Source organism: Podarcis raffonei, chromosome 7 (genome assembly GCF_027172205.1).
Source record: "Podarcis raffonei isolate rPodRaf1 chromosome 7, rPodRaf1.pri, whole genome shotgun sequence".
Lineage (NCBI taxonomy): Eukaryota > Metazoa > Chordata > Lepidosauria > Squamata > Lacertidae > Podarcis > Podarcis raffonei.
The window spans coordinates 84,565,718-84,709,896 of record NC_070608.1 but is presented as its reverse complement, the minus strand read 5'-3'; the positions used below and the strand labels follow the sequence as shown (position 1 = coordinate 84,709,896).

Genomic DNA, 144,179 nt, shown 5'->3' with positions numbered 1-144,179 from the left:
CAATTTCATAAAAATCTGACGTTCGGATATTCATTCAAAATGGTGCCAAACGGTTGCAAATGCTCCCCTGAGAGGTTTGGCGATCGAAACAGAAGGCTTTTTATCACAGGACAAGAAATCAGCCCTCAACAACTCATCCGGCAGAATTTTTTTTTGAAAAAATCGCAAAGCCCCGAGGTCACAATTTCATAAAAAATCTGACTTTCGGCAATTCACTCAAAAACGGTGCCAAACTCATGCAAATGCTCACCTGAGAGGTTTTTCAGTCAAAACAGAAGGCTTTTTATCACAGGACAAGAAATCAGCCCTGAACAACATAACCGGCAGATAAAGTGTTTTTAAAAAACAAATCGCTAAGCCCCGGGGTCACAATTTCATCAAAAATCTGACTTTCGGCAATTCACTCAAAAATTGTGCCAAACAGTTGCAAATGCTCCCCTGAGAGGTTTGGCAGTCGAAACAGAAGGGTTTTTATCACAGGAGAAGAAATAAGCCCTCCACAACTTAACGGGCAGATAAAGTTTTTTTTGAAAAAATCGCTAAGCCTCGGTGTCACAATTTCAGCAAAAATCTGATGTTCTGCAATTCACTCATAAATGGTGCCAAACTCTTGCAAATGCTCGTCTGAGAGGTTTTTCAGTCAAAACAGAAGGCTTTTTATCACAGGACAAGAAATCAGCCCTCCACAACTTAACCGGGAGAATTTTTTTAAAAAAAAATATCGCTAAGCCCCGGGGTCACAATTTCATCAAAAATCTGACTTTCGGTAATTCACTCAAAACAAGTGCCAAACGGTTGCAAATGCCCACCTGAGAGGTTTGGCTTTCAAAACAGAAGGCTTTTTATCGCAGGAAAAGAAATCAGCCCTCGACAACTTCACCGGCAGAAGAAGATTTCATCAAAAATCTGACTTTCGGCAATTCACTCAAAAATGGTGCCAAACGGTTGCAAATGCTCCCCTGAGAGTTTTGGCAGTGGAAACAGAAGGGTTTTCATCATAGGACAAGGAATTAGACCTCGACAACTTAACTGGCAGAAAAAGATTTTTTTGAAAAAATCGCAAAGCCCCGGGGTCACAATTTCATAAAAAATCTGACTTTCGGAAATTCACTCAAAGATGGTGCCAAAGGGTTGCAAATGCTCCCCTGAAAGGTTTGGCGGTCGAAACAGAAGGCTTTTTATCAGAGCAAAAGAAATCAGCCCTCGACAACTTAACCGGCAGAAAAAGATGTTTTTGAAAAAATCGCTAAGCCCCGGGGTCACAATTTCATTAAAAATCTGACTTTCGGCAATTCACTCAAAAATGGTGCCAAACGGTTGCAAATGCTCCCCTGAGAGTTTTGGCAGTGGAAACAGAAGGGTTTTCATCAGAAGAAATCAGACCTCGACAACTTAACCGGCAGAAAAAGATTTTTTTGAAAAAATCGCAAAGCCCCGGGGTCACAATTTCATAAAAAATCTGACTTTCGGCAATTCACTCAAAAATGGTGCCAAACGGTTGCAAATGCTCCGCTGAAAGGTTTGGCGGTCGAAACAGAAGGCTTTTTATCACAGGAAAAGAAATCAGACCTCGACAACTTAACCGGCAGAAAAAGATTTTTTTGAAAAAATCGCAAAGCCCCGGGGTCACAATTTCATTAAAAATCTGACTTTCGGCAATTCACTCAAAAATGGTGCCAAACGGTTGCAAATGCTCCCCTGAGAGTTTTGGCAGTGGAAACAGAAGGGTTTTCATCAGAAGAAATCAGACGTCGACAACTTAACCGGCAGAAAAAGATTTTTTTGAAAAAATCGCAAAGCCCCGGGGTCACAATTTCATAAAAAATCTGACTTTCGGAAATTCACTCAAAAATGGTGCGAAACGGTTGCAAATGCTCCCCTGAAAGGTTTGGCGGTCAAAATAGAAGGCTTTTTATCACAGGACAAGAAATCAGCCCTCGACAACTTAACCAGCAGAAAAAGATTTTTTTGAAATATCGCAAAGCAACTAGGAGTAAACTAGGTGTAAACTAGGAGTAAACTAGGAGTAAACTAGGTGTAAACTAGGAGTAAACTAGGAGAAAACTAGGTGTAAACTAGGAGTAAACTAGGAGTAAACCAGGAGTAAACTAGGAGTAAACCAGGAGTAAACTAGGTGTAAACTAGGAGTAAACTAGGAGTAAACTAGGAGTAAACCAGGAGTAAACTAGCATTAAACTAGGAGTAAACCAGGAGTAAACTAGGTGTAAACTAGGAGTAAACTAGGAGTAAACCAGGAGTAAACTAGCATTAAACTAGGAGTAAACCAGGAGTAAACTAGGTGTAAACTAGGAGTAAAGTTGGTGTAAACTAGGTGTAAACTAGGTGTAAACTAGGAGTAAAGTTGGTGTAAACTAGCCAATCACATGCAGCCCATTGTGTAAATAATGTATATAAAGCAGATACTTTGAGGGAACATCCATTCCTCCTCAGCACTATGAGCTGAATAAAGAGCATGAAATCCACTCTCGACTCAGAGTATATTTCATTCTCAAACCCTCCAACACTTCTCTGATGAAAAAAGGGATATCCTATTCAATAATAAATAAATAAATAAATAATAGTTTTATTATTTATACCCCACCCATCTGACTGGGTCGTGCCAGCCACGCTCAGCAGCTTGCAGGATAAAATAATATACAATAAAACATGAAACTTTTTTTCACTATATGCCTACTATATGGAAGTTAACAACTGGACAACAGAAATGGATTGTACACACTCTAATGGTAGCTGAGAGGCTGATATTGATAAACTGAAAGAGCAAAGAGATGATCTCCTTTAATCGGTGGAGTGATAATATGGTAACACTTGCAACCTGTGAACGGACTGCTTACAGACATAGACTGCTTAGATAAATACGACAGTATTTCGAATGAATTTATACAAAATGTAGTTGACTAATTTATATTAGGGCGCGGTCACAATTTCAGCAAAAATCTGATGTTCTGCAATTCACTCACAAATGGTGCCAAACTCGTGCAAATGCTCGCCTGAGAGGTTTTTCAGTCAAAACAGAAGGCTTTTTATCACAGGAGAAGAAATCAGCCCTCCACAACTTAACCGGGAGAATTTTTTTTTGGAAAAAAAATCGCTAACCCCCGGGGTCACAATTTCATCAAAAATCTGACTTTCGGCAATTCACTCCAAAAAAGTGCCAAACGGTTGCAAATGCCCCCCTGAGAGGTTTGGCTGTCAAAACAGAAGGCTTTTTATCGCAGGAAAAGAAATCAGCTCTCGACAACTGCACCGGCAGAAGAAAATTTCATCAAAAATCTGACTTTCGGCAATTCACTCAAAAATGGTGCCAAACGGTTGCAAATGCTCCCCTGAGAGTTTTGGCAGTGGAAACAGAAGGGTTTTCATCATAGGACAAGAAATCAGACCCCGACAAGTTAACCGGCAGAAAAAGATTTTTTTGAAAAAATCGCAAAGCCCCGGGGTCACAATTTCATAAAAAATCTGACTGTTGGCAATTCACTCAAAAATGGTGCCAAAAGGTTGCAAATGCTCCCCTGAAAGGTTTGGCGGTCAAAACAGAAGGCTTTTTATCACAGGACAAGAAATCAGCCCTCGACAACTTAACCGGCAGAAAACGATTTTTTCCAAATATCGCAAAGCAACTAGGAGTTAACTAGGAGTAAACTAGGAGTAAACTAGGAGTAAACCAAGAGTAAACTAGGTGTAAACTAGGAGTAAACTAGGTGTAAACTAGGAGTAAACTAGGAGTAAACTAGGAGTAAAGGAGGAGTAAACCAGGAGTAAACAAGGAGTCAACCAGGAGTAAACTAGGAGTAAACTAGGAGTAAACCAGGAGTAAACTAGGAGTAAACCAGGAGTAAATTAGGTGTAAACTTGGAGTAAACTAGGAGAAAACTAGGAGTAAACTAGGAGTAAACAAGGAGTAAACTAGGAGTAAACCAGGAGAAAACTAGGAGTAAACTAGGTGTAAACTAGGAGTAAACTAGGTGTAAACTAGGAGTATACTAGGAGTAAACTAGGTGTAAACTAGGAGTAAAGGAGGAGTAAACCAGGAGTAAACTAGGTGTAAACTAGGAGTAAACCAGGAGTAAACTAGGAGTAAACTAGGAGTAAACCAGGAGTAAACTAGGTGTAAACTAGGAGTAAACCAGGAGTAAACTAGGTATAAACTAGGAGTAAAGTTGGTGTAAACTAGGTGTAAACTAGGTGTAAACTAGGAGTAAAGTTGGTGTAAACTAGCCAATCACATGCAGCCCATTGTGTAAATAATGTATATAAAGCAGATACTTTGAGGGAACATCCATTCCTCCTCAGCACTATGAGCTGAATAAAGAGCATGAAATCCACTCTCGACTCAGAGTATATTTCATTCTCAAACCCTCCAACACTTCTCTGATGAAAAAAGGGATGTCCTATTCAATAATAAATAAATAATAATAATAGTTTTATTATCTATACCCCACCCATCTGACTGGGTCGTGCCAGCCACGCTCAGCAGCTTGCAGGATAAAATAATATACAATAAAACATGAAACTTTTTTTAACTATATGCCTACTATATGGAAGTTAACAACTGGACAACAGAAATGGTTTGTACACACTCTAATGGTAGCTGAGAGGCTGATATTGATAAACTGGAAGAGCAAAGAGATGATCTCCTTTAATCGGTGGATTGATAATATGGTAACACTTGCAACCTGTGAACGGACTGCTTACAAACATAGACTGCTAGGATAAATACGACAGTATTTCGAATGAATTTATACAAAATGTAGTTGACTAATTTATATTAGGGCGCAGTCACAATTTCAGCAAAAATCTGATGTTCTGCAATTCACTCACAAATGGTGCCAAACTCTTGCAAATGCTCGCCTGAGAGGTTTTTCAGTCAAAACAGAAGGCTTTTTATCACAGGACAAGAAATCAGCCCTCCACAACTTAACCGGGAGAATTTTTTTTTGGAAAAAAAATCGCTAAGCCCCGGGGTCACAATTTCATCAAAAATCTGACTTTCGGCAATTCACTCCAAAAAAGTGCCAAACGGTTGCAAATGCCCCCCTGAGAGGTTTGGCTGTCAAAACAGAAGGCTTTTTACCGCAGGAAAAGAAATCAGCTCTCAACAACTGCACCGGCAGAAGAAAATTTCATCAAAAATCTGACTTTCGGCAATTCACTCAAAAATGGTGCCAAACGGTTGCAAATGCTCCCCTGAGAGTTTTGGCAGTGGAAACAGAAGGGTTTTCATCATAGGACAAGAAATCAGACCCCGACAAGTTAACCGGCAGAAAAAGATTTTTTTGAAAAAATCGCAAAGCAACTAGGAGTTAACTAGGAGTTAACTAGGAGTAAACTAGGAGTAAACTAGGAGTAAACCAAGAGTAAACTAGGAGTAAACTAGGTGTAAACTAGGAGTAAACTAGGTGTAAACTAGGAGTAAACTAGGAGTAAACTAGGAGTAAAGGAGGAGTAAACCAGGAGTAAACTAGGAGTAAACCAGGAGTAAACTAGGAGTAAACCAGGAGTAAACCAGGAGTAAACTAGGAGTAAACCAGGAGTAAACTAGGAGTAAACCAGGAGTAAACCAGGAGTAAACTAGGTGTAAACTTGGAGTAAACTAGGTGTAAACTAGGAGTAAACTAGGAGTAAACTAGCAGTAAACCAGGAGTAAACTAGGAGTAAACCAGGAGTAAACTAGGAGTAAACTAGGAGTAAACCAGGAGTAAACTAGGAGTAAACTAGGTGTAAACTAGGAGTAAACTAGGTGTAAACTAGGAGTAAACTAGGAGTAAACTAGGAGTAAACTAGGAGTAAAGGAGGAGTAAACCAGGAGTAAACTAGGTGTAAACTAGGAGTAAACCAGGAGTAAACTAGGAGTAAACTAGGAGTAAACCAGGGGTAAACTAGGTGTAAACTAGGAGTAAACCAGGAGTAAACTAGGTATAAACTAGGAGTAAAGTTGGTGTAAACTAGGAGTAAAGTTGGTGTAAACTAGCCAATCACATGCAGCCCATTGTGTAAATAATGTATATAAAGCAGATACTTTGAGGGAACATCCATTCCTCCTCAGCACTATGAGCTGAATAAAGAGCATGAAATCCACTCTCGACTCAGAGTATATTTCATTCTCAAACCCTCCAACAATACCCTGATGAAAAAAGGGATGTCCTATTCAATAATAAATAAATAATAATAATAGTTTTATTATTTATACCCCACCCGTCTGACTGGGTCGTGCCAGCCACGCTCAGCAGCTTGCAGGATAAAATAATATACAATAAAACATGAAACTTTTTTTAACTATATGCCTACTATATGGAAGTTAACAACTGGACAACGGAAATGGATTGTACACACTCTAATGGTAGCTGAGAGGCTGATATTGATAAACTGAAAGAGCAAAGAGATGATCTCCTTTAATCGGTGGAGGGATAATATGGTAACACTTGCAACCTGTGAACGGACTGCTTACAAACATAGACTGCTAGGATAAATATGACAGTATTTCGAATGAATTTATACAAAATGTAGTTGACTAATTTATATTAGGGCGCGGTCACAATTTCAGCAAAAATCTGATGTTCTGCAATTCACTCACAAATGGTGCCAAACTCTTGCAAATGCTCGCCTGAGAGGTTTTTCAGTCAAAACAGAAGGCTTTTTATCACAGGACAAGAAATCAGCCCTCCACAACTTAACCGGCAGAAGAAGATTTCATCAAAAATCTGACTTTCGGCAATTCACTCAAAAATGGTGCCAAACGGTTCCAAATGCTCCCCTGAGAGTTTTGGCTGTGGAAACAGAAGGGTTTTAATCATAGGACAAGAAATCAGACCCCGACAACTTAACCGGCAGAAAAAGATTTTTTTGAAAAAATCGCTAAGGCTCCCCTGAGAGCTTGTGCATCGCCTGTTCACCGTCCCTCAGACCATGTGGTGTAAGAAAAAAATGAACAAATTCCTATGCCCCACAAGTAACCCACAGATGCATTTTAAATAAACGTACACATAAAGTAGGAGTAAACTAGGTGGAAACTAGGTGGAAACTAGGAGTAAAGTAGGTGTAAAGTAGGAGTAAACTAGGTGTAAAGTAGGAGTAAACAAGGTGTAAAGTAGCTGTAAACCTCCCCTGAGAGGTTTGGCGTTCGAAACAGAGGCTTTTTATCACAGGAAAAGAAATCAACCCTCGACAAGTTAACCGGTAGAAATTTTTATTTTAAAAAAATCGCAAAGCCCCGGGGTCACAATTTCATAAAAAATCTGACTTCTGGCCATTCAATCAAAAATGGTGCCAAACGGTTCCAAATGATCCCCTGAAAGGTTTGGCGGTTGAAACAGAAGGCTTTTTATCACAGGAAAAGAAATCAGCCCTCAACAATTTAAACGGCAGAAAAAGATTTTTTTGAAAAAATCCTAAGCCCCGGGGTCACAAATTCATAAAAAATCTGACTTTCGGCAATTCACTCAAAAATGGTGCCAGACGGTTGCAAATGATCCTCTGAAAGGTTTGGGAATGGAAATAGAAGAAATCAGCCCTCGACAACTTAACCGGCAGTAAAAGATTTTTTTGAAAAAATCCTAAGCCCCGGGGTCACAATTTCATAAAAAATCTGACTTTCGGCAATTCCCTCAAAAATGGTGCCAAATGGTGCCAAATGCTCCCCTGAAAGGTTTGGTGGTTGAAACAGAAGGCTTTTTATCACAGGAAAAGAAATCAGCCCTCACCAACTTAACCGGCAGAAAAAGACTTTTTTGAAAAAATCCCTAAGCCCCGGAGTCACAATTTCATAAAAAATCTGACTTTCGGCAATTCACTCAAAAATGGTGCCAAACGGTTGGAAATGTGCCCCTGAAAGGTTTGGCGGTCGAAACAGATGGCTTTTAATCACAGGAAAAGAAATCAGCCCTCGACAACTTAACCGGCAGAAAAAGATTTTTTTGAAAAAATCCCTAAGCCCCGGAGTCACAATTTCATAAAAAATCTGACTTTCGGCAATTTACTCAAAAATGGTGCCAGACGGTTCCAAATGATCCCCTGAAAGGTTTGGCGGTTGAAACAGAGGGCTTTTTATCACAGGAGAAGAAATCAGCCCTCAACAACTTAACCAGCAGAAAAAGATTTTTTTGAAAAAATCCCTAAGCCCCGGAGTCACAATTTCATAAAAAATATGACTTTCGGCAATTCACTCAAAAATGGTGCCAGACAGTTGCAAATGATCCTCTGAAAGGTTTGGGAATGGAAATAGAAGAAATCAGCCCTCGACAACTTAACCGGCAGAAAAAGATTTTTTTGAAAAAATCCTAAACCCCGGTGTCACAATTTCATAAAAAATATGACTTTTGGCAATTCACTCAAAAATGGTGCCAAACTGTTGGAAATGTGCCACTGAAAGGTTTGGCGGTCGAAACAGAAGGCTTTTTATCACAGGAAAAGAAATCAGCCCTCAACAACTTAACCGGCAGAAAAAGATTTTTTTGAAAAAATCCTAAACCCCGGGGTCACAATTTCATAAAAAGTCTGACTTTCGGCAATTCACTCAAAAATGGTGCCAAACTGTTGGAAATGTGCCCCTGAAAGGTTTGGCGGTCGAAACAGAAGGCTTTTAATCACAGGAAAAGAAATCAGCCCTCAACAACTGAACCGGCAGAAAAAGATTTTTTTGAAAAAATCCTAAGCCCCGGGGTCACAATTTCATAAAAAATCTGACTTCTGGCAATTCACTCAAAAATGGTGCCAAACGGTCGCAAATGCTCCCCTGAGAGGTTTGGCGGTCGAAACAGAAGGCATTTAATCACAGGAAAAGAAATCAGCCCTCGACAACTTAACCAGCAGAAAAAGATTTTTTTGAAAAAATCCCTAAGCCCCGGGGTCAGAATATCATAAAAAATCTGACTTTCGGCAATTCACTCAAAAATGGTGCCAGACGGTTGCAAATGATCCTCTGAAAGGTTTCGGAATGGAAATAGAAAAAATCAGCCCTCAACAACTTAACCGGCAGAAAAAGATTTTTTGGAAAAAATCCTAAGCCCCGGGGTCACAATTTCATAAAAAATCTGACTTTCGGCAATTCACTCAAAAATGGTGCCAGACGGTTGCAAATGATCCCCTGAAAGGTTTGGCGGTTGAAACAGAGGGCTTTTTATCACAGGAAAAGAAATCAGCCCTCAACAACTTAACCAGCAGAAAAAGATTTTTTTGAAAAAATCCTAAGCCCCGGGGGTCACAATTTCATAAAAAATCTGACTTTCGGCAATTCACTCAAAAATGGTGCCAGATGGTTGCAAATGATCCTCTGAAAGGTTTGGGAATGGAAATAGAAGAAATCAGCCCTCGACAACTTAAACGGCAGAAAAAGATTTTTTTGAAAAAATCCTAAACCCCGGTGTCACAATTTCATAAAAAATATGACTTTTGGCAATTCACTCAAAAATGGTGCCAAACTGTTGGAAATGTGCCACTGAAAGGTTTGGCGGTCGAAACAGAAGGCTTTTTATCACAGGAAAAGAAATCAGCCCTCAACAACTTAACCGGCAGAAAAAGATTTTTTTGAAAAAATCCTAAACCCCGGGGTCACAATTTCATAAAAAGTCTGACTTTCGGCAATTCACTCAAAAATGGTGCCAAATGGTGCCAAATGCTCCCCTGAAAGGTTTGGCGGTTGAAACAGAAGGCTTTTTATCACAGGAAAAGAAATCAGCCCTCACCAACTTAACCGGCAGAAAAAGACTTTTTTGAAAAAATCCCTAAGCCCCGGAGTCACAATTTCATAAAAAATCTGACTTTCGGCAATTCACTCAAAAATGGTGCCAAACGGTTGGAAATGTGCCCCTGAAAGGTTTGGCGGTCGAAACAGATGGCTTTTAATCACAGGAAAAGAAATCAGCCCTCGACAACTTAACCGGCAGAAAAAGATTTTTTTGAAAAAATCCCTAAGCCCCGGAGTCACAATTTCATAAAAAATCTGACTTTCGGCAATTTACTCAAAAATGGTGCCAGACGGTTCCAAATGATCCCCTGAAAGGTTTGGCGGTTGAAACAGAGGGCTTTTTATCACAGGAAAAGAAATCAGCCCTCAACAACTTAACCAGCAGAAAAAGATTTTTTTGAAAAAATCCTAAGCCCCGGGGGTCACAATTTCATAAAAAATCTGACTTTCGGCAATTCACTCAAAAATGGTGCCAGATGGTTGCAAATGATCCTCTGAAAGGTTTGGGAATGGAAATAGAAGAAATCAGCCCTCGACAACTTAAACGGCAGAAAAAGATTTTTTTGAAAAAATCCTAAACCCCGGTGTCACAATTTCATAAAAAATATGACTTTTGGCAATTCACTCAAAAATGGTGCCAAACTGTTGGAAATGTGCCACTGAAAGGTTTGGCGGTCGAAACAGAAGGCTTTTTATCACAGGACAAGAAATCAGCCCTCAACAACTTAACCGGCAGAAAAAGATTTTTTTGAAAAAATCCTAAACCCCGGGGTCACAATTTCATAAAAAGTCTGACTTTCGGCAATTCACTCAAAAATGGTGCCAAATGGTGCCAAATGCTCCCCTGAAAGGTTTGGCGGTTGAAACAGAAGGCTTTTTATCACAGGAAAAGAAATCAGCCCTCACCAACTTAACCGGCAGAAAAAGACTTTTTTGAAAAAATCCCTAAGCCCCGGAGTCACAATTTCATAAAAAATCTGACTTTCGGCAATTCACTCAAAAATGGTGCCAAACGGTTGGAAATGTGCCCCTGAAAGGTTTGGCGGTCGAAACAGATGGCTTTTAATCACAGGAAAAGAAATCAGCCCTCGACAATTTAACCGGCAGAAAAAGATTTTTTTGAAAAAATCCCTAAGCCCCGGAGTCACAATTTCATAAAAAATCTGACTTTCGGCAATTTACTCAAAAATGGTGCCAGACGGTTCCAAATGATCCCCTGAAAGGTTTGGCGGTTGAAACAGAGGGCTTTTTATCACAGGAAAAGAAATCAGCCCTCAACAACTTAACCAGCAGAAAAAGATTTTTTTGAAAAAATCCTAAGCCCCGGGGGTCACAATTTCATAAAAAATCTGACTTTCGGCAATTCACTCAAAAATGGTGCCAGATGGTTGCAAATGATCCTCTGAAAGGTTTGGGAATGGAAATAGAAGAAATCAGCCCTCGACAACTTAAACGGCAGAAAAAGATTTTTTTGAAAAAATCCTAAACCCCGGTGTCACAATTTCATAAAAAATATGACTTTTGGCAATTCACTCAAAAATGGTGCCAAACTGTTGGAAATGTGCCACTGAAAGGTTTGGCGGTCGAAACAGAAGGCTTTTTATCACAGGAAAAGAAATCAGCCCTCAACAACTTAACCGGCAGAAAAAGATTTTTTTGAAAAAATCCTAAACCCCGGGGTCACAATTTCATAAAAAGTCTGACTTTCGGCAATTCACTCAAAAATGGTGCCAAACTGTTGGAAATGTGCCCCTGAAAGGTTTGGCGGTCGAAACAGAAGGCTTTTAATCACAGGAAAAGAAATCAGCCCTCAACAACTGAACCGGCAGAAAAAGATTTTTTTGAAAAAATCCTAAGCCCCGGGGTCAGAATATCATAAAAAATCTGACTTTCGGCAATTCACTCAAAAATGGTGCCAGACGGTTGCAAATGATCCTCTGAAAGGTTTCGGAATGGAAATAGAAAAAATCAGCCCTCAACAACTTAACCGGCAGAAAAAGATTTTTTGGAAAAAATCCTAAGCCCCGGGGTCACAATTTCATAAAAAATCTGACTTTCGGCAATTCACTCAAAAATGGTGCCAGACGGTTGCAAATGATCCTCTGAAAGGTTTGGAAATGGAAATAGAAGAAATCAGCCCTCGACAACTTAACCGGCAGAAAAAGATTTTTTTGAAAAAATCCCTAAGCCCCGGGGTCACAAATTCATAAAAAATCTGACTTCCGGCAATACACTCAAAAATGGTGACAAACGGTTGCAAATTCGCCCCTGAAAGGTTTGGCGGTTGAAACAGAAGGTTTTTTATCACAGGAAAAGAAATCAGCCCTCAACAACTTAACCGGCAGAAAAAGATTCTTTTGAAAAAAACCTAAGCCCCGGGGTCACAATTTCATAAAAAATCTGACTTTCGACAATGCACCCAAAAATGGTACCAAACGGTTGCAAATGATCCCCTGAAAGGTTTGGCGGTCGAAACAGATGGCTTTTTATCACAGGACACGAAATCAGCCCTCAACAACTTAACCGGCAGAAAAAGATTTTTTGGAAAAAATCCTAAGCCCCGGGGTCACAAATTCATAAAAAATCTGACTTTCGGCAATTCACTCAAAAATGGTGCCAGACGGTTGCAAATGATCCTCTGAAAGGTTTGGGAATGGAAATAGAAGAAATCAGCCCTCGACAACTTAACCGGCAGAAAAAGATTTTTTTGAAAAAATCCTAAGCCCCGGGGTCACAATTTCATAAAAAATCTGACTTTCGGCAATTCACTCAAAAATGGTGGCAGACAGTTGCAAATGATCCTCTGAAAGGTTTCGGAATGGAAATAGAAGAAATCAGTCCTGGACAACTTAACTGGCAGAAAAAGATTTTTTTGAAAAAATCCTAAGCCCCGGGGTCACAATTTCATAAAAAATCTGACTTTTGGCAATTCACTCAAAAATTGTGCCAAAAGGTTCAAAATAATCCCCTTAAAGGTTTGGAGGTTGAAACAGAAGGCTTTTTATCACAGGAAAAGAAATAAGCCCTCAACAACTGAAACGGCAGAAAAAGATTTTTTGGAAAAAATCCTAAGCGCCGGGGTCACAAATTCATAAAAAATCTGACTTTCGGCAATTCACTCAAAAATGGTGCCAGACGGTTGCAAATGATCCTCTGAAAGGTTTCGGAATGGAAATAGAAGAAATCAGCCCTCAACAACTTAACCGGCAGAAAAAGATTTTTTGGAAAAAATCCTAAGCCCCGGGGTCACAATTTCATAAAAAATCTGACTTTCGGCAATTCACTCAAAAATGGTGCCAGACGGTTGCAAATGATCCTCTGAAAGGTTTGGGAATGGAAGTAGAAGAAATCAGCCCTCGACAACTTAACCGGCAGAAAAAGATTTTTTTGAAAAAATCCCTAAGCCCCGGGTCAGAATATCATAAAAAATCTGTCTTTCGGCAATTCACTCAAAAATGGTGCCAGACGGTTGCAAATGATCCTTTGAAAGGTTTGGCAATGGAAATAGAAGAAATCAGCCGCGACAACTTAACCGGCAGAAAAAGATTTTTTTTGAAAAAATCCTAAGCCCCGGGGTCACAATTTCATAAAAAATCTGACTTTCGGCAATTCACTCAAAAATGGTGCCAAACGGTTCCAAATGATCCCCGGAAAGGTTTGGCGGTTGAAACAGAAGGCTTTTTATCACAGGACAAGAAATCAGCCCTCAACAACTTAACCAGCAGAAAAAGATTTTTTTGAAAAAATCCTAAGCCCCGGGGTCACAATTTCATAAAAAATCTGACTTTCGGCAATTCACTCAAAAATGGTGCCAAACGGTTCCAAACTCTCCACTGAAAGGTTTGGCGGTTCAAACAGAAGCCTTTTTATCACAGGAAAATAATTCAGCCCTCAACAACTTAACCAGCAGAAAAAGATTTTTTTTGAAAAAAACCTAAGCCCTGGGGTCACAATTTCATAAAAAATCTGACTTTCGGCAATTCACTCAAAAATGGTGCCAGACGGTTGCAAATGATCCTCTGAAAGGTTTGGGAATGGAAATAGAAGAAATCAGCCCTCGACAACTTAACCGGCAGAAAAAGATTTTTTTGAAAAAATCCCTAAGCCCCGGGGTCACAAATTCATAAAAAATCTGACTTCCGGCAATTCACTCAAAAATGGTGACAAACGGTTGCAAATTCGCCCCTGAAAGTTTTGGCGGTTGAAACAGAAGGTTTTTTATCACAGGAAAAGAAATCAGCCCTCAACAACTTAACCGGCAGAAAAAGATTCTTTTGAAAAAAACCTAAGCCCCGGGGTCACAATTTCATAAAAAATCTGACTTTCGACAATGCACCCAAAAATGGTACCAAACGGTTGCAAATGATCCCCTGAAAGGTTTGGCGGTCGAAACAGATGGCTTTTTATCACAGGACACGAAATCAGCCCTCAACAACTTAACCGGCAGAAAAAGATTTTTTGGAAAAAATCCTAAGCCCCGGGGTCACAAATTCATAAAAAATCTGACTTTCGGCAATTCACTCAAAAATGGTGCCAGACGGTTGCAAATGATCCTCTGAAAGGTTTGGGAATGGAAATAGAAGAAATCAGCCCTCGACAACTTAACCGGCAGAAAAAGATTTTTTTGAAAAAATCCTAAGCCCCGGGGTCACAATTTCATAAAAAATCTGACTTTCGGCAATTCACTCAAAAATGGTGGCAGACAGTTGCAAATGATCCTCTGAAAGGTTTCGGAATGGAAATAGAAGAAATCAGTCCTGGACAACTTAACTGGCAGAAAAAGATTTTTTTGAAAAAATCCTAAGCCCCGGGGTCACAATTTCATAAAAAATCTGACTTTTGGCAATTCACTCAAAAATTGTGCCAAAAGGTTCAAAATAATCCCCTTAAAGGTTTGGAGGTTGAAACAGGAGGCTTTTTATCACAGGAAAAGAAATCAGCCCTCAACAACTTAACCGGCAGAAAAAGATTTTTTTGAAAAAATCCTAAGCCCCGGGGTCACAATTTCATAAAAAATCTGACTTTCGGCAATTCACTCAAAAATGGTGGCAGACAGTTGCAAATGATCCTCTGAAAGGTTTCGGAATGGAAATAGAAGAAATCAGCCCTCGACAACTTAACTGGCAGAAAAAGATTTTTTTGAAAAAATCCTAAGCCCCGGGGTCACAATTTCATAAAAAATCTGACTTTCGGCAATTCACTCAAAAATGGTGCCAGACGGTTGCAAATGATCCTCTGAAAGGTTTGGGAATGGAAGTAGAAGAAATCAGCCCTCGACAACTTAACCGGCAGAAAAAGATTTTTTTGAAAAAATCCCTAAGCCCCGGGTCAGAATATCATAAAAAATCTGTCTTTCGGCAATTCACTCAAAAATGGTGCCAGACGGTTGCAAATGATCCTTTGAAAGGTTTGGCAATGGAAATAGAAGAAATCAGCCGCGACAACTTAACCGGCAGAAAAAGATTTTTTTTGAAAAAATCCTAAGCCCCGGGGTCACAATTTCATAAAAAATCTGACTTTCGGCAATTCACTCAAAAATGGTGCCAAATGGTTGGAAATGTGCCCCTGAAAGGTTTGGCGGTCGAAACAAATGGCTTTTAATCACAGGAAAAGAAATCAGCCCTCGACAACTCAACCGGCAGAAAAAGATTTTTTTGAAAAAATCCCTAAGTCCCGGGGTCACAATTTCATAAAAAATCTGACTTTCGGCAATTCACTCAAAAATGGTGCCAGACGGTTCCAAATGATCCCCTGAAAGGTTTGGCGGTTGAAACAGAGGGCTTTTTATCAAAGGAAAAGAAATCAGCCCTCAACAACTTAACCAGCAGAAAAAGATTTTTTTGAAAAAATCCTAAGCCCTGGGGGTCACAATTTCATAAAAAATATGACTTTCGGCAATTCACTCAAAAATGGTGCCAGACGGTTGCAAATGATCCTCTGAAAGGTTTGGTAATGGAAATAGAAGAAATCAGCCCTCGACAACTTAACCGGCAGAAAAAGATTTTTTTGAAAAAATCCTAAACCCCGGTGTCACAATTTCATAAAAAATATGACTTTTGGCAATTCACTCAAAAATGGTGCCAAACTGTTGGAAATGTGTCACTGAAAGGTTTGACGGTCGAAACAGAAGGCTTTTAATCACAGGAAAAGAAATCAGCCCTCGACAACTGAACCGGCAGAAAATGTTTTTTTTGAAAAAATCCTAAGCTCCGGGGTCACAATTTCATAAAAAATCTGACTTTCGGCAATTCACTCAAAAATGGTGCCAGACGGTTGCAAATGATCCTCTGAAAGGTTTGGGAATGGAAATAGAAGAAATCAGCCCTCGACAACTTAACCGGCAGAAAAATATTTTTTTGAAAAAATCCTAAGCCTCGGGGTCACAATTTCATAAAAAATCTGACTTTCGGCAATTCACTCAAAAATGGTGCCAAATGGTGCCAAATGCTCCCCTGAAAGGTTTGGCGGTTGAAACAGAAGGCTTTTTATCACAGGAAAAGAAATCAGCCCTCACCAACTTAACCGGCAGAAAAAGACTTTTTTGAAAAAATCCCTAAGCCCCGGGGTCACAATTTCATAAAAAATCTGACTTTCGGCAATTCACTCAAAAATGGTGCCAAACGGTTGGAAATGTGCCCCTGAAAGGTTTGGCGGTCGAAACAAATGGCTTTTAATCACAGGAAAAGAAATCAGGCCTCGACAACTCAACCGGCAGAAAAAGATTTTTTTGAAAAAATCCCTAAGCCCCGGGGTCACAATTTCATAAAAAATCTGACTTTCGGCAATTCACTCAAAAATGGTGCCAGACGGTTCCAAATGCTCCCCTGAAAAGTTTGGTGGTCGAAACAGATGGCTTTTAATCACAGGAAAAGAAATCAGCCCTCGACAACTTAACCGGCAGAAAAAGATTTTTTTGAAAAAATCCTAAACCCCGGTGTCACAATTTCATAAAAAATATGACTTTTGGCAATTCACTCAAAAATGGTGCCAAACTGTTGGAAATGTGCCACTGAAACGTTTGGCGGTCGAAACAGAAGGCTTTTAATCACAGGAAAAGAAATCAGCCCTCGACAACTGAACCGGCAGAAAATGATTTTTTTGAAAAAATCCTAATCCCCGGGGTCACAATTTCATAAAAAATCTGACTTCTGGCAATTCACTCAAAAATGGTGCCAAATGGTCACAAATGCTCCTCTGAGAGGTTTGGCGGTCGAAACAGAAGGCATTTAATCACAGGAAAAGAAATCAGCCCTCGACAACTTAACCAGCAGAAAAAGATTTTTTTGAAAAAATCCCTAAGCCCCGGGGTCACAATTTCATAAAAAATCTGACTTTCGGCAATTCACTCAAAAATGGTGCCAGACGGTTGCAAATGATCCTCTGAAAGGTTTGGGAATGGAAATAGAAGAAATCAGCCCTCGACAACTTAACCGGCAGAAAAATATTTTTTTGAAAAAATCCTAAGCCTCGGGGTCACAATTTCATAAAAAATCTGACTTTCGGCAATTCCCTCAAAAATGGTGCCAAATGGTGCCAAATGCTCCCCTGAAAGGTTTGGCGGTTGAAACAGAAGGCTTTTTATCACAGGAAAAGAAATCAGCCCTCACCAACTTAACCGGCAGAAAAAGACTTTTTTGAAAAAATCCCTAAGCCCCGGAGTCACAATTTCATAAAAAATCTGACTTTCGGCAATTCACTCAAAAATGGTGCCAAACGGTTGGAAATGTGCCCCTGAAAGGTTTGGCGGTCGAAACAGATGGCTTTTAATCACAGGAAAAGAAATCAGCCCTCGACAACTTAACCGGCAGAAAAAGATTTTTTTGAAAACATCCCTAAGCCCCGGGGTCACAATTTCATAAAAAATCTGACTTTCGGCAATTCACTCAAAAATGGTGCCAGACGGTTCCAAATGCTCCCCTGAAAAGTTTGGTGGTAGAAACAGATGGCTTTTAATCACAGGAAAAGAAATCAGCCCTCGACAACTTAACTGGCAGAAAAAGATTTTTTTGAAAAAATCCCTAAGCCCCGGAGTCACAATTTCATAAAAAATCTGACTTTCGGCAATTCACTCAAAACTGGTGCCAGACGGTTCCAAATGATCCCCTGAAAGGTTTGGCGGTTGAAACAGAGGGCTTTTTATCACAGGAAAAGAAATCAGCCCTCAACAACTTAACCAGCAGGAAAAGATTTTTTTGAAAAAATCCTAAGCCCCGGGGGTCACAATTTCATAAAAAATATGACTTTCGGCAATTCACTCAAAAATGGTGCCAGACGGTTGCAAATGATCCTCTGAAAAGTTTGGGAATGGAAATAGAAGAAATCAGCCCTCGACAACTTAACCGGCAGAAAAAGATTTTTTTGAAAAAATCCTAAACCCCGGTGTCACAATTTCATAAAAAATATGACTTTTGGCAATTCACTCAAAAATGGTGCCAAACTGTTGGAAATGTGTCACTGAAAGGTTTGGCGGTCGAAACAGAAGGCTTTTAATCACAGGAAAAGAAATCAGCCCTCAACAACTTAACCGGCAGAAAAAGATTTTTTTGAAAAAATCCTAAACCCCGGGGTCACAATTTCATAAAAAGTCTGACTTTCGGCAATTCACTCAAAAATGGTGCCAAACTGTTGGAAATGTGCCCCTGAAAGGTTTGGCGGTCGAAACAGAAGGCTTTTAATCACAGGAAAAGAAATCAGCCCTCAACAACTGAACCGGCAGAAAAAGATTTTTTTGAAAAAATCCTAAGCCCCGGGGTCACAATTTCATAAAAAATCTGACTTCTGGCAATTCACTCAAAAATGGTGCCAAACGGTCGCAAATTATCCCCTGAGAGGTTTGGCGGTCGAAACAGAAGGCATTTAATCACAGCAAAAGAAATCAGCCCTCGACAACTTAACCAGCAGAAAAAGATTTTTTTGAAAAAATCCCTAAGCCCCGGGGTCAGAATATCATAAAAAATCTGTCTTTCGGCAATTCACTCAAAAATGGTGCCAAATTGTTGCAAATGATCCTCTGAAAGGTTTGGCAGTTGAAACAGAAGGCATTTTATCACAGGAAAAGAAATCAGCCCTCAACAATTTAACCGGCAGAAAAACATTTTTTTGAAAAAATCCTAAGCCCCGGGGTCACAATTTCATAAAAAATCTGACTTCTGGCAATTCACTCAAAAATGGTGCCAAACGGTCGCAAATGCTCCCCTGAGAGGTTTGGCGGTCAAAACAGAAGGGATTTACTCACAGGAAAAGAAATCAGCCCTCGACAACTTAACCAGCAGAAAAAGATTTTTTTGAAAAAATCCCTAAGCCCCGGGGTCAGAATATCATAAAAAAATTGTCTTTCGGCAATTCACTCAAAAATGGTGCCAAATGGTTGCAAATGATCCCCTGAAAGGTTTGGCGGTTGAAACAGAAGGCATTTTATCACAGGAAAAGAAATCAGCCCTCAACAACTGAACCGGCAGAAAAAGATTTTTTTGAAAAAATCCCTAAGCCACGAGGTCACAATTTCATAAAAAGTCTGACTTTCGGCAATTCACTCAAAAAGGGTGCCAAACGGTTCCAAATGATCCCCTGAAAGGTTTGGCGGTCGAAATAGATGGCTTTTTATCACAGGACACGAAATCAGCCCAAGACAACGTAACAGGCAGAATTTATTTTTTTTTTTTTTGAAAAAATCGCTAAGCCCCGGGGTCAGAATTTCATAAAAAATATGACTTTCGGCAATTCACTCAAAAATGGTGCCAAACGGTTGCAAATGATCCTCTGAAAGGTTTGGGAATGCAAATAGAAGAAATCAGCCCTCGACAACTTAACCGGCAGAAAAAGATTTTTTTGAAAAAATCCCTAAGCCCCGGGGTCACAATTTCATAAAAAATCTGACTTTCGGCAATTCACTCAAAAATGGTGCCAAACGGTTCCAAATGATCCCCGGAAAGGTTTGGCGGTTGAAACAGAAGGCTTTTTATCACAGGACAAGAAATCAGCCCTCAACAACTTAACCAGCAGAAAAAGATTTTTTTGAAAAAATCCTAAGCCCCGGGGTCACAATTTCATAAAAAATCTGACTTTCGGCAATTCAGTAAAAAATGGTGCCAAACGGTTCCAAACTCTCCACTGAAAGGTTTGGCGGTTCAAACAGAAGCCTTTTTATCACAGGAAAATAATTCAGCCCTCAACAACTTAACCGGCAGAAAAAGATTTTTTTTGAAAAAATCCTAAGCCCTGGGGTCACAATTTCATAAAAAACCTGACTTTCGGCAATTCACTCAAAAATGGTGCCAGACGGTTGCAAATGATCCTCTAAAAGGTTTGGGAATGGAAACAGAAGAAATCAGCCCTCGACAACTTAACCGGCAGAAAAAGATTTTTTTGTAAAAATCCTAAGCCCCGGGGTCACAATTTCATAAAAAATCTGAGTTTTCACAATTCACTCAAAAATTGTGCCAAAAGGTTCCAAATTCTCCCCTGAAAGGTTTGGCAGTCGAAACAGATGGTTTTTTATCACAGGACACGAAATCAGCCCTCGACAACTTAACCGGCAGGAAAAGATTTTTTTGAAAAAATCCTAAACCCCGGGGTCACAATTTCATAAAAAATCTGAATTTCGGCAATTCACTCAAAAATGGTACCAAACGGTTCCAAAATCTCCCCTGAAACGTTTGGCGGTCGAAACAGAAGGCTTTTTATCACAGGACAAGAAATCAGCCCTCAACAACTTAACCGGCAGAAAAAGATTTTTTGGAAAAAATCCTAAGCCCCGGGGTCACAAATTCATAAAAAATCTGACTTTCGGCAATTCACTCAAAAATGGTGCCAGACGGTTGCAAATGATCCTCTGAAAGGTTTGGGAATGGAAATAGAAGAAATCAGCCCTCGACAACTTAACCGGCAGAAAAAGATTTTTTTGAAAAAATCCTAAGCCCCGGGGTCACAATTTCATAAAAAATCTGACTTTTGGCAATTCACTCAAAAATTGTGCCAAAAGGTTCAAAATAATCCACTTAAAGGTTTGGAGGTTGAAACAGAAGGCTTTTTATCACAGGAAAAGAAATAAGCCCTCAACAACTGAAACGGCAGAAAAAGATTTTTTGGAAAAAAATCCTAAGCGCCGGGGTCACAAATTCATAAAAAATCTGACTTTCGGCAATTCACTCAAAAATGGTGCCAGACGGTTGCAAATGATCCTCTGAAAGGTTTCGGAATGGAAATACAAGAAATCAGCCCTCAACAACTTAACCGGCAGAAAAAGATTTTTTGGAAAAAATCCTAAGCCCCGGGGTCACAATTTCATAAAAAATCTGACTTTCGGCAATTCACTCAAAAATGGTGCCAGACGGTTGCAAATGATCCTCTGAAAGGTTTGGAAATGGAAATACAAGAAATCAGCCCTCAACAACTTAACCGGCAGAAAAAGATTTTTTTGAAAAAATCCCTAAGCCCCGGGGTCACAAATTCATAAAAAATCTGACTTCCGGCAATTCACTCAAAAATGGTGACAAACGGTTGCAAATTCGCCCCTGAAAGGTTTGGCGGTTGAAACAGAAGGTTTTTTATTACAGGAAAAGAAATCAGCCCTCAACAACTTAACCGGCAGAAAAAGATTCTTTTGAAAAAAACCTAAGCCCCGGGGTCACAATTTCATAAAAAATCTGACTTTCGACAATGCACCCAAAAATGGTACCAAACGGTTGCAAATGATCCCCTGAAAGGTTTGGCAGTCGAAACAGATGGCTTTTTATCACAGGACACGAAATCAGCCCTCGACAACTTAACCGGCAGAAAAAGATTTTTTTGAAAAAATCCTAAGCCCCGGGGTCACAATTTCATAAAAAATCTGACTTTCGGCAATTCACTCAAAAATGGTGGCAGACAGTTGCAAATGATCCTCTGAAAGGTTTCGGAATGGAAATAGAAGAAATCAGTCCTGGACAACTTAACTGGCAGAAAAAGATTTTTTTGAAAAAATCCTAAGCCCCGGGGTCACAATTTCATAAAAAATCTGTCTTTCGGCAATTCACTCAAAAATGGTGCCAGACGGTTGCAAATGATCCTTTGAAAGGTTTGGCAATGGAAATAGAAGAAATCAGCCGCGACAACTTAACCGGCAGAAAAAGATTTTTTTTGAAAAAATCCTAAGCCCCGGGGTCACAATTTCATAAAAAATCTGACTTTCGGCAATTCACTCAAAAATGGTACCAAATGGTGCCAAATGCTCCCCTGAAAGGTTTGGCGGTTGAAACAGAAGGCTTTTTATCACAGGAAAAGAAATCAGCCCTCACCAACTTAACCGGCAGAAAAAGACTTTTTTGAAAAAATCCCTAAGCCCCGGAGACACAATTTCATAAAAAATCTGACTTTCGGCAATTCACTCAAAAATGGTTCCAAACGGTTGGAAATGTGCCCCTGAAAGGTTTGGCGGTCGAAACAAATGGCTTTTAATCACAGGAAAAGAAATCAGCCCTCGACAACTCAACCGGCAGAAAAAGATTTTTTTGAAAAAATCCCTAAGTCCCGGGGTCACAATTTCATAAAAAATCTGACTTTCGGCAATTCACTCAAAAATGGTGCCAGACGGTTCCAAATGATCCCCTGAAAGGTTTGGCGGTTGAAACAGAGGGCTTTTTATCAAAGGAAAAGAAATCAGCCCTCAACAACTTAACCAGCAGAAAAAGATTTTTTTGAAAAAATCCTAAGCCCTGGGGGTCACAATTTCATAAAAAATATGACTTTCGGCAATTCACTCAAAAATGGTGCCAGACGGTTGCAAATGATCCTCTGAAAGGTTTGGGAATGGAAATAGAAGAAATCAGCCCTCGACAACTTAACCGGCAGAAAAAGATTTTTTTGAAAAAATCCTAAACCCCGGTGTCACAATTTCATAAAAAATATGACTTTTGGCAATTCACTCAAAAATGGTGCCAAACTGTTGGAAATGTGCCACTGAAAGGTTTGGCGGTCGAAACAGAAGGCTTTTAATCACAGGAAAAGAAATCAGCCCTCGACAACTGAACCGGCAGAAAATGTTTTTTTTTGAAAAAATCCTAAGCTCCGGGGTCACAATTTCATAAAAAATCTGACTTTCGGCAATTCACTCAAAAATGGTGCCAGACGGTTGCAAATGATCCTCTGAAAGGTTTGGGAATGGAAATAGAAGAAATCAGCCCTCGACAACTTAACCGGCAGAAAAATATTTTTTTGAAAAAATCCTAAGCCTCGGGGTCACAATTTCATAAAAAATCTGACTTTCGGCAATTCCCTCAAAAATGGTGCCATACGGTTCCAAATGATCCCCTGAAAGGTTTGGCGGTTGAAACAGAGGGCTTTTTATCAAAGGAAAAGAAATCAGCCCTCAACAACTTAACCAGCAGAAAAAGATTTTTTTGAAAAAATCCTAAGCCCTGGGGGTCACAATTTCATAAAAAATATGACTTTCGGCAATTCACTCAAAAATGGTGCCAGACGGTTGCAAATGATCCTCTGAAAGGTTTGGGAATGGAAATAGAAGAAATCAGCCCTCGACAACTTAACCGGCAGAAAAAGATTTTTTTGAAAAAATCCTAAACCCCGGTGTCACAATTTCATAAAAAATATGACTTTTGGCAATTCACTCAAAAATGGTGCCAAACTGTTGGAAATGTGCCACTGAAAGGTTTGGCGGTCGAAACAGAAGGCTTTTAATCACAGGAAAAGAAATCAGCCCTCGACAACTGAACCGGCAGAAAATGTTTTTTTTGAAAAAATCCTAAGCTCCGGGGTCACAATTTCATAAAAAATCTGACTTTCGGCAATTCACTCAAAAATGGTGCCAGACGGTTGCAAATGATCCTCTGAAAGGTTTGGGAATGGAAATAGAAGAAATCAGCCCTCGACAACTTAACCGGCAGAAAAATATTTTTTTGAAAAAATCCCTAAGCCCCGGGGTCACAATTTCATAAAAAATCTGACTTTCGGCAATTCACTCAAAAATGGTGCCAGACGGTTCCAAATGCTCCCCTGAAAAGTTTGGTGGTCGAAACAGATGGCTTTTAATCACAGGAAAAGAAATCAGCCCTCGACAACTTAACCGGCAGAAAAAGATTTTTTTGAAAAAATCCCTAAGCCCCGGGGTCACAATTTCATAAAAAATCTGACTTTCGGCAATTCACTCAAAAATGGTGCCAGACGGTTCCAAATGCTCCCCTGAAAAGTTTGGTGGTCGAAACAGATGGCTTTTAATCACAGGAAAAGAAATCAGCCCTCGACAACTTAACCGGCAGAAAAAGATTTTTTTGAAAAAATCCTAAACCCCGGTGTCACAATTTCATAAAAAATATGACTTTTGGCAATTCACTCAAAAATGGTGCCAAACTGTTGGAAATGCGCCACTGAAACGTTTGGCGGTCGAAACAGAAGGCTTTTAATCACAGGAAAAGAAATCAGCCCTCGACAACTGAACCGGCAGAAAATGATTTTTTTGAAAAAATCCTAAGCCCCGGGGTCACAATTTCATAAAAAATCTGACTTCTGGCAATTCACTCAAAAATGGTGCCAAATGGTCACAAATGCTCCTCTGAGAGGTTTGGCGGTCGAAACAGAAGGCATTTAATCACAGGAAAAGAAATCAGCCCTCGACAACTTAACCAGCAGAAAAAGATTTTTTTGAAAAAATCCCTAAGCCCCGGGGTCACAATTTCATAAAAAATCTGACTTTCGGCAATTCACTCAAAAATGGTGCCAGACGGTTGCAAATGATCCTCTGAAAGGTTTGGGAATGGAAATAGAAGAAATCAGCCCTCGACAACTTAACCGGCAGAAAAATATTTTTTTGAAAAAATCCTAAGCCTCGGGGTCACAATTTCATAAAAAATCTGACTTTCGGCAATTCCCTCAAAAATGGTGCCAAATGGTGCCAAATGCTCCCCTGAAAGGTTTGGCGGTTGAAACAGAAGGCTTTTTATCACAGGAAAAGAAATCAGCCCTCACCAACTTAACCGGCAGAAAAAGACTTTTTTGAAAAAATCCCTAAGCCCCGGAGTCACAATTTCATAAAAAATCTGACTTTCGGCAATTCACTCAAAAATGGTGCCAAACGGTTGGAAATGTGCCCCTGAAAGGTTTGGCGGTCGAAACAGATGGCTTTTAATCACAGGAAAAGAAATCAGCCCTCGACAACTTAACCGGCAGAAAAAGATTTTTTTGAAAACATCCCTAAGCCCCGGGGTCACAATTTCATAAAAAATCTGACTTTCGGCAATTCACTCAAAAATGGTGCCAGACGGTTCCAAATGCTCCCCTGAAAAGTTTGGTGGTAGAAACAGATGGCTTTTAATCACAGGAAAAGAAATCAGCCCTCGACAACTTAACTGGCAGAAAAAGATTTTTTTGAAAAAATCCCTAAGCCCCGGAGTCACAATTTCATAAAAAATCTGACTTTCGGCAATTCACTCAAAACTGGTGCCAGACGGTTCCAAATGATCCCCTGAAAGGTTTGGCGGTTGAAACAGAGGGCTTTTTATCACAGGAAAAGAAATCAGCCCTCAACAACTTAACCAGCAGAAAAAGATTTTTTTGAAAAAATCCTAAGCCCCGGGGGTCACAATTTCATAAAAAATATGACTTTCGGCAATTCACTCAAAAATGGTGCCAGACGGTTGCAAATGATCCTCTGAAAGGTTTGGGAATGGAAATAGAAGAAATCAGCCCTCGACAACTTAACCGGCAGAAAAAGATTTTTTTGAAAAAATCCTAAACCCCGGTGTCACAATTTCATAAAAAATATGACTTTTGGCAATTCACTCAAAAATGGTGCCAAACTGTTGGAAATGTGTCACTGAAAGGTTTGGCGGTCGAAACAGAAGGCTTTTAATCACAGGAAAAGAAATCAGCCCTCAACAACTTAACCGGCAGAAAAAGATTTTTTTGAAAAAATCCTAAACCCCGGGGTCACAATTTCATAAAAAGTCTGACTTTCGGCAATTCACTCAAAAATGGTGCCAAACTGTTGGAAATGTGCCCCTGAAAGGTTTGGCGGTCGAAACAGAAGGCTTTTAATCACAGGAAAAGAAATCAGCCCTCAACAACTGAACCGGCAGAAAAAGATTTTTTTGAAAAAATCCTAAGCCCCGGGGTCACAATTTCATAAAAAATCTGACTTCTGGCAATTCACTCAAAAATGGTGCCAAACGGTCGCAAATTATCCCCTGAGAGGTTTGGCGGTCGAAACAGAAGGCATTTAATCACAGCAAAAGAAATCAGCCCTCGACAACTTAACCAGCAGAAAAAGATTTTTTTGAAAAAATCCCTAAGCCCCGGGGTCAGAATATCATAAAAAATCTGTCTTTCGGCAATTCACTCAAAAATGGTGCCAAATTGTTGCAAATGATCCTCTGAAAGGTTTGGCGGTTGAAACAGAAGGCATTTTATCACAGGAAAAGAAATCAGCCCTCAACAATTTAACCAGCAGAAAAACATTTTTTTGAAAAAATCCTAAGCCCCGGGGTCACAATTTCATAAAAAATCTGACTTCTGGCAATTCACTCAAAAATGGTGCCAAACGGTCGCAAATTATCCCCTGAGAGGTTTGGCGGTCAAAACAGAAGGCACTTAATCACAGGAAAAGAAATCAGCCCTCGACAACTTAACCAGCAGAAAAAGATTTTTTTGAAAAAATCCCTAAGCCCCGGGGTCAGAATATCATAAAAAATTTGTCTTTCGGCAATTCACTCAAAAATGGTGCCAAATGGTTGCAAATGATCCCCTGAAAGGTTTGGCGGTTGAAACAGAAGGCATTTTATCACAGGAAAAGAAATCAGCCCTCGACAACTTAACCGGCCGAAAAAGATTTTTTTGAAAAAATCCCTAAGCCCCGGGGTCACAATTTCATAAAAAATCTGACTTTCGGCAATTCACTCAAAAATGGTGCCAGATGGTTGCAAATGATCCTTTGAAAGGTTTGGCAATGGAAATAGAAGAAATCAGCCGCGACAACTTAACCAGCAGAAAAATATTTTTTTGAAAAAATCCTAAGCCCCGGGGTCACCATTTCATAAAAAATCTGACTTTCGGCAATTCACTCAAAAATGGTGCCAAATGGTCGCAAATGATCCTCTGAAAGGTTTGGCGGTTGAAACAGAAGGCATTTTATCACAGGAAAAGAAATCAGCCCTCAAAACTTAACCGGCAGAAAAAGATTTTTTTGAAAAAATCCCTAAGCCCCGGGGTCAAAATATCATAAAAAATCTGACTTTCGGCAATTCACTCAAAAATGGTGCCAGACGGTTCCAAATGCTCCCCTGAAAAGTTTGGTGGTCGAAACAGATGGCTTTTAATCACAGGAAAAGAAATCAGCCCTCGACAACTTAACCGGCAGAAAAAGATTTTTTTGAAAAAATCCCTAAGCCCCGGGGTCACAAATTCATAAAAAATCTGACTTTCGGCAATTCACTCAAAAATGGTGCCAAACGGTTCCAAATGATCCCCTGAAAGTTTTGGCGGTTGAAACAGAGGGCTTTTTATCACAGGAAAAGAAATCAGCCCTCAACAACTTAACCAGCAGAAAAAGATTTTTTTGAAAAAATCCTAAGCCCCGGGGTCACAATTTCATAAAAAATCTGATTTTCGGCAATTCACTCAAAAATGGTGCCAGACGGTTGCAAATGATCCTCTGAAAGGTTTGGGAATGGAAATAGAAGAAATCAGCCCTCGACAACTTAACCGGCAGAAAAATATTTTTTTGAAAAAATCCCTAAGCCTCGGGGTCACAATTTCATAAAAAATTTGTCTTTCGGCAATTCACTCAAAAATGGTGCCAAATGGTTGCAAATGATCCCCTGAAAGGTTTGGCGGTTGAAACAGAAGGCATTTTATCACAGGAAAAGAAATCAGCCCTCAACAACTTAACCGGCAGAAAAAGATTTTTTTGAAAAAATCCTAAGCCACGAGGTCACAATTTCATAAAAAATCTGACTTTCGGCAATTCACTCAAAAATGGTGCCAGATGGTTGCAAATGATCCTTTGAAAGGTTTGGCAATGGAAATAGAAGAAATCAGCCGCGACAACTTAACCAGCAGAAAAATATTTTTTTGAAAAAATCCTAAGCCCCGGGGTCACCATTTCATAAAAAATCTGACTTTCGGCAATTCACTCAAAAATGGTGCCAAATGGTCGCAAATGATCCTCTGAAAGGTTTGGCGGTTGAAACAGAAGGAATTTTATCACAGGAAAAGAAATCAGCCCTCAAAACTTAACCGGCAGAAAAAGATTTTTTTGAAAAAATCCCTAAGCCCCGGGGTCAGAATATCATAAAAAATCTGTCTTTCGGCAATTCACTCAAAAATGGTGCCAAATTGTTGCAAATGATCCTCTGAAAGGTTTGGCGGTTGAAACAGAAGGCATTTTATCACAGGAAAAGAAATCAGCCCTCAACAATTTAACCGGCAGAAAAACATTTTTTTGAAAAAATCCTAAGCCCCGGGGTCACAATTTCATAAAAAATCTGACTTCTGGCAATTCACTCAAAAATGGTGCCAAACGGTCGCAAATGCTCCCCTGAGAGGTTTGGCGGTCAAAACAGAAGGCACTTAATCACAGGAAAAGAAATCAGCCCTCGACAACTTAACCAGCAGAAAAAGATTTTTTTGAAAAAATCCCTAAGCCCCGGGGTCAGAATATCATAAAAAATTTGTCTTTCGGCAATTCACTCAAAAATGGTGCCAAATGGTTGCAAATGATCCCCTGAAAGGTTTGGCGGTTGAAACAGAAGGCATTTTATCACAGGAAAAGAAATCAGCCCTCAACAACTTAACCGGCAGAAAAAGATTTTTTTGAAAAAATCCCTAAGCCACGAGGTCACAATTTCATAAAAAATCTGACTTTCGGCAATTCACTCAAAAATGGTGCCAGATGGTTGCAAATGATCCTTTGAAAGGTTTGGCAATGGAAATAGAAGAAATCAGCCGCGACAACTTAACCAGCAGAAAAATATTTTTTTGAAAAAATCCTAAGCCCCGGGGTCACCATTTCATAAAAAATCTGACTTTCGGCAATTCACTCAAAAATGGTGCCAAATGGTCGCAAATGATCCTCTGAAAGGTTTGGCGGTTGAAACAGAAGGCATTTTATCACAGGAAAAGAAATCAGCCCTCAAAACTTAACCGGCAGAAAAAGATTTTTTTGAAAAAATCCCTAAGCCCCGGGGTCAAAATATCATAAAAAATCTGACTTTCGGCAATTCACTCAAAAATGGTGCCAGACGGTTCCAAATGCTCCCCTGAAAAGTTTGGTGGTCGAAACAGATGGCTTTTAATCACAGGAAAAGAAATCAGCCCTCGACAACTTAACCGGCAGAAAAAGATTTTTTTGAAAAAATCCCTAAGCCCCAGGGTCACAAATTCATAAAAAATCTGACTTTCGGCAATTCACTCAAAAATGGTGCCAAACGGTTCCAAATGATCCCCTGAAAGTTTTGGCGGTTGAAACAGAGGGCTTTTTATCACAGGAAAAGAAATCAGCCCTCAACAACTTAACCAGCAGAAAAAGATTTTTTTGAAAAAATCCTAAGCCCCGGGGTCACAATTTCATAAAAAATCTGACTTTTGGCAATTCACTTAAAAATTGTGCCAAAAGGTTCCAAATTGCCCCCTGAAAGGTTTGGCGGTCGAAACATATGGCTTTTTATCACAGGACACGAAATCAGCCCAAGACAACGTAACAGGCAGAAATTTTTTTTTTTAAAAAAATCGCTAAGCCCCGGGGGTCACAATTTCATAAAAAATCTGATTTTCGGCAATTCACTCAAAAATGGTGCCAAACGGTTGCAAATGATCCTCTGAAAGGTTTGGGAATGGAAATAGAAGAAATCAGCCCTCGACAACTTAACCGGCAGAAAAAGATTTTTTTGAAAAAATCCTAAGCCCCGGGGTCACAATTTCATAAAAAATCTGACTTTCGGCAATTCACTCAAAAATGGTGCCAAAAGGTTCCAAATGCTCCCCTGAGAGGTTTGGCGGTCGAAACAGAAGGCTTTTAATCACAGGACAAGAAATCAGCCCTCAACAACTTAACCAGCAGAAAAAGGTTTTTTTAAAAAAAAATCCCTAAGCCCCGGGGTCAGAATATCATAAAAAATCTGACTTTCGGCAATTCACTCACAAATGGTGCCAAACGGTTCCAAATGCTCCCCCGAAAGGTTTGGCGGTTGAAACAGAAGGCTTTTTATCACAGGAAAAGAAATCAGCCCTCAACAACTTAACCGGCAGAAAAAGATTTTTTTGAAAAAATCCCTAAGCCCCGGGGTCACAAATTCATAAAAAATCTGACTTTCGGCAATTCACTCAAAAATGGTGCCAAACGGTTCCAAATGATCCCCTGAAAGTTTTGGCGGTTGAAACAGAGGGCTTTTTATCACAGGAAAAGAAATCAGCCCTCAACAACTTAACCAGCAGAAAAAGATTTTTTTGAAAAAATCCTAAGCCCCGGGGTCACAATTTCATAAAAAATCTGACTTTTGGCAATTCACTTAAAAATTGTGCCAAAAGGTTCCAAATTGCCCCCTGAAAGGTTTGGCGGTCGAAACATATGGCTTTTTATCACAGGACACGAAATCAGCCCAAGACAACGTAACAGGCAGAAATTTTTTTTTTTAAAAAAATCGCTAAGCCCCGGGGGTCACAATTTCATAAAAAATCTGATTTTCGGCAATTCACTCAAAAATGGTGCCAAACGGTTGCAAATGATCCTCTGAAAGGTTTGGGAATGGAAATAGAAGAAATCAGCCCTCGACAACTTAACCGGCAGAAAAAGATTTTTTTGAAAAAATCCTAAGCCCCGGGGTCACAATTTCATAAAAAATCTGACTTTCGGCAATTCACTCAAAAATGGTGCCAAAAGGTTCCAAATGCTCCCCTGAGAGGTTTGGCGGTCGAAACAGAAGGCTTTTAATCACAGGACAAGAAATCAGCCCTCAACAACTTAACCAGCAGAAAAAGGTTTTTTTAAAAAAAAATCCCTAAGCCCCGGGGTCAGAATATCATAAAAAATCTGACTTTCGGCAATTCACTCAAAAATGGTGCCAGACGGTTGCAAATGATCCTCTGAAAGGTTTCGGAATGGAAATAGAAAAAATCAGCCCTCAACAACTTAACCGGCAGAAAAAGATTTTTTTGAAAAAATCCTAAGCCCCGGGGTCACGATTTCATAAAAAATCTGACTTTCGGCAATTCACTCAAAAATGGTGCCAGACGGTTGCAAATGATCCTCTGAAAGGTTTCGGAATGGAAATAGAAGAAATCAGCCCTCGACAACTTAACCGGCAGAAAAATATTTTTTTGAAAAAATCCTAAGTCCCGGGGTCACAATTTCATAAAAAATCTGACTTTTGGCAATTCACTCAAAAATGGTGCCAAACGGTTCCAAATGATCCCCTGAAAGGTTTGGCGGTTGAAACAGAAGGCTTTTTATCACAGTGGTACTTCAGGTTACATATGCTTCAGGTTGCAGACTCCGCTAACCCAGAAATAGTATCTCGGATTAAGAACTTTGCTTCAGGATGAGAACAGAAATCGTGCTCTGGCGGCGCAGCGGCAGTGGGAGGCCCCATTAGCTAAAGTGATGCTTCAGGTTAAGAGCAGTTTCAGGTTAAGAATGGACCTCCGGAACAAATTAAGTACTTAACCTGAGGTACCACTGTATTAGTGTTATGTCCCAGACATGCTTGCTGTTGGGTTTAGTGCAAATCAGAAATTAAAGCAAAGGGCAGGAATGAGGAACTGCGATGCCTCTATCGTGCAGTGAGAACATATTCGAACCAGTATCTTCTCTCTTCTTCAGAAAGATAGTCAGAAGGCGACAAGCTGATTGAACGGTGTTGTTTTAAAAACAGGACAAATGGGGAAATTGTTTGGGTGAAATAGGCCCAGCTGCGATGATCATCAGCCCCCAATAAAGGTACCCTCAAATGAACAGCATGAGAAGCAGACCAGGTAACAACTACATGATGTTTGTGTGCTCACACAAGCACTGAAAACTTAAAATATAAGTTTAGGGAGATAACTGTGTAACGCCACCTAACAGAGTAAAGGTGTGTCCTGCAGCAAATTCAAGAGCAGCTGCTACCGCAAGTGCGTTCTTGGGTGATAAGAGGCAGCCTGGAGTCTCTGGAGTGGTTAGGATGGAAGAACTTGGATGTATTCACCACCACAAGATGGAGGGAGCATTTCATTTTAGAGAAATTGCCCACTGGAACTGCAAGTCACTGGGTGCTATGCATCTATGCATCTTTTTCTCTTATGAGGAACATCATGGGAGGGGTGTTTTCAGCTACCTGAACTACTCTACGTGGGGCTACCTTTGAAGGTGACCCGGAAACTACAACTAATCCAGAATGCGGCAGCTAGACTTGGTGACTGGGAGCGGCCGCTGAGACCACATAACACTGCTCTTGAAAGACCTACATTGGCTCCCAGTACGTTTCCGAGCAAAATTCAAAGTGTTGGTGCTGACCTTGAAAGCCCTAAACAGCCTTGGTCCAGTATATCTGAAGGAGCGTCTCCACCCCCATCGTTCTGCCCAGACACTGAGGTCCAGCGCCAAGGGCCTTCTGGCAGTTCCTTCACTGCGAGAAGTGAGGTTACAGGGAACCAGGCAGAGGGCCTTCTCGGTAGTGACGCCCACGCTGTGGAACGCCCTCCCATCAGATGTCAAAGATATAAACAACTACCTGACATTCAGAAGACATCTTAAGGCAGCCCTGTTCAGGGAAGTTTTTAATGTATGACATATTAGTGTATTTTTGGTCTTTGTGGAAGCCGCCCAGAGTGGCTGGGGAAACCCAGTCAGATGGGCGGGGTACAAATAATAAATTATTATTATTATTATTATTATTATTATTATTATTATTATTACCTCGCCCCCTGCACTTGGAAGCCTTCTATGAAGCTGCTGAAGGAAAGGAACTGTAAGCCACATCATGGGAGTGGTGTTTCTACGACCAAGAGGCAATGGTCAAGCTCCCTTGTTATTTTTGTTATTGCATACTGGGTGTTGTTTATATAATCTTGCTATATTTATAGTTCTGAAAGGGTTTTTTTGTATGTTGTTGTATTTGCTATTGTGTTGTTTTGCTATGTTATTAGGAAATTCTTTTTCACTGTTTGTTTTTGAAATGTTGTTGTTTTCTTTGTCGAAAGCCCCTTTGAGCATGTTTTGTGTGTGTGCGGAAAAGCGGCACACAAATAAAAGGATTGAGGACCCAGGCATCCATCCAATGTTCGGAGACAACCCCCCTCCATCTTTTGTTGTGCAATGGATAAAGGAGTCTTAGAGCAACAGACACAATATGCAGAGCGTTAGATGTTCTTGTCCAGGGCAATCCCAGTCTTGTCTATTCAGAAGTCAGTCTGCTCATTAAACCCATTTCTCACTAAAAAAAATTCAAATAAATTATTGAGATTGTATGTATTGGTTTATTTCAGAAGGAAGATCCATCGAGTGCCCTTTAAGGGAAGCATATCTCATAAATGTACAATAAAATCAACCATTGCTTCCAGCAGCATACAAAAATACACATCTCCATGACTTCCATACAATAATAAATAGGCAATCATGCACCCAATAATAAAAAGGCACAAAAAACTGGTCACTTAGAAGTCATAAAATTACTATTAACAGAACCACCCAAATATTCCGAATACAGAAATGTAACAATATATCCCAAAGGTGCAAAACACATAAAACATCTTTCAAATAGCATATGCAATAAATATCTCAACCGTTGTATATATTAAAAATAAACCTGTGTCATTGTAAACAGTATGTAAACAAACAAAAACTCACTGTTTCTTAAAAACAAATACAAGTAAATAAAGCCCAAACTTACAACATTCTCTGCTCAACAGATTTCATGGGCAAGTTTGCTGACACACTGAAAAATTGGAGTCTTTTTACAGCATACGAAGACGACAGCTAGGCTCACCTGCAGAGCATCTCAGTGCCCATGGCCTGGCCCAGGGCTCAGGGAATGGCTAAAATCTCAGTGGACAAGGCACACAACCCATGCACTAAGGTTGGCGCTCTCAATGGGAGGAGGCTATCTCTGCTGCAAGAAGGCTGCACCACCCCATAGGTAAAGATCTGAACTATGAAAGAGTCATCAATATCCATAACCCTCTAAGCAGAGGTTGGATGACCATCTGTCATGGGTGCTTTAGCTGAGATTCCTGCATTGCAGGGGGCTGGACTTGATGCTCGGGATCCCTTCCACCTCTACGAAAATAAAACTCGGATTTGTGGTAACTGCTGTTTAACATAAGAAAACCATGAATCACTTGCATAGCACTTGTCATTTAGATATCTTCAGACTATGTTTTGCAAATAAGCTGCTAGGCAGGATTCCCATTCTCCAAATGGGAAAACGTAGGCACAGAAAGGTTAAATTGTTCACAATTGTACACTAGGGGAATAAGCTGTCCCTTGAATGGATGCGGTGCCCAGGTTGTAGAATGGACTCCCCAAGAGAAAATGTCAGCGCTAGACCAGGGCTGGCTCCCCACATCATATGACAACTCCCATCATTCCAGACCACTGGCTAGGCTGAGGAGCAGATGAACGCTGGAGTCCATCCGCTGGAGATTAACTACCCCTGCGCTAGACAAAAACATTTTTCCCCCACCCAGGAATTAAAACATTTAAATTTGAGCAAATCTCAATCTGTTTCACTTCTCTCCTGTTGCTTTTACGATTGTTTTGTGTTTGTATTGATTTTATGTCATATGCCATTCTGATCTAACAAGAGGAAAGGCAGTATGCACAAGTTTTAATAAACGAAAATAAATGTTCTTCCAGTTCGACACGAGTTGGCTTCACATAACTACTTTCTGATCTCACATACGCTGGCATTTATAAAAGTAACAGAGTTATCAAACGCCTTGGACAAGAAACAGAATCCAGGCACCCTGAAAGATGAAAGGTAAGAAATATGCACCGGCTTCATAGTTCTTGTTAACTCAATATTCCTGGCTTAGCTATAATGCAGAGCAGCAAGAGGAATGAGGGAAATGCCACGCAAGACCCTGTACAGCTTCCTATTAAAGCCAGTGGGAATTTTCAGACAATTGTCAATACAAAAAATAGGTAAATTAGACACTTTGGCAATAGTGCTGCTATCTGATAATTATGGATAGCTTCATATGGTTTTGAAAAATTCAAAGATCTGGCTAACAAGCTGAAACTTTGGGTTTGTTTGTTTGTTTGTTTGTTTGTTTGTATAAAAGAAGTACATGTTGCTGAAGGAATTTTTTTCCGCATGCAATACTTTGCAAAATTGCCATTAACCAGCAGGACCGGCTCGTTAGTACTTTTCAACATTTGGTCCCATAAGGAATATATGCACATTTAACTGAGAACAAAGTCACCTTAGAGGCTCTAAATGTCTGACCTTGTCAGTAATTGGCACACCCTGAAATACACAGACATTGGCAGAAGCAACGTCATTTAAGATACAAAACCAGTGCTTTTTCGGGGGGGGGGGGAATGCAGGGGAGAACACAGCAAGAAATGGTTTGTTTTACTTGCAGGTACAGTCATACCTCGGGTTGCGAACGCTGCGGGTTGCGCATTTTCGGGTTGCGGACCGCGCCAAACCCGGAAGTACCAGAACGAGTTACTTCCGGGTTTCGGTACATGCGCAGAAGCACCAAATTGCATCACGCACATGCGCAGATGCAGGTTGCGAACATGCCTCCCGCAAGGATCACATTCGCAACCCAAGGTATGACTGTACTATACTTTCTTACTATTTCTTGGGTTTAAAATTCCTTGGGTTACATTGGACAAAACACTTGCGCTGTGAAGAACATATCCCCTAAAGAAGGCCTGGGAACCTCGTTTCATTCCAGGGTTGGATTAAAAGCGGCTAACCTACCGGTTGCAACCAAAACAAATAAAAAATAAGGTTGAGAAAGTGAGAAGCATGGAAGTATATTTTGAAGAAATGCAAAATTTGAAAACTGAACTCATAGAGGTAGCTCAGCTCTTCTAATTGTTTGGGTTTTAAACCACAGAATTGAAATAAGCTTCCAGAAGGTTAAGTGTAATGGTTTGCCTTATTTCTCCTCCTTACTCCTGCCTCCCCCACTGCCCCCCAAAAGTAGGCAGAGTATCTCCTCTTCTTCCTGCTGAGTCTTAGCCATGAAACACACACACTCAACCTTCTGCTGTAGAAATATCTCTGCTTTTGGTGGGAATCAGATTCCTTTGGGAGCGCCAAAATGAATGAGATCCCTGCGGAAAACAGCTTTCAAAACCTCAACAGCACACAATTCAAAGAGCAGAGAATTCAACTGGGTTCAAGCTGCAACTGCAAAGGAACAACTAAGAAGCCTTGGAGTTAATAATTATAACAACAATGATGGATAATAATAATAAGCAAGCTGCTGGCTGTTCTTTCACAGCCACAGCTTTAACTTCCCCAGCATCGCGTGAGGCCAGAGGCTCCCCACTATTTTATAGTGAAATGATAGTTGCACACTGGGAAAAGCCGAAGTCTTTTAAATAGAATCGAAGCCTGTAGGAATCCCTCATGGAAACAGTCAAACACATTCTCCCCTTGAGCTATGTAAAGTTATAAGTATTCAAAATATTAACAGCCTGATCCTATGCTGTGACCAGCTCCACTGAATATAAAGGGTTGAGGCTGCAATCCCATGCAGGATTCAGCACACCTAAGATTTTGTAAACCCAGTCCACCCATTTCCTACCATTTACCTTGACACAACAAGCAACTATGATAAAAGCTATCCATCTTGTACATTTATATCTCTGGAACTGGATTAATTTTTCCCACATATGTGGAATCACACACACAGGGACATATGGCTATGGTTACTTATTTACGTTTACTTATTTATGCACAGGAATGAGTAAAATTTTTCAGACTGGTTGAGGGTTGTGGCTGGGGTGGATGAATCCTTAGCCGGAATTAAGATTGCGGGAAGAAATATCAACAACCTCAGATATGCAGATGACACAACATTGATGGCAGAAAGTGAGGAGGAATTAAAGAACCTTTAAATGAGGGTGAAAGAGGAGAGGCAAAATATGGTTTGAAGCTCAACATCAAAAAAATGAAGATCATGGCCACTGGGCCCATCACCTCCTGGCAAATAGAATGGGAAGAAATGGAGGTAGTGAGAGATTTTACTTTCTTGGGCTCCATGATCACTGCAGATGGTGACAGCAGCCGTGAAATTAAAAGACGCCTGCTTCTTGGGAGAAAAGCAATGACAAACCTAGACAGCATCTTAAAAAGCAGAGACATCACATGCCAACAAAGGTCCGTATACTTAAAGCTATGGTTTTCCCAGTAGTGATGTATGGAAGTGAGAGCTAGACCATAAAGAAGGCTGATCGCCGAAGAATTGATGCTTTTGAATGATGGTGCTGGAGGAGACTCTTGAGAGTCCCATGGACTGCAAGAAAATCAAACCTATCCATTCTGAAGGAAATCAGCCCTGAGTGCTCACTGGAAGGGCAAGTCCTGAAGCTGAGGCTCCAATACTTTGGCCACCTCATGAGAAGAGAAGACTCCCTCTAAAAGACCCTGATGTTGGGAAAGATGGAGGGCACAAGGAGAAGGGGACGACAGAGGACGAGATGGTTGGACAGTGTTCTCGAAGCTACCAGCATGAGTTTGACCAAGCTGCGGGAGGCAGTGGAAAACAGGAGTGCCTGGCGTGCTCTGGTCCAGGGGGTCACGAAGAGTCGGACACGACTAAACGACTAAACAACAACAAAATCCCAGTGGGAAGCTGTGGGGGACCCAATCCGAGGTAGCAAGTGCCCCTCCCACCATTCTACAACCTTCACAGACATGCACAGAGAGCTATTTCACTTGGAAACAGAGGCATGTAGTTAATCCTTAGTAACGCCACTCAAGTTTCACCATTTTCTCCAAGGATGTTTTGTATCAAAATGGGTTAAAAAACAAAGCAAAACTGTCCAATACCCTTTTATCTCTCCCTGTGCTAAAAAGCAAAAAGACTTCCGACCCCAAATAATGTAGACCTGAAGGAGCGTCTCCACCCCCATTGCTCAGCCCAGACACTTCAAAAGGCAAGTGAATACTTGCCAAATGCAAAATTCATGCACACTGTTTGTGTATTTGTCAGGAACACAAATTCATCTACTCAGACATCTGAACTTCTTGTAGAGGAAGAAGGTGGCCAAGGTACATTTTGCACGCCATCAAAACCCTTTCCCCTTTCAGTTATTTTCTTATAAATAGCTTGTGGCTGGGAGGAGAGGGTAAAACCAGTGGGGTTCCTCACACCTATTTTAAAGTTGCAGCTTCCATTTTTTATCAGTACTATATCTGTCTTAAGGAGCAAATACTGTTTCCGTTTTTTAATAGACTAATTGATAAGACTCATGTTTAAAGCTAACCAGGTGCACAATGTCTTTGCAGGACTGGAGTAACGGCAAAGTGATACGTTTAACGTTGACAAAATTATAGTTTCATTTCAGCAGACTTTCAGAATATCGTTTCCGATAAGGAAACTGCTGTTACTGTCTTTTTACTCTTATAATGTTGTTGTTGTTGTTGTTGTTGTTGTTGTTGTTATTTTGTAGTAGTTGTTATGATTCTACTATTATAAACTAGGGTGATATTTAATGCAGAGTGGAGCTGCTGGAATTAATAGACCAAACTTAATCATGTTCATTCCTTTCATTGGATTTACTCTGTGTAAAACATAGTTGAGTACCCATCCAAATTATATAAGAAATCAGCATACTACATTGCACACATGCAACAAAAGCTTAAACTGCTACGGTCAAACCTCAGTTCCCGAATGCTTCCGTTATCGTACATTTCGGCTCCCGAACACTGAAAACCCGGAAGTAAGTGTTCCAGTTTTTGAACATTTTTCGGAAGCCAAACATTCGACGCGGCTTCCGCTTGAACGCAAGAAGTTCTTGCAGCCGATCGGATGCCGTGATTCGGTTGTGGAACGTTTCAGAAGCCGAACGGGCTTCTGGAATGGATTACATTCAACAACTGAGGTTTGACTGCTTTTCCCACCGCAAATATCTGTTCTAGGGGAAGAGAGTACAATTAATCTTCCATATAATTAATTTAAAGTTCAGAGGTAAAAAAATTATGTGAACAACAGTTGCTTCTCAACTGACAAATTAGTGCAGTTATTTGACCCTGACAACAGAGAGTGACTTGGGAATATTTGTCCTTATCTTAGACTCTCACTCAACTGGTTTTTACCTGCAAGAACCTCTCAAAAGGAAGGCCTGCGGGCATCACCTCAAGCAAAATGTCCCCTCAACCTGGACTGCTTTCCCTCACCACCACGAAACCGTGCATATCAGGTTCAACTATGTGGCCTTTGCAGCAGAAATTTACACTCCATTGTGCAAATTTTCATTTAAATAAATGTATGGTGATTTACTTAAACTGTTTGGAGGGTAGCTACCTAGAGAACCAAGATTTATTTACACCAGCCCCTTCCACATCATACGTAGCACAGACAGAAATTAATACATAATTATAAAGAACTCAAGCATTCACTTGTTTACCAGAGCCTACTTGTTTTCTTCAGAGCAAGTTGAAGAACTGGATATATGCAGATATATAAAGTTATCACCACAAATACATACATGCTGCAACCATCACAAAGCATAAGTAAACTACCACTCTGTCCTGAAACAACATTTCTTTTTCCTCTAAACTGCTACTTGACAACTAAGAACAACATCAATATAGCTGGTTGCTTTCTGTTTTACTTACAGGCTATGATTTTTAAGTTATTTTCCAACCACTGTGAAAATTCTGAACAAACCCTTTCACAATACTAACGACATTTTAAGACATAGCGTTAAAATCAGTGTTCTTCATTTCCCAATTTTATGGGAAAGTCCACTAGCTTTCCTATACGTAAAAGTCACATATCTGTCCTTTTAAGACACAGAACTATTTCTTTACTTAAAAAAGCAGAAAAAAATAAAATAAAATTCCAAATTACTGTATTTTTCCATGTATAAGACTATATTTCCCCCCAAATTTTTTAAGTTTAAAATTGGAGGTTGTCTTATACATGGGACATTGCAATTATATATTTCTTAATTTTGGGCTCAAAAAACAGGGGTCGTCTTATACATTGGGGGGGGGGGCGTCTTATACATGGAAAAATAAGGATATATTTCTTAGGGTTTCCATATTTCAAAAAGTAAAAATGTGACTATAATCTTTGAAGACCCTCTTTTAGCAAAACACCTGTCAATGTGATTGACAATTACATCTCGGTGAAAACAAAAGCATTGATTGTCAAGGGTATACACTGACCGCACAACAAAATTGTGGTGGTGGTTCCTTTTTCTCAAAAGAGAGAATAGCAGCCATGGACTTATCTGGGGAATATAAGGAATATAATCAGGAGCAAACGGCACTAGGCTAGCAAGAGAAACATATTGTCTGTCCCTGGAGATATCAGTGGATTGTCTCCAATGTTAATCCTACTCCAAGTGGACCCATTTAAATTAATGGCCACAACTAAAAGGTCCATTACAATGAGTCTACTCTGACTAGAACTTAGTTGGCTACAACCCAAACCCACAGTCTTCAAGGGAGGAGGCTGTGCCACTTTTAGTTTTGATGGTTGAAATCCATTTGCTTTGCGTGTGAAGACCCCCAAGACCTCCCAAAGAAAGACACAGTTGACACCAATATTAGTTTAAGGCAGGCATCCCCAAACTCCAGATGTTTTGGGACTACAACTCCCATCATCCCTAGCTAACAGGACCAGTGGTCAGGGGTGATGGGAATTGTAGTCCCCCAACATCTGGAGGGTTGAGTTTGGGGGTGCCTGGTTTAAGGTTATTGGCCTAATTTGGGCCACAACTTTATTGGTTACAGAATGTGAGTGGTTTGCTTAGGCATTGGTTCGACTTGCTCCAGCAGGGCAGCACTGACCACAGCAGAAGTCAGTAAGAGTAAACATACAGGGGGAGCATTGGTCCTACCACAGACGCAAACTCACCCCAAAATGCTCCCAGGTGCTCTGGCATGGCCCTAACCCCTGGAAGGGGATCGGACAAAAGCATGGCGAGCACCTAGATTCCTTTAACGGAATACCCTATCGCACATTGGCAGGGGCAGGTGTGACAACCGCCCCTCCACCACACCTTGAACCAATGCCTAACCACCAAACCTTACAAAGTTGTGACGATTTGCTACGCGGCAGGCGAAACCCAAGCGGCACCAGCCAATCAGCCAAATGGGAAAATCCTATTGGGCCCCTGCCCCAAAAGCAGACGACCCACAACGGCATAGCAAGGTCATGACAAGACCCTAAATAGAGGGAGGGTGGGCAGGTGATCCGATGAACAAGGCGCTAACAAGAAGCTCGACGCAACGTGCAGCAGTATAAATAGGTCCCCCAGCTGCAAATTCTCTCAACCCATTGGCCACAATTACCCCAGCAACTGAGGGACCCAATCAGGTTGTTGTGGCTATCCAATCACTCCACCCACACAAATAGTGAGGTTGGTCTTAGTGATCTCACCGCAACCTCTGTGAAGAGGACACGATTTCTCTCACATAATTTGAGGGGAGCCCTGAAAATGAAGCCCAAACCTTTCTGCATACATAGCCTAAGACTGGGTTCTATTTCTTAGTGATGCTATAATCCAGAAGCTGTTGGGTTTTTTTACTTACATGGTAATGCATTGTTTCCACATGTAATGGAACACCCACTAACTATTTATTAAGTTCTTAACATACTCAAAACGCAACCTAAGATAAAATGGGCTCTTTATCAAGGATACATGTCTGTAAAAAATACCATTCTTTTAGTATTTAAAAGTTCTGTAGTGGATTAAGAGCACGGATCTTTCTTGGTCTCAATGCCATAACAAATATCTGTAGTATCAAATCTCAGTATACAAAGTGCTTATTGTACAAGTGTTAATACACAATAGACTAGTGTTGATGCACTAAAAGGTACCCCTGACCGTTAGGTCCAGTTGCCGACGACTCTGGGGTTGCGGCACTCATCTCGCTCTATAGGCCGAGGGAGCCGGCGTTTGTCCGCAGACAGCTTCTGGGTCATGTGGCCAGCATGACTAAGCCGCTTCTGGCAAACCAGAGCAGCGCACTGAAACGCCATTTACCTTCCCGCCGGAGCGGTACCTATTGATCTACTTGCACTTTGACGTGCTTTTGAACTGCTAGGTTGGCAGGAGCTGGGACCGAGCAACGGGAGCTTACCCTGTCGCGGGGATTCGAACCGCCGACCTTCTGATCAGCAAGTACTAGGCTCAGTGATTTACACCACAGCGCCACCCGCATCCCTGCTGATGCACTACACTTATTTAATTTCAGCACATGAAATCAGTGGGATCTACAAGTGCCGCAATGGCTGGATTGCCAAACATCAACAGAACCCTCCAGCAGTGAGGTGGGGCCCTGGATCTGCCGTGCCAACACTGGCGCAAGTCCTGTTTGCCTAACTGGGCAACAGAAACATTGTGGCCTCATAGGTGCACCAGGAAAGCACCCACCTTGCCCCAACCTCACTGCTGCCCCACATCAATCCCGTCCAAGTAAGTAGCAGTATCAGGAGGGCAGCTCTGACCCACTGGACACACCATGACCAGACCCTGCTTGGCATTTCTGACAATTCATTGGTTGCAATTTTAATATATTGTTCTATCTTAGCCATTTGCCCCAACCATGTATTCCATAAAGTCTGAATGCACAGAAACACACACAAGCCTTTTGACGTAACTAGTTGACAGACCTGTCAACCATCTTTTGCCTATATAAAAATGATGCATATGCAGCTATAAAGAGTGATGGACCTTCACAGTGCAACTATAAATATTAACAACTGAAATCAATATTAATTCTAACTTTTTATCTCCTATGACATACAATATAAACTCTTGTTTTCAAGGTATAGTTTAAATGAAAGAATAATTCTGTATTTTATCCTTCACCAATACATTAAAGGGATATGTTAAATGTCAAACTGGGCACCTGCCTCTTCGACAAAATAGAAGGCAACAGCCATACCCGAACAAATTTTTATCCAGATATCTAAGAAGAGAGAATGTACATAGGGTGAGGATTTAGTGCAGCTTTCATGAAGCGGCTTGATATTTATTTCCAGTTGAAAAGCAAAAAGTATATAAAAGATTCAGCTATCTGCTGGCAACAGTGGAATGAATCCATGGAATGTGGGGAAACCATGCTTTGTGAGAATTTTAAAATAAAGTGTCAAACTGCAAACAATGGGGACATTCTATTTCAAATACTGTACTGAACATTCATTTTTATTTATTTATTTTTTAAATGCCTTTCTGTATTCAATGCCCATGCATTCTTTGCTTCCCTAAAATTGTATATTGATGTTCCATCCAGAAGGCATGGGGGTTATTATTACCAAATTGTCATGACCAGATGGATCATAACTAAACCTTTCCTTTCTATGTGGTGTTTCTATGTAACCCTTTCAGATACTGTTGAAAATTTGCGTTTCACTTTTGTTCAGAATCAAAAGAAGGCATTGTACATTTTAAAGGCAATAGATGCAACATTTTGAGCAAATAATGTTACAACTGATTAGTTCTAAATCAGAATGTCCTTATAGGCAGCAATACTATCTGACAATTGGTACAGATGTTGAGAAACAATGCACATTAGTTTCTGCTCCTTCGTAAAGCTTCATCAATACATCAATCATGTCACTTTGCAAACCATCTTTCCATAACTCTCTTTTACTATGCATGTGTCTACAATGTCCTCCTAACTCTACGTCCTTAAGGGAAACATTTAGTATTGGCGACAGTCATCCTGTTCCACAAGATTTCATCTTTGGTATGTGATGGTTAGCCAAGGTTTTATATAATTTTCATCTAGGCTTTACAGACTTCCTTCCTATTCAGGTGGTAATCGATTCACTTCATTAGCAAAGATTGCTCTCCCTCTGTATCGATCACATGACACTGACGCTACTTCCCAAAGTTAAAGTGAATAAAGAAAGCTTTTTATGTGTTAGTCTGTGTGGACACCCAAGTTCCCACAGAGATCTTTGGAGCAGAGCCAATATAAAAAGCCTAGAAAAATTTCCATGTTAGAAATCTACCATTGTAATTGTAATCACCTGCTGAAAATGCTGTCGTCTTTTAAGAGTCTAAAATAAAGAAATCAGTGAAACTATAAAAAGATGTAGTAATGTCAGAGTTGTGGATCTCTGCCAAATAGGCTGGCTCTCTTCAAGGGCATCTATGTTAAGAGTTCACATTTAATCCCTTACGTGCCTTTGTGGGCAGGTAAGACAAAGTTTGAGAGAACCAGTGCTATCATTGGAAAAGTAAACAAATTCCTGCTGTAAGTTATCGTAATTCAGTAAATAACATTAATGGTGAATCTTACGTTGACCACCATAAAACTAGAAAATTGTTAGTGTCTGTACTTTTGAGCTGTACGGTTTATTTAAAAAAATAGCTAAAATTTCACAACAATGAAGAAATAACAAGTTTCATCTTAATATAAAAGGATGCTTCAAGTACTTCTCCTTTTAAAAGTATACGCAACAAAGAATTTGTCCATACACTGTTAGCACAAAAGCACAACATCATTTTGAAAACTGGATGCTGAACGCTGTTTTTGTGGAGCTCCACCTAAGCTTGGTAGAAAGTCCAACTTATTTGGAGTGATAAAATGCTACCATAATTCTGATGAGCAATAGTTGCTATCTGAGCTGATCAAATTTCTTTCAGAAGCTATGATGGATCACATTCAATTGTAGCATCGCTCAGGATTCCCCATTGTTGCTCACTGCCACTTAAGCAGAAGGGGAAATCATGACATGTATCAGAATAGATATTTTGTCTTCTATTAGCTACTGTCTTTATGATCTTCATTGCTGGACAATCTTTAATTATATCAGACCAGTCAATTTAGGACCTAGTACTTGACACTGGTTATTTTTAACATGAAAAGCTTAAGCATTCACCTGAAAGAGCTCTGCCTCAGCTGAGAAACAATACATTTTATATTATTTTAATAAAGGGATTAGAATTTTTAAGACAGACAATTCTTAATCCATTTGACTAGTCCATTTTAACAAATACACCGATAAACAGGCTTCACGCATATCCCAGGAATTAAGTATTTCTAAAGAGGATAATTTCTGAACTAAAAGAAGTATTTGCTTAATATTTACAGGAAAGACATGCCTTGTGTTGGTAAACTGAATATTTGATATGCTCTGTAATTTTTACTGATTCCATTAAAAAATACATAATCAAGCCCTGATATTCAAATAATTGGTCCAAGTGTGCCTTCAATATGAAGTAATTTTAGTTCTGTGAACATAATCAGGTTGCTACCACTGAATTAGCAAACATCCACCTTGCTCTGAGTCACAATACTGCCATGCTTTGAAGTTTAAATACTCAAAGTAAGCTAGCAGTTGCCTTAAGAGAGGCTGTAAGAGATAAACATTGCATATTTTATAGCCGATAAGAAAATATTCAGATAATTCTGTTTCTTGGGAGTAAACTCATAATATTGTGAGGTACCAGCCTTTTAAAAATACTATTAAGTTATTTGCAGCCAGAGGACATAAACTCTCCATTATATTTAATATACATCCCATGCTGGAGAATAGCAGAGATGTTCACAGCACGTTTAGGGTACGAACGACGTCAGAAAAAGCCTTCGACCAACACAAGACACAGAATAGTAATAAATTAAACCTTATTCCAAACCGATATAAAAGTTGTTCAAGTCTGTAAAGTGTCAGGTGTGTCATGCAACAAAAAGGACAGTTCAGGCAGGCAAACCAAGCGTTACAGTTTGCACTCACGGTATACAGCATGATGGCTCCAGCCTGATTTCTTGGTCAGAGACAGAAGAGGAGGGAGGTTGCCGAGGTTATCAGCATTGCCTGAAAAACCCACCGGGAATCAGTCCCTCCAACACATTGGCAAGCGTTTCCAGGCCTCAGGAATTTTTCAAACCTAATGCTCTCCCTGCACTAAGTTATTTGTTGCAGTACTGAGAAATCCCATGTATGTAAGGAAAGCCATCCGATCTTGATTGCCCTTTGCTAGATAATGCATAAGATACCCAGCCCAGATTTCGGTCAAAAACTGACTTTTTAAGAGCTGCTCGTCGCAATGTACTTCACAGCAACGTTAGGCCCACAAAACCTTCCAAGGATTCCCCTTAAGCTCTTTTTTCAAGCAATGCCCCCAACACAATCCCTCGCACGCCACATACTGACACTCACACATCCGTGCAGAAACCTACAGAGAAGGCAATGCGCCTCCACGGCTTTGCATAAACAGCCTTTCTTCTTCAGAGGCCAGCAATAGAACTATACTTCAGTCAAAGGCAAGGTCCGGCCGAGTTCTTTAATTCCCTGAAGGATTCGCTTCATATGACCCACCTTCGTGATCCCCAGGTCCTACAAGACAAGGAGAAGGGAAAGGTCACAAGAGTTCGCTCACAGGCACCCAATGATCTTTTAACCTTTAACAATGAGGACCGCTTCAGATGGCCAGCAAAGGGGGCAGGTTTCCAGGAATGATCCTACCTCTAGTCAAAAGCACAGGGAGAGAGCAAGGAACCCATAATAAAAAAAATCCCCCCAACCATTGCTACTGTGCTAATCATGTAATAAGCACCAGTTCCCATGACTGATGACACATGACAGAGTTCTTAAAAACAATTACCGCAGCCATGCAAATAATAGTGATGATACTAGTAATATGAATACAGTGGTTTAAGAACAGCTTAGTTTATGAATAACTTGGATTAAGAACACTGCAAACCCAGAAGTAGGTGTTTTGGTTTGTGAACTTTGCCTTGGAAGCAGAACATGTTTCGCTTCCTGTTGAGTGTGTTCCATTTGTAAATCGAGTCCCCCGCTGCTATGGGAAAGCATGCCTTGGTTTAAGAACGCTTTGGTTTAAGAACGGACTTCCAGAACGGATTAAGTTTGTAAACCAAGGTACCACTGTACTACTACTACTACTACTAATGTAATTCCCTGAACAAGGTGTATTTCTAAATACAGTGGTACCTCAGGTTAAGTACTTAATTGGTTCCGGAGGTCCGTACTTAACCTGAAACTGTTCTTAACCGGAAGCACCACTTTAGCTAATGGGGCCTCCCACTGCTGCTGTGCCACCGGAGCACGATTTCTGTTCTTATCCTGAAGCAAAGTTCTTAACCTGAAGCACTATTTCTGGGTTAGCGGAGTCTGTAACCTGAAGCGTATGTAACCTGACGTACCACTGTATTAAGATGTAAAGACAATTTTTGTAATTTATTCCGAATAGATTTAGATAACGTTACTTACCTGCAACAATAATGCAAAAAAAATCTAATAAACTCATGGGACATTTAAACAGGAGGTTTCTCAATATATCCAGAAAATGTTAACCTCTGGGGGAAGAGCTGCATCTCAGCATTAGAAAGCATGCTTTGTACAGAGGCTCAGACCCCCCTCCCACCTCCAGGTGGGGCAGTCCATTTAGACAACAGTGAGCAAGATGGATGAATGGTCTGATAGTACAAGGCAAGATTCCTACGTTCTACCTCCACTGTATCCTAAATGTTATGACCCACAACAGATTTTTCTGCCCAAGACACCTCAGAATTGTCTTCTATTATGTGTATGTTCCCCCCCTCCCCCAAAAAGCCCAGTTTAGGTCCCTCTCTTTTAATATCTGGTGGAATGAATCTCTTGACTGGCAGAAATGACAAGGTCCCTTCAGAGAACAATAGGTTTCCCTCTATGTGGGTAAAGCACAGAGACTTTGATGTGTTTATTGCGTTGTGAACACCCAAGTTTGAAAGCCCACATTTCAGAATGATAAGTGTCACTTTGTCATTACACGGAGATCGTCACAAAGCTGCTGGGATTAAACGAGTATCCTAACAAGGGATACAGCTGGTGAGCAGAGGATATGGAGAAAAGCTTCCTTCTGAGAAGAAGTCCTTACAAAATGTCTACCCAAAATCTTGCCTGATTAACACAGAAGCTGCAATAAGATTACTCCAGAAATTAGTTCCTTCAACTCAACTTCCAAGGCCGATCTGTTTTTAAGGAAGTGCTCCGAATAAGCCCCCCAATCAAATATTTTGTAACGATCAGCAACAAAAAAATGAAATTTATACAGTATGCCCACCACTTGCATGCATTTAACCCGTCTGCATTCTGCTTTACACATCTTGCAATAAAATAAAATAAAATAACAGGGGTAGAAAGGGGGCAGGTGTCCAGGAAATTATTGTTGGCAATCCCTCCTAATTTCACCTAGTGTGTTTTGACCATACACAATTATGGCCTTTTCAGAAATTGCAGATGTGATCCTTTCCATAAAAATAGTGCAACAAATTGAACTAGGTTTGTGGGATGGAAAAAGGAAACAATCATATCTACAGTACTTGAATGCTTCTTCTCATTAACCTCCTACCCAACACAGGAAAAGCGAGTCTCTCACAGAGAAGCCTTGCACAAAAACTCTCCCTTGCAATTGAGGCTATTTCCCTTTACTGAATTATCCTTTATGTTCACCCTGACTTGAATGGCAGTGGGATACAGTTCAGGGGTGACTGTGCCATGCCATTTTCTTGAACGTGTATTTTGGAACAAACAGGACCTGTAACAGCCTGAAACATATGGTGTAGTGGTTAAGAGCGGTGGACTCGTAATCCGGTGAACCGGGTTCGCTTCCCCGCTCCTCCGCATGCAGCTGCTGGGTGACCTTGGGCCAGTCACACTTCTCTGAAGTCTCTCAACCCCACTCACCTCACAGAGTGTTTGTTGTGGGGGAGGAAGGGAAAGGAGAATGTTAGCCGCTTTGAAACTCCTTAGGGGAGTGATAAAGCGGGATATTAAATCCAAACTCTTCCTCTTCTTCTTCTTCTTCCAAGACTCAGTCCTAGTGACCCTGTTCTATGAGTCCCCTCCCCTTGGGGCCTGTTCTCAAGATTTCTTTGTCCTCCTGCGAACCCCGTCTCTGGGATCCCGCACAGACACATGGCTTACCATGTCATGCAAAGCAGTCCATTAACTTTAGAAGTACTGTAACCAAAATATGGACGCGGGTGGCGCTGTGGGTTAAACCACAGAGCCTAGGACTTGCCGATCAGAAGGTCGGCAGTTTGAATCCCCGTGATGGGTTGAGCTCCCATTCTTCGGTCCCAGCTCCTGCCAACCTAGCAGTTCGAAAGCACGTCAAAGTGCAAGCAGATAAATAGGTACCGCTCTGGCGGGAAGGTAAACGGCGTTTCCATGTGCTGCTCTGGTTCGCCAGAAGCGGCTTAGTCATGCTGGCCACATGACCCAGAAGCTGTACACCGGCTCCCTCGGCCAATAAAGCGAGATGAGCGCCGCAACCCCCAGAGTCGGTCACTTCTGGACTTTATGGTCAGGGGTCCCTTTAACTTTACCTTTAACCTAAATATAATGGGGGGGGGGAAATACTTTTCATAACTAGTTAAAAACTGGACAGCTTACTAACAGAGGGAAATGTCTCAGCTACTTTCTAATGTCAGGATTTATTATATAAAAATACACATGTAAACTACCTTTCTCGTACTTAACAAATGAGCATTAGTTTCTTAAGAGAAACTAGGCATTTCCACTAAAATAGTGAAGTTGGAAAATGACACGATAATCAGAAGTAATTCTAGATATGTTCATAATCAATAGGGAAGAAATATGATTAAATTAACCAATTATTAGTAGTATCAAGAGTTATGTCTTCTTCTCCATTTCTCCCAGGCCTCTGAGGTTTGGATGGCCTCCCCTAGGAATTGAGCCTTTAGGGTGCAAGCGCTTCTCTTTCCTGTGGAACTCCCTGCCTATAGAGGTTGAACAGGAACAGTCCCTGCCTCCTTTCTGATGTCTTCTGAAAATGGCACAGTTCAGGCAGGTCCTCACAATATGATTTTTCTTTAAAACAACCAGTATTTACTGACATTTTACTGATGCTTTTAATTATAGATTATAGATTTTATAGCTTTATAGATATTAATAGACTGGTTTTGTTGCATTTTATATGTTATAGGCTGCCTTGTCATATTATATATTTTCAAATATATAAGTTATAAATTTTCAAATAAGTCTGAATATTTCACTGCAAATTTCAACAGAGCCAATTCATACTACATTGTGATTCCCATGAATCACCTTCCTTGTTTGTAGAAATGTGTGTAAACTAAGGCATTGTGGGCTCATTGCAAACGTGCAAATTGCAGCTGCACAATTCTTCTGCAGAACCTGTTGCATTGAACGCTCAATCAATTAAGGCAATTGTCTATACCTTCGCTAAGACACTATTAATTTGAGAAAACGATACACCCCCATTCACCTTCTCCAGGAAAAAAAATGAATGAAAATTTAACACATGCAGATGCAAAATGCACAGAGGCACACTATAGGTATACCAGAGAAACACCTGGAACTAGGGATAACAGCTTCACTGATGCCCAGGAAACTGAGATGGTGCTACAGAAACCTGCTAAAGGCTAGAAAACTGCCAGAAAAGGAAGCCATCTGCGTCAGGACACAAGTTTCCATAATACAGTTCCTCAGACAGCTAGTGTTAGACATGCCAGACAGGATTGGAATCTAGAACTATGAACACAATTGAGTTAACTGATAATTGAAAACAGAAACTAAACATTATGCCTAAGACCATTTTCCTCCTGTTCAGGAGATGTCACGAATAAGCTGAATTATATCCAAGACAACTCCTGGCCTCTCTGTTCACTATTAAGATTTCTTTGTTGCCCCAAGCATCAGTGATGATAGCCTAAAATGAAAGACAGACGTAGAACAGGAGCGATGGTGGTGGAAGAGTGGAGAAAATCTCCTGGAAATGTACACACAGAAGTGGCTCGCAGGTGGGACACTGTTGAACAGAGGGAGGGACAGGGAGAAGGGGGAGGCGGGGTGGGGTGGGGTGGGGTGACAGAGGTGGTGCAAACACATCCGTGGAGCCAATCCAGCGCTCCAGGTGGTATGCTCCCCACAGCCTTGTCCGTCTCCCTTCCAGCAAACCACAGCAACCTACCGGCCAGGAGGCTCACACAGTGTTTTGACCTCACCTGTCGAGCTGCTTCTGCGGACAATTCTGTTTGGAGCAGAAAGAACTGTCTATCTTATCCACAATGCTGGTCTGACTAGCAGCAGGGACAGATACAAAATGCAGAACGCCTACTTAGAGGTTACCCCAGAATGCCTCAAACAGAAAGGGATTATGACCCAGAATGAGGGCTGGGTGTATTTTAAAATCTTGCATCGTGTGTATCTTGATAACGGCCAGTTGATGGATTACAAATTATCTCCAACATAAGCCCTTTTAATGTTAATGTAGTTATTTTCATATAAATCAATACAGCCAATACAATTTCTCAAAGCCCGGTTCCACCATTACTCTGTATAAATCATTAAAAGCAGCAAATTCCCAATATTCCTATTAATTAGAAGATGAAGGTCTGGCCTAACTGACAGCATGTTAGTTTGGGGTTGGTTGGTTTGTTGTTTTGCAAGTTTGCACACTAAAAGCCAAGCTACAAGCACGCAGCTGGAATAGGGACAGAGGAAAGTTTTTAATTAATTTCTATCAAAGAAAAATTATCATAAGCAGAAAAGTAGCACATAGAAAATACCTTCAGATCTCGCCTTTCCAGATGTAAAAGCTCAGAGCCTCGGATGTCATGGCTGATGAAGATTTCTTTGTACTCTCCCAAACTGAGCAGATCCAGCCAAGCAGCAACTTCATCTGTGCCCCATTTTTGAACTAACAAAGTTAAGAGCAAAACCCCCTTAATTTCTACATGCTCAACTCGCATCACAAGCAAAGGTTAGGCCACAGAGGGTGAAAAACAGACTAGAACACGGCAGTGATAGCAAAAGTCAAATATAGTCTTGAAAAAATTGGCAGCTTCGTTTTTTTCCATGCAGTTAAAGAAAACCTGTGAATGTATGTTAAATAAAAAAAAAAAGACAGGGCATTCTGCATTGCAGCCATGCTTTCAGCATCAGCATCAAAGCTACTAAGCTTCCTGAACACCAACTAATTAACTTGTAACCATATTAGAAGATGTACTACAAGGTCTGTGCATGTTTTGCTGCACAGAAATGATGATTTATTGGCTTCCATGTTAATAGGGAAAAATCAGTACTCATTAAAACATAAACAACTACAGCCCTTAATTCAGAAAATTATCTATTAGCCATATCAGGCAAAAGAGCACATTTAAAAGTTCTGTCAACACTGTTCTCCAAGGTTAGTTGCCCACATTAAACTGAGAAAGGAATTTAATAAAGAAGAATGAGTACATAAGCCATTGTTTCAATTTTCATGTGTTTTACGCAGTGCTATTTCGTTTCAGAAGCTGGATGTGACACACGATGCCTCTGAAGTGTAAGCAACAGCCAACCAATAATTTCAATGAAGCCTCTTACATTTATTAAGAATTCTGTGCTATTCTTCTTCTTCTTTTTTTAGCATTTTCAAAAATGTTCTCTGCTAAAGGACCCTAGTCTGAGATCTCTATAATCAATAGTGAAGTGGGTTCACTTTCTGTAGCAATGGGAGAAGGGGGTTGAAAAGTTTGTTTAAACTCAAAAAACACACTGGGCCAGGCTTCTGAGGCACACTGCTTTCTGGCATAAACTGAGCGCACCCCAGAAGACACCAAACACTTGCCTGCAACTGTACAGAACAGAGGAGGATCAGGACAAGAGGAGAAGGGATGCTTGCTGGCCATTGCTGAAATGAGGATGAATCCCAAGGATTTCCTGGGACACCGTTTGAAAACTAATACAGTCGTACCTTGGAAGTCGAAGGGAATCCATTTCGGAAGTCTGTTCGACTTCCAAAACATTAAAAACCAAAATGCGGCTTCTGATTGGCTGCAGGAAGCTCCTGCAACCAACCGAAAGCCGCGGAAGCTTTCGGGTTCCAAAAGAACGTTCACAAGCCGGAACAGCCACTTCCGGGTTTGCGGCATTCAGGAGCCAAAACGTCTGAGTTCCAGGGCGTTTGACCACCAAGGTATGGCTATATTAGATTTTAAGGGCTAGCTAATCCCAGGACAGTCAAACCAGTGAGAGATATTTCACATCTTCCAAAAACAGACCACAGGTCGTTTATCCAAGGACATGGGTCAAGGTTCCCTTCAGCTCAAAGCTGAATCAGATAGTAACGATTCATCATCTTAGCATGTAATGAAAGATTTGAACCACATCTCCCCCATAGACACATTATTATTACAGTATTATTATTTTTATAAAGCATACCAAGCTGAGGGCTAGTCTTTTGTCTCTGAACCTTTTCCTTTTTAAACTTTGGCACTATGCGGAATACTGTGCTTCTGTTGTTTCTTTTAGCATATTCCAAAGGAGGATCCTAAAAACAAAAGAGAGGGAAAAATAACGTTGAGAAACAAAACTTAAAAATTCGGGGAGGGGGGAGAGAGAATGCCAACTTCAAGGACAGAACTTGCATTAGAAAAATGAGAAGACAGAATATTTGTAGGTAGGAACATTCACTCTTTCTGGAAGGCACCTCAGACAGTAATTCTTCTTCAGTGACTTTTTTGGGTGGGGGTGTGTGTGTCAAATTGAAAAGGGGATGAAAGTCACAAGAACAGTCCAAAAAGCACAGCCCTTATTATAAATCAGCTTCATTTCTCCACCATTATGTCAGCACATAGCAGTTTTAATGTCCAGTACATGTTGTCTGTCTGGCCAAGAGAAAGGAAAAAATGCAGAAGATTCCCCTTCCTAACTTACCCCAATCCACCCCAAATGGAGCAGCTGAATTGGGCTTGAAAACATACTTAAGCTGAGATGGGGCAGGGGAGAGAGAGCTGGAAGAAGGAAAAATATTTTCAAGGGTTCCCATTTGTGGCTGCTTTATTGTAGGTGTAAGCAATAACATCATCATCAATCTTTATTACAGTCCAGAGACCCAACAAATCATTACAAAGCAATACACAATTCATACAGCCGACCTCCAGGTTAAACAAGCATTTGTTCAGAATATAGGGATCATTGGTTCTTGCAACCACCGATAAAAACTTTGCCACTGCTAATGTTCTAGCATTTGTCCGGTCTTCCAATAGGAACCTGACATAGTGAGCCACTGATTTTCCCCGGAAAGGTACCAGCAAGGGTAGTATCAGTTCAGGCCTGGCTTGCTCATATTTTGCACAATGCAACAAAATATGTTTTATGGAATCGATCTCTTGAGCACACGAGCGAAGTCTGTCCTGGTAGGGAACTCCTCTCAACTTGCCATCCAACACTGCAGAAGGAAAGACGTTTAGTCTGGCTTTGGTGAAAAGCCTTCGGTAGTTTGGTACTGTCAGGTTTTTAATGTAAGATGTTAACTTAAAGACATACCCATATTGTACTCCTACTGCGAGCGGACTACAGACTGCGTGTGATCGAGATCGCAAGTCACGGTGTGCATTATCCCATAATCTTTGCTTTAACATCTTTAGGGCGCCTTCATAACCCAGGTAATACAGTTAGGGGGGTGACAGACCAATAGAGGGGGCTTTTTTAGCTATGGTTTTCTGCCATTTGCTGACAAATTCCTCATTGGTCAGGTGTTGGTACAAACCCTTCCCAATAACAATAATGATTAAGATTTCATTATTTGTACCCCGCCCATCTGACTGGGTTTCCCCAGCCACTCTGGGCGGCTCCCAACAAAACATTTAAAACACAATAAAACCTCAAACATTAAAAGCATCCCCAAACAGGGCTGCCTTCAGATGTCTTCTAAAAGTTGTGTAGTTCTTTATCTCCTTGACATCTGATGGGAGGGCGTTCCACAGGGCAGGTGCCACTGCCAAGAAGGCCTTCTGCCTGGTTCCCTGTAACCTCACTTTTTGTCTTGAGGGAACCACCAGAAGACGTCTCAGTCGTCTGAGACGGGCAGATATTCTGGGCTGAGGCCATTTAGGGCTTTAAAGGTCAGCACCAACACTTTAATTGTGCTCAGAAATGCACTGGGAGCAAATGTAGATCCTTTACAGTGGTATATTTTCTGAGAATCCTCCGGAAAAATAATCTCTCAAAGTACCTGTTGATGGCATTTTACCATTGTACTGTTGAGAGTGTATTAACTTATGGTCTCTGTGTGTGGTTTGGGAGCTGCATGGTCAGGGAAAAAACAATGTTATCCAGGGTTGTAAAAACTGTGGAGAGAATAATTGGGTGCACTCTTCCCACCTTGGATCGAATCTATGCTTCCAGGTGCCATAAGAAATTTGCAGAGATAGTGCAGGATAGTGTGCACCCTGGAAATGATCTCTTTCAGCTTCTGCCTTCTGGAAGAAGGTACAGGGTTATAAAGACTAGGACTAGCCGCCTGAGAAACAGTTTCTATTCAAATGCGATTTTGGTTTTAAATGCAGTGTAAGGTAGACTCTATGGGAGTATATTGTATTTAATTATGGGGTACCAGAATTTTTAGGGGGCTAACCAGGCTGGGATAGCTGGGATAGCAGACTTGTTGGTTTCCGAATGCCTGATGTAGATTTTCAATTTCGTTGTTCTGTATGGGACAATGACAATAAAGATTATCGTATCGTACCTCTAGATACGCACACCTCTGGTTGCATATCTTTCAGGATGCGAACGCGGCAAACCAGGAAGTATTTTTCCAGGTTTCACCACGCGCACATGTGCAGAAGCACTCTACGCACCGCACGCATGCGCAGAAGTGGCACCTCCGGTTGCAAATTCCTCTGGATGCGGACAGAGTTCTGGAATGGATGCCATTCACAACCAGAGGTACCACTGTACTTGGCAAAAAAAAAAAAAAGCAATAGCAAAGATGGATATAATGCACAAAGGAGTTTTTGGATGCCAGCATGATTCAGTTTACTAATTTAATAAAAAGAATATTTAAAGAATATTTAGAAAACTATGGAATAAAGGGAAACATCTTGGCAGAATTAGACTGATCCCTGTATTGTATAAATGTAAGTTTGTAGGGAAGTAAAAAGAAATTATATAAGAAATATGTAACTGTGCGGTATAAAGTAATGGATAGACAAAGTTAAGTGAGATTAATTGGAAGTCAGTGTTAAATTTATTCTCTATAAGTTTTATAATTGTGTTCAATACCAGGAGTATACATGAAGATAATTATATTAATCTTCTTATATCTTATAGTGTGGTGGTTTGTTTGATTCTTCTGTTAATTGTTTGTTTGATTCTGTGTTTGTTTACTTGTATGTATGTCTGTTTTTCATAATTGTATTTATTTTAAATTAATAAAGATATATTTTTTAAAAAAAATATGAAATGAAATGAAAGCAGGCTTGCAAGTGTGAATTTCACCCACCTCATCGTCATTTAATTGTAGAACATACAAGAGCCAGGGAATCTCAGCCAGTTTCCTTAATTCACCCTCTAAATTGTGCACAGCTGTTGAGAGCAGTTCTTCATGAGGGGATTCTAACTGCTGCAGAAACAAATCACAAAATGTTACCCGGCCTGTGTCCTTTAAAGGTGAGCATCTAATTTCCCAACTTTTACAATTAAATAGACCACCATTTTTATTTTTTTAAATTGCAATTGGATGCCATTTTGAATAACATGGAGACTGCACCTTTCAAAATTGCACTGATTTTCCGTTTCTTATTATTCCCAACCAATGCTGGGCACATGTGCTGTAAACTACTGATTACATGTGTTGTCAGAAGCAACTGGAGCCACCACACAGATGAAGAAATGAGGCGCTAAGATAACACAAAAAAATATACTGAAGTTCTGCTCCAAAAGTGCCCAGTCTTCCAAGTTTGTTTATTTATTTATTACCGTATTTTTCACTCTGTAAGACGCACCAGACCACAAGACGCACCTAGTTTTTGGAGGAGGAAAACAAGAAAAAAAATATTCTGAATCTCAGAAGCCAGAACAGCAAGAGGGATCGCTGCGCAGTGAAAGCAGCAATCCCTCTTGCTGTTCTGGCTTCTGGGATAGCTGTGCAGCCTGCATTCGCTCCATAAGATACATACACGTTTCCCCTTACTTTTTAGGAGGGAAAAAATGAGTCTTATAGAGCAAAAAATACGGTATCTATTTATTTGAGCTATAAATACACTACTCAATCACAGGAATTTCTAAGCAATGTACATAAAACTTTCAAAAAGCATGCAATGGCTAAAATCAATTAGAATTAATCATACAAACAAAGAGGTTCCTTAAAATTCCTGCTAAAATTTGGAAAAGTCTCTGTCCAGTGCCTGAATTTGAACAGGAAGAAAAAGTTCACTTACCAAAGGAGCTCTTCCTACTAACAAGGATTTGGTTTCATCATGCAGAGCCTTCATGTTGACAGCGACTTCCAGGGCAGTGTTTCTGGTAAGGCTCTGTGGGAAGAAAACCAAGGAGCACATTTACTCGTAAACAGTTTATAATAGTTGAAAAATCAAATAAACGCAGCTGGCTTTTCCTTTCCAAATCTTAACAGGGTCCTGAACTCTTTTGACCACGTTTGTTGAAAGGCTGTGTTGAAATACAGTGGTACCTCGGGTTACGAACTTAATTCGTTCCAGAGATCTGTTCTTAACCAGAAACCGTTCTTAACCTGAGGTACCACTTTAGCTAATGGGGCCTCCCACTGCTGCCGCCACGCAATTTCTGTTCTCATCCTGAAGCCAAGTTCTTAACCCGAGGTACTATTTCTGGGTTAGCAGAGTCTGTAACCCAAAGTGTTTGTAACCCGAGGTGTTTGCAACCTGAGATGTTTGTAACCCGAGGTACCTCTATAATGTAAGAAGGTTGGCGGTTCGAATCCCCGCAACAGGGTGAGCTCCCATTGCTTGGTCCCTGCTCCTGCCAACCTAGCAGTTCAAAAGCACGTCAAAGTGCAAGTAGATAAATAGGTACCGCTCCGGCGGGAAGGTAAACGGTGTTTCCGTGAGCTGCTCTGGTTCGCCAGAAGCGGCTTAGTCCTGCTGGCCACATGACCTGGAAGCTGTCTGTGGACAAACACTGGCTTCCTCGGCCTATGGAGCGAGATGAGCGCGCAACCCCAGAGTCGTTCACGACTGGACCTAATGGTCAGGGGTACCTTTACCTTTTTAAATACTGTATTAAGGGTCAGGAAGGAAATCTCCTCCAGGACTGGGGAGGTTTATGCGGTGCCTGTTTTGGGATCACCTGCTGGCGTCATATTGCTCTGCAAGCGTCTTTGTTCTCTACTTGTGCCACTGAGAAAGAAAGATCACAGGGAACCTTTTCCCCCCCTTGTCAGCTGCCTGACACAGTCCTAAAGTCAACGGCCTCAGTAATCCGTTCTCAATACAGTGGTACCTCGGGTTAAGTACTTAATTCGTTCCTGCCCCCATTGCCATTTAGCATGTACATGAGATGGTCATGAGGAGATCTGGGACAAGTATGTTGAGGAAAGGGCAGTCTGCAGGTCCATTCTGCACCATGTTGTAACTGGGCCTTAGGGGTGATGACACCTAACTTTTGGAACTCCCTTTTGTGATGTATCAGACAAGTGCCATCTTGTTTTGAGGCAATTGCTGAAGACTTTCCCTCGCAAGCCTTCTAAGTGGAGCTGTTGCTATTGGATTTGAAATGGATTATATATATGTACACCTTGTTCTGTACGTAATCATTGTTTTAATTGTTTTTGTAATGGATGGTTTTTGTTTTAAAACTGTTTTTATATAGGGAAGTGTTTCATATATGTATTGACTGTGTTGTAAATTCAGTGGTACCTCGGGTTAAGTACTTAATTCGTTCCGGAGGTCCATTCTTAACCTGAAACTGTTCTTAAACTGAAGCCCCACTTTAGCTAATGGGGCCTCCCGCTGCCGCTGCGCTGCCAGAGCACAATTTCTGTTCTCATCCTGAAGCAAATTTCTTAACCCAAGGTACTATTTCTGGGTTAGCGGAGTCTGTAACCTGAAGCGTATGTAACCTGAAGCGTATGTAACCTGAGATACCACTGTACCCGAAAATGATACGTGACAGGATCATTCCTCCACAGCCGGAATTCTAATCAAACTTGAGGTGCAGCGTGCAAACAGGGAGTATTTAAAACATTATACATAACAAGGCTTCATTTCAGATTGATCAGCCATCATAAAGATGCATTGGGTTTAAAACAGGCATCCCCAACATGTGGCCCTCCAGATGTTTTGGCCTACAACTCCCATGATCCCTAGCTAACAGGACCAGTGGTCAGGAATGATGGGAATTGTAGTCCAAAAACATCTGGAGGGCCGGAGGTTGGGGGTGCCTGGTTTAAAACAATTCCCTGTGCTTTCCCCCCATTAAAAAAAGCCTGAATGGCTTGCAAGGATGCAGCCAACCATGTCCTCCCTTGACCATCGCCCCCTCGAGGCTTATTAAACCTTGCATGGGGAGGGAGGCAGGACCTGATATGTCTACAGTGTGATCAATACACATCAATCGGCAGGAGGGAATGGTCCAAGCTATCCTGAAAGAGGTGGTGATTCAATGATTCTGGAAAAAGCCTAAAGGAGGCCCACTAGTTCATGCCCAGTTGCAAACACCCCCATTTTGGAGAAAGGCTGTGCGAAATTTGCAGGTATTCTTGGATGAAACAGGCAACCTTCACCCATTCCAGTGGAGGCTCAGGGCTGCCTGTGGGACTGAGTCTTCCTTGGTCGCTCTGATGGCCGGCCTTTATTACAGAAGAATGGGGAAGTGTGATGCCATCCTTGCAAGAGAGGTTGAAAATAGGTTTCCCTCGGCTATGTCCGAAGCAAGTGGTTGGTCCTCTGTGTGGAGAAGACTGAGAAACACTCTTGGGTGTCAGAGAGAAGGGGGAACTGCTCAACCCCTACTTGGACCCTGTCTTCACCCAAAAGAAAAACAATGTCTAAACTGGTGATGACATAATAAGAGGTTGGGTGTCCATCTGTCATGGATGCTTTAACTGAGATTCCTGCATTGCAGGGGGAACTCTGCAATTCAATGACCTTGCTATTCTTACTTAATTTGTTGGTAGCTTTCAATACCGTCAACCATAGTATCCTCCTGAACAGACTCTGAGTGATGGGTATTGGGGACATGGTTTTAAATAATAATAATAATAATAATAATAATAATAATAATAATAATAATAATAATTTATTTGTACCCCACTCATCTGGCTGGGTAGGGACACGGGTGGCGCTGTGGGTAAAAGCCTCAGCGCCTAGGGCTTGCCGATCGAAAGGTCGGCGGTTCGAATCCCCGCGGTGGGGTGCGCTCCCGTTGCTTGGTCCCAGCGCCTGCCAACCTAGCAGTTCGAAAGCACCCCCAGGTGCAAGTAGATAAATAGGGACTGCTTACTGGCGGGAAGGTAAACGGCGTTTCCGTGTGCTGCGCTGGCCCGCCAGATGCAGCTTTGTCACGCTGGCCACGTGACCCGGAAGTGTCTCCGGACAGCGCTGGCCCCTGGCCTCTTAAGTGAGATGGGCGCACAACCCCAGAGTCTGTCAAGACTGGCCCGTACGGGCAGGGGTACCTTTACATCTGGCTGGGTTTCCCCAGCCACTCTGGGTGGCTTCCAACAAAGATTAAAAATACATTAAAACTTATTTTCTATCCTATCTCCAGGGTTAGTTTCAGAGAATAGCACTGGGTGGTGATTTCTCAGCTCCCTTGCAGTTGTGCTGTGGAATGCCACAGGGTCCCATCCTGCCCCCATTGCCATTTAGCATGTACATGAGATGGTCATGAGGAGATCTGGGACAAGTATGTTGAGGAAAGGGCAGTCTGCAGGTCCATTCTGCACCATGTTGTAACTTGGCCTTAGGGGTGATGACACCTAACTTTCGGAACTCCCTTTTGTGATGTATCAGACAAGTGCCATCTTGTTTTGAGGCAATTGCTGAAGACTTTCCCTCGCAAGCCTTCTAAGTGGAGCTGTTGCTATTGGATTTGAAATGGATTATATATATGTACACCTTGTTCTGTACGTAATCATTGTTTTAATTGTTTTTGTAATGGATGGTTTTTGTTTTAAAACTGTTTTTATATAGGGAAGTGTTTCATATATGTATTGACTGTGTTGTAAATTCAGTGGTACCTCGGGTTAAGTACTTAATTCGTTCCGGAGGTCCATTCTTAACCTGAAACTGTTCTTTACCTGAAGCACCACTTTAGCTAATGGGGCCTCCCGCTGCCGCTGCACCGCCAGAGCACAATTTCTGTTCTCATCCTGAAGCAAATTTCTTAACCCAAGGTACTATTTCTGGGTTAGCGGAGTCTGTAACATGAAGCGTATGTAACCTGAAGCGTATATAACCTGAGGTACCACTGTAACTTCAAAACACCTCATAGGAAGCAAACGACAAATGAAATAAATAACAAAATAATCATATTCAACTAGCACCATAGATTTCCTTTACCTCCGAAAAACTTGGACTGGCTTTGTTTAACGCATGAGAGCATGCATTTACTGCGTGAGCCAGTTCTTGTTCCAACAAGCTGTGTATCTTTGCAGCTTCACAGATTCTGCAACAAATGTTGTGGGTGGAAAAAGAGAAAGGAAATGAAATGAGAAGAGCATTCTCAGTCGATAAACAGCTGCCCAAACAGGAAGACAAGAGGTACAGGTCACTCGCAACCAGGGCAGAGGTTCCGTTCCAGGGAAGCCACATAGGCATAAAAACATGACAGAGGGACAAACTGGGTAAGCAAAATTTTCAGAATCAGTCCACTGACATGATATTTCAGCACAATATTTGGTCTAAGTTACGGCACATTAGATGCAATGACATTGTCAGACCTGGATCTTGTCAAATTTAAGGCCTCGTGAAGAAAGGAAGGCCAAGGTACCTGCTAATCAGTTCCTCTGCGGCCTGAGAAGACGACTGGATCTGCAAAGTCTCCTCTTCAGTGGCCAGTTCCACGGCCTGTGGAGGGTACAAAGGGGATCTCAGGATCGGTTTGCAGGAATCACACTTCTGTTTGTCTTCCCAGGATTTCAGCGTACTCTCAAAGGCCTGTTCAGAATCGAGGAAGTTGTTTGACATGAATACCAATACTTCCATGTAGGATCGTTAGACACAATAATTCATACCATACTTCACTATTAATTTTTACAATGAAAACTAATACCAAAAATAAGCTTAATATTTGTGGCTGCATTTGGGGGGTGGGAGCATACAATCCCTGGTGAAAAACCAAACACAAACACAAAATACTGGAGAGTGCTGCTGTATAGTAAAAACTGCACACGTGTGTGTGTGTGCGCGCACACACACACACACACACACACACACACACATACACACACATGTGAATGTACACGTGAGGCTGGCTGGATGTTTACCTTCTCCATTAAAAAGATTAAGTATTTGAAGCACATACTTACACTAACCTTATTGTTGCATGTTACTTATGTTTCTTAATGCACAGAAAAATCAAATTCCTCACAAAGGGATTTATACAGGAGACAGTAGGTGGTATTCAATGAGACCCCCGGGTATAGGGCAGTATATAAATTCAAATAATAATAATAATAATAATAATAATAATAATAATAGTCCTACTCAGCATAGTCCCATTGAAGGTAATAGACATGACTAACAGGTTTATTCCTTTCAGTGAGTCTACCCTAGGTGGGACTTGAAGGCAACCCATTATATATTAGACAAAATATCCTTTCTATCACTTACCCTGTCTCGGGTTAGCATCTGTGCTCTGTTTTTATGCACAATTTTAATAATTCCTGGAGGTTGGATCCATGCCTCTCCATCCACCTGCACAGGGACTCCTTCGTCTCCAAGTATGGTGATCTTTACCGACCGGCACTGGAAGAGAGTAAATGGATTTTAATGAAGGGTGATTTCATGAAAATGTCAACCTGCAGACTCCTTTCCCCCCCCCCCATTTTCATATACCGTAGAACTGCAGGAAATGTCATTGAAGGGAGGGGAGGGGAAACTGCTAAGGCGCATGCACCATCAGCGACCAGTGCTGGTCAGAGAATGCGCTGCCTGGACAGGGAATGCAGGTGTGAGGACACTACCAGCAGTGGAGATCAAACCATGTAAATAAACCATTTCTCATAAATACACCATAGTCTCCACTGTCCATAGCTGTCAACTTACAGATTTGAAAATAAGGGACCAGCAACCTCGAAAATAAGGGATCAGCAGCCAAAATAAGGGATCAACAATTACTTTGGTAAAATACATATTTTGTTGCGTGCAAATGGCTTTAGATACCTATTAGGTCCATAAATTACCATACAGCATATATTCAACATGAAAAAACAGCAACAATTTGTTGTTGACAAAGGACAGCTGGACATAGAAAGGGCCCCATTACCTTCAGTAGCTTATTTAAGGGACATCATCAATAAGGGACAGCAGCGGGACATGGTGCTGGGATAAGGGACTGTCCCGCCAAATAGGGGACGCTTGACAGCTATGCTACTGTTCCTCCTTCCAAGGACACCAAACCCTGGGTAAGCTCCTGGAACCCCCAGAATATCAAACCACTCAGAGATTGTTCATGTTGATTCCCAAAAAGAAGTGTGGTTATTAACAGCTGTGGCTGCTGTGCATCCAGGTACAACTCATGGGCAAAAACCTACTGCATTTTGGCATTTATGATGGTCAACATGCTTAAAATGAAAAGTCAACGCTTGATTTGTGTGCGCTTGAGCACGTTCGCGGCCTATGCTTCTTCTCTCCCGGTAAGACACACATACCTGGGCTATCCTGTGGTGCTGTAGCTTGATAACACGAGAAACAGCCATCTGCATGCTGCCAAATACTGCAACAACCTCCAAAATCTTATCATCAAATGATGGTGCCCCAAATATCTGGTGGACAGAAAGGAAACACAAGTCTGGGCTTAGAAGAAGAAGAAGAGTTTGTATTTGATATCCCGCCTTTCACTCCCTTTAAGGAGTCTCAAAGCGGCTAACATTCTCCTTTCCCTTCCTCCCCCACAACAAACACTCTGTGAGTTGAGTGGGGCTGAGAGACTTCAAAGAAGTTTGACTGGCCCAAGGTCACCCAGCAGCTGCATGTGGAGGAGCAGAGATGCAAACCCGGTTCACCAGATTACGAGTCCACCACTCTTAACCACTACACCACACTGGCTCTCTGTGATCTCTCTATGATTGATTATGTGGGGTGGGGCTTACCTGCCCCCCCTCCAAATGTTATTCAAGTTGGGGCCCCCGTCTGACGCTACACATTTTATTCAAGTCTGGACCAGCAATGCAAATTGAACAATCATGGGCGTTTCACCCATTAAGTCCCCAAGTCGACTGGGAGACATGCCAAGTCCAGCAGGCCCCTGCAGAGCCCCCCATGCCAGCTTCGAGGCCCAGGGCAAGCGTACCCGGCTTCCTTCTCTCCGAACGGGTCTGCTGCCTGTCATTCTGTCATCACGCTGGGGTTGATGAACTGCAGCGTGACGCAAGCCTTACTATTTTATGCATATATGAAGAAATAACAAATATGTAGGCATTTTAAGAGTTGTTGTTGTTTAGTTGTTTAGTCGTGTCCGACTCTTCGTGACCCCCTGGACCAGAGCACGCCAGGCACTCCTGTCTTCCACTGCCTCCCGCAGTTTGGTCAAACTCATGCTGGTAGCTTCGAGAACACTATCCAACCATCTCGTCCTCTGTCGTCCCCTTCTCCTTGTGCCCTCCATCTTTCCCAACATCAGGGTCTTTTCCAGGGAGTCTTCTCTTCTTGTGAGGTGCCCAAAGTATTGGAGTCTCAGCTTCAGGATCTGTCCTTCCAGTGAGCACTCAGGGCTGATTTCTTAAGAATGGATAGGTTTGATCTTTCTGCAGTCCATGGGACTCTCAAGAGTCTCCTCCAGCACCATAATTCAAAAGCATCAATTCTTTATGGTCTCCAGCTCTCACTTCCATACATCACTACTGGGAAAACCATAGCTTTAACTATACGGACCTTTGTCGGCAAGGTGATGTCTCTGCTTTTTAAGATGCTGTCTAGGTTTGTCATTGCTTGTCTGGAGATGTCAAACCTGAACATACTGTCAATAGAACCAGCAGAAATCCTGCTTCACAGGATATTGGCGGCAAAAACACTTTTAGAAATAACCCCCCTCGCCCTGCTTACATCATCCTCCTTGGTTCCGCCCCAGAAATTAGTCCCGCCAGCGTAGCTTGGGATATTCAAAACAGCTATGCCTTGAAGACTTGGGAGGGGGATGTATTGTCCATCACACTGCAATGCATAAAAACAACAACTGCATAAATGATCCCTGAAATAATTTGCTATATCCTTTAATCACATATTGGACCTAAAGGTCATTGAGTTTACGTAGCACAGATTTTCTATACCCATTAAACCGTTTAGTGTGGCAGCAGCTGTACATTGGAACTCCCTGCCTGGTGGAATTAAGCTGGCACCCTCCCTGTATTATTTTGGGTGCCTGGGTAGGCAAGGCTACCCATACACTTAGAAACCAGTAGGAGAACACTTCAGTCTCCCAGGACATTCTATACAAGATCTCAAAGTAGCTGTCTTATTACAAAAGAATTTCAGAAATAGACTGGAAAGAGAAGTTGCTGAATTGCAACTTATTACCAAACTTAAAAAGGACGCAGGTGGCGCTGTGGGTTAAACCACAGAGCCTAGGACTTGCCGATCAGAAGGTTGGCAATTTGAATCCCCGTGAAGGGGTGAGCTCCCGTTGTTCGGTCCCAGCTCCTGCTCACCTAGCAGTTCGAAAGCATGTCAAAGTGCAAGTAGATAAATAGGTACCGCTCCGGTGGGAAGGTAAACGGCATTTCCATGCGCGGCTCTGGTTCGCCAGAAGCGGCTTAGTCATGCTAGCCACATGACCCGGAAGCTGTACGCCGGCTCCCTCGGCCAATAAAGCGAGATGAGCACCGCAACCCCAGAGTCGGTCATGACTGGACCTAATGGTCAGGGGTCCCTTTACCTTTTTTACCAAACTTAAAACCATGGAGAGACCTGGTCTGAATAGAGACATTGGATTCTTGTCTCATTATACATGATAAAGCTATTTTTAGCCATCTCACCCCTTGCTTTTTCCTGTAAGAACAATTGCAGTTGTTAACAGTCATCAACAGGTTTACCATACCCATTAAGTCTATCACCCATTCCCACCACCCTTCTGAATAATATCCCTCCCCACCCTCTTACTATATATAAGGGTCTGGTGACTTCTGTTTCAGTGTATCTGAAGAAGTGTGCATGCACATGAAAGCTCATACCAATAACAAACTTAGTTGGTCTCTAAGGTGCTACTGGAAGGAATTTTTTAATTTTGTTTCAAACACTTAGAAACGCTGATGTGAATTTTAATCTGTTTTAGTATTTTAACTTCTTTATGTATTGTGAATTTTCCCTGAATTTACGATTTAATCTTTTTAAAAAATTGCTTTGAGTGCTTTTTTCACAATCAAGAGGTGTAATTTTCTTAATGAAATGGATAAATAAATAAAACAAGTAAGTATGAAGGGACTGGCCTGTTGGGATTGGGGAAGGGAAGAGAGCCTTCTGTTCCTGCAGCCTGACTCTGACAGGCATGCAGTTAGGAATATATAAATATTACCTCAAGCTGAACTTTTTGTTCTAAGTTCTTGTAGGTCCGTTGCAGTAATTCTTTAGTACCAAGTACACCATACCACATCATGTTCTTTGTCCTGCTTCTAAAAGGAAAAGGAAAAATGATCATGCCCAGGCATATAGTTCACACAATAACCACTGCTAAGATGCAGTTTTTTAAAAAAAATATTACATACATGTCTGCAGAAAATATTTCTATTTAAAATCTTGGTTCTGACTCAATTACCTGCATTTTTCAGGGTGTTCTTCTCGTTTATTATTAAATTCTAATGAAATCTTTGCATCTAATCCAATGCCAAAATAATTGTTCATGACGCACTTCTCTGAATATCCTTCCCTGTAGACAAATGTGCAACTGCATTATAACCTTATCATAGCGATGGTCGATTGCAACAACTGTATGTACAAGTATACAATGACACATTTATAGTTTTTCAACTGATTCTACACTAATTCCCCACATTTCTCTTTCTCTCTCTCTCTCTCTCTCTCTCTCTCTCTCTCTCTCACACACACACACACACACACACACACACACACACACCATGAGACAGCAACAGACTTGTGTGTTACATACCGTATTTTTCGCTCTATAAGACGCACTTTTTCCCTTCTAAAAAGTACGGGAAAATGTGTGTGCATCTTATGGAGCGAATGCAGGCTGCGCAGCTAAGCCAGAAGCCAGAACAGGGAGAGGGAGCACTGTGCAGTGCTCTGTCTCGCTGTTCTAGTTTCGGGGTTAGCAGCGCAAAGCCTCTTGTTAATCCTGTCTCCCCCCTTGCTCTTAAAACTGTTTTCGGAGGAAGGTGTGTGAAGGAGGAACAATGTAGCTGCAGCTGAAGTTCTAACTCAAGACCAAAACTCAAGTGATGTAGCACATCACTTATCAGGTCTTCCTAGGACAATGTGAAGAAGAAGAGTTTGGATTTGATATCCCGCTTTATCACTTCTCGAAGGAGTCTCAAAGCGGCTAACATTCTCCTTTCCCTTCCTCCCCCACAACAAACACTCTGTGAGGTAAGTGGGGCTGAGAGACTTCAGAGAAGTGTGACTAGCCCAAGGTCACCCAGCAGCTGCATGTGGAGGAGCGGAGACGCGGACCCGGTTCCCCAGATTACGAGTCCACCGCTCTTAACCAATACACCACACTGGATAGAACAGCTGACTACCTAATGACCTCATTTGGGAACTACAATTGTGTAGGTCTGCTGTTTTTATTTTTAATAAACAATTTTTCACTTAAGAGTTTTGGACTTTTGAATCCATTAAAACCACTCAAACTTTCCTTCGTTTGCGGCATAACTTTCTGGATATTAATTTGGTGTAGAGAGAGAAATAGGATTGCGTGGCGAGTTCCCGCCCCCCACCAGGATAAATAAGGACATGAGACACCATAATTTAAGGTTAATTGGGCGAATTAGGCCACAACTTTATTGAATTTCAGGAATGAGAGGCATTGGCTTAGGCATTGGTCCTAACGACTATCCGGCTCCAGCCCATTTGCTGGAGACACGGGGAAGGGTTAACCTTATATCGGGGGAGTCTCCTGCCAAGGCACGTCGACTAGGAGCTCCCCCGGGTCACCGCTCTGGGGCGTGCCTTTGGCCCTCACCTCCATAGGCTTCGGACAGGGCCACGCCCCCCGGAGTCCTTTAACGGACCACCCTTCGGTCGCTGGGGGGAGGTGATGGCGTTCCTCCCCCCCCCACATCCTCTTAACCCCTTCTTACCAATGCCTACCGCCAATGCCGAGAAGTTGTGACGAGTTGCTACGAGGTAGGCGAAAAACCAAAGGCCAGAAATCGCCAATTGGGAAAAAATTCCTACCATGCCCCTTGCGGCGACAGACCGAAGTCCATAGCAAAGTCAAAGACCTACCTAAGCCTAGTTAAAGGGAGGGAGGGTGGGAAAACGTGGGGGCGAGCCGGCGAAAAGAGGGTGAGCCCGCTCCGTGCCGGCCCTAAATAGGGCAGGCCATGCCCCCCCCAGCCAGCCAGCTGATTGGCTGGCTGGGGGGGGCAGACCCGACCAGGATTCCCCTGCTCTCGCGGGGGCTGCGACCAGCCCCCGCTCATGTGGGGTGGGCGTGAAGCCCGCAACCCCACCTCCTGGGCAGGCCGGAAGTGGCTTTGCCAAGTAAATGTGAAACAGAAAACTATAAGGATTAAGCAAAACATATTTTCCTTCTTACAGTGATTCTGGATCAGGATCAATAAACGGCGTAGCACCAAATGGATCAATGTTGGCTAGTAACATTTTGCTGATAATAGAACTCCCTGCAATAGAAGCCGCCAGACCTGCTCTTAGACCTGATGGGAAAACAGGAAAATCCATGTTATAATTAGCCAATACTGTAGTTTTATCTTAGCTATTAGAAATCATTTTGAGGGAGGACGAGAAGTGGGTAGCTAAAACATTACCCTGAAAAGCATTTCACTCATTCTAAAAGTGGAAATGTTTCATATGAGGTTGTTTTAGTTTTGAATGTTTTTCAGGGTGTTCATTTTTCTACGGGAAACATTGGAAATAAAAGGACCTGGGGAGAAATGGGATCTGTGGAAGATGGGCAGCAGCAAAACTATACCAGCCCCCGCTATTTTTCCATCCTCAACCTCTCTGGGCCATCATTTCAGAGTTTCCTTTCTGCAGGGGGTTGGACTAGATGACCCTTGGGTCCCTTCCAACTCTACAGTTCTTTGATTCTATTATTTTAAGACTCCAGGTGAACTCCATATCTCAAAGTCATAGCTTGAAGTCTCAGGCTTGAGCAATGTGTAAAGGTGAAGGGACCCCTGACCATTAGGCCCAGTTGTGACCGACTCTGGGTTGCGGCGCTCATCTCGCTTTATTGGCCGAGGGAGCTTCCGGGTCATGTGTCCAGCATGACTAAGCCACTTCTGGCGAACCAGAGCAACACATGGAAACACCGTTTACCTTCCCGCTGGAGCGGTACCTATTTATCTACTTGCACTTGACGGGCTTTCGAACTGCTAGATTGGCAGGAGCCAGGACCGAGCAACGGGAGCTCACCCCGTCGCGGGGATTAGAACCGCCAACCTTCTGATCGGCAAGTCCTAGGCTCTGTGGTTTAACCCACAGTGCCACCCGCGTCCCTGAGCAATGTGTAAGCTCTGTTAAAAATGGGAGAAAGATGTTAACAACCAAGCTTCTTTTGACAGGTCCTTAGAAAAACTACACTAGTATATTTTTGGAAACTCAAGGCAATGGACTAGAGAATTTTAAAATCCTTGTTACCTGGGCAAATTATCCTCGTATTCAGTACTGGAAGGTTTTCTTTGCTGGCTGTGCAGGTTGTTGCTGAAAAAGAACTTGCATGTGAAGGAATGCGACTTCTGCGTCCAACTGGAGATTTGGGGGCAGTTTTAACTATTCAGAGAGACAGAAATATATACATATCCCTAAGTAGAAATAAATCGAGTTTTTTACCTATAAAATGAATAAATAAGCCATACGTGTACGTTTTCTTTATTAGAAAAAGGCTCTGCCTGCGATTTAGTAGTTTGCTTGTTTATTGTGGAGCAGTCACGCTTGGTGATATATTTTTGCGTGCCTTTGCATTTGGCTTTTATATCACTGCCCTGTGTATTGTTTGTTGAGGTTTAAATAAATGGGCAGTGGGGGAAAGGCGGGAAGGAAAGCAAGGGGGTGAATAGCAATTGGTTTATCCCGCTGAAGGTTCCAGCTGATGAATGAGATGGAAAGAGCCTGAGCGAAGGACATCTTCTATACGAGGCCCTAGAGTCTTGGGGCTTCCATCAAGAATATTCATGCACATACTTGGGCTAAGATAAAAGAGGAGTGGGAACTCCACAGAGAAAGAACAAACAGAGCTTGGACTTAAGTATGGAAGTATGAACTTCTCTCCCTGCGTAAGCCTTACTGAAAAAGACTCATTGCAGACTTATTTAGAATCCTTAAGCCATTGCTACTTTTTTGGCTACTGACCTGGGTGCGCTTCAGATTCCTTTGTATCTTCTTCTTTGGATTCATCCAGTTCCTTACTATACTTCACCGACGACTGATTTATTTGCACTTCCGAATGGGCATTCTGCTCATCTACAACTACAAGACCAGGCAAGCACGTGTCCGTATTATTATTCAAATTTCTGAAATCTATCGTGTATCACTAAATAAGAGTTAAGTCTGCAAGTAAAAAATATAAAGGAAATGTACTGCTAGACTCCCAATAATATCTCCTGAATGTTAAGGTGGAATACACATTTGGTTTTTACTGGAAAATACTATGGGAAATTTGTGCATTCTTTTCATGTGCATTTACTATTACAGTCATACGTCGGGTTGAATGTGCTTCAGGTTGAGCGCGTTCTAGTTGCGCTCCGCAGCAACCTGGAAGTAATGGAGCACGTTACTTCCAGGTTTCACCTCTCGCGCATGCGCAGACGCTCAAAATGACGTGACACATATGCACGGAAGCGGCAAAACGCGACCCGCGCACATGCAGATGCGCCGCCACGTCTTACGTTGCGTTCAGGATGCGAACGGGGCTCCGGAATGGATTCCATTCGCATCCTGAGGTACCACTGTATTATTGTACTCCCTCTCAGTAAAAGAGAGATAAGCAAAGCACTATTAAATTTTCAGAAGGCATCTGCAATAGTTTCCTCTCAAAGTTTCTGCATCTGAACTGACACCACCCTCTCAAACACCTTTCCCAAAGAAGAGGCATTTGCGACTAAATAGTAGTTTGCCATGCAACTGAGACCTGAGTACTCCCTCCTCATTCTGTTTGATACTTTATTTGTGTTATAAGTGCAACAACAAAAAATCAAACATACAGTGGTACCTCAGGTTAAGTACTTAATTCGTTCCAGAGGTCCGTACTTAACCTGAAACTGTTCTTAACCTGAAGCACCACTTTAGCTAGTGGAGCCTCCTGCTGCTACCGCGCTGCCGGAGCACAATTTCTGTTCTTATCCTGAAGCAATGTTCTTAACCTGAAGCACTATTTCTGGGTTAGTGGAGTCTGTAACCTGAAGCGTATGTAACCTGAGGTACCACTGTACAAGTAGTTAGTGTTGTAGTAAGTGGGATTTTTTTTTTTAAGTGTCACAAGTTAAGTTAATAAGCAAGACTGTCTTCCAGAAGCACACCTTTTTCTGCTTGCTCAATAATTTGCCTCAGAGCCTTCTTCAGACTATTTGCTCTGAGCATGAGCTGTTCTCGGGGCTTGAAGATCTGGTGTGGGACAGATGTTCTGTTGCTCTCTGTCAGCGGCTCCTTGGCATCGGACAGAGACTCTTCGCTTGATGACTCTTCAGCCGCTTCCTCTGCAATGGGGGAAGTGCTTCGTGGCAACACAGGGACAGCCTGGGCTTCAGAGTGAAGGGCCTGAAGCAACAGGTTGAGCTTCTCATTCAGCTCTGAACACTAACAACGTCACAGACAAAGGGAAAGAAATACACACAAAAAAGAAATGCGCATTCATACGTAAGGCTAAATAAACACAAAGCAATTGTTTTGACAATAAAGTAGCCCACCAGCTCCCTGACGAATGTCAATGATTTTACTACGGTTTTCTCATTTTTAAAGCAATGTTTTTTGTTTTGTTTTGTTTTAATAATATTTTATTGGTTTTCCAAAAATAAGAAAACGACAACAATACAAAAACAAAACAAAACAAACTGACTTCCCTCTAATCCCTTCCCTGGTTCCATTATTTCTCAACATGCTGCATGTCCAATGTTAAATTTATAACATATTTAAACCACCTATTAGCCATTCATTGTAAAATCACAAGTAAACTTAAAACCCTGCTAATGTATTAACCTGTGTACATTGCTTCTGTATATATGCAATAAACACCTTCCACTATTCCTTAAATTCATTGCCATCTCTTCCTCTTAATTTTATCGTCAATTTTGCCATTTCAGCATAGTCCATTAGTCTAACTTGCCAATCTTCTTTGGATGGGACACCTCAAAGCAATGTTTTTTGGAAGCAACGTCATTGGCTTCTGCAGCATCACTGAGCGAACCACCGCCATTTTGAATTGGAGTGGTCCAGAAAGAGGGCTCTGACTCCAAGATGTTTCCTGACCAATGGTGAAGAATCAGAGCTTCTCAGAGGACACTGACCAGCCGTCAATGGTGGCTGCAGGAACCATTGCTGAAACCCTCCAGAAACCCAACTATCTAGAGTCGGGGTGTGTGTGAAAATACACTTATGCGGGAGCCACTCCTGAAACCATAGTCACCCAGTGTGGGTAGGACTGAGAAGTGTGCGTGCGTGCGTGTGGCACCCTGTATGTGTGGACACTGTTTATGCTGTGTGTGTGTTTCTGTGTGGGTCTGTGTGTGAGTACATCTGTTGTGGTATGAGTGCTGGCGTAAGGCCCTTGTAGAGCTGACCCAACGGTCAATGCATCCTTTAGGCTCGAAAAGTCATACCTCAGGTTGAATGTGCTTCAGGTTGAGCGTGTTTGGGTTGCGCTCCGCAGCAACCCGGAAGTAACAGAGCACGTTACTTACGGGTTTCACCGCTCACGCATGCACAGATACTCAAAATGACGTCACGCGCATGCGCAGAAGCGGCAAAACGCGACCCACGCACGAGCAGACACGCCGTCGCATCTTACATTCCATTCAGGATGTGAACACGCAGCATAAACAGTGTCTGCACATACAGGGTGCCACACGCATGCACACTTCCCAGTCCTATCCCCTGGTTTAAAGGAAGGTTCTCCTGTTACCAGAAGCGGGGCTTCTGTTAGGAGAGAAGCCTAGGTCTAGACTACACAGCCGTTTGGTCTTCAGGCTCCCCCAGCCAGCTGATTAACGCTTTCTGCTTTTCTGTCACTGCCCAAAGAGTAACCAAGTGTCCCCTTTGACGGCATGGCCTCCAGCTTGTCTTGCCCCATACAACTGGTCCCTCCATATTGGGACTTTGCTAAGGCATCCAAAAGGCTGCCTATTAGGAGCTTTGATATTTCCTGCTCTCTTTCCCTTCATAAATTTTCTGTCATGAAGAATATGGATCTCCAGTCATTGTTGTTGTTGTTGCATTCTAGGAGGCCAAAGGCAGGGCACAGACATAATAAACTGTACAACATCGGTATTCATTAAAGCTGTTTTAGAACTTGGGGTAAAAATGTTTACTCTGCCTACCGAATGAACTTCACAAGGAAACTTAGGAAAACCAAAAGTAAAACCAATTTAAAATACAATACAGATTTAACCAATTCTTGACTTCACTCAAGAGTTTACTAAAAAGTGTTTTACTAAAATCATTTTGAGAATTTATACAAAGAAGCAAAGCTTAACACTGGGAAATTTCTAACACGGATACATTTGAAGTGAGGGTTTTTTTTAAGGAAGGAAAGCTTAATTCTTACTTTAATGGCCATAGCATCAGCTTCTGTGTTCTCCATGGGTCTGTCACAGCTCTTTCCTATTTTAGCCACAAAGCCTTTTACAGTTTCACACAATATCCTTTTATGAAAGAGACAGAAACGCCAAGGCAAAGAGAAAGGGAAGTGGTGATGTTGGAATATCAATTCTGTTTGAGGCAGTAATATAGTTTCACTGTTCCCAATGAACATCCATTTAGAGCCTAACAGCCATGCATTTTCTATCACACAAGCAACGGCCCTGAGACTTCACAGCCCATGCGCATCTGGGTTCTTGGTCCCTTATCTTCTTGCCATATTTCTTGCGGCCGGACCCCTTGTGGTGGGGAGCCAGGGAGAGGAGTGAAGGGGTTCCTTTGTCTTCACAAGGACACTACACAAGAATGAGCAAAGGGAAGACTCCAGACACTGCCACCTTCTCAAATGCCCCTTCTCACTGCACAGTGGCAGCATGAGACTTAGGGGCAGGGTGTGTGTGTGTGTGGGTGTGTGTGGAAGAGAATAAAGAAAAGGTGAAACTCAAGATCAGTAGGTGATGCTGGAACCACAACTGTATACAACTGAAGCCTAAGGAATCCTCTTTGGGGCATAAAGGTAAAGGGACCCCTGACCATTAGGTCCAGTCGTGCCCGACTCTGGGGTTGCGGCGCTCATCTCGCTTTATTGGCCGAGGGAGCCGGCGTACAGCTTCCGGGTCATGTGGCCAGCATGCCTAAGCCACTTCTGGCAAACCAGAGCAGTGCACGGAAATGCCATTTAACTTCCCGCCGGAGTGGTACCTATTTATTTACTTGCACTTTGACATGCTTTCAAACTGCTAGGTTGGCAGGAGCAGGGACAGAGCAACGGGAGCTCACCCCGTCGCAGGGATTCGAACCACCGACCTTCTGATCGGCAAGTTCTAGGCTCTGTGGTTTAACCCACAGTTCTAATGAGCCTGACATTCTTTTGTCAGCTGAGGTTCATCACTGCTTGTTGTGAAGCATTGTTGTACAAGCACTCTGCCACAAGCAGAAATCACAATTCCACTTCCACCCTGAAGCGTTGCGGAGCCATAACTTTGCTCTCGCGCCTGCAGCATGTAACATCTGAATCAGGCAAGAATCCAAATTTGAGTGTGCAAGTAAACGTTCATGCTTGCATGCATGCATATTAAAAAAGATGCAACACAAAACTGCTCTACGCTATATTGTGATGTGCACGTGTTTTTTTTAACTTACTTGGCCGATGATATGACAACAGAGTGCTGATCAGAATCAAGGATCTTAGCCAGATGAGCAGCAACTGAATCTTCATACATAGACATCTAAAAATTAAGAAATAATTATTCATGTTCTACCTGTGATTGTGCTGAAGTAAAAAAACAAATCTCACACAGGAACATCCCTTTCTGCATCCACCAAAAATGCCTTCTATACAGTAATGCTAGATGTATCTGTGGTTATTGATTTTCTTAGCCTAAGAACGCTCTCAGTCTTAACTCCAACATAAAATGGTGAACTAGGAAAAATTATAATAGATCGGTTTAAAAAAATATGAAAGCCACAATCTAGTGAGGCATAGGCAGAGGAGGAATTCAATGTCACACCCTCTGATGATTCCGTCAGCACCAAGCGTTCCTGCCTATCTGATGAAGTTTCTACCATGCTGAGAAAAGCTAATCTCAATTTGAGGTATTAGCACTTATTATTTTAATACTGTTCTATTAATAGACAGAACAATGTAATAGATCAATTTTATGATTATATTATGATCACCTAAGACTATTCCATAGATTCATAGATGAAACCCCATAGAGCTATGTAAATAAAAAATGAAAGAGAGAGAGAGAGAGAGTGTGTGTTTAATTCCGAACACTTAATACCTGCCTATGTATGCATACATTGCAAACAATGTATGCAATTGTTTGTTTGTTTGTTTGTTTGTTTGAAATGATTTAATCAGTCAAACTACTGAGCAATTGAGGATTATGGGAGGTCTTCAGATTACAGTCCGATTCTAATACTTGGTTGTATTGTAGACTTTCTCAAAATGAACTGACAGAAACTTCAAATAAGCAGCCTTTGTTTTTGCAACAAATGGACCCTGGCCAACAAATTAAATGTAAGGCAAACCCACTCAGTCACCCAGACCAGCCATGCAATTGGACAGGCAAGGGCAATAGAGGGGAAAACATACAAGCATCGTGGCCAAAATGGAAGGAAAGCGAGGAGACGAGGGAGAAAGAAAGATGGAGCCACACTCACACTCAGACCTCGCTGGGGGCACGTGCTGGGCACAAACAAATCAAGCACCAGGAGTGGGGGGAAATAGAAGGTTAAATGTAGGTTTTTACACGGAAAAGAGAACTCAGCAAGGCAAACCTGGATGCCTGGGTTTTTCAAAGCAGTAAAGTGTCGGGCCAGCCGTTACAAATGGCGCTTATTTTAGCATAAAATAAAGACGCAGAGAGCTAGTATTTTTCCTTGGACTGAGGGGCAGCTCTTTCCACACATCTTCTCCTCTCCAGTCCGGTCACTTTATTACCCTTTGTTCTCTCCAGCCGCATGGCTGCTTGCCAGTGTCTCATGTTACCTCATCCGGCCAGGGCTTAAACCCACCCACACCATATAGGGTCATCACTGCCCAGAGGAAACACAACTCCATTTAAGGTCAATACAATCCCAATACATGGTAAGGCACAGACATGCTGGTCACTGGGTCAGCAAGACACCAGGTGGCACTACAAACCTTTGCCAGGGCTTTCTGGCTCCCACAGTAAAGCAATGAGCGCACGCAAGCCTCTTAAAGTTAAAAGGCATGCAAGGAACCACACACACACACCCCCGACTCCAAACCTCATGGCTCTTCTCTGTGATGACTCTCCTAGCTGATGACTCGCTGCGGGACGATGACGACTGAGGAGGAGGCGGAGCTGGAGCCGCAGCATTAAGCTGCTAAACACGCCCCCCGGAGACACCTGGTTGGCTGCCTCCGGTGGGCGTGGGCGCCAGCCAGGTGAGGAGGGGCGGGGGCTAAGGCCCCCGGCCAGGGGCAGAACTCGGGCTCCCGCCCACAACCACTCCCCTCTCTTCCAGGGAGGAGAGTCTTTTTGCAACAAATGGAAAGCCGGCATTGTATAGGTAGTGGTTAAACCAGGGGTGGCAAGGTTTACCTCACCTGGGCCGGTTCACTCCAGCGGAGATCCCTCCGTGGGGCAGATTACACGCGTGCACATGAGCACGCATGGCTGCGATTTCTGGCGTCTGTGCAGACACGATTTTTGACATCTGTGTCTGCACAGACGTGATTTCCGGCACTGCCGAAGTGAGTCCCTGCACCGCGCTGCACCAGTTTAGCGCAGTGCGCGGGGACTCGCCATGTTACACCAATGTAATTTTTAAACAAAACTCTATTGAAATAAGCTGCAACATACGAGCCTGATCTCAAGCTTCAGCTAAAATGTTTCTACCACCACCCTAGTTTTTTTATGCAGTCCTTTGCAGACTTATCTGAAATTAAGCCCTGGTGAACGCAGTGGGATTTTACCTCTGAGTAGACATGCCTAGGATTGATTTGTTAATTATATTTCATTTTCTCCAGCTCTACAATTTAATCACATCCCAAAACCTATATTCACCTGACATTCCTCAGACTCCTCTTCTGGCGTAACAGGAAGAATAGACTGCTTTGATGGCAGTTTCAATTCGTAAGACATTATGCTCCACCTGAAAAAAAGTGCCAGGTGATCAAACGACATGCAAAGGACCAAATTTGCACAGCAAAATCAATTCGTATTCGCATTGGAAGAAGAAGAAATAGTCACTCAAAAGGTAATTCAACCCTTATGAACAGGGCCGGATTTAGGTTTGATGAGGCCCAAAGCTACTGAAGGTAATGGGGTCCTTTGTCAACAGCAAGTTGTCACCGTTTTTTGTGTTGAATATATGCTATATGGTAATTTATGGACCTAATAGGTATCTAAAGCCATTTGGCCATGAAGAATGTAGGCACCCTATATATAGAAATGAGCAAACGAGTGATATTTTAGGGAGCAGGCTAGCAGGTGGGGCCCATTACTTACACCATAGGAGCCTACAAAACACAAGACACTGTTGCTGTATGTAGGTTTTATTTTATTTGTTTTTTATCTTATATTTTGGAAATGTACATCCAGGTTTTTTTCCCTTTTATTTTTTTGGGGGCCCCCAAGAGAGTGGGGCCCTAAGCTATAGCTTGTTTAGTTTACATGTAAATCCGGCACTGCTTATGAATAAAATTAATTGGGGTGGGGGAACGGTAAAGAGGTGCTTACTTACCTGTCTAACATTTTGGTGCTAGCTCGTTCCAGCTTTTCCAAAATTTGAGGAAGCTGTGTGTCGTCATCACAAGACCCTCCCCAGCCAAGGACACGGGCAAGGTCATTTCCTGTACCCAGGGGTAGCACTCCCAAATGACACTAAACGAAATAAGAAATATTCTGTTTAAAGTCAACTTACAGATCAATATTTGTGGGGTTTTGTTTTTCTTCACTTTTGTTTTATTTTCTAGTTTCTTAAAAACCCACCTCACTCTTTCTTTCCTCCTCAATAAGAAGAAACTGATACTTGCCTGTTTGTGTAAGTTGAGTTTATCAATTTCAGACAATACCCAGCCAACACTTCCATCTCCTCCACACACTAGGATTCGGAAATTGTCAAACTTCTGAAATAATCGTAGACTGAAAGAGAATGCATTGTCTGTGTTCAAACCCACAAGGAGATACAATATAAACACTCACAACAATGACAGTGTTAGCTGTTGACAAGAAATTATGCAGATTTTCAGAAGAGGGGAACAAGCAAGAGCGCTAAAGACTTAAGTATTTGTGATTAACACAAGTTTTCGTGGACTCAAGCCCACAAAACTGCCATTACAAATCTGTTTGTCTTCAATTGATTTTCCTGAAATCACGTCTATCCTTCTGGAAATTTTATGGGAAATAACTTGTTGCTTTAAAAAAAATAATTCAGGTGGCAAAAACTGATTGCTTCCCCTTTTTCAAAGTTCTGGCATTTAGCAGAAACTGCTAAATAACAGATCCAAACCAACAGTTATTGGTCTACAAGTACTAACCAAATATGGTGGTTGCATTATTGCAATGAAAGTGAGGTCTGCTCCAAGGCCAAACCCCTCAAAATAGGATTCCTATTCCTGGACGGCGGCTAATGGATTGAGGTTGAATCCTGACAAGACAGAAGCACTGTTTTGGGAGGACAGGGGGCGGGCGGGTGTGGAGGACTCCCTGGTCCTGAATGGGGTAACTGTGCCCCTGAAGGACCAGGTGTGCAGCCTGGGAGTCATTTTGGACTTACAGCTGTCCATGAAGGCACAGGTCAATTCTGTATCCAGGGCAGCTGTCTACCAACTCCACCTGGTATGGTGAACTCTAGCAGAATAAAGTTCGATTTAAATGCACCAATTTTGCAATGACCTTGTCCAGGAATAACAGTGGGTGGAAAACAAAACTCCTTACCCTAAATGAGGCCCTCCATTCATTAGATCAAACACCTGAGCTGGATTTAGCGACTGCTTGAATCGTCGGAGAAATTTTACACCCTGATTGTCTCCGCTCTTTGAATTGACAAAAACCAACAGAGGACTGGCACAAGATGGTGGACAGGTGGCTTTCCAGAATCCTGTAAACAAAGGAAGGAATAAAATGACGTGAATATGGTTGAGGGAACCAAGTGACTCCTATTCTTCCAACAGGATCACCAGCTACTGCTTTAGCGGACAAAACAAACAAACAAATACTGTATTTTTTGCTCTATAGGACTCACTTTTTCCCTCCTAAAAAGTGAAGGGAAATGTGTGTGCGTCTTATGGAGCGAATGCAGGCTGCGCAGCTATCCCAGAAGCCAGAACAGCAAGAGGGATTGCTGCTTTCACTGCTGTTCTGGCTTCTGAGATTCAGAATATTTTTCCCCCCTTGTTTTCCTCCTCCAAAAACTAGGTGTGTCTTGTGGTCTGGTGCGTCTTATAGAGCGAAAAATACGGTATCCACTCTAAAAAGCCAATGCTCACTTAGCTCCAACTTTGAAAAGGTCTAATTGTCCCCATACTAATTAAAGACAATAGGAGGGTTGGGAATTAGCTGATTAAAGTGTTCAGGGTAAGTGCACAAGTGAAAGCCACAAGTGAGACAGAAGTAAATTACTCTACTGCAAAGCATCTGAGAGGCAAGAGCGGCAACCTTTTGTTCTGTTAGCTCTTGTATCGAAGAAGAGCTTGCAGATTTGCTGTGGGTTCAGACAGTGGCAGAAGCATAGAGAAGTTAGGAGAGCCACTCCCTGCGCTCTCACTGTGCCAGAGATGCCTCTAGACAACTGATTTTGGACCTCTTTTGTTGAGCTGGGTGGTGGTGCACATCATTTTTTTTTAAAAAATTATTGTTTATTTAACATAATTGTTACAAAATATAAGCGAAATATTGCAAATACATACATGCATATTTCAAATAAGCACATATACATGAAAAAGGAACAAAAGAGAAAAAAGAAGAAAAGAAAGAAAAATAAAGAGGGAAAAAGAAGAAGAAAAGTTGGAAGAATTTCTCCCAAGTTTATTCTACAAATATCTCAATATGAAAATACTAATAAAACTTCATTGATTGACTTCCATCGCTTACACTGCACTTCCTATATACATTTTAAGCAAGATTGTATCTGGTGCACATCAGATTAAGACTAGAAAGACGTTGTTGTTGTTTTAAAAGAACTCCTTTTGTTGTTTTTGAATTCAGAAGTCATCTGGGTCATGATGAAAACTCAGCAATTGGGGGGGGGCAGAGGGAGATTTTTATTTCTGGTTTCTTTCCAGTAAAAAGCAAAGGATGTTGGGAAACAAGTATAGCCATGCCAGCCTCTGGCAACTACTAAATAGCCGTTTTTGGCACCAAAAAGCAGCCAGAGATGGGGAAGACAGCCTTTGTTAACCTTCATTAAAGTTCCCAAAGATTGTGATTATCTAAATAGCTCCAGCAACCTGAGCAGAAAGCTCTTGTTAAATCATGCTAATGGACATTATTGCCATGAAAATCACATTCAGGTCTCAATGGACATACAACACGCTCAGCTGTTCATGACTAAATTCCAAAATCCATTTAAAGAAAGAATGACTAAATCCAAGTGTATAATGGACCTATGAGATCCCAAGTGCTCATGAATCCTATTATCCCCCCCACAAATTATGACACTAAAAGGGTAAGGAATTATATATAATTCCGCTTGGTATTCGTGCATGTTCTGAAATATGCCAATAGGCCGGCAGCCCTAACGATGGGAGTCATTTTCTTACAATATAGTAATGGTGATATTTCTGCTAATTTAGCTATCAATTTTAAATTGTAATTGCAAACAGAAAGTGAACATCTGCTGGAAACATCTGCATTGTGAAGCCTTCAAAACGTAATAGGTAATGCATATATTTGCAATGTACTACACAAAGTCCAATGACAGCCATCCCCCATTTATTCTTCAAGATTCAGCTAATCCACTAAAAGCACAGTCTACTCAGAATTAAACGCTATTGCGTTTATTCCCAAGTAAACTTGGGGGTCACTTAGACTACATGTCCATGGGCAGGGTTGTGTTGCTTTTATTGTACTGTAGCGTTGAGCACAAAATATGGTTTGAAGCTCAACATCAAAAAACGAAGATCATGGCCACTGGTCCCATCACCTCCTGGCAAATAGAAGGGGAAGAAATGGAGGCAGTGAAAGATTTTACTTTCTTGGGCTCCATGATCACTGCAGATAGTGACAGCAGCCGCGAAATCAAGAGATGCCTGCTTCTTGGGAGAAAAGCAATGACAAACCTAGACAGCATCTTAAAAAGCAGAGACATCACCTTGCCAACAAAGGTCCGTATAGTTAAAGCTATAGTCCGTATAGTTAAAGGTCCGTATAGTTAAAGCTATGGTTTTCCCAGTAGTGATGTATGGAAGTGAGAGCTGGACCATAAAGAAGGCTGATCGCCGAAGAATGGATGCTTTTGAATTATGGTGCTGAAGGAGACTCTTGAGAGTCCCATGGACTACAAGAAGATTAAACCTCTCCATTCTTAAGGAAATCAGCCCTGGGTGCTCACTGGAAGGACAGATCCTGAAGCTGAGACTCCAACACTTTGGCCACCTCATGAGAAGAGAAGACTCCCTGGAAAAGACCCTGATGTTGGGAAAGATGGAGGGCCCAAGGAGAAGGGGACGACAGAGGACGAGATGGCTGGACAGTGTTCTCGAAGCTACCAGCATGAGTTTGACCAAACTGCGGGAGGCAGTGGAAGACAGGAGTGCCTGGCGTGCTCTGGTCCAGGGGGTCACGAAGAGTCGGACACGACTAAACGACTAAATAACAACAAGTGTTGAGTTTGTAAGTGGTTAAGAAAGGATGGCTTTCTTCCAATTGCAGAATGATGTGCCCACTAAATAGAGAGGAAGAGAAATGATTTTCACAGATTCCTCTTTCCCCCTGAAGTTTCCTGTGCCGTCTTCTTATACCCTTCAACCTCCAATCCTCCAGAACAGACTGAGGAGATGAAAATGTAGCAGGCAGACTCCGTGAAAAATCAGCTCCCCACTCTATGAATGGGAGGCTTGAAAATTTTAGCAAATATTTAGATTTGTTGCCTGAACTGAAAGCCCGCCAGTTTTTCTCAGCTTAAAACTCCTCCTAAATAAAAGAACACGAGCCATGATTACCCTTTGTGTCAATAAGTATTACAAATGCACACCTCGTGAGGCAGCCCAGGGACTGAATAAATGAATGAATTGATTTATTACGGTCACAGGGAGTAAAAAGAGGCAGCTGGCAGTGGCAGCAGTGGGCGGATCTGTGGGCAGGTGGTGAGCAAATCTGCCACCTGACGCTATCACCCCACCTCATGGTCCTGGCTAGATAAAGTAAAGGTAAAGGTACCCCTGCCCGTACGGGCCAGTCGTGACCGACTCTGGGCTTGCGTGCCCATCTCGCTTAAGAGGCCGGGGGCCAGCGCTGTCCGAAGACACTTCCGGGTCACGTGGCCAGCGTGACAAAGCTGCTCTGGCGAGCCAGCACCAGCGCCACACACGGAAACGCCGTTTACCTTCCCGCTATAAAGCGGTACCTATTTATCTGCTTGCACTTAAGGGTGCTTTCGAACTGCTAGGTGGGCAGGAGCTGGGACCGAACGACAGGAGCTCACCCCACCGCGGGGATTCGAAACGCCGACCATGCGATCGGCAAGTCCTAGGCACTGAGGTTTTACCCACAGCGCCACCCACGTCCCCCCTGGCTAGATAGTCAGCATCTTATTCTTAAGTCTGTATCTTTTGGCCTTCCCAAGCTGCTCTTTGGAGAAGATGGGGGTGGGCAATGAGCAAAAATCCTCCCCCTTCCTTAGCATGGAGTGCCCTTTCTGTGAGTAGAAACATACCAGTTGGATCACTGGATCCAACTCACTGTCCTTTTTCTGTTCTTTTTCCCTTTCTGTCTATGGACCAGAATGCGGCAACTAGACTGGTGACTGGGAGCGGCTGCCGAGACCATATAACACCGGTCCTGAAAGACCTACATTGGCTCCTAGTATGTTTCCAAGCACAATTCAAGGCGTTGGTGCTGACCTTTAAAGCTCTTAACAGCCTCTGCCCAGTATACCTGAAGGAGCGTCTCCACCCCCATCGTTCTGCCCAGACACTGAGGTCCAGCGCTGAGGGCCTTCTGGTGGTTCCTTCACTGCGAGAAGTGAGGTTACAGGGAACCAGGCAGAGGGCCTTCTCGGTAGTAGCGCCCACCCTGTGGAACGCCCTCCCATCAGATGTCAAAGAGATAAACAACTACCTGACATTTAGAAGACATCTGAAGGCAGCCCTGTTTAGGGAAGTTTTTAATGTGTGACATTTTAATGTATTTTTAAATCTTTGTTGGAAGTTGCCCAGAGTGGCTGGGGAAACCCAGCCAGATGGGCGGGGTACAAATAAATAATAATAATAATAATAATAATAATAATAATAATAATAATAATAATGGACCTGAGCGCATAATTGGAAAGAGATCTCAAGAACTGCCCAGTTTCGCCAGGGCATTCCATGGTGGCTGGGTGAGAAAGCAAAGCTGTATGCATGTCTGTTGACGGAGAACCTCAGCATCATTTTAATATTCTGTACTTGTGCTGAGCTAACACAAGGAGAAGAGTCCCTGGTCCTATTCGTAGACTTTATAAAATTGCAATAGGCAGCACCATCCTCTCTCTGGTCCCAATCAGCACAACTGCCTTGTGCAAAGTCTTTACACTCAATCTTATTTGCAAAGCATGTCACGAAGAAATATATTAAAGGACCTGCATACCATCAGAGTCTATGCTGTTCAGTGCTGTAGGTGGAATGATGGATACTTTGCACTGGCCAAGTGGACACTTGCGAGGAAACAAATCTCTGCATGCCGTGTGCACCTGGAGGGGGGAAAATGAACAAGCAATGGACCGTCAATATAGTACATACAGCCTTAATGTTATGGCAGCAAGCATACACCTGAGTATTGTAACAGAAACACTCATTTTTCAAGGAAAGATATAAAAATAAAGGTGTGCTCTGTTCCCAAGTGACAAAGCCACACCAGGCCTGGATAATTTCTGGCCCATCAAGCCTTCTATGTATATATAGCAGTCCAGTCGGAGCGTCATGAAAACTCAGTGCAAAAACAGATTGCTAACTAGTCACTGCTGGTCTGGAGTGGACGTCTGTGCAGCATCACAGATGGGTTCTATCCCTGCACAGAAGACCCTCTGGGAACATTTCGGAGGTCTAATTAGGGAGCCCTTGAGAAGAGCGCTGTCACTTACATGCCGGCCTGGAGGCGAGACTACAAATAGCGCATGCATTTTAAAAGCAAGAAATACCTGGCAGAAAAGGGCAAGTTGTAAACTATCAAATAATACAGGTGAAATAAGGAAGTTTTGATGTTTGATGTTTTACTGGGTTTAATGTTTTGATTTGTTGGAAGCTGCCCAGAGTGGCTGGGGCAACCCAGTCAGGTGGGCGACATATAAATAATAAATTCTTCTTCTTCTTCTTCTTCTTCTTCTTCTTCTTCTTCTTCTTCTTCTTCTTCTTCTTCTTCTTCTTCTTCTGTGTGCCAGTGTGGTGTTGTGGTTAAGAGCGGTAGTCTCGTAATCTGGTGAACGGGGTTTGCTTCCCCGCTCCTCCACATGCAGCTGCTGGGTGACCTTGGGCCAGTCACACTTCTCTGAAGTCTCTCAGCCCCACTCACCTCACAGAGTGTTTGTTGTGGGGGAGGAAGGGAAAGGAGAATGTTAGCCGCTTTGAGACTCCTTAAAGGGAGTGAAAGGCGGGATATCAAATCCAAACTCTTCTTCTTCTTCTTCTTCTTCTTCTTCTTCTTCTTCTTCTTCTTCTTCTTCTTCTTCTTCTACCTCTTCTTCCTCCTATTCAGACCATTGGGTCCATCTGGCTCAGGACTGTCTACATGTACTGTAAGTGGCTTTCCATGAGTCTTTCCCACCCTAATTGGAGATGCCAGGGAATGAGCCTTTTCACTCTCCCTGCATGGCTAATTCATAGACAAGAGTGAAAGTTGGTATCAAAGTGAGACCTTCCATGGAAACTCTTGGTGTTCTTTCTTTGGTCCTGTATACCTGAAGGAGCATCTCCACCTCCATCGTTCTGCCCGGACACTGAGGTCCAGCTCCGAGGGCCTTCTGGTGGTTGCCTCCCTGTGAGAAGCCAAGTTACAGGGAACCAGGCAGAGGGCCTTCTCGGTAGTGGCACCCGCCCTGTGGAACACCCTCCCACCAGATGTCAAAGAGAAAAATAACTACCAAACTTTTAGAAGACATCTAAAGGCAGCCCTGTTTAGGGCAGTTTTTAATGTTTAATAGGTTATTGTATTTTAGTGTTTTGTTGGAAGCCGCCCAGAGTGGCTGGGGAAACCTAGCCAGATGGGCGGGGTATAAATAATAAATTATTATTATTATTATTATTAAGCAAGAGACTAGTATCTTTCCTGAATAGCTGTATTGTTTTTAATATCCGATTGGAAGCCGCCCAGAGTGACTGGGGAAACCCAGCCAGATGAGCGGGGTATAAATAAATTATTATTATTATTAATTATTATCCAAAGAGAAGGGGGGCTCCATGAAGGCCTGAGGTATGCCGAGCCATTCCTACAGTTTTTATGTTCCGGGAAGAAGGCAAGAAGTACCATAAGGACTTTCTAAAGTCAATTTTAGGAAGGAATGCAAAACGCGAGTGTTCCACCACCTAATCCTTGTGCATACATAAAAGGAGGTGGTGTATTACCCCAGGGGGTTCCACAGAACTCTATTCTGAATGACATGGTTCTTAACATCTCCATGAACTGCTCGGATAAGTTATCTGGAGGTTTCGGCTGAAGCAGCTTGGCTACACGGATGATGCTGGCTCTTACTCGCTTCCATCAGATCCTAGGGAGATGGTTGGGCACTGAGAAAATGGATGCAGTGGAACAAGCTAAACTTTGCAGATCTGTTGCTACCACTGTAGTCAGAAGAGAACTGAGCCAAAAGCTGCCCCAATGCTCTAGTCTAGGCACATTCAGATAGTGAAGACACTTCTCTGGAAGCGGATGGGTGAGGGCAGGACAAGTTCCTTAGTAAAATGCCTAAAGCACTCTTGCCCAACTTGATCCCTGAGCTACAACACTCAACGGTCATCTGGAGGGCACCAGGTTGGGGAATACTGCTGTAGAGCCTTCCCAGGGAACATTTTTGGCTTTAAGGGTTTAATATGCTGCTTATTAAACACAGGTGACCCTGTGGGTTAAATCACAGAGCCTAGGACTTGCTGACCAGAAGGTCGGCAGTTCGAATCCCCGTGACGGGGTGAGCTCCCGTTGCTCAATCCCTGCTCCTGTCAACCTAGTAGTTCGAAAGCACGTCAAAGTGCAAGTAGATAAATAGGTACCGCTCCGGCGGGAAGGTAAACAGCGTTTCCGTGCGCTGCTCTGGTTCGCCAGAAGCGGCTTAGTCCTGGTGGCCACATGACCCGGAAGCTGTACGCCGGCTCCCTTGGCCAGTAAAGTGAGATGAGCGCCGCAACCCCAGAGTCGGTCACGACTGGACCTAATGGTCACCCTTTACCTTTTTCTGCTGCTTATATGATGACAGTTTGTATTTATATCTTAACATCTTTCATTAAACATGTATACTGCTTTGTCTATCCATGGGTCAAAAGAATAAATCAAAATCATAGGACTGCACAGAAACTACAAAGAAAAAACAAATGGCCAATGGAATATGTTGACCGTTCTGTGTCACAAATTGCGCCGTCTGACGTACAGTTTCTAAATAGCAGCTTTTTCTGATATTTTAAAAATATTCAAGGTTTCATTTTTGCTACTAAAATTTATTGCCAATATGAGTCAGGTGTCCCTAGGGTAACCTTGTACTCCTCCTTCCAGCAGCCAAGCTGGTGTCAAACGTCTTACTCTGCTTCCTTTGGACCCCATCAGCAAGGCTGAAAGGGGGGTGGGTCTTGTCGTCTAGGCAGCTCAGGACCTCCAGACACACTGCACAGGCTTGCGCCCAGGGGAAGTTACTTCGATACTGAGAACGCAGTGGTTTGGCTTCACCCTCTGGAGGCAGACTCCATTGTCTCTCGAGACAGACAAACACCAACCAAAAATTATGAGAACATTCTAGGAGACTGTTTTGAGGGAAAGAGACCTGTACAATCTGAACTCACCATCGTTTTACACCAAAGGCACTTCCAATCTTGCAGTCGCAGGACGCTGCCACAGGTCTTGTCACAAACTGCACATTTGGCACTGACAGGAAGATTTCCTTCTAACCACTGGTGAGGCATAGCTACCTGCAGCGGAGTGTTTTAAAGGTCAAAATGGGGGCAACGGAGACAGGGAAATAAGCATGTCACTTTTCTTCCAAATTCACTACAGTCAAACCTTGGTTGTTGAATGTAAGCTGTTCCAGAAACCCGTTCGGCTTTCAAAATGTTTGACAACCAAGGCATGGCTTCTGAGCGGCTGCAGGAGCTTCCTGAACTCAAGCAGAAGCCGTGTTGGATGTTCGGCTTCCGAAAAATGTTCAAAAACCGGAACACTTACTTCTGGGTTTTCGGCGTTTAGGAGTCAAAACGTTCCAAAATGAAGGCTTTCAGGAACTGAGGTTTGACTGTACCATATTTACTGCTTCCTCACCCACACAACCCATTTTGAAAACTATTACAGTCATTTCAAACTAAGTTGCACTCAAAATAGTCACAGAAATTAATGGATCTAAGTTAGCCATTATTTTCAATGGGTTTACTCTGAAGAAGACTTAACACTGGATACAACCCCTGAGGTTCTGAACCAAAGAGATCTGAGTACGTATATGCCTTGGTGTAGAAGGTTCCCCTTCCAGTCGCCTAATGAAATGCCTGTTTCACAGGGGACACACACACACACACACACTCCCGAGTTTTAGAACTAGCTTTCTAGGGTCAGGGTGCTGTTGCTGGGAGGGGAGAAGTTGGCACAGCTGCGTCAACCCTTTTGGACAACTGCCATTATCAATACCGCCGCCGCCCCACTACACTTCGCTGCCAGGGTAGCTTAACTTGTGTCAAGCACGCCAACAGAGAAGGTCGCTGGAGGAAGCACTGAGGTGCAGAGACCTTGGCGCAAGACCCCTTGCTTCCCCAATACCCCTTGGCAAGCAGCCCACTGTGTTGGGAAGTGAGGCGAGCAAAGCGTGTTCTCCTTCATAGAGAGCACTGGTTTGCGGCCTTTATTGATTTAAAGGCCGCTTTTGACAGCATCCCCAGAGGATTACTTTCGGGAAAATTAGCCCGATGGGGAATAGACAAAAGACTTTTGTGGCTAATAACTAAATTGCATGACGGATCGGCCGCTAGGGTGAGAATCACTCCGGCCGGCGACCTCTCAAATTCAGTAACTATCAATAGAGGTGTTCGTCAAGGATGTATCCTTGCTCCGACCCTTTTTAATCTATTTATAAGTGATATGAGGGCGCCTCTGATAGATTCCCAAGAAACGATCCACGCCCGTCTTGCCCAATATCGTTGCCCCCTTCTACTCTACGCTGACGACGCAGTGATCCTATCCTTCTCAAGAGTCGGCCTTAGGAGGGCATTAAAAATTTTTGATGTTTACTGCAAATCAAATCTTCTTACAATTAACCATGTTAAGTCCAAAGTCCTAATTTTCACCAGGAGTCGAAAAACCTATAATTGGAGAATAGACGGAAAAGCTATTGACCAAGTCTTTAAATTTCAGTACTTGGGAGTCCTTCTCCAACACAACATGGGCTGGGAGGTCCATCTTGCATATGTATTAAACAGAGCTAAAGCCCTTTCCTTTGCGCTACTGCGTTTTTTCTTTTCAGGTGGGGCTTTCCATATTCCATCAGTGTTAAAAGTTTTCAAGGCAAAGGTGATTGCAACAATAGCATATGCAATCCCAATATGGGGGTCCTTTGTTAATCTAACCCACTTGGAGGTAATCCAAAACCAGCTTCTAAGAAGGTTGCTAAAATTACCCAGGTGTGTAAGCAATACTGCTATACGACTGGAACTAAATGTTACATCTCTAGAAACCACATTATGGAAATGCATCCTCTGTTACTGGTTGGCATTATGGCATAAACTTCCAAATCTCCACTTGATACAGTGTCTCCGGAGAGATGACTTCCCTAGCCCCTGGGCAAAAATAATACATGGGAAACTCGTGTCCCTAGGACTATCTCCATCTGAACGATTAAAATTGGATTCAATTTGTGCCAAGAGAATTATAACTCACAAATTAGAGGAGATGGATTTACAATTTAATATTGCGACAGGTGGTGGCACCTGTTCGCCGATAAACCTTGGCTTAACACCACCAACGAAACTTCCATCTTATTTAACTACCTTATCTGTGGTGACGCACAGGTATGCCTTTATAAAGGCTAGATTCAATGTTTTCCCATCAAACGTGTTGGGTAACAGACTCTCCAACGGACAGATCTCACTCCTCTGTGACTGTAAAAGTGGATCTATAGAATCGTTATATCATATAATCTTCTGTTGTCCATTACATTCGGCTTCACGGTCCAAGTTTCTGGCCCCATATTTATCGAGAATTGCTGACGGACCTCAGGAAGCCCAAATAATATACTTATTAAACGACGAAGATACAAGTAGATCCCTTGCAGTCGCTAGATACCTGATTAATGTTTTATTTCAAAAGAGGAGAAATGGATCACTGTATGACTCTGACAGCTTAGCTAAACTTAAGAACCATCAATAAGTGCCAGAACTAAGACACATACCCCCCAAAATCTGAAGGATTTGAATTGCGGTTTACATAGAGGGAGCTTATTGAAGTAAAATTGGTTTTATATGGGTGTTTTAACTTGGAACTGTTTAAATTGTATTGTTTATGGATAAATTTTGATGTATTGTTTTCGATATGGGCCAATGGCCGCAATAATAAATCTATCTATCTAGAGCACTGGTTGTGGTGGGGGCCACCAAGACATTCCAAAGTTGTGGGGCGGGCTAATTGACTGTTGGCCACTGATGCGATTGGGCTTCCCTTGTCGTTGGGAAGCAGTTAATGTTGCCATTTGTTGATTGACAGCCAGAAATGCTAAAAGTCCTTGCACGAGGCTAGGGCTTCCTCTTTTCGGATTGCCCGTCCCTCCCTCCCTAGAATTAGGGTTGGTCGCTTTGACCTTGCTATGCCTGTCATGGGGTCGTCTGCTCTTGGGGCAGGGGCCCGGTAGGAATGTTGTCCATCTGGCTGATTGGCTGGGGCCCTTTGGTTTTTGCCTACTGCGTAGCAAATCGTCACAACTTGTAAGGTTGCGGTTAGGCATTGGTTTATGGTTTGGTTGGTTGAGGGGCATGGATTGGCTGTGCCTGCCCCTCTAATGCTGCTGCTGCAAGGGATTCCGTTAAAGGAATTGGGGGCTAACTATTGCTTGTCCACCCTCTCAAGGGGGCTCAGGCCACTGCAAGAGCTCCTGGCTGCATTTGGGGAGGGCTGAGGGCAGGTTCCCTGCTCCGTCGCTACCCCCAAGTGTATTCCCCTTTTCTGACTTTCACATCGTGCAGAATGTCAGACTGTCCCCCACAGTGGGGGCAGATAGTCACAACCAATGCCTAAGCAACCACTCACATGTTTGTATTTTAATAAAGTTGTGGCCAAAATTATGCCAAAAACCTTAAACAAAAATATTGGTGTGATGTGTGAGTTATTTGGGGTGGCACTTGGGACCTCGACACGCAGCAGAACCCCAGAGGCAGCAGCTATATCGCAATACCCAAAGCAAGGGGCTGGCTTTCCTCTAGTGGACCACAGGTGAGATTACTTTGGGCGTTATGAGTTTCTTTGTGTAATAAGGCTTCAATCCAGCAGGATTAAATGTGCTAAAAATATTTTTTTTCCCCTAATGTAGACAGGATCCACAATCACTTAAAATTAGCATCGTGCTACCTATTAGCAAATGTTTCATTTTTCTACATAAAACTGAAGCATGTGCAGGGTGCCACCCGCATTTCTGATAAATACTTACACCATCTTCATCCTCAATAATATCTTTTCCAACTGAAGTCAAAGTAGTCCATTTGCAACTGTTTATTGCTCTGACTGCACATCTCTTATGAGCCTTAAACTTGCACACTGGATGAAAAGACACACAAAATCTTTGAATGATTCACATCATCTTTCAGAAGCTTAATCAAACACACATCACTTCATTACACAAATAAGTAAAGGTAAAGGGACCCCTGACCATTAGGTCCAGTCGTGACTTGACTCTGGGGTTGCGGCACTCATCTCGCTTTATTGACCGAGGGAGCCGGCGTACAGCTTCCGGGTCATGTGGCCAGCATGACTAAGCCGCTTCTGGCGAACCAGAGCAGTGCATGGAAACGCCGTTTACCTTCCCGCCGGAGCGGTACCTATTTATCTACTTGCACTTTGACATGCTTTCAAACTGCTAGGTTGGCAGGAGCAGGGACCGAACAACGGGAGCTCATCCTGTCCTGGGGATTCGAACCGCCGACCTTCTGATCGGCAAGCACTAGGCTCTGTGGTTTAACCCACAGCGCCACCCACAATAGGTAGTGTTAAAAATGCAAATTGTTCAAAAGGTAACTGTTTAGTTCGAATCCTTCCCAGCAGTGCGCTGGAAGAGTGTTCATCTCACACTTTTTCCAACTCTACCAAACTACTGAGAGACTCACCCTGCAGGGTAATTTTGTTAGTTAGTTAGTTAGTTAGATTTATAGGCCACTTAATGAAAAGGCTCTTTAAGCAGTCTGCAAATAAAACTGTACATAAAACAGAGCTAAAATCCACAAAACATTTAAAAACTATCAAATATAAACTGTACAGCTAGGCAGGCTTATCAAAACAAAACAAAAAAGTGTTCTGCAGGTGTATAAAACGACAAGCAAAGCTGCCTGCCTCATATCAGTTTATACACATAGCAGTCAAGGCAATGCAAGTCCACTACCAGCAGACGTCTGTGGTATCTTCATAGATAGGTGGTTAAAGGTAAAGGACTCCTGGATGGTGAAGTCCAGTCAAAGGCTATGGGGTTGCGGCGCTCATTTCGCTTTCAGTCTGAGGGAGCCGGCGTTTGTCCACAGACACCAGGTCATGTGGCTAGCATGACTAAACCGCTTCTGGTGCAACAGAACACTGTGACGGAAGCCAGAGTGCACAGAAACGCTGTTCACCTTCCCACCGGAGTGGTACCTATTTATCTACTTGCACTGGTATGCTTTTGAACTGCTAGGTTGCCAGGAGCTGGGACAGAGCAATGGGAGCTCACCCCATCATGGGGATTCAAACCACCAACCTTCTGATCGGCAAGCCCAAGAGGCTCAGTGGTTTAGACCACAGCGCCACCTGCATCCCTATGGGTAGTTAGACATGACAGTAAGCATTGAAGAGAAAGTGGTGCCTTGCTTGCTTGCAGGAGTCCACTGTGGGAATTACGTGCTTCACAGCACAAGGGCTAATGTGGAGAGGCACGAAGCTGTCCACGGATCCCCCTAGGATATGGAAAAGCCTGGCTCTTCTCCTGCCGCACTGCTGCAATGCATAGGCACTGGCAAAAGGGTGTTACTAGAAGTGCCTTTTTAAGATGTCTCTTAAAAAGTAGAGACGTCACCTTGCCAACAAAGGTCCGTATAGTTAAAGCTATGGTTTTCCCAGTAGTGATGTATGGAAGTGAGAGCTGGACCATAAAGAAGGCTGATCGCCGAAGAATTGATGCTTTTGAATTATGGTGCTGGAGGAGGCTCTTGAGAGTCCCATGGACTGCAAGAAGATCAAACCTTTCCATTCTTAAGGAAATCAGCCCTGAGTGCTCACTGGAAGGACAGATCCTGAAGCTGAGGCTCCAAGACTTTGGCCACCTCATGAGAAGAGAAGACTCCCTGGAAAAGACCCTGATGTTGGGAAAGATGGAGGGCACAAGGAGAAGGGGACGACAGAGGACGAGATGGTGGGACAGTGTTCTCGAAGCTACAAACATGAGTCTGACCAAACTGCGGGAGGCAGTGGAAGACAGGAGTGCCTGGCGTGCTCTGGTCCATGGGGTCACGAAGAGGCGGACACGACTAAACGACTAAACAACAACAACAGAAGTGCCTGGCAGTCAGAAGGACAGGAAGTTCCTGCTTTGCATGGGAAGCAAGGAATCTCCTGAACAGGATCAGGCTGCCAATCTACTTAATGTTGTCAGCACTTAAAATGTATCCCAACCTTTATTCCAGTTTGTAAGGAAGTGGTTTCCACTTCACAGATGGAAAGCTGAGGCTTATGTACCGTGGTTTGTGAAAGCCACCTAAGGAAACCCATGGCTTATGGGATCTGCAGAGATAATGGATGTAAACCCTTGCAGCAGTACAGCTACTGTTTATTATAATTAAAGAATATTGCCTGCAAGCTTGTCACCATCCCAGAAACTTTGTGTTGGTAGTTCTCCAAGAACAGCTGCTCTCTCCAAATGCCTTGGTTGATTCCAAAAAAAGCAAAAGCGCTAATCTGACAAGATCCACGTCCTGGGACTTGCAGTTTAACTTGTCAGACAGCATAATAGCTGTCTTGTAGGATTACACAAAACCTGTTATTTTGTTTCTAAGAATACAAATATGCACAGCAGGGTTTAAACACAAACACCCCCAGAAGTAGATTAAAGATACTAGGAAATATACTCTCATTTTGGATGGTAATAAAAATTCATATCACAAGAGGGCTTTCTCGGTAGTGGCACCCTCCCTGTGGAACGCCCTCCCTTCAGATGTCAAGGAAATAAACAACTATCTGACTTTTAGGAGACATCTGAAGGCAGCCCTGTTTAGGAAAGTTTTTGAGGATTGATGTTTTCCTTATTTTTTTAAGATGTGTTGTAAGCTGCCCAGAGTGGCTGGGGAAACCAGCCAGATGGGCGGGGTATAAATAATAAAATTATTATTAAAATCTATTATTAAACAGGGACGTACAGTGTTCCACTTTTTTTTCTTCCTCAAATGCAGGACCCTTGTGGCATGTAGGAGGGGGTAGGAGGCCCTTCTGGAAAATCAGGTGATTAAGGTTTGGTGAGCACCTTTCAGTGTGATGAGTGCAGTCCAGAGACTTTTCTTCACGGCTATGTAGGGCAATGTAGGGGGCAGCTCTGAAGCCAACCTGTTAGATCAACCAGAGTTGTGGGGCCCTGGGAGGGGATGAAGCAGGAAGGACTCTCTAGTCACCTGAAACAGGAGGGCCTGAGGAAAGGGGAATCTGGAATTGGGTGGCTGTCCACGGCTGGTTATGATCAGTTAGTATCTCACCCCGTGGTTCTCTATGGTGGATCTGGTCCATTAAATTAACAAATGTGACCCAGCTTCCTCACCCTTGTGTCTTGCGTCCTTATTTCCCAGTGTGTGTTGCAAACAGCTGTCTTCACAGAAACCCAGCTTTGCAAGCTCCTGCTCATGCACAGAATCCCTACATGTGAGTAGCAACTCACACATTTGAGTCGATCTACAAACAACCAAATGCAATGCACTGCTGCTGGTAGATGACAAAGTGGCATGACGGATGTGGCTAAAAGTTCAGCTCTATATAGCCAACACAAGAGTTAAACAATACAATATCTAGACATGGGATGGGGGGAAGAACAAAACCGCCTTATTATTTTCCTAGGAAATGAATTTCCTAAAAGAAGGCATTTGTGGCAGGCAGGGCCAACGTGGCCAAGCTAACAATGAAGAACCAAGGATAACAAGAATCCTGAAAGGTTCTTTTCAGGAAACCCTACATTTTAAAGATAAAAAACATTGCAGGGGGTCGGACTAAATGATTTTACGATGTTCACTGAAGCTCAATAGCGAATTATAACTTAGCTTGATAGGGACACGGGTGGTGCTGTGGGTTAAACCACAGAGCCTAGGACTTGCCAATTAGAAGGTCGGCGGTTCGAATCCCCGCGACAGGGTGAGCTCCCGCTGCTCGGTCCCTACTCCTGCCAACCTAGCAGTTCGAAAGCACGTCAAAGTGCAAGTAGATAAATAGGTACCACTCCAGCGGAAAGGTAAACGGCGTTTCCGTGCACTGCTCTGGTTCGCCAGAAGCGGCTTAGTCATGCTGGCCACATGACCCGGAAGCTGTACACTGGCTCCCTCGGCCAATAAAGCGAGATGAGCACCGCAACCCCAGAGTCGGTCACGACTGGACCTAATGGTCAGGGGTCCCTTTACCTTTATTTAGCTTAATATGATATACATTTTTCTACTGTGTGTCACCACTTAATTATGTGATAATACAAAATAGGGGGTGGGGGCTGCCGCCACCTTTACCTTCACAGGACAGGCCATGAGAAGTAACTCCAGAAAGGCTCTCTCTGCAGACGTTGCAGAAGGTGGGTCGAGCGTGGGAACAGGCGTACCAGTTATGCATCCCTGAGAAATGTTCCATATTAAACTGTGCAGCCTAATGAAGGAGAAGTTAACAGGACATCACTACAGCAGCAGCTAAAACCACCTCATGTTTGAAAAACTCACCTTCCAAAACAATACTCCCCAGGCTCTTTAAACAAAAATAACATGAGCTATATGGATATATCAGGTTTAACCAAATCTCTATTTTAGTTTCATGGATTTTTCACACCGCATCAGGGAGATACACCTTTTCTTCCCCGTTTACTGCATCTTGAAAAACCGGCAATATTTCAGTTTTTAAAAGCGCAAGATGCGCAGCATTCCTCTTACCTCATAATGTTCCCGGGACTGTACAGACTTCAGAGAGCTGATCCAATCCTCCATCTCTTTTCTGTTCTCTGCACACAATATTAATCTCCTGAATGGTGTGATTACCTGGAGGGGAGAGATCACTTAATATGATGACTCCGAATTGCTATAAGGAGGACAAGGTAACAAAGAACACAGAAAAAGCAAGATCTCATAATTCTTGTAAAATACTGATCACCGTAATAAATTCCAAAGACAAAAAAATTGTTATCAGTTGTAAATGTTTTCCTGTGTAATTCACGAGAGAGAAAGAGAGAGAGATTCCTGTTTATTTCTAGTAGGAAATTCAGATACTACAAATTCTTCACCCTTCTGAGAACAGCAAGCCTAGGTTGTAAGGATATTTAACATATTTTATAATCCAACGTTCCGTTTGATGCTGCATTTATATTACTTTGCAATCAAAATAAGATATGTGTGCATAAAGCGTAGGGAAAGCAGTGAGTGAAGACAATAACTGTGGTTTATATTGGTGCCCTTAACTTAAAAAGCCAAACAACATAAACCTTTAAGCAGCAAGCGTTCAGATTTTCTTTCCTTGTCAGAGTTGTGATTATTTTCCCATTCCATTGCCGTGCTCTCTGATAGGCTATTAAGTTTAAGTTAGACCACAAAAAATTAATATCTACAAAAGTTTCAGAGTTCATATTCCACATAATGACGAAAAATTTTGTCTTATAATACCACTAATAGCAACACACAAAATCCTCTGACTTCCACCTCTCTGACTTACCCAGCAGTCTCTGCCATTTGTTTCTTCCATGCGAGATGCTCTTCGCCAAACTGCTCTTTTCGGTCTCTAACAAGCTCACGAGCCACAAGCAGCACAATCCGTGAGTCACAAGGAAAAGGGAGACCCTTGCAAGCAGTTTTATATATACAAGCTGCCTCTGGAACTGAAGAACGTCTTCTCCACCTCCTGACCTTTTCAAACATACCTACCCCACAAAAATGCACAGGGAGTAGCACAACTCACACACAGGAACCCAATTTATTGATTGATTCCCATGATCTAAATCCTGTTTTTCCAAGTTCCAAAACCTTGAGGTGGCTTAAAAATTACAGGTTTTAACCACACAATAATTGTTAACAACATATTAAAAAGACTTCAGAATCTTCCTCACAATGCAATACAGTGGTACCTCGGGTTAAGTACTTATTTTGTTCCAGAGGTCCGTTCTTAACCTGAAACTGTTCTTAACCTGAAGCACCACTTTAGCTAATGGGGCCTCCTGCTGCTGCTGCCGCGCCACCAGAGCATGATTTCTGTTCTCATCCTGAAGCAAAGTTCTTAACCTGAAGCACTATTTCTGGGTTAGCGGAGTCTGTAACCTGAAGCGTATGTAACCTGAAGCGTATGTAACCCAAGGTACCACTGTACATGCTTGATGGTATCAGAAGCCGCTGAGAGGTCGAGGAAAATTAACAAGGACATGTTTCCCCTGTCTCTGTCCCGACAAAGGTTATCACAGGATGACCAAGCCTAAACCAGGCCTAAACCCTGATTGAAATGGATCTAGAAAACCAGTTTCCTCCAAAAGTGCCTGGATCTGGTCCCTAACCACCTGCTCTAGAACCTTGCTCAGGAAAGGGAGATGAGCAACTGGCTGGTTCTGATCCATCTGCAACGTCCACTCTAAGAAAAATATCTACAGCTAGAAAAAGGAGTCTCTGAGCTCAGATCGGAAGACAGTGTGTTGTGTCTTGGGAGCGTATTCAGACAGCTGTTAACTGGAGAGCTGTGTTTGAGCAGAAGAAGTAGAAGCTGTGAGGAGGATACAGACTACTTGGGTGGCATGTAGGTCAAGAGGGGAGAGATCTTCTAGAAAGAGAAGAATCCTAAACCAGTTAGGAGGGGTGTGGTGATCCCCTGGATCTGTTGTGCTATTTGGAAAAACATCAGGAGTGGGATTGTCAAAAGGCTGGAAAACTGACAGAAAGTACCACCTTGTTTAAGAACCAAAGTACCGTATTTTTCTCTCCATAAGACACACTTTTTTCTTCCTAAAAAGTAAGGGGAAATGTCTGTGCGTCTTATGGAGCAAATGTGTGGTCCCTGGAGCTAAATTGCCCAGCGGCAAAAAGCAGATCGTGCTTTTTTTTTTTTTTTTAAGAGGGAAGTGGGTGTTGAATCGTTTGCCGATCGGGGAGAGAGATAAGGGACGCTAGAGATAAAGGAGGCTGCAAACTTGCAAAGGGGGGAAACAGGAAGACTAAAGCAATAAGGAGAGAAAATAGAAGAAAAGGAGGAGCAAAAAACTGCACCAGCTAAGGAAAAGACACTTAAGGCAAACAAGAGGGAAGGGAGTGTTGAAAGGAAGCAGCTGACCGGCAAGCGATCGGAGAGAGAGATAAGGGACGCTAGCAATAAAGGAGGCTGCCTGGGAGGGGGGAGGTAAAAGCCCATGGATCCTCAGGATTTTTGCATTGGGTCACCCCAAATTCACCATCAGATCACATGTCTGTGGCGACAGCATGAACCACAAAAATCATACATCCACCGTTATGTTTGAAATATTTTTTTTTCTTGTTTTCCTCCTCTAAAAACTAGGTGCGTCCTATGGTCAGGTGTGTCTTAGGGAGTGAAAAATACAGTAATAAGCTGTAACATCTATGCAACTAAGGAACTGAAGTGAAATAACTTGAAATAAGCTAAGCATTTACCAGCTAGTCTGGAAACCTGTTACATCTAACAGGGAGTGTTTCTTGAGGAGTTGTTTTACCACTGCCTCTCATAAAGAGGCACGAATCAGCTCCCTGGGCCCAGCCAGCTGTCCCCTCTCTGGTGGTTTTTATCAGCCAAGAGGGACACATTCTCGAGTCTTAACAACTGAAACTCATCCAATATAACGGGACTAGACTGTGCTCTAGACATCCCTTGAGATTCATCTGCTGTAACAGCCAAGTCAAGAGCCCGGTGGATGCAAGCGATTCTGTCCTCAAAATCCTTTGCAAACAAGTGAGCTACTGATGGTTACCCCACCTTCTCTGGGCCAGACTGCAAAAGGCCCCGCATGACCTGGAAGAGCTCTGCCAGGCGACAAACTGAGGATGCAACGGAGGCAGCTGAGTATGCCTTCTTTGCTGCCTTCGCTGCCACAAGGTAGACTCGATGGTGAGCCCTCAATTTGCATTTTTCTCCACTTACATTTGTTTTGTTTTTTTTAAATAAATGTTTATTGAGATTTTATAAAACAAAAAGATCATCATTTCAAATAAATCAATCGATTAGATAAAGCCCGAACAAAAAACAAAAAACAGAAAAACAAGAAAGAATACACACTTATCAAAAAAGAAGAAAAAAGAAAAAAGAAAAGTCCAGTTTTTAAATTTCAAAATTCCATGTCCCTCTGTCCTGACCTCCTCACATCTCTCTTTTTTGTGTTCCTCTTTGTTCCATCAAATTCAGCAAGTTCTGACCCTTTTTCAAACCTTACTTATAGTTATATATTTCTAGTTATTATGTCTCAAATTTCCCTTATCTTAGCCCATTACTCCACCTTATATACTATGACATAATATTATTCTGTTCATAACCCCCTTCTCCTTTTTTTAAAAATTCTTCTTTTCATTCACTTTTAACCAAATCCCACATGCCCTGTTACCTTCACTTCCCACATCATGTTAACATTCAAACATTTTACAATATTTTTGTAAATAGTCCTTAAACTTTTTCCAGTCCTGTTCCATCAAATCTTCTCCCTGGTCACGGATTCTGCCAGTCATTTCTGCCATCTCCATGTAGTCAATCACTTGCATCTGCCACTCTTCCACGGTGGGTAGATCTTGTGTCTTCCAATACTTGGCAAGAAGTATTCTTGCTGCTGTTGTTGCGTACATATTTCTCCACTTACATTTGAGCCGTCTCCCAGCTTGTTTCCCCACCTTAAGTTCTGGAGTATACCAGGGAGCCAAACAGGCTCCACAAAGAAGGAGAAGGTGCTCACAAATGATTATGCCAATGGTCCAAGCCATTCAAATGTTTCAGAAGGTCCTGAAAGACCTACATTGGCTCCCAATTCAGTGTTGGTGCTGACCTTTAAGGCCCTAAGCGGCCTCGGTCCAGTATACCTGAAGGGGCGTCTCCACCCCCATCATTCTGCCCGGACGCTGAGGTCCAGCGGTGAGGGCCTTCTGGTGGTTCCCTCACTGTGAGAAGTGAGGTTACAGGGAACCAGACAGAGGGTCTTCTCGGTAGTGGTGCCCGCCCTGTGGAACGCCCTCCCATCAGATGTCAAAGAAATAAACAACTACCCAACTTTTAGAAGACATCTGAAAGCAACCCTGTTTAGGAAGCTTTTAATGTTTGAAGTTTTATTCTGTTTTTAAAGTTCTGTTGAAAGCTGGCTGGAGAAACCCAGCGAGATGGGTGGGGTATAAATATTATTATTAATAATAATAATAATAATAATAATAATAATAATAATAATATAATAGATGTCGACCAGGGCTTCTACAGGGGCACCAATCATATCAGCTAGAAAATCTCCTAAAGCCATCTGGAAACTCCACCAGCCTCCAAGGGTGGACCATCCTAAGAGATCCCCATCCTCTGTAGAGGGGGAAAGGCCCTGAAAGTTTAAATCTCAACAGGAAGTGATCTGGCCACAACAATGAACTGATGTCAATACCCCCTGCTTTCAGATCACCCTCTTTCTGCCCAGAGTGTGGCCTTGCCATGTGTTAGGCCGGTCACATGGTGGGACAGCCACAGAAACAAACAAGACCTCAAAGAGCAGGAGACATCTAATAGCTTGTTCCTGAATCTCTCTGCTGGAAATAGAATAAATGTTCTGATGACTTGGACATTACTTAACTAACTGTTTGTTCTGTGAGCGGCCAGGGGTCAGTATGTATGTCCCTCCTGTAATATCGTCCCTCCCCTTCCTAATTGCTTAAGTGTGTCTCTTTGTCCATGCTATAGAATAATTGATGGTTTATAGGTTACATGCTCTCGTCAGATGAAAGAAATGTTTCAATAAACACACCCTTCTTAAGAACACTAGGAGAAATTCCACTGTCACAAGTTTTAAAAAGGCAAAACGAAAAACTCAAAAGCTTGTTAGAACATCAAGAATATTGGAAGCATACCGTAAAGCTGTTGTTGACATTTTTTGTGCTTGATTCAGCCACACTGGCATCGGACAAGTCAACTTCATCGAAGATTAAAGACTGTGAAAAGAACACAGAAGATGCGTTTCATTTTCTACATACACCGGAATGTTACTTGCCTGTTATCTTTTCAGGGGTTTTTTAAAGTAAAAGCCAGGGAATCAGTCAATGCTCCTAAACTTAAGACGTTTAGGGTTGTAGCCAATGCTTTTGTTACACACGTGCAGCAGATTTCCACGTGTGCCACAAATTTTCCCTGCCGTCTTGCTCAAAATCTCCTCCAGTGGATTAGGGTGTATGCCAAACTGGAGCTTTGAACCGGGTGAAATAAAGCTCAGTTTCGCCCTTGACTTCATATGTAGCATTATGTTATGACTGGGAGAACTAAGCACAGTTCACTGTCAAAAAAAGAGACTGCTACTCCCTGCCATGAATAAAGCCTACATGAAGAAGGTGTTATGTACTGAACTTCTCACCCTGGCCCAGCAGGGGGATACTGTAGATAGTTTTCACTCAGGTCCACATATGCAAATAAGGGATTGAAAGTGACATTCAGTGATTGGATAGTTACAGAAAATGGTTACTGTTGCGTTCTAGTGGAGCTCTATATAAGCAGGCTGGCTGAACCCTTCAGTTCAGTTCTGTTCTGGCCTGTGAATAAACAAGAACTGTTGGAAGAATCGCTGTGTCGTCTGATATGTTCACCCAAAACTTAACAGAAAGGACCAGAAAAGAAGGTTATGGGATATGAGAAGTCGAGAGTGGTTTTCAAACAATGTACAGTGGTACCTCGCAAGACGAATGCCTCGTAAGACGAAAAACTCGCAAGACGAAAGAGTTTTTCGTTTTCTGAGTTGCTTCGCAGGACGAATTTCCCTATGGGCTTGCTTCGCAAGACGAAAACGTCTTGCGAGTTTGTTTCCTTTTTCTTAAAACCGTTAATACCCAGGGAATCCGTGCTTCGCAAGACGAAAAATTCGCAAGACGAAAAAACTCGCAGAACGAATTAATTTCGTCTTGCGAGGTACCACTGTACAGTCATACCTCGAGTTGCGTTTGCTTCATCTTGCGTTTTTTCAGGTTACGAACACGGCAAACCCAGAAGTGTTTACTTCCGGGTTTGCCGCTTCACGCAGGAGTGATCTGCGCACTTTGCGCATGCGCAGGAGTGCTCTATTGCGCACTCGCAAAAGCGGTGCTCTACTTACGGACTTTTCGGAGTGCAAATGGCACCCCGGAACGGATCGCGTCCCTAAGTAGAGGTACCACTGTATCCTAGATGCTGAACGCTAGCACGATCTAGGCTCAACCTCCAGTCATACTTTGATTGACAGAACACTCCAGGCCAACAAACTAGCAAACTCTCTTTCCACACACTCGGTCCAAAAGCATTGCAGGGCCTTCACCCTGGTGCGCTTTCATGCGCTCCTCCATGTGTGCCAGTGAGGCCAATGGGGTGACCCATGTCCTCCTGTGCAGCTCCTTTCGTTGCGAATTGCATACAATCTTCATTGAACCCTTCCTAATAAACTTTCCTGGACAATCAGGTCCATTTTATATCAATAAGTATCTGCTACTACTCTCAGTATAGCCAAGCACTGCATTGGAGCAACCAAAACTGATTCTAGATGCTCTGTAGTTTCCCTCATTGGAGTTTGCGACAGGATCACATCTTTTAAGTTTGTTTTACTTTATTTTATTTTTTTTAATCTACCTATTTCCATTCTATTCTATTCACTTTTACTCTACTATACACATTTAGATAATGTGTTGTATGTGTTTCTTGCTTTGTTGCTTTGGGGTTGGACACTGACTGCAACAATAAATATTTAATCTGATTTGATTTGACTATTTCATCATCATCATCATCATCATCATCATATATTATTTATACCCCACCCATCTGGCTGGGTTTCCCCAGCCACTCTTGGCGGCTTCCAACAAAATATTAAAATACAATATTCTGTCAAACATTAAAAGCTTCCCCAAACAGGGCTGCCTTCAGATATCTTCTTAAAGTCTGGTAGTTGTTGTTCTCTTTGACATCTGGTGGGAGGGTGTTCCACAGGGCGGGTGCCACTACCGAGAAGGCCCTCTGCCTGGTTCCCTGTAACATCAGTGGCTCCACTGATTTACCACCTATCGCTCGCTTTCTCTATAGCTAGGATATTTAAATTTACCTTTAGGCAATGTCCATTTTTAGACCACAGTAGTCTTAGAAATCAAGTTAGGGTGAATGTTATCAATGTAACTCTGAGCTGTCTCTTTTCACATAAGGGCCAGGTCCTTATCTCCCTAACAACCCACAAGATAACTTTGACAGATAGGCGGGACAACCCAGGAGACTGACAGCAGCTATAGCAACCTCCTTTGAATATGTTTTCAGTGCCAATCAGCTGACTGGAGCTCACAGCAGACCTTCAAAGCACCTTGCTAATCATCAATCAGATGATTGGCAGTTACAGGCAGTCCCTTTGAGAGGGGGAAATGCTACTAAAAACAGTATTTTCCCCTCTGGACAGGAAAAAAAATGCTCTGTTTTGCCCAACTCTCCAGAGGAAACCTTGGTCCTGTATACCTGAAGGAGCGTCTCCACTCCCATCGTTCTGCCCGGACACTGAGGTCCAGCACCAAGGGCCTTCTGGCAGTTCCCTCACTGCGAGAAGTGAGGTTACAGGGGACCAGGCAGAGGGCCTTCTCGGTAGTGGCACCCGCCCTGTGGAATGCCATCCCACCAGATGCCAAGGCAATAAGCAACTATTGTACTTTTTAAAGACAACTGAAGGAGGCCCTGTTTAGGGAAGTTTATAATTTATTATTTATACCCCGCCCCTCCGGCTGGGTTTCCCCAGCAACTCTGGGTGGCTTCCAACAGAATATTAAAATACAATAGTCTATTAAACATTAAAAACTTACCTAAACAGGGCTCCCTTCAATATTCTGTTGGGAGCCACCCAGAGTGGCTCGGGAAACCCAGCCAGATGGGCGAGGTATAAATAAATAATAATAATAATAATAATAATAATAATAATAATAATAATAATTATTATTATTATTATTATTATTATTATAATATTCTGAGATTCAAATACTTCCTCCTATTCTCTTGAACCCAAGCCACTTCTTCCAGCCCCTTTGCAGGCAGCAAGGAGTACTGGCAGAGAGCCCTGAGCTGTGCTTTAAAACCCCGACAGTCCAGGTTTCAAATGCAAAAGGCTATGCAAGCCCTGCTTGTCACCCAATTGGTATTGCCTGCAAATCCCTCTTTGGTCAGGTCTGGACTTTACCTGCCCCAGAGCTGATGTCATATGTGACACGAAGAGTAAATCCAGTCAGCACAGCTTGGCCAATATGGCCTCATGGTCCTCGCTAGGCCTGCAAACCAGACGTTCCTGCCCCTTACCTAACATTTTCATCCCAGAAAGCAGAAATCAAACCCACTACTAATTTATTTTTTAAATGTGCTAGAAAAATACAAGAAACCTATGCAGGCAACACAACTAATTTTTACAAAAGTAGGGGGAGCTACTTTTAAAACTGTTTTCATAATAGGCAGAGAGAGAGAGAGCGCCAGACCCAAACACAGTTAGTATTATAGAGACGACATTTTGATTTCTACCAGAATGAATCTTTACCTTTGAATCCTTGGCGTAGTAAAGGGTGCGACCCCGAAGCTTAAAGTAACGTTTTTTCCATCGCTGAAAAGAGCTGGTTTGCTTCAAAAGTAATCCTTCCTTTATACTGGTCTTGAGGGGGGAAGAAAAAGAAATGAAAATGCAAAATTACACATGTGCCAAAATTGTTACATATATTGCAAAATAATTATATTATTTATAAAAACTGAAACCTGGACCTAACTTTTCCGGGGTCCTTTACCTTTTACCAGTGCTTTTTTCTGGGGGGACGCAGGGGTACGCATACCCCTAAACATTTTGTGAATCTAAGTTTGGCCTCATTGAGGGGCAGTATTTCAATATGAGCAGGAAAATGAGAGTAACCCTAAACATATTTTTTTTAAAAAAACCACTGCCTTTTACTCATTGATCTGAATTAAAACTGTATCAGTATGACTTAATTAGAAAGACTGAATTCTACCCAATTACCACAAGGTGGCAGTATGGTTATATTAATTAAAAGTTCTCAAGCAGATCCAGTGATCGCTGTAACCTAATGGCTTATTCCGAAACAGACGCTGCACACTAAAAAACAACAGCAGGCGTAGATTCACAAGTGGTTGCATAAGCTGCACACTTACAGATAAATAAATCCACTTCTACTCCATAGCGGATAAACTTGTGAAGCCCACATGAAATTGGGCCCAGAAGAAAAGACAAAGAAATATTACACAAAGTCTCCTCTTTCATCTTATCATGATCAAACCTAATCTTCGACCAAGGAAATGTTGGGAAACATGGTGTGATTCACTGGCTGTAATTTACACCGTTCCGTCAGAACATACTGACCATTATGCCAATTAAATATGATATACGGCACTTTTCTGTGTATAACAACCCCCCATGTATAAGACGCCTCCTATTTTGGGGGACTAAAAATTAATAAATCAACACCACCCCTTGCTGCAGACACCAATAACATGCTGCGCAGCATCTCTGGCTCGCAGCACCAACCCCACATCCCCCATTGCTCATTCCCAGCTCCTGCCAACCTGGAAGTTCGAAAGCACACCAGCACAAGTAGATAAATAGGTACCACTGCGACAGGAAGGTAAAAGGCATTTCTGTGCGGTCTGGTTTCTGACACAGTGTCCTGTTGTGCCAGAAGCGGTTTAGTCCTGCTGGCCACATGACCCGGAAAGCTGTCTGTGGACAAACGCCAGCTCCCTCAACCTGAAAGCAAGATGAGCGCCGCAACCCCATAGTCACCTTTGACTGGACTTAACTCTCCAGGGGTCCTGTACCTTTACCTTTTACTACCCATGTATAAGACGACTGCCAATTTTAAACATAATTTTTCAGTAAAAAACAACAACTAGTCTTATACATGGAAAAGAATGGTAACTCTCAAATAGAATGTGTTTCAAAACTGTGTGCAGCAGCACCCAAATTGATGCAAGATTTAACAACTCACCCTTGAGTTTACCATTACAGTCGTACCTTGGTTTTCGAACAACTTAGTCCCTGAACGTTTTGGTTCCTGAATGCCGCAAACCCAAAAGTGACTGTTCTGGTTTGTGAACTAATTTTGGAAGCCGAATGTCCGAGGGGACTTCCGATTGGCTGCAGGAAGCCATGCTTTGATTTTCAAACATTTCGGAAGTCGAACGGACTTCTGGAATGGATTTCGTTTGACTCCCAACGTACAACTGTATTACAAAGTCATTTCTTCGGTAGCTAAGCAAACCATTTGTTTTGTTTAATTCATAAAAGAAAACACAGCATAGTAACTATTTAAGGCTGAAACAAAAAGACCACTGAGGCACCTTAGACAGTAACAAATTTGTTCTGGCCTAACCTTTCATGGACCACAATGCATCATCATTTACCTGGCAGGAAGCCCCATTCAGGTGGACTTACTTTCTCTGCAACCCACTGAAGCAAATGGAGCTTAACTTTCACATTGATTTCAATGGGGCCTAAATGCAACTAGCTGGATCCAACTCATGATTTTTAAGCACCAAATATTACTTTGACATATCGTTAATGTATTGGAAGCGATGACAAACCTAGACAGCATCTTAAAAAGCAGAGACATCACCTTGCCAACAAAGGTCCGTATAGTTAAAGCTATGGTTTTCCCAGTAGTGATGTATGGAAGTGAGAGCTGGACCATAAAGAAGGCTGATTGCTGAAGAATTGATGCTTTTGATTTATGGTGCTGGAGGAGACGCTTGAGAGTCCCATGGACTGCAAGAAGATCAGACCTATCCATTCTGAAGGAAATCAGCCCTGAGTGCTCACTGGAATGACGGATCCTGAAGCTGAGGCTCCAATACTTTGGCCACCTCATGAGAAGAGAAGACTCCCTGGAAAAGACCCTGATGTTGGGAAAGATGGAGGGCACAAGGAGAAGGGGACGACAGAGGACGAGATGGTTGGACAGTGTTCTTGATGGTTGGACAGTGTTCTTGAACATGAGTCTGACCAAACTGCGGGAGACAGTGGAAGACAGGAGTGCCTGGCATGCTCTGGTCCATGGGGTCACGAAGAGTCGGACATGACTAAACGACTAAACAACAACAATGTATTGAAAAGATGCACAACTGGTGGCTTTCCTAGGACACAGCTAGAAAGGACTAAAACTCACATATAAAGTTGGGGAAATGTCAAAAGTATTCCATGTCTCATGGCTGTGACACAGCACCATTTTCTACTTTACTCTAGAGCTTTGTGAAAGCTGCCAGGATTATTATTATTTGCCACAATGGCAGCACCACATATGTGGCTCACCATTAGAAACATTCATCACATGGTTCCCTTTAATCATATGACATTTTTCACATGATTCGGGAGCACAACATGAGTTGTAGCCCATCCTGGTAGACCTCTCCTCTCATTCTACCCCAACAAAAAGTTTCACAACAACATCCATGAGGCTGAATAAAATGCACACTGGATCCAAAACAGTTGGAAGAATGTAAGGGGGATTTCACCTGTGCCCCACAGACCTGGTGTAGCAGGGTGATTCAGACTATGAGAGCTGATTCCAGCTTTAGCAATGAGAAAAGCGTAATCTAATGTATCTCTCCAGAAGATCCCAAAGTTTCTGGTGTTCTCCGTATCAGCTCCCATTCATGTTGCAATACAGAAGGCCCTTTTGAGGAGAAAAGACTCAGAGCACTCGCTAAACAAAGCACATAGAATTCCCAAGACTTCTCAATGTAGCAAATAAAGAATATTTGTTAGAAAATGCAAAAAGAAAGACATGGGAAAGGATACAAGCTGGTTTTTCAGAAACAGATGGTTACAGAATATCATATAGGATGGAAATCAACCTTCACCTTTTAGTTTACTACAGTTAGCACTTACGTCAAATGAAGAGTATGTCTATGACAAACTAGTTTTACTTTTTAATTCTAGGCATAGTTTAATGTTTTCATGTATACCGAAACATAGCAAGTTTTCCCAAAATACTCTTCAGCTTGAAATGCCAGTGAAATCCAAAGTGCCAACAGTTGCCTTTGATAATTGTTATATATTTGGGGGATCCCGCCCAAAAAAGAACCTAGGAATTAATAAATTGTAGGATTTTGATTATTTGGGATGTGAAGGCAGAAATACCAGCTGCAGAGGAATTCCTGGGCTAGCTTGTGCAAAACACCTGGCCTAGCTAGGGCCATTAAGAAACAATAGAGGGCAACTGAGGGCCATTGGCAACGCAAGAGAACTGTCCTCCCCCCCTTGCCCCCAGAGAGACTGGGGGTTCGGAAGGTTGCCAGGGTGTGAGGTGACAAGAAAAGGGAGTTTTGTAGCAGAGTGTTCTGGGCAGAAGGAGGAGGAAGAGAGACTGGGATCCATCTTGGGCAGGCTGGCTGAAGGCTGGCTGGGAGAGATGACTCAGACTCTGTGGCTGCACTGCTGTGGGGGAACCATAGCTGTCAACTTACAGATTTGAAAATAAGGGACCAGCAGCCTTGAAAATAAGGGACCAGCAGCCAAAATAAGGGACCTGCAGCCTCGCCTGTTCCAGGCACTCCAGTCTTCCTGTCCTCCTGCAGTCTGGTCAAACTCATGCTGGTAGCTCCGAGAACACTGTCCAACCAACTTTGTAACCAGAGGTTCAACTGAATAGAATCTGAATCACATGCACCACAAGGCCTATGCAGCCTCAACTTAAGATGGCTCCCCGGCCTGGCTTTGCACTGCAAAGTTTGCAGCAGCACGTGCAACAAAATGGCGTCCAGCATTCAAAACCCCCCTCAGCTTGCATTAACTATCCACACACAAGGCATGCAAGCTCCACCCCCCAGTCATTCTTAGACTTCTTATTGGGTGAGCAACACAGCCAAGCAACACAGTTGGAGCCTCCCTCCTCCCTGGCCGGCAGGGAGGGAGGGAGAGGAGCTGCTTCCTTTGAAATTTAAGGGACATCATTTAAGGGACATTTAAGGGACATCCATCAATAAGGGACAGCAGCGGGACATGGCCCTGGAATAAGACTGTCCCTTCAAATAAGGGACACTTGACAGCTATGGGAGGAATACATCCCCTCTTGGAATGGCCACACTGTAAGATCTGGACTCTCTCCATGAAGACGGAAGGTGCAAATAGGTGAATAAACTGTATTTTTGAAAGTTACGACAGCCTCTGCCATGCCTCAGTTCTCCAAAGGAACACAGCCCCAGGATGAGTGCCTGGAACGCCTTGGGAGAGGCGGTGGATCCAGAATTGGATATTTGTTCTTGAACAGACTGACATTTTCAAATTCACTCTATAAAGCCACACCTCATCCTTTAAACAAATTAGCGCTGACACAGAACAAAGAAGCCTAGTATTGTTGATCAGCAGATTTGCCCTTGCAGGAATGCATGCATTCACATCTACTTGAGTGTTACACGTGTAGGGAAGCAAGTAGCAATACAATCCGTGGGATCTTTACTGGAGACACACAAATAGAGAGGACTGCATAGGCTCAGAGCCTTAGACACCCTTTGCTTTGCCTCGGAAAACTGAGATTGGACCAAAATTCCTGCACATGCTGTCTATGCCTAGCAAAAACACACACTGCAACGGCAATTCTAATATTTTTATTTGTAAATAAACACAAAATACAGTCATACCTTGGAAGTCGAACGGAATCCGTTCCAGAAGTCCGTTCAACTTCCAAAATGTTCGAAAACCAAAGCGCGGCTTCTGTTTGGCTGAAGGAAGCTCCTGCAGCCAATCAGAAGCCGTGGAAGCCCCTGCGGACGTTTGGCTTCCAAAAATAGTTCATAAACCGGAACAGTCACTTCCGAGTTTGCGGCGTTTGGGAGCCAAAATATCCAGGAACTAAACTGTTCGAAATCCAAGGTAATAACATGGCCAATATAAAATGAATTAGAAACAACGAAAGTAGCTTTAAATCTTGAAAGTTAACAGTGTTGACAAGCTTATTCATGCATGCCATCTACTTAGTTACTGGGAAAGCAACAAAGTCGCCTAATAAGGAATTATAAGGCAGAGTTTTAAAGACCCTGCTTGCTATGGGATTGCAAGCGGACTAGGAAGGGGGAAATATTACATGCAAAGCAGAAGGATTCTCATAACAGAAGGGCCAGATTGGAGGAAAACTAAGCAAATGGGAAATGGAGGTAGCGAGGCATTAATATTACCTATCCAGGTTATTTGGAGAGCCTGCAGCCTTCCTTCACTGTAGCTGAAAATAAGTAGATGATGCGACAGCAGCGCCTTCAAGCAGAACTCAGCATCTCCCTCTTGAATAGCAAGCAATGTTTGTGGTCTCCCCTTTCTTCTGTGACTCAAGCAATCCTCTGGGACGCCGAATAGGCCAACCAGAGCGCCGCTTTCCAGCAGCCTCCTTTTATATATGCCGGGTTTTCAAGAACCCTTCAGTGCAGCTGAAAAACAGAAAACCCTGCCCTCTTTTCTTAAAATCACAGTCTGGTGCCTTCCCAGCAATGTTCCTTATTGGCTTACCGGCAAGGGGAAAGCGAAGGCAAAGTGGGGAGTCTTACTAAAGGCTTAGTGGAAGAAAGCAAGAACCAGGCATTTGCAATGTGCAAATGGAGTGCAAATGGCCAGAAATGGAGTGGAATGGATTCGTTCTGCCCCCCAGGATTTAGCAATTAACCTCGTCCTCAGAAAGGCTTCAAGCTTGCACTCCACTCGACTCAGCTATCGCCTGCTTGCTGTACACCAGCTTATTGTGCATAGGATGGCTCCCTTAGTGATTTGCTGTTCATAGGTCAGTCTCTTAAACACAAGAACAAGACAAGGAGCCGCCTAACACCCAATCGCACCAATGGGGTTCCCTCATTGCGAGAAGCAAAGCTACAGGGAACCAGGCAGAGGGCCTTCTCGGTAGTGGCGCCCGCCCTGTGGAACGCCCTCCCATCAGATGTCAAAGCGATAAACAACTACCTGACATTCAGAAGACATCTTAAGGCAGCCCTGTTCAGGGAAGTTTTTAATGTGTGAAATTTTAGTGTATTTTTGGTCTCTGTGGAAGCCGCTCAGAGTGACTGGGGAAACCCAGCCAGATGGGCGGGGTACAAATAATAAATTATTATTATTATTATTATTATTATTATTATTATTATTATTAGTCCACATAGCTCAGTATTTCCAACACGGACATCCAAGACGTATTAAACCTAGGAATTGCTCCTTAACGGGTTTCTTTTTCACAGCTATGCAATTACAATGAGCAGCCTAGAAATCAATGATATACATAAAAGAGAAAGGAAGAAAGGAAGAAAGGAAGAAAGGAAGGAAGGAAGGAAGGAAGGAAGGAAGAAAGAAAGAAAGAAAGAAAGAAAGAAAGAAAGAAAGCCATCAAACAGGCTAATTTACAAAACAGATCAATACTAACTATGCAGTCAAGAAAGGGGAAAAAGCTATATAAATCTGAAGTGGCTACCAGTTTATGTATTCCACAGTGCAATCGGGATTATATAGGCCCCATATTCTCTGGTTTTTAGATAATCCAATAATGTGTTCAATTGTAAATCTTGCTACCTCCATCAGCAGCTTTTAAACTTCGAGATCAGATCATCAGAAGCAGATCTACATAATTCTAAGATAGAAGATAGAATGGGTGGCATTTTCTGTATTGCAGAAAGATGAAGGCAATTAAGTAAAAACTATACTCAATTCAACAGATTTGAGTTTTACTATTGATATTTAAAATGGTTACAAATTACTTTCGACTTCCACTTTCTAAAATGTCTGATTACAGTGGTACCTCGGGTTACATACACTTCAGGTTATATACGCTTCAGGTTACAGACTCTGCTAACCCAGAAATAATACCTCAGGTTAAGAACTTTGCTTCAGGATGAGAACAGAAATCGTGCTGCGGCGGCACGGCGGCAGCAGGAGGCCCATTAGCTAAAGTAGTGCTTCAAGTTAAGAACAGTTTCAGGTTAAGAACGGACCTCCGGAACGAATTAAGTACTTAACCTGAGGTACCACTGTATATAGAATTTTCTTTTTAAAAAAGAGGGGAGTGATAGCTGTGTAGAACCAAAGGTGAACTGTTCAAGAAGCACGGCTTACGCCATGATGGACGTCAAGATAACCCCAAAATTAATTGGTAGTTGCTGTAGCAATGAGCTCATATATGCTGGTATACTTGCTTGGACGTACACTAATTGGTTTGCTTTGAAAGTACCGTTCACTTGTGGGTCTGGAAATATTGGGCTGTGAACCCAGAAAGGGGGAACCATTGGTAATGTTTTGGGCACTGGCCACCTGTGTGCACATCTCTTTGGACAATGTGACGTATACTGCTTCACTGTACACAGAATGCACACACTTTGGGCTGGATGAGGACAAGACATCTCCTTGCTGAGATGCGCACTGCTGTGTCCGTCCCGAGTTTGTCGGAGCAAGGGGACTAGACAGGCTGCTTCTGCTATACAGCGGTACTCGGGTTAAGAACTTAATTCGTTCTGGAGGTCCGTTCTTAACCTGAAACTGTTCATAACCTGAAGCACCACTTTAGCTAATGGTGCCTCCCACTGCTGCCGCGTGATTTCTGTTCTCACCCTGAAGCAAAGTTCTTAACCCGAGGTACTATTTCTGGGTTAGCTGAGTCTGTAACCTGGAGCGTCTGTAACCTGAAGCATCTGTAACCCGAGATACCACTGTACTTTTCTTTAATAAAGCATTAGGCTCCTTCCCTGACAGGATCTCAAACTCCTACAAGCTCTCCTCTAGCTTGAGGGTCTGCATGCAATTCACACACCAAAAAAGCTGATTTTGAAACTCTACCGTAAAGAAGGGGAGAAAAATAGCAGATTTTTAACCTGTGATTAAGATCTTCCCCTCCAGACAAGTGCAGAATATGAATATACAATACTGAAAAGAAAATCACTTGAAGCAACACATTTTTTTTTATTGTTAGAAAAGAGCTGCAAAGTAATTGTATCCTGTCAGCTGTAACAGTTAGTCAAACTCTCCAATGACACCCTGTTATTTTCACACTCAACTTTCTGTGCAAATGGCAATTAAGCCCCTGACTTGCAGTTTCTTCACTGATAACCTCCATGCTATACATTTATGAGAGGCTAACCTCATTATCTTATTCTTTAAGGAAGCATTCTCATAATTTGACACTAATAGCCACTAAACTCTGTGGTTTGCACTACTGAGCAAGAGAACTAGAGGCAGAAAACCTGGTTGGAGTCAGTCTCACTCCAACCATCTAAGTGATAATAATGTTGGGGTCACCAATGTGTCAACCAGTGCCTCTGTCTGATGGCGTCTGCAAATAGCCTCAGTAAATATCCCATCAAAAACCTGCAATACATGAGTTTGTTCGTCCTGCTCAGTTCCTGTTGGCACTGCCTCAGCCTCTCCTACATTAAACTCGCATCCTTAAGCTTCCCTTAAATTTTGTTAGATGCAAGAATTGGATGTCTAGCCTCCCCCGTCCATTCTATACAAAATAACACACACAGTTCTATAGAACCACAACAAAAAAAGGATTGCAACATCACTACCTTTTACTTTTCGTAAGATAATTCAATACAAAGAACTGCTAAAGTTAGTGTTAATGCAGTTCAAAATGCTTGTTCTTCAATACAAAATGCAACAATTTAATATATTTTGCTGGGTCAATACTCTTTTCAATTTCAAAGTGCGCAAGAATATCATCGTGATATACAAATACATTTGTCAGGGCGAAAATCAGCCTCCAGAATTATAATATACTTACAGGTAGAGATCTGAATGCGGCTGCCTGAGTCCCAACCTTTGGGATGTTAAGACACAGGTCTGCTATATTTATAGCAATGCTGCTGTGACTCTTTACTCATTTCTGATATCAACAATTAGTTTAGTCTAATTGAAAATGGGCTGGATCATCTGGGTTGCCTGAAACACCAGAAAGTCCGTATCAATACAAGTTGTTCCATAAAGAGCACTAGGAATGTCACAGCAATACAAAATGGCACCCAACTAAATAAACTTGTGTTGTTTTCAACTTGTCAATAAGGAAGCACAAGTTTAAAATGCAACATCTGCTCTACTTTGCATTTTGTAAAGAGAAGTAGAAACATGAGAGTGTGCAGGGGAGAAAAGAATGAGGAAGAAATAATGTGCATACACTACAAATGTATTTACGGTATATTCCTTTATACCAGCATTTTAAGCCACCCAGAGAACTTTATGTTATGGGGAGTCTGGCAAATGCTGCAAATTATGACACATCATTCATCTCCTGGGTAGTCCTCTGAAAATTCACAGAATCATAGAGTTGGATGGGATCCTGAGCGTCCTCTAGTCCAATACCCCGCAATGAGGGGATCCCATCCAATTTGAAACCTTACCGGACCCTGCTTAGCTTTGCCAATGTGCTAGCAGCGTTGTTGCTGCATGTTTCAAGCAGAAAAGCCATTGGGGGTGGGATTCTGGGGGGATTTGGTTCAGGGAATAGTAGGCAGGGGGAAAGACTTAAGTTAAGATTACCAGACGTCCCCGTTTCCCGGGGACAGTCCCCGGATTTACAAATTGTGGGAATGTTCAGGGATGCAGGAAAGGATATATTGTTTGATTATAGCCTTTCCAACCTGTGTTAACAAGTTCACAATTTAGCAGAGTAACATTCCCCTTTTTAAACTTGCAGCAGATGCGTTTCCTCAGGCTCGCTAAAGCCTCTATAATAACTGTTCTGGTATTTTCCCCTTATTCCGTCATAAAAGATAAGACACGAAACAGTCTTCTATAAAAGTATAAAAAGGTTTACTCACACATCGTTCAGTTCACAATAGGATCCCAGAAGGCAGACTTAGCTTAGAAAAGTAACATATACCTAGAAACTATCTCATAAGAAGACAGTCCCTTTGTCTTCTCTTGGCTAGAAGCTAGAAGCCAAGAGAGCATCTTTGGCTAAACTGATGTTGCTTCTTCGATGCATGTAGTCAAAGGAGAGATGGCTGCCGTGCCCTGTGCTTTTGTCATTACCTGCACAGGTGAGGCCACGCCCACCTCTAGTCACATGCAGAGGAAGTCTGTCCCAGCCCAGAAGGAAACAGGAAGTTTACCTGCTGGCTGGACAAACATTCCTCCCCATGTGTAAACATGTTCACTCCAGGAATGTTGTACTTGACTGTTCTTGTGTTTCACATCCCACACAAATCAGTCCCCATACAAAATCCATTGAAGTTGAAAAGTGTCCCCGGATTCATTGAAAAAAATCTGGCAACCTTAACTTAAGTGCCCATTCCTCACCACACATAACGTTTAAAATGAAAGTGATGCTAGAAGGCACCTTTCCGCAAAGAGTTGCTTGAAACAAGGCAGTAGGAAAGAGAAATTCACCTTCTTTTACTGCGGTTCAGCTTCCCCATCATCACCTTACGCAGCATGCAGGTAGGGAGCCAAACGATTGCAGCACATGAAGAAAACATCTCAAGAAACTCTTCCACTGTACTAACAGAAGAAGCCAAAGTTTCCTACAGGCCACCAATCAGCAGCTCTACAGAGGGCAAGAGATATACATTTGACAATGTACAGAGCTCTTTTCAGCAACTGTTATCAAAACAGGTTACAAATAAACTCAAAAATCAAAAGAGAAGAATAGCTTCCCAATATTATCTTCTATCTAGAACATCTCAGCCAGGCAGGAACTCATCCAACAGAGCACAGTGCATCCGAGCCTTCAGCTCTCCAGGAATTCCAGAAGAGTGCCATGGTCACTAATATCAAAGGCCACCGAAATATCCAAGGGAATCAATAAGGGAATCAATCATCTTCCCCCTGTCCCTGTCATAGCACAGGCCAAGCACCAGAGGAACCATAACAAACTCAGGACCAGCCTCAGGATAAAGCAGGACTGATCCATATAAATAGAATGCGTTTTATCCAGACCCACAAGAAACTGCTTGGCAATCTCTGCTCAACTCCTTGAGCAGAGAATGGAAATGTAGACTCTGGTTTCTAATACCTTGAGGATCAAGAGAGGAACATCTTTTCCAGGGGAGAACAACCACCTCCTTCAGAACAGATTAACTATGCCACCCATCCTTGGAGGCCTTGATTATCATAACAAGCCATGCACTCACGTTACCAGCTCACTAGAACCAACCAGGGAAAGTATGTGAAAAGTAGGAAAGATGTGGCATAAAAAAGAAACAATTTGTGCAATAAAAACTGGACTCCGGACAGCTATGTTAGTAAAGTGCAGCTCAGAATGGACGCAAGTGATCTTATCCTCAAAGAATCTTGTAGAAATGCCAAAATGAGGTGCCAAATAATCTAACTCTTCCAGTAAAAGGTAAAAAGGTAAAGGACCCCCGGACAGTTAAGTCCAGTCAAAGGCGACTCTGGGGTTCTGGCGCTCATCTCGCTTTCAGGCTGAGGGAGCCGGCATTTTTCCACAGACAGCTTTCTGGGTCATGTGGCCAGCAGGACTAAACCGTTTCTGGTGCAACGGGACACCGTGACGGAAACCAGAGCACATGGAAACACTGTTTACCTTCCCGCCAGAGCGGTACCTATTTATCTACTTGCACTGGTGTGCTTTTGAATTGCTAGGTTGGCAGGAGCTGGGACAGAACAATGGGAGCTCACTCCATTGCGGGGATTCGAACCGCCAACCTTCTGATCAGCAAGCGCAAGAGGCTCAGTGGTTTAGACCACAGCGCCACCCTGCTAAGCAAGCATATTGACTACTAAACTAAGTTCAGGCTAAGTAGAGTAGCAGCCTGTAAAAGGTAAAGGTACCCCTGCCCGTACGGCCAGTCTTGACAGACTCTAGGGTTGTGCGCCCATCTCACTCAAGAGGCCGGGGGCCAGCGCTGTCCGGAGACACTTCCGGGTCACGTGCCCAGCGTGACATCGCTGCTCTGGCGAGCCAGAGCTGCACACGGAAACGTCGTTTACCTTCCCGCTAGTAAGCGGTCCCTATTTATCTACTTGCACCCGGGGGTGCTTTCGAACTGCTAGGTTGGCAGGCGCTGGGACCGAACAACGGGAGCGCACCCCGCTGCGGGGATTCGAACCGCCGACCTTTCGATTGGCAAGCCCTAGGCGCTGAGGCTTTTACCCACAGCGCCAGCCTGTATCCTTCCCCTTTTCACTTCATCAAGGAACAACATCAGTCTGTGATCTAAACCAAATCCACATGATTTCTCAAGCAAGCAATTACTCGAAGAAACTTACTTTGCTATAATTTTTTGGACACCGTGCCAAATTGTCTCTTAAATGAACATATAAAATTCTTAACCTAAAGTAACCCAGCTCTATAAAGTCACTTAAATTTGCTTTTCTGATTATTAAAATAGCCCTCTCTCTCCTGGTTAATCTCATCCATCACTTTAAATCATCCCACAAAACATGCACCTATTGTATGGCACTTAGCAATGAGCTAACTGCAAACTTGCCTCTATTATGCTAATAATTCTCAGCTATTATCTAAAGCGCAGAGCTAGCTGCTTCATATTATGGCTTCTTTCTGAACTGCAAGATTCTGAGCCCCCTTAATGCAAAACATTGGCTTCTGCAGGCTCATAAAGCAAGTTTTATCTACCGTTTAGGATTGCTCTACAAATTTCCAGCAAAAGGAGCACACACAGTTTACAATTCTATCAGAAATTGTAAGAAGGCACTATCTTCTCCTTGCTACTGCGTCTCAGTAACAGAGTGTAGCTGTAACACTTCCCAATTGCTTTTTAATTGATACGAACTTAGGAGTGCTCTCCCCTACAAAAATTCCTTTCTCCCTTATTTATTTATTTTAAGCATTTTTACGCAGCTCCTCGGTCAAAACATGGATCCTCAAGTGGCTTACGAAGATCAGTAATAAAATACTCCCTGGCCTCAGGCTTGCAATCTGAAAGACATGGCATAAAAGGAAAAGAGAGGGAGGAGGGAGGAGGACAAAAGCAAACACCAGTTCTGAGTTACAAAGCAACACCTCCAACCCCCAGAACAGATGTACCTTTCCTTTTTTGGTGTTAATGATTCAAACTGAAAGCAAATTGTAGGGTCCTGGTATCGTTTTGCGACTCCTTAGCTTCTAAGGCTACTTATAAAGGTAAAGGTAAAGGGACCCCCTGAGCATTAGGTCCAGTCATGGCCGACTCTGGGGTTGCGGCGCTCATCTCACTTTATTGGCCGAGGGAGCTGGCGTACAGCTTCCAGGTCATGTGGCCAGCATGACTAAGCCACTTCTGGCGAACCAGAGCAGCGCACGGAAACGCCGTTTACCTTCCCGCCGGAGCGGTACCTATTCATCTACTTGCACTTGACATGCTTTTGAACTGCTAGGTTGGCAGGAGCTGGGACAGAGCAACGGGAGCTCACCCCGTCGTGGGGATTCGAACCGCCAACCTTCTGATCGGCAAGTCCTAGGCTCTGTGGTTTAACGCACAGCACCACCCGCGTCCATGAGGCTACATATACCATGCAGCTATTCCTTTTTTGCCAGAGAGGTGCACAAAGAGGCTGAGGCTCACAGAGCTTTCCTATAAACTTGCTAGAGAGAACTCTGTGATATCAGTTCCCTATCGTGTCCTGGCAGGAAAATGGCGTAACTGTATATATTCCTCCCTGCCTGGGTACATCGTCTCCTTTCCATTACGTCTGCAACGCAAGAACATCCATAACGCTGAGCTCCAGCTCAGACTCCATTTTTAAGCTAGGATTTGTATTTCTTAGTAACTCAATTAGCATTTAAAGCCTGCCTGCATCAAGCTGCTGTATCTGTTATCGTTCCAGACGTATACCGAGTGAGTAATTGCTATTTTTACCTTTTACTAGATTGTTTGCGTGTAGTTATTATTTTAAGGGAGAGAAAAGGAGGTAATGCCAGGAAAATCCTGTCTGCCTTTAAGCATCCTGGATTACTTAAGCTAAAAAGCTAAAACTAGCCTACCAAAGCTTCCCTTTTAAGCTGCAAAGGGATGGCACTCTGCCGAAGTGACAAACATGAGTAAGGAAGGATTTGTTGTTCTTTAGTCATTTAGTCGTGTCCGACTCTTCGTGACCCCATGGACCAGAGCACGCCAGGTACTCCTGTCTTCCACTGTCTCCTGCAGTTTGGTCAGACTCATGCTGGTAGCTTCGAGAACACTGTCCAACCATCTCGTCCTCTGTCGTCCCCTTCTCCTTGTGCCCTCCATCTTTCCCAACATCAGGGTCTTTTCCAGGGAGTCTTCTGTTCTCATGAGGTGGCCAAAGTATTGGAGCCTCAGCTTCAGGATCTGTCCTTCCAGGGAGCACTCAGGGCTGATTTCCTGAAGAATGGATAGGTTTGATCTTCTTGCAGTCCATGGGACTCTCAAGAGTCTCCTCCAGCACCATAATTCAAAAGCATCCATTTTTCGGCGATCAGCCTTCTTTATGGTCCAGCTCTCACTTCCATACATCACTACTGGGAAAACCACAGCTTAGTACCCACTAAATATAGCATCTAATCAAATCTCAACCCCAAGTTGACCCACAAGGCCATTTTTGTCAAACCATGCCCACCAGCTCATCACCTGATGTCACTCATGTCATCTGATGGGCCAGCCGGCCCATGTGGAGCTTGTGTGATGCCTTAGGCATGGCAACAAGAGTCTGGCAGGCTCCTGGCAGTGGGCCCTGACTGGCTTAGCCCTCCAAAGCCCAGGGCAAGTGTACCTGGCTTCCCTCCACAGGTCTGAGGCCAGGGACAGGGGAGTAGAGTTAAATCCTGCGCTGGCTGAGTATGCCTGCTCCCAGCAGGCAACAGAGGCACACAGCCAAAGCAGCAGAATTCAACCTCCTGCTCCTCAGCTGACAAGCAGCAAGTTAAATCTTGCTCCGCTTGGCTGCATGCACCACTTGGCAAAGCGGGTTCTCCTTCATGTTGCGGTGGGGGCAACCATGACATTCCCTGTTCCTGGGCGGAGTAGTTTGGATGGCCACAAAGTTGATCCGGCACCTCCAATTGTTGCTGGGGAGAAGTGATTGTTGCAATTTTATTTGACTGATGGGGTGCTATATATATTCCTTGTGTGCAGCGTTGCGCTTCCTCTTTTCTCTGCGCACATCAGATTACCCGCCCACCCTCCCTTTAGTTAGGGTTTGTTCGTGCTGACCTTGCTAGGCCTGTCATGGGGTCGTCTGCTTTTGGGACAGGGGCCTAGTAGGAATTTTACCATTTGGCTGATTGGCTGGTGCCATTTGGGTTTTGCCTACTGCGCAGCAAATCGTCACAACTTGTAAGGTTGCGGTTAGGCATTGGTTAATTTTGGTTGGTGGAGGGGTAAGTGCCTACCCCTCCAATGGTGGTGCGGAAAGGGAATTCCGTTAAAGGAATCCAGGGGCTCGCCATGCTTTTGTCCGAATCCCTGTCAAGGGGCTAGGGCCACGCAAGAGCCCCTGGGAGCATTTGGGGAGAGGTGAGATCCTGGCGCCCAGCTTTATTCTCTCCCCAAAATTGTTTACCCTTGCTGACTTCCGCAGGCTTGCGGGTTGTCAGTTCTGTTCCTACCTCCAAGTGGAAACAGTCGCTAACCAATGCCTAAGCAACCACTCACACACTGTAATTCAATAAAGTTGTGGCCAATATTATGCCAAAAACCAAAACAAAAATGATGTGTGAACTGTGTCTTTATTTGGGTGTCTTGGGGGTCCTCGACACGCAACAGGGGTGCACAGCCAACCTGGGTAGGGTTTGAACCCACTCCTCAACTGATGAGCAGGGAGGTGGTTAAATCATGGCTCAGTTCAGGAGGATGCCATGGAAACCCCTGCTGAAACTGAGGTGTGGGTGGGGGGACTCAGCTTTAGCAACACCTTGCAAGGTACTATGAACGCCTGACTTTGCTACTTCAAACCACCTTGGACATCAGGTGATTGACAAGCGGGCTGCACCCACCTGTCAAATTTGGCCCAAGAAGCCAACCCTGATGAGGATCTGGTCCATGGAGCCAAAAAGGTTCCACACCCCTGGTTCACATAACCAAGAAGTTATGCTTGTTAGCACTCAACGGGGGGGGAACTGGCAAAAATATTTGAGCTCCATATACGTAGCCTTGCTAATTAAGTAAGGAGGTATATTTTCTTTCATTGGCTACAAATGACCCATTCATTCTGTTGCAGGAAACCCCCCCCCCCAATCATTCCGTTTGTACAAACATGACACACACACTCACACACGACATATGTGACGTTTCTGTTATAAATTCATAGAAAATCAACCTTACATCAGATCTGCACCATTCCGCTTTTATTTTACACCATGAAGGAAGGACTATCAAAGGAGGGAGGTTTGATACAGGGCAGCCATAGAGCGTACCAACACATCCGCAGGAACCCTACCCAGTTGGCACGCCAACCTTGATGGCCCTAGACAGAAGACCATCACACTCACAAAGGACCTGCATATGGGAGTGGATTCAGCACGGACTGAAACAAAGGACAGTGATCAGCTCTTCCCTCTGGGGACAGGAAACTGCAAACTCCCCTTTGTCCTCTGGAAAGTACTCATGGGGAGGGAGAAAGGAGGAACCGGCCAGGTGACAAGATACTCAGGTTACTTCCACAACTCCTCCCTCAACCCCTCCTTTTTGTGATGTGTCAATGATGTAGTCATGATGTAGTTGTGATGTAGTTTTAGGGGTGTAGCTTGGGGGATTAGTAGCTAATAAAAGTTGGGGTCTTTTTTTGTTCAGGGCTTCCATCTTGTTCCACCTGGTGGCTGGTGGGAGTCCTGTCGCGACAGTCTTCAATAAAGACTAAGCCTACTGGCTGCTGTTTTGCTCTGGTATTCCTGGCTGGTGTCCTTGTTTTTTGTCCAAGGCAGGCCCTCAGATTTCTCCGTTAACAATACACATAAAAGTCAGGAGGCGAAAGTCCCATTTTACCCTCCTGGCAGAAGTTGCTGTATAAAATCCAGGGCATGCAGCTTCTGCTGGCTGAAGACCCCTAACGAAAAGACCTGGCCGTAAAGTTGTAAAAGAAAGTTCTCGTTCTAAGAAACTTGGCTGTGAAATTGGCACAAGGGCTAATCTGACTCAGGCCTGGTTCGCTTGCATCAGGCAGAGCACAGGGCAAGTCTCTGCTTGTTCTGATACACGCAGAGTTGGTGTCTGTGATGGAACAAAGGTCAGCGAACAGAAACTGCATGTAAGTTTATGGGCCAGCAGCTTCAGAAGAAGACTTGGGAGGATTCCTGTATATGCAGTTTCCTTAACCCACTATATTCCTAACTCTACATGCCCAAGAATATAAGAGCCCTGATGGTATTTAACACCAGTGAAGTTAGCAAAAATGTATCATACTCATGATAATAAATTCTGGAAATGTAAAGAAAAAGAAGGAACCTTTTACCACATGTGGTGGACGTGCCCCAAGGTAAAAGACTTCTGGGAAAGGATTTATAATGAACTGAAAAAAGTGTTGAAAAACACATTTATTAAGAAACCAGAAGCCTTTTTACTTGGTATACTGGGGGGTGAAATCCCAAAAAGGATGCTACTTTTTTTCTGTATGCCACAACAGCTGCGAGAATATTGCTAGCGAAGAATTGGAAGAAACAAAATCTACCAACTAGTGAAGAATGGCAGATGAAGATGATGGACTATATGGAACTTGCCGAACTAACTGGGAGACTCCAAGACCAGAGAGAAGAGACGGCGCCTCTATCTGCAACATTGTTACCAATGATCACAATTAATTAAAAATGAATCAATTAAGAAGTAGGATGGGCTAGTGATTCTTTTAATTCTGAGCAAAATCTAGACACCATATAAAACCGCTATAGGAATACCTTGCTACTTCTACTGAATAGAAATATAATAGCTACTTTTATTTAATCTCCCTTTTTTTTGCAGGTCTTACAGTATTGCAGAAAGGCATTAGCATCTAGACTGTGATACAAAAACCATCAGCTGCTTTCTGAGCTTATTTTGGCTGAAAAGGAGAGTAAAAGTATAAACAACCCTATTTCTATTAAGATCCTATATCACGCTGAAGTTAAGCTGAGATATTAACATGACACAGTGTATAGCACTTATAAACTGCTGCTTCCAATATTCATTTAGACTGAGAAAGGTCCCTATATTACTGACAAAACATTTGTTAAAAATACACATGTCATATATACTAATTGGGGTTTTTTTTAAAGTAAGTTTGAGAAGCATATACCGTATTTTTCGCCCCATAGGGCGCACCGCCCCATAGGACGCACCTAGCTTTGGGGGGGGGGAATAAAGAAAAAAATTATTTCCCCTCCCCCCCAGGCACAGGGCTGGTGCAGGGGAAGCCCAAGCTTCCCCAGACCCCAGCCCCCAGGGCTGCGCAGAGGTGTGCGACGCCCGGGGCTGCAGGCGACTTCGTGCCGGGCTCCGGAGGGCTGCGCTGAGGTGCGCGACGCCCGGGGCTGCAGCCAGCTCTGCGCAGCGCTCGGGAGCCTGGCGCGACTTCGCACCGGGCTCCCGAGGGCTGCGCAGAGCTTCCTGAAGCCTGGAGAGTGAGAGGGGTCGGTGTGCACCGACCCCTCTCGCTCTCCAGGCTTCAGCAAAAGCCTGTATTCGCCCCATAGGACGGACACACTTTTCCCCTCCATTTTTGGAGGGGGAAAAGTGCATCCTATAGGGCGAAAAATACAGTAATTTTATTTTCATAAACTGTTTGGTTACCCGGGACCAACATGTGCTCAGTTTTGAACTTCTTTGCCTTGAGAAATTAAAATTGTTCTTAACCTATGTCTTAATTATGCTTTTTGTGGAACTCATAACACTTTTTCAGCATTTTCACTAGAGCCTTCTGGCTACAGAGCAATGCACAAGACCAGGGTTTCAAATATGCTCTCCATGGTTAGATGTTACATATACACCGAGTAAGCTATAAATTAAAGATAGGTTGCTCCCTACCCCACTCCAGGATTATTAGCCTGGCAACCCAAAGCATAGCTTCAGTGTACATTTGGGATCTGAAAGTAGAGTTAAGGCCACAAATCCTGGTGAAACATTACAATCGTAAAGCACATTGTGCAAGACGTTTAGTGAACTACTGTGTTGAAAAGCTCTACAGACAGACAGTTACATTATTTAAAGCCGTGTTTCCAAAAACAAGGGAAAGCTGTATATAGGAAAGGAAATACAGCACAAAAATTAAGCTTTCAAATTCATGAAAAATTGCACAGAACACAGTTCCATTTTCTGGTAGGGATATCTCTGGCGAAAATCAGCAGATTGCCACCAGACGCTGTGCCCAGTCAAATCTGCTCTTGAACACTTTGACATTAATTCGCTTGGGTGTTTTCGTCACAGAGATGCAGGACAGGTTAAATGGTACATGCTACCAATTAAATAAGAACAAAGTATTATCTAATTCGGTACTTCAGCACACAGAGCAAAAAAATACTTAATAAAACCTTTAAACTTCATTATCTTTTAATTTGATTTTATATTCTGATAATGGAGAATCTGGCCATGAGTTAATTATTCCTCTTTCAAGTAGATAATATGTTCTTCTCAAGTGGCTAATTCTGAGTTCTAAAGCAACAGAATTCATTTGACCACTGAACAATATATACCGTATTTTTCGCTCTATAAGACGCACCAGACCATAAAACGCACCTCGTTTTTGGAGGAGGAAAACAAGGAAAAAAATACTCTGAATCTCAGAAGCCAGAATAACAAGAGGAATCGCTGCGCAGCAAAAGCAGCAATCCCTCTTGCTGTTCTGGCTTCTGGGATAGCTGTGCAGCCTGCATTCGCTCCATAAGATACACACAAATTTCCCCTTACTTTTTAGGAGAGAAAAAGTGAGTCTTATAGAGTAAAAAAATACGGTATATATTTAGAGAGAGAGAGAGAGCGCTTCTGGGAGTTGTCACCGGAGGGCCTAATGTCTTCAGTGGCCAGGGGTCAGCAACCTTTTCCATCCGTGGGCCGGTCCACCATCCCTCAGACCTTGTGGGGGGCCGGACTATATATTTGGGGGGGGGAGGGAAGAATTAATTCCTATGCCCCACAAATAACCCAGAGATGCATTTTAAATAAAAGGACACATTCTACTCATGTAAAAAACACGCTGATTCCCGGACCGTCCGCGGGCCGGATTGAGAAGGCGATTGGGCCGGATCCGGCCCCTGGGCCTTCGTTTGCCTAGGAGGACCTTATGCCAACTTCACTCCATAAGACCGCTGCACCCGTTTCTGGATCAGGAGAGCTGGACTGCAGTGGTCCATACACTGGTAACCTCAGTGCTCTCTACATGGGTCTACTCTTGAGGTTGGTGCAGAGGCTGAAACCAGTGAGGAACGTGGGCACTGGGCTGCTTGTGGTGGACGGGGAGACCACAGCCAGCAGATAATATTTTTTAAAGACAATAACTGGGTTCCTCTGGAAGATCTACTATATTTCAGACCGTAAGCAGCTGAGTCTAATTACTAGGGTGAGATAGAAATTTCACCTCTGCTCTCCTCACAACATGCCAGTGTTACTACCAGTAGGCACATTTTTTTGTTATCATTTCCGTTTTTGTCTAGCCCACCTCCATCTTTGACTGCATACTCCAACTAAATGGGTATGAAGAAGAAGAAGAAGAGGAGGAGGAGGAAGAGGAAGAGGAAGAGGAAGAAGAGTTTGGATTTGATATCCCGCTTTATAACTACCCTAAGGGATGCGGGTGGCACTGTGGGTTAAACCACAGAGCCTAGGGCTTGCTGATCGGAAGGTCGGCAGTTCGAATCCCTGCAATGGGGTGAGCTCCCGTTGCTCGGTCCCTGCTCCTGCCAACCTAGCAGTCTGAAAGCACGTCAAAGTGCAAGTAGATAAATAGGTACCGCTCTGGCGGGAAGGTAAACGGCGTTTCCGTGCACTGCTCTGGTTCGCCACAAGCGGCTTAGTCATGCTGGCCACATGACCTGGAAGCTGTATGCCAGCTCCTTCAGCCAGTAAAGCGAGATGAGCAACGCAACCCCAGAGTCGTCTGCGAGTGGACCTAATATTCAGGGGTCCCTTTCCCTTTACCTTTAAGGAGTCTCAAAGTGGCTAACAATCTCCTTTCCCTTCCTCCCCCACCACAAACACTCTGTGAGGTGAGTGGGGCTGAGAGACTTCAGAGAAGTATGACTGGCCCAAGGTCACCCAGCAGCTGCATGTGGAGGAGCGGAGACGTGAACCCGGTTCACCAGATTATGAGTCTACCGCTCTTAACCACTACACCACACTGACTCTCAGTATGTATGTATGCATACATGCAGTGCATAGCGCTTCAGACAAAGGATTGTTTTGAGTTGGCTATTCCAGATGGTTATCCTAAGATACCTTAAAAAAAAAAGACTAATCACTTGGTCTTTACAGAATCACAGTATTGCTTAGTTGGATGGTAATGTCAAGGGTCATCTAGTCCAACTCCCTGCAATGCAGGAATCTCAACTAAAGCATCCATGGCAGATGGCCATCCAACCTCTGCTTAGAAACCTCCAAGGAAGGAGAGTCGACAGCAACCTTCCCAGGGAGTCCGCTCCATTGTCAAACAGCTCCTACCCTCAGAAAGTGCTTCTTGATGTGAAGTCGGAATCTCCTTTCTTGTAACTTGAATCCATCAGTTCAAGTCCTACCCTTCAGAAGATCAGATACTAAAAAGACCACCTGGCCAAATTAGGACTTGGGTTTCCCTTCCGTTCCATCTCAGGATTTAAATGGCTCTTAAAAGAGCATTATCATCTTCTTGGGTTTACAGAAGCAGTTTGTTTTCACAATCCATTAAGGAAATGGTGGGAAAATAAAGAAGACACTTTAAACTCACACCACTGGAACTGCCTCCCTAAAACAAACAAGGGTTATCTGCTCAGGTATCTCAGAACATGGAAGGAAACCTTTTGTGTTGTAGTTTAAACAGACACAACTCACGGCTTAGCAGAACCACAAAACTTGTCTTCCATGAACACGGTTTTAACAATGAGTCCGTAAGTGACTGTGGAGGTTTGCAATGGCTTTCCTCTTCCTTGCTTATCTTCACTGGTGAGCCACACTGAGCTGTCAAGGTTTGGCTTTGAGTGCTGTCTGGACTGGGATTTGTGGTCAAGGCCTCTCCTCACTAACCACGAGCTACAACCAAGAGCAAATGGAGGCTACAGCTCTATTTCGAACTTAAAAATGGACAGCGTAATGCTGGTGGTCAACAAAAGAGGTATAAAGACTGTCTCAAGGCAAATTTTTAAAAATGTAGTATAAACACCGACAACTGAGAACCACTGGCCTGCGAGCGCTCCAGTTGGAGAACAGCCTTTACCAAAGGTGTCATGGGCTTTGAAGACACTCAAGACACAAGAGCGAAACGTGCTAAGAGGAAGGCATGCTTGGCAAACCCACCACGCGATCAACTCCTGCCCGGAAACCAATGTCCCCACTGTGGAAGGATGTGTGGATCCAGAATTGGCCTCCACAGTCACTTACGGACTCATTGTTAAAACCGTGTTCATGGAAGATAATCTTACTCAGCTACGAGGGATCGCCAAAGCTGCTCTCCTGCAGGCCACACATTTGCAGAGTCTCACTAAGGCAAGGTTTGTAGGAAGACCAAAGTGTTCTGGGGCTTAATTTACGAGGAGTTGAAAAAAATGTTTGGAATAACTTTTTTTAAAAGACCAGGGGCATATCTGTTAAGCATTGTTGGCAGGGACATCCCGAAGGCCTTTAGGGAGGTGTTCTTATATGCAACAGCCGCAGCTCAGACTTTGGTGGCAAAGGGGTGGAAGGAACAAGAAGCCCCGACAATACCGGACTGGCAGTACAAACTACAATAATTTGCTGAAATGGAGCAGTTAACAAATACCCTGAGGGGCAATTCGAAACAAAAATTTATGGAAAAGTGGGATAGATATAAAACATATGTTCAAAAATACAGTAAAGGTTCGCTATCTATGATGGTAATTGATTGACGTTGGAGTGATACTGAGTTGAGAAATAAGACTAAGAGCGCATATTGATAGAGGAATGTATTAGATATTATTGTATATTTCTTTACATGTTATCTAATACATTCCTCTATCAATATGTGCTCTTAGTCTTATTTCTCAACTCAGTATCACTCCATTCATTTGTAAAAAAAGGAATATACAACGGGATAGACAGGAAGTCTAGTGTGTTGGCATGTGTATGATTTGGGGGGGGGTTGTTTTTGTTTTTTCTCTTTGTTCTTTTTTTGTTTTATTTTCTTTCTAGGTATATAAAATTTGTATATAATTTTTGTATACATGTTGGAAATTATATTATAGTAAGTCCTGTAATGTAATATGACAACGTTTACTGATGTAATATAAGAATGTTAACAAATAAATAAAATGCAAATTCAAAAAAAAAGCAAAAAAAGCCACAGTTTGACTTAATGTGCTGTGCAAACCAGGTGGCCACATTGCAAACTGAGATGTAGTATCAATCTACAAATACAACAATGGGGCTGGTTTTCCTGTATTATACCATACCAGACTACAGGTGAGGAAACTGCGTGACTGAACGATTCCCATGGGAAAAAACCTCCCATTATTAAAAGCAACTACCTCCTCCCTGGCGTATCAGTTTTCTGCCATGCATGGTTATTTAAATGGAGGAGCATTCAAACATGCAGTTTCTTCAGCGACAGTTGATGTGACACAGTCCAAGAGGAAACCCGTGTGGTGCCATAGATAAAGTGCTGGACTTGGAGTCATGGCTCCGACAAGATGACCTCGGAGAGCAGTTCAGTGCTGTGAGGATAAAGAGAAAAGGAGGCTCCTTTGTGAAAGAGTGGGATAAAAACTGAACAAATAATATAACCCTAGGAAACTTGCGACCCACGGTTCTGATTCTTGTGAACGCTGGCAGTCGGTCGTCTCTCTCAGGCTCACGGCCCTTTCTGTTCTTCCCTCAATGAATGGGGATATCATTTGTAACCACCACTTTCCCACAACTTTTCTTTTATTTGAAATATATATATATATCATTTGGATACTTTTAAATCATGATTCTGCCAACACCAAAATCAAGATTGCATGCTAAAAACAATCCAATGTACCTTGTGAACTTTAGAAAGCTTTTCTTCCAGGAGGAAGATTTCAGTTCGTATTCTTCTAAGGGGTCAACAAGAACTGTGGGTGTTACTAGTAACCACAAACACCCTGCCAAGAAAATGTCACTGCACTGCTTGACATAAACGCACATGATCCTTCCTTTGAATAGGCTGCAAGCAAGATCACAAAATGTTCAAAATTCTCACTTCAGTGCACATTTAACATGGGGAATTGTTTTAAGCCCGTGACTTTCTGTAATGCAAAAGTCGCGGCATCAATACGAGAAAGCAACACACACACACAGGCACACACAAATCACTGAGCTCGCTGAAGACAAAGACTTGGTTTGGACTTAGTGCCCAATCATGGCTTGGCTTTATATGAATGAGACTCAGGACTTGTGCCTGCTTTTTACCCCCCCCCCCCTCCCCTTCGCACAACTCCCTCATGGCTTCCCACACCTTCCCTTTCATAACAAAAGATTTTTTCCACTGTGAGAAACCACAGTTTGGTCTTGCCCCTTCAACAAGAATTACACACCATGATCAATCAGTGCTTTGCCATTCTGCTTTGGAGGGCATAACCAAACTATGGTTTGCTGTGAAAGAAAGGTTGCTGGGAGAGGGACCAAGCCAGATCAAGGATCACTTCTTGTTGTTGTTGTTTAGTCGTTTAGTCGTGTCCGACTCTTCGTGACCCCATGGACCAGAGCACACCAGGTACTCCTGTCTTCCACTGCCTCCCGCAGTTTGGTCAAACTCATGCTGGTAGCTTCGAGAACACTATCCAACCATCTCGTCCTCTGTCATCCACTTCTCCTTGTGCCCTCCATCTTTCCCAACATCAGGGTCTTTTCCAGGGAGTCTTCTCTTCTCGTGAGGTGGCCAAAGTATTGGAGCCTCAGCTTCAGGATCTGTCCTTCCAGTGAGCACTCAGGGCTGATTTCCTTCAGAATGGAGAGGTTTGATCTTCTTGATCTCTCAAGAGTCTCCTCCAGCACCATTATTCAAAAGCATCAATTCTTCGGCGATCAGCCTTCTTTATGGTCCAGCTCTCACTTCCATACATCACTACTGGGAAAACCATAGCTTTTACTATACGGACCTTTGTTGGCAAGGTGATGTCTCTACTTTTTAAGATGCTGTCTAGTTTTGTCATTGCTTTTCTCCCAAAGGATCACTTATGTAACACCAAGCCATGCTGTGAACCAGACCAGTTTCCTAAAAACTGTTCCTCTAGGAAGTACTAAGAAACAGAAATCAACATACTCTGGATAAAACATAGTGATGGCCTTGAAACTCTTCCCCTGTATTTCTGTTTTATTTTGCTTTCGAAAATGTTTTTTGTGGGTCTTTGGACTGAAAGAAAGTATGGTGTGCATAAACCAGGCCAGTTTCTTAAAAAACAGGATGACGTGTGTGTTTGTATATGCTGCACCAAACTGTAATGACTAGTACTTTCTCTCCCTTCTGAGAGTTCACCAGATACACCCCAAATATCTTGTAGTATAGATTTGCAAGCAAAATGACAGGATATTTCCTCCTTTTAAAGAATGTAGTATTACAAGACACCAAATTATGCACAGGACCAAATTCTGCAGTTATTTAATGTGCTTACATAGAATTGTGACATACATGCCTAAGATACACGCTGTACTCAATTCTCTGCAGTTAAGCTGCTTTGCTTCTGCTTATAATGAAGTAATGCTCTGCACAGTACCAATATACAAGGCAGTTCTAAAAATCACACATTGCCACTGTGGGGGCACACCACCAAACCCAATTCTTGGACACTGAAAAATAGGACCAGATTCAGATATGGCTTCACCAACCCCCAGTGGACCGGCCCCCTGCTGAAAAAGTTTGATGAACCCTGGCTTAAATCATTTTAATACTACATTGGGATTTTAGGTGGTTGTTACAGGCAGGTTGTATACTGAAAAGAAAATCATTAAATGCAATGGGTCAAATCCAATGAAATCAGTGATAGCCAACGTGGTGCCCTTCCAGATGGTGTGGGACTGCAACACCAATTAGCCCAAGCCAGCAATAGCCAACGGTCAAGGATAATGGTAATTGTAACCCAACAACATCCTTAAAATTGCCTTTTTTATATATAAAAAAGACTTCAATGTACATGTTCAGAAGATAGGCGGTGCTCAGAATTTCATTGTCACTGACAGTGATTTTAGAACTGATAAATGTTTTTCTTTTAAAAAGGAACACAACAAATGTTCACACATTTGTCAAATAATGTGATATTAAGATCTCTTCTACTGGACAATGCCATCTGCAAAGGCACCACCATATGGCATTTTCCAGCTATGATTAACTGTATCAAAGCAGCTAAAAATAATATCTTCTAACAGTGAACCGAACCTGCAAAACATATATATATATATATCCAATTGCAAGCTAAGGAATATATTCTAATATGCAGAAGTGCTTCAACTAACAATATAAACAACCACAGCCAAGAAAAACAGTGAGTGCATGTTTTGGTCACTATTTTTAGCTGCAAGACTAGCCCAATCCATTTAATAAAATTCTAAATCAAGAAAGGGGTTTACTTTCTAGATTGTGAAAGTGAGTCTTAATGTTCTTAATTCAAACATAAGACACTATCTTGGGTGAAAGAGCTCTTCTCCAGTGATCCTTCTCTCCAGTGGTTTCTTGTAACTGTAGGCCAACCGCCAGTGAAAATGTAAACTCACAACAGTCCAATGGAGGTCTGCCTGGCACCTTTATTGTACACCTTTGTGTCCCCAGGCAAAAACATCCCTCTTTAACAAGGCCTTTGGCTGATTCACATCCAATGCCCTTTTAAAATGCGTTGGGGAGGGGGGTTATCGGGTGGCCCTTATTTTTGTTTTTATTATATATTTTGTGTTTTGAATGTTGAGATTATGTTGTGGACCGCCCTGAGACCTGCAGGTATAGGACGGGATACAAATTTAATCAAGGATGATAATAAACTAAATGAGTGTTTTCTAACCAAATATAAATACTTTTGGATTATGTACCACGAGTAAATATGGGACGTGGGTGGCGCTGTGGGTTAAACCACAGAGCCTAGGACTTGCCGATCAGAAGGTCGGTGGTTCGAATCCCCGTGACGGGGTGAGCTCCCGTTGCTTGGTCCCTGCTCCTGCCAACCTAGCAGTTCAAAAGCACTTTCCAAGTGCAAGTAGATAAATAGGTACCACTCCGGCGGGAAGGTAAATGGCGTTTCCGTGCGCTGCTCTGGTTCGCCAGAAGCGGCTTAGTCATGCTGACCACATGACCCGGAAGCTGAAGGCCGGCTCCCTCAGCCAATAAAGCAAGATGAGCGCCGCAACCCCAGAGTTGGCCACCAGAGTCGGCCACTAATGGTCAGGGGTCCCTTTACCTTTACCTTTTACTACGAGTAAAAAAGTATTCGCGAGTACCGGTAACTCATTCCAGCTTTGCTCTTTGACAAAGTTATATCGATGAAATGAAGTGTTGGTACTATTCTGGTTTCATCCTCATCAGGTAAAGGATGTAATATGGACTTCACACAGAGCCACTGATGGCAGGAATCTTGTTGCACCTCCACAATGAAACCTTCACAGATGTACAAAATTCTACACTCATTTCCAGCACATTTTGAACTGTCAGAACAAAATATTTGTATAACCTGTTTCACCCCATCTTTTCTGCTTCTTCTACCTACGTCATGACCCCTGAGTCCAGCACTGAGTTGGAATCTGACTCTGTACCAGATGAAGAGGTGGACCAGATTCAGGGCTGTGAGGCTGCAGATTGAAAAACCAGTGGGCTTCAAGCTGACAGAAAGCCCACAGAAGAACCTCGCATAGAACCAGGGCCTTCAGAGCTGAACTCTCACAGGTGTCTTGTCTAAGCTGAAGGAACCCAATGCCTCCCACAGCACCATACCAGGTCGTCTGGAGGACATGGACCAAAGGACGAGCGCCTGCCTTCAGTGGAAGAGGGCTTCACAAGGCTCAGGTTGCTTTTGACCTCTGTCGGAGGAAATTGCTCACTTCCAGCTATCTGTGGTTCTGCAACTCCTGGTTGGCCTTGCCCTGTGGGACTCAGGACATCTTGCTCTGATCCGCTGAGTCCAATGCACAGGAAATGTTTTTGCCGCATTTCCTGTAGTAGCTTGCCCTCATTAAAAGCATAATTAGACAAAAGTTGAGAAGGGAAAGGAGAGAAGAAGGGAGGCAGTCTGGCTGGCCGGCTGGCAGGCTTTCAGAGACATGTGTTTCTTTTGGCCAGCAATGGATGCTGTAGGCCTTGCAACTGTTTCGTAAAACCTTGACTGGAACTGCTCTGGCAAAGTGGCACATCTGAAACACTGACTGCATTCCCTTAGCGTCACAGCATCATTCTCTGTTGGCACGAGAGTCGCTTGCTTCTATTTTATTGCATCATGCGGTTGACTGGCAATGAAGGGTTGGAACCAATGCTAGCCCTACTCAGGGCAGACACTCTCAAAATTAATAGGCCCAAGTTACTCATGCTTAATTGCAATAGGACTGCCACAGCCCAAGACATTTCTATTTCAGACTGACTGAATGGAGTCATCTTATCAAGTACAAACAAGATTCCTCACTAGAAAATCAGATGCACTTTGAAGAAGAAGAGTTTGGATTTGATATCCCGCTTTATCACTACCCGAAGGAGTCTCAAAGCGGCTAACATTCTCCTTTCCCTTCCTCCTCCTCAACAAACACTCTGTGAGGTGTGTGGGGCTGAGAGACTTCAGAGAAGTGTGACTGGCCCAAGGTCACCCAGCAGCTGCATGTGGAGGAGCAGGGAAGCAAACCCGGTTCACCAGATTACGAGTCTACTTCTCTTAACCACTACACCACACTGGCTCTTTTTGTGCGTGCTCATGACATTTACTTCCGAGACTCATAATTCCATATCTGGGGAACCATTGGCTTCACTGGCTGGAACGGATGGAATCTGGAGTCTTGACAACCTGTGGAGCTTCTGGATGGCCACTGTATAAGATGGGCCTTTGGCCTCTTCTGAAGCTCCCCATCCCTGATGTACTCCAACCTGTCCCTTTCTCCGCTGTCCTCTCTTTGAGCCTTCTCCTCCCATATCCCCTTTCTGTTGGCCCACCTTGGTCTGCCTCTCCCCCTGCCTTTGCCCACCCTGCTCTCCCCATCTCTGTTCCCCCCTAGCCACATTCTCTTGCTTCCTGGCCAGGGCTGAACTGTGACCAGCTCAGAAGCCCTCTGCCAGGAGGCCACATCCAGGAGAAAGGGCTGAAGCACACCTGCGCCAGCAGTGCCTCAAAGGGCAGAGAGGTAATGTGGGGTGAGGTGGGGAGTAGGGAGAGACAAGGTTTCAGGCCTTGGGAAGGGTATGAAGGGGGCTTGGGAGGAAATATGGGTAGTTGATACTTGGGACATATTTATTTTGGGCCAACCATTAAGGATCCAAGCAAAATAAGAGTCAAGCTGTTGAATACAGTACAGTGGTACCTTGGGTTAAGTACTTAATTCGTTCCGGAGGTCCGTACTTAACCTGAAACTGTTCTTAACCTGAAGCACCACTTTAGCTAATGGGGCCTCCTGCTGCCGCCGCACTGCTGGAACCTGATTTCTGTTCTTATCCTGAAGCAAAGTTCTTAACCTGAAGCACTATTTCTGCGTTAGCGGAGTCTGTAACCTGAAGCGTATGTAATGTGAAGCGTATGTAACCCGAGGTACCACTGTATGTGGAATGTGCCAGAGAAACATTTCATGTACAGAGGTAGAGCTGGGTTATCATCAGTGTACAGGTGGAAAACCATGTGATTTGACGAGGTTGAGAGAGAAGTTTCCCCCTATGGAAAAACTAGACAAATGAATTTAGTTCAGAAGACTGAGAACAACAGAGACTTAGTGTGCCATGAAAGGAGCCAAGCATGTTAGTGTGATCATGTGCATCAAAGGAAGCAGAGAGGTCAAGGAGGGTGAGGACCGCATGGTCCCCTTTGGATTTTGCTTTCAAGTCACATATTTTTACCCCTTGCTCATCCTTTTGCAGTACAAAAGCAGGCTCAATGAGTCTAAAGGACACTCTTGGATTTGACCATTAAAAAAATACAAGAGGAGACTTGAATGCATATGCTTGTATTGCAGAGATATTTTAAACCAGGTTATTTTTACGGAGCTCTTAATAGAACATGAATGTTAAAAATAGAATTAAAAATCCTGTTTAAATCAAGTACATTGATAGGAGCATTTTGATATGGATATGATTTCTATGAAATCCAATTATTTTATTTTTAATAGAACACTGATTCCTGTGCACCTAGCTTCTACTGTTAATTTGAAATTGCGAGGTCCAGGATCTGTAAAGATGAATTCTGCGTGTGGACAGAAGTAGGTGTGTCAAAAAGCCATTAGTGTCAAAAGAAATAGTACTGTTTCTACCAAGGTATCCCTGTTGCCATACGTCAACAAAAGTTTCAGAAATCTCTCTTCTGTATCACTATAGAAAGGACAGATTAACAGAAAATGAATATCGCAATCCAGCTGATATTGGCCACAAACACAGAATCTGCCTTCATGAGTGACCTTGTTATAAGCGACCATCCGGGACTTCAGTTGGCATCACTTGAAATCCCAGCTCACTAAAAGCATTTTTTTAGGGAAAGAGGGACAGGTTTCATTAAATAACTGGCCCTAAAATGTTTTGTTTGCAAAAGATAATACCCCATAGGAAATCTGGAGTTCCTAATGACCATATTTTTTGCTCTATAAGACTCACTTTTTCCCTCCTAAATAGTAAGGGGAAATGTGTGTGCGTCTTATGGAGCGAATGCAGGCTGCACAGCTATCCCAGAAGCCAGAACAGCAAGAGGAATTGCTGCTTTCTCTGCGCAGGGATCCCTCTTGCTGTTCTGGCTTCTGAGATTCAAAATATTTTTTTTTCTTGTTTTCCTCCTCCAAAAACTAGGTGTGTCTTGCGGTCTGGTGCATCTTATAGAGCAAAAAATATGGTGTTTGTGATTCCCTTCTGGAACCTACCCAGAAAAGTCAGTCCCACAATTGTCGTCCTTGCCTATGCCCAATGCGACATTCAGCTCTGGAAAATAATAATTGTCTAAAATATCCTGAAGAGCTGTTTCCCTAAATTGATTCTTAACCAATTCCCATATAGCACAATGCTGGAAAATGGTCAGCTAATAAAATGGTCAGTTGCAATTTGTTAGATGTACCTTAACTGTGCACATTCTACTGCTGTCTTAATTGATAGTCACATAGATGCTGTGTGTATCAGGGTTGCAGAAACTCCCAAAGAAAGAGAATAACATTTCGGCGGGGGGGGGGGGAGAGAGAGAGATTCTGCATAGTTTGGACAACTTCAATGGAATAGAAGTCAGGTCCCCAAATTTCAACACCACAGAGCATTCCAGCGATCACTTTGCTACTGAAAATATTTAGGAGAGGTTCAATCAGCTGTCCTCCCTTATTATAAGCAAACTTCGTCAATAGCCCTACAGCAATGACTTTACGATCTGAAAATAGAGATGCATGTACTTTTGTAACCCCAGAAAATCTTTAATAACAATAACAATTTTTAATAGCCACGTTAGAAACTCATATAGATATACAGTGGTACCTCGGGTTAAGTACTTAATTCGTTCCGGAGGTCCGTTCTTAACCTGAAACTGTACTTAACCTGAAGCACCACTTTAGCTAATGGGGCCTCCCGCTGCCGCCACGCCGCCGGAGCACGATTTCTGTTCTCAACCTGAAGCAAAGTTCTTAACCTGAAGCACTATTTCTGGGTTAGCGGAGTCTGTAACCTGAAGAGTATGTAACCTGAAGCGTATGTAACCCGAGGTACCACTGTATATATAATCTAATCAACGAATGGCACCTTAAACCTAGGTGACAGTTGCCACAGTGGACAGGAGCGCCATTTGTGTGGGGCCAACCCCACCCCCCATGTTCAGTAAGGGGACCAGGCCCCATCAATATTCCACAGCCCATGTGGCAGGAGGAGGCTGGACGGGCCTGCCACAACTGCAACGGGCTCCATTGGACAGCAGTGGGAAGACCCAATGGAACCCGTCGCTGAGGCAAGAGCCAGTCACAGCCTCGGCAGGCCGTCTCCCACCTTGTGACATCACACGTTCTGGGCACCCACAATACTGGGTGTAACCCGACATGCCTGACAGTGGAATGTCTAGACACCATTTCCCCCGATATTGTTCATCATCATCATCATCATCATGACTACAGTCATACCTCGAGTTGCATTTGCTTTCCGTTGCGTTTTCTTCTGGTTACAGACGCGGCAAACCCAGAAGTGTTTACTTCCGGGTTCTCCGCATCGCAAATGCGCAGGAGCAATCTGTGCGCTTCGTGCATGAGCGCTCTATCGTGTCACGCGCAGAAGCAGCGCTCTACTTATGGACTTTTCGGGGTGTGAATGGCACCCCGGAATGGATCATATCCATAAGTAGAGGTACCACTGCACAGTGTAGCACTTTATATTTTAAAGAAAAAAATCTCAAAACAGTTTACAACACATTAAAATATCAAATAAAGCAATCCAGAATAAAACAAATTCAAGCTTCAATAAAAGTGTTATTGAAGTGACATTTTGCTTAATAATAATAATAATAAATATAATAATATAATAATTATATTATTATTACCCCAGTTGCCAACCTGACAAGCAGAGAACTCAACATGGTGACAACTGGACCTGTGCCAGTTGCAAAACACTCCTGGTCCCTGGCTAATTTCTAACACTGCCATAGGTTTCTGTGCTTTCGATTTCACAGCCACACTAAACCATTTCCATGAAAGGGATTCACTGAAAAGAAAACCCAAATATCTAAATGATATATAACTTGCTGATCTAAACTCCATTTATAATCAAGAGAGAGAGCACACTTTAGGAAGGTTTCTCTGGCTGGTTGTCCAAAAGGAATTTCTCACCATGGGCAACCAAAACAGAAAGTATGGCAATGCATTGCAGGATAACATTATGTCCACATAAACTTCCATGGACTACAGTCTACTTCATCAGATGCACAAAGTGTAATATTCAGTTGCATCTATGCACAGGGTTGGGGGTGCAACTGTAAAAAGTGAGGTAAGAATGAAATTAGATGCAGAAAAGTAGAAATGGTGAAAATTACGTTACCAACAATGGCCATTCACAGGAGAACAAATCACAGTTGCTCTTTTATCACACAGACATCCTAGCCTTGGTGAGCCACTTAACAGATTCAGTGTGATATTTGTCTCCATTAAGCTTAGAAGTGATGAATTCACAGTTCAGCAGTTCTCCCTTTAAAGTTCCTCTGTTCTAGTAAGGTCAGCCACAGAATGTCCTGGAAGGTTGAAATGCTTGTCCACTGGTTTTGAAATGGCCATATCTGGTGTCAGATTTATGTCCATTGATACATTTACATACAGACTGGTCTATCTGTACAAATTTTATTGATTGATTGATTGATTGATTGATTGAATTTATATACCGCCCTATACCAAGCGGTGTTGGGGAGGTTCAATGTAAAACACAAAACGACATTACTAGCTCATGTTACGGCCAAGCACTCTTCATGCATTTTCACTTGTGATGCACAAAAAGGTTTCTGAATTTGCCACACCTATCATTTAACTGAGAGCTGGACCATAAAGAAGGCTGATCGCTGAAGAATGGATGCTTTTGAATTATGGTGCTGGAGGAGACTCTTGAGAGTCCCATGGACTGCAAGAAGATCAAACCTATCCATTCTGAAGGAAATCAGCCCTGAGTGCTCACTGGAAGGACAGATCCTGAAGCTGAGGCTCCAATACTTTGGCCACCTCATGAGAACAGAAGACTCTCTGGAAAAGACCCTGATGTTGGGAAAGATGGAGGGCACAAGGAGAAGGGGACGACAGAGGACGAGAGGGTTGGACAGTGTTCTCGAAGCTACCAGCATGAGTCTGACCAAACTGCGGGAGGCAGTGGAAGACAGGAGTGCCTGGCGTGCTCTGGTCCATGGGGTTACAAAGAGTCAGACACGACTAAACAACAACAACAACAACAACAACAATCATTTAACTGTAACACTATCACACACAACGATGGTTCTCCGTATTGCAGCAACATTCGTAGATGCAGTTACAGGTAGGTAGCCGTGTTGGTCTGCCGTAGTCGAAACAAAATAAAAAAATTCCTTCCAGCAGCACCTTAGAGACCAACTAAGTTTGTTATTGGTATGAGCTTTCGTGTGAAGGTATCTGAAGAAGTGTGCATGCACGCGAAAGCTAAGCATAGGCACCACGTGCCGGGGCCCTGGGTGCCGTGGCTCCCCAACATTTTGAATAAGGGGGCAGGGCACCTACAAAGTGCATCACTGAATCATTACACACACACACACACTGGTGTGTGTGTGCTACGTCACCATGCCCCGCCATGTGCGCGAGTGACGTTGGCACGCCTTGGGGACATGATGACGTAGTGCGTGCACATGGGGGGGGGTAATTGCTTGTCCCAACCAGCCTTCAGTATATTGACGAATACAGTGCACTGCCCCTACGCCTCATGATGATGTACAGGCTGCATATCGAGGGAATAACTGGGACTCCTGGCAACGTTGGGGGGGCTAATGCATCTCTGTGTGCATTAATATTCCACACTCACTGGACTCCCCATCGGTAAACAATGTCAATGTGAATGTTGCTCAGTGACAAGGACTCTGTGGCAGAGGGCAAGACGTCACGCGGAACGTGGAAGCAACATCAAGCGATGTCTCCGCAAGAAAGCTGAGCGAGGTCTTAAGAGTTCACATTGGGCAAGGTCTCAGACCACCATGTCGCAATTTGACCTGCTACTAGAAGTAAGGTAAAGGGACCGCTGACCATTAGGTCCAGTCGTGGCCGACTCTGGGGTTGCGGCGCTCATGTGGCCAGCATGACGAAGCCGCTTCTGGCAAACCAGAGCAGCGCACGGAAACGCCGTTTACCTTCCCGCTGGAGCGGTACCTATTTATCTACTTGCACTTTGATGCAATTGGCAGAATTGTCCCACATGGTTAAAGATATCTGTTTGACTGGAGAAAAAGTAAGTGCCATAATGTAACGGTAAAGGTAAAGGTAAAGGGACCCCCTGACCATTAGGTCCAGTCGTGACTGACTCTGGGGTTGCGGCGCTCATCTCGCTTTACTGGCCGAGGGAGCTGGCGTACAGCTTCCGGGTCATGTGGCCAGCATGACTAAGCCGCTTCTGGCGAACCAGAGCAGCTCACGGAAACGCCGTTTACCTTCCCGCCAGAGTGGTACCTATTTATCTACTTGTACTTTGACTTGCTTTTGAACTGCTAGGTTGGCAGGAGCAGGGATCGAGCAACGGGAGCTCACCCCATTGCAGGGATTTGAAATGCCAACCTTCTGATTGGCAAGCCCTAGGCTCTGTGGTTTAACCCACAGCGCCACCCACTAAGTACCCCCCCCCTTAAAGTTGAATCTACACGCTACAAGTCCTGCACTAGCCTGAAAGGAGCCACCCCCATGTCTGGCCACTTGCAAAGGAACATTTGTATCCCGTCCCCCCCCCCCTTATATCAAGCTACTTCATTCTCCAGAGTTTTAATGTGCTTTAAGAGATGCTTTGACCTGGGTAGAAAGCAAACTCCTGTCCCTGAACTTCGAGGGCTGATTCTTTTTTTCTTTTGGGGGGGGGGGGACACACGACAAAACAAGATAGGTGCAGTGTTCCTGGAGGGATTTTTTAATCTGAATTATCATATTCCTGTAGTGGAGGCATGTCCAACAGGTAGATCACTGGTAGATCACTGGCTCCCCCCAAAGAAGCTGAACAACTGTGGCTCCCCTGAAAAAAGCTCAACATTTTACCCCCTCCCTGAAAAAACTCAATAACTTTCACCCGAACCCCCCCCCCCAAAAAAGCGGGTAGATCACTGCCAGTTTTTAACTCTGTGCCATCCGGGCGCCTACGAGAAGCGGGCTGGGGGCGCGGGGTTCCCCGGGCGACTCTTGCGCGGCTCTCCGCTCTTTTCCGGCTCCGCAGGGGAGAGGAGGCGGCGGCGGGCGGGGATGGCGGAGGCTCCGGCGGAGCGCAGGGCTCCTCCGAGCAGCGCCCCGCGAGGGGGGGGACCGTTCCCGGGCAGCTCGCCCTGTCCAAGGCCAGCGGGGCAGCGCAACCAGGAAACCGAAGCCGGGAGCGGCTCCCTGCGCTCGGCGATGCCGCTTGGCAGCCGCCAAGATCGTCGCTCCGCCGCGGCGGGGGGAGAGACAGATGTGGCCGCAGCTGGAAGGAGGGGGAAGGGATGCGATGGTCCAAGCCCCACCCCCACCCCGGCCAGGAAGGAAGGCAGGCAGGCTGGGGGGGGGGAGAGAAGGGCTGATCTGAATGGAGACGCCGAAGGGGGACCCCCGATGGCAGCAGCAGCGCTTCCTTTCCCGGCCTCGTCCGGGATCCGGACCCCCGGGCGGATCTGGCCCCCGACGCCCACCCCACTTTCCCTCCCCCCCCCACGCGCGGCCGCCCACCTTGCTCCGGATCTGGCCCGACGTGGAGACCTTTCGGATGAGCTTCTGGGGCGCCTCGTGCTCGCCTTCGCTGTCCGACGACTCGTCGGCCGGCCCCGACGCCGCCTCCGCCTCGCCTCCTCCTCCTCCGGGGTCCCCCGGTGGCGGCGCCTCCACCCCGGCCATGTTCCCCCCCGGGCGGGCGAGCGAGCGAGGAGCGCACGGAAGGCAGGCAGGCAAGGCAGGCGCGCCAGCCCGGCTCAGCCCCGGAGAGGAGCCGCCGCCGCCACCGCCTCCGCCTCCCGCCCGCCGCTCGCTCTTCCCGGGGCGGAGATAGGGGAGGTGGCGGCGATCAAAGCCAGCAGGCTCCGCCGCCGCCCCAGTCCCGCCCCGCCCGCCGCCATCTTCCGAGGCCGCCGCCGCCGCCGCGCACGCTCCGCGGCTCCCACCGCCCGGCTCCTCGGAGGGGCGGACGCGCCGAGGCCGGGGTGGGGGGTGGCGGGTGGGCGCAGCCTGAGCCGCTCGCTCTCCGCCTCGACGGGGCGGGGAGCGCGGAGGGGGGAGACTCGGAGTGGGGAAAGGCCCGCGCGCTCCTCGTGCGCTCCGGGGAGGCGGAAGTTGCCGGGAAGAGGGAATCCCGAGGGAATCCCCCTCCGAGGGCGCGGGGCTGAAGTCGTCTCAGGTCCGCGGGGGGGGGGGGTACAGTGACAACTGGGCGCCCTTTGGCCCTTCGACGAGCACCGGCGGGCGGGGTGGGCCACCTTAAGGTGTCGCCGGCCCCGCCGCGGCTGCCTCGGGACGCCCCAAGCGCCGGGGGTGCCGGACGGGCGTCCGGGTTGGCAGGCAGCGCGGGGCCGTCGGTGGCTCGGCCCTTTTGCGACGGCCCTCGTAGGAAGAAGCTCCCGCGCTTGGAGCCACGTTGTCAGGGGGGTAGAAGCCCCAACGGGTTCCATCCCGATGTGCCGGGTGACCCTCCGCCGTCCCAGGGGCCGGTATTCACGAGGGACGGAGCGGGGACGGCGTTCTTACGTGACGCGCGTCCCCAGAGCGGAGCCTCGCTGCTGCTCTGAGCCGAAGCGCAGCGCGCGGTCCGCGGATCCTGAGCTGCGCGTTGCCTCTCTTGGAAGTCAAAAAAGAGGAGCTGCAAATTCGGGGCACTTTAGATGGGATGGGAATTCGGTCGCTAATTGCTTTAACATTTAATTAGATTTTGCATTATAATTACTTTCTCAATGATCTGAAATCTGATGAAAGTTAAAAGGGCTGAAGGAGGTAGCATAAGTGCTGCAATTCTCACTATCATTATTACCATTTATAATATATAATGGACTATGATCTATCAGAAGTACTTTTGTAGAAACAGCTAAGGTGCCTGTGCTACACAACTAGCTTTTAGCAGAACTTCCAACACTTTCCTGATTTGCTTTGGAGCGGCAGATAATTATGCCACATTTGAACAGGAGCAATCCATGCAGCATCTGCTGGTTATTCAGGAGGAGGACATGCCTTTGCAGCTTTAGTATTAGCAACAATTTTAAAAGGTGTTCAAAACACAGTTTTTCTTGCTGGGCAGACAAGAGGACCTATGACCCTCTGTTGATGGACATCATTTCCCACCACCCCAGACCATAGATGATGGGAACTGGCGTTTAACAACCCAAAAAGTACTCATTAATTCTTCCTCGTCATCCTGGAGAAAAGTGACAATTGGGGTGCCGCAGGGTTCTGCCCTGGGCCTGTTGTTCAACGTCTTTATAAAGTTACAGAAAGGTAGCCGTGTTGGTCTGCCATAGTCAAAACAAAACAAAAAATTTTCCTTCCAGTAGCACCTTAAAGACCAACTAAGTTAGTTCTTGGTATGAGCTTTCGTGTGCATGCACACTTCTTCAGATACCTGAAGAAGTGTGCATGCACACGAAAGCTCATACCAAGAACTAACTTAGTTGGTCTTTAAGGTGCTACTGGAAGGAAAAAAATTTTTTTTGTCTTTATAAAGGATTTGGATGAAGGAATTGAGGGGCTGCTCATCCAATTAGCAGATGACACCAGACTCGGAGGGGCAGCTAATGCCGCTGAAGACAGAATCAGGATTCAAGACGACCTTAACAGTTTGGAGAAACGGGCACAAGCTGACAAAATTAATTTCAGTAGGGGCAAATGTCAGGTTCTGCACTAAGGCAGGAAGAACCAGATGCACAAATATAGGATGGGGGACACCTGGCTTACTAGCAGTACACGTGAAAAGTATCTTGGGGTCTTGGTGGACCACAAGCTTAAAATGGGTCAACAGTGTGATGCAGTAGCAGGGGAAAAAAGGTTAGTTTTCTAGGCTGCATCAACAGAAGTATAGTGTCCAGGTCAAATGAAGTAATAGCCCCACTTTATTTTACCTTGATCAAACCACACCTTGCGTCCTGTGTCCAGTTCTGGGCACCACAATTTAAGAAGAATGTTGACCAGAAGGAAATTGTTCAGAGGAGGGCAGATAAGGTGATC

General features: G+C 43.3%; 1 protein-coding gene across 1 annotated transcript; it reads right to left on the bottom strand.

The window, feature by feature from the left end:
• Nucleotides 1-42,429: 42,429 nt before the first annotated feature.
• DGKH (diacylglycerol kinase eta) lies at nt 42,430-142,046 on the bottom strand. The gene is made up of 30 exons (XM_053397258.1): nt 141,705-142,046; nt 104,734-104,844; nt 101,078-101,158; nt 95,948-96,052; nt 95,537-95,669; nt 91,255-91,361; nt 87,422-87,547; nt 84,030-84,132; nt 79,182-79,344; nt 78,278-78,386; nt 77,986-78,125; nt 77,307-77,394; nt 74,908-74,993; nt 73,673-73,769; nt 71,433-71,709; nt 70,267-70,383; nt 69,556-69,687; nt 68,492-68,609; nt 66,527-66,637; nt 66,287-66,383; nt 64,822-64,929; nt 63,429-63,542; nt 62,389-62,523; nt 61,547-61,713; nt 61,117-61,222; nt 57,016-57,108; nt 56,079-56,198; nt 53,015-53,123; nt 51,379-51,509; nt 42,430-46,156 (listed from the first exon to the last, which is right to left on the bottom strand). The coding sequence occupies exons 1-30, from the start codon at nt 141,867-141,869 to the stop codon at nt 46,067-46,069; spliced, it is 3,639 nt and encodes a 1,212-aa protein (XP_053253233.1). The 5' UTR covers nt 141,870-142,046; the 3' UTR covers nt 42,430-46,066.
• Nucleotides 142,047-144,179: the final 2,133 nt, after the last annotated feature.

Bases quoted from the DNA above. Each gene is read 5' to 3' on its own strand.
- DGKH (XM_053397258.1), bottom strand. From the start codon at position 141,869: ATGGCCGGGGTGGAGGCGCCGCCACCGGGGGACCCCGGAGGAGGAGGA. The intron at 87,548-91,254 runs GTAAGTATTTAT...ACTCCGCTGCAG, and splicing joins TTATTGAGGATGAAGATGGT to GTAGCTATGCCTCACCAGTG. The intron at 78,126-78,277 runs GCAAGTATCAGT...TATTTCGTTTAG, and splicing joins AACTCAACTTACACAAACAG to TGTCATTTGGGAGTGCTACC.